The following is a 144,179-nucleotide window of genomic DNA, read 5'->3' on the forward strand; positions in this document are numbered from 1 at the left end:
TGGGCTATATTAATTGAGTTAGAGACGAAGGTTGTTTTTGATCTCTTGCACATTTTTGACAACCTTCGCATTTTTGGACTAATTCTGCTGCATCCGAAGCTGCCTTCGGCTAATAGAATCCTTGACGAAAAACTTTACCCAACAGAGGCCTGGATCCGATGTGAGATCCACACAGGCCTGCATGTATTTCTTTCATCAGCTCTATACCTTCAGTTCTGGATAGACATTTGAGTAATGGAGAACAGACTCCATGCTTGTATAACTCCCCTTCTATTATTACATATGGACGGGCTCTTGCCGCTATTCTCTTTTGATAAGCTTCATCATCTGAAAGGAAATTGCCCTGGAGAAAAGACATGATCTCAGTTCTCCAATCTTCGCTATAAACAGGAGATATATTGAGCACTGCTCTTTCAAGAAGGTCAACCGAAGGTGCTTTTATTGTTTCAAAGAAAACTTCCGAAGGTAATGGCAGCCCCTGTGCCGCTGACTTGGCTAGTAGATCAGCGTGTTCATTTTCTCCTCGAGGAATATTCTTAACAGAAAACCCTTCGAAGGAGGCTTCAAGTCTTCGAACTGTATCCAAATATTTTTCAAGCTTCGGATCTCTTGCTTTGCAACTTTTGTCAATATGGCCAGAAATAACTTGGGAATCAGTTTTGAGGACGGCCCTTCTTATCCCCATTGCTTTCAAATTCCGAAGACCCAAAAGCAAAGCTTCGTATTCAGCAATATTATTTGTACAACTAAAATCAAGTTTCACTGCGTAGCATGTTCTGACTTTGGAAGGTGCAATTAAGACGGCAGCTGCACCTACACCGAAGGTTCCCCAAGAACCATCGCAGAATACTGTCCAAGCTTCGGCATCTTTACTTGCTTCTTCCTGAGCCCCTGGCGTCCAGTCAGCAATGAAGTCTGCTAACGCCTGAGACTGAATCGAAGATCTATGCACATAATCAATGCAGAACTCATTGAGTTCCGCAGCCCACTTTTCAATCCTTCCAGTAGCTTCTCTATTTCTCATAATATCCTTCAAAGGCTGTGAAGAAAGACAATTATATGGTATGCTTGAAAATAATGTCGAAGCTTCCTGGAAGCCATCAAAACAGCATACAACACCTTCTCCAATTCTATATAGTTTTTCTTTGATAAACTAAGGACTTCGAAGACGAAGTATATTGGGGCTTGCTTTTTGGTTTGCCCTTCAAGCTTATCTTGGACAAGTGCCGCACTTATCGCTGAGTGCGAAGCTGCCACATATAACAACAGAGGAGCCCCTGGCGCTGGTGGAGTTAATGTCGTTAGATCTATCAAATAGTGCTTCAGCTCGTCGAAGGCTTTCTGCTGAACTGATCCCCATTGAAAAATTTCGGCTGACTTCAGCACTTCAAAAAATGGTAAATTTCTCTCTGCTGATCTAGATATGAATCGATTCAGAGATGCAAGTCTTCCCGTTAATCGTTGAGCCCCCTTTTTTGTGCTTGGTGTTTTCATCCGAAGAATAGCTTCGATTTTATTTGGATTAGCCTCAATCCCTTTTGTTGAAACTAGGCAACCAAGGAATTTCCCCTTCTTCACTCCGAAGACACACTTTTCTGGATTCAGCTTTAGACCGGCTTGTCTGAAATTAGCGAAGGTCTCCTGCAGATCAGCAATGTGATTTTCTTGCTTCGTGCTTTTTACTATGATATCATCAACATAAGTTAGCACATTTCTGCCTATCTGAGAATGAAGAACCTTCGCTGTCATTCTGCTGAAGCTTCCTCCAGCATTCTTGAGCCCCTCAGGCATCCGAAGATAACAATATGTTCCACTAGGGGTTATGAAGCTGGTTTTTGGCTCATCCTCTTTCTTCATCCAAATTTGATGATAGCCTGAATAACAATCTAGCAGACTCATAAGCTCTGACGAAGCTGCTGCGTCAACTAGGGAATCTATCCTTGGTAATGGAAACTCATCCTTTGGACAAGCCTTGTTGAGATCAGTAAAATCAATGCACATTCTCCATTTACCATTGGCTTTCTTTACCATAACAGTGTTGGCTAGCCATTCTGGGTATTTCATTTCTCTGATGACTCCGGCGCTAAGGAGTCTTTTTACTTCATTCCGAGCACCTTCGGCCTTGTCATCAGACATCTTCCGAAGCCTCTGCATTCTGGGTCGGAAGGATGGATCAACATTGAGCGAGTGTTCAATAACATCCCTGTTGACTCCGCAGAGATCATTAGCTGACCATGCAAAGACATCTTTGTTGTTGAACAGAAACCTTATCAAGGTTTTCTCCTGTTCCTCAGACAATTGAGATCCCAATAGCACCTTCTGCTCTGCTATGTTGTCACATAAGAGCATGGGCTTCGGCTGATCGGCCGAAGCAGCTTTCTCCCTTCTGTACTTGTATTGCTCACAAGCTTCAGCTCCATCTATGTTATGGATTGCTTTTGAATCTGTCCAGTTTCCTTCGGCCTTTCTGGCAGCTTCTTGACTTCCATGAATAGCAATAGGCCCTTGATCCGAAGGTATCTTCATGCAAAGATATGCTGGATGAAGAATTGCTTCAAAAGCATTGAGAGTACCACGACCAATGATTGCGTTGTAAGGGTACTCCATGTCAACAATATCAAACACAACTTGTTTAGTCCTTGTGTTGTTGATAAATCCGAAGGTTACTGGCATCGTGATCTTGCCAAGTGCTACAATCTTCCTTCCTCCGAAGCCACATAGGGGATGTGTGGCGTCATGGATCTTATCTTCGGGCTCTTGCATCTGGCTGAAGGCCTTAGCAAATATAATATCCGCTGCACTGCCTGTGTCAACCAAAACATTGTGGACCAGAAATCCTTTGATAACACAAGAGATAACCATAGCATCATTGTGAGGGTAATCCTTGAGCTGAAGATCTTCTTGGGAGAAGGTAATCGGGATGTGAGACCATCTTGACTTGATGAAGGGTCCTTGCTCCCCTACATGTTGTACCCTTCTCTGTGCCTCCTTCTTGTGCTTCTTGTTAGCCGGCTCTGAGCATGAACCGCCTGTTATCGGGAGTACAAGCTTTGGAGCCGAAGCAACTCCAACTTTGAACAAAGCCATCAGCTCAGAAAGTGGAAGTGAGTTCACTGGAGGTGGGCGCCAATGTTGGGGACTTGTTCTCAAATGCTATGAATTAAGAACAAGGGAACATAAAATGTTAAGTATTAATGTCCTTCGTCCGCTGAAGCATTATCTCCCCAAGGATTTAACGAGCTTCGGACGAAGGCCATGAGCTTTTACCATGAAGGTCACACCTTCGTGGTTAAACTTGTGAAACAATATGAAATAAAATATAAAAATGAAACATTATAGAAAGATATACTAAAAATAAATAATATTATTCACATATTTTATTATATGAATATACCAGTATCAAAACATAATATTTAAGCACATTTATACCTTCGCCTTGGCGGAAAGCAATAATTCAAGCGTGACGTGTCAGTGATTACAGGATCGCGTGAACAGTGTCGGGATACTGTTCACCTATTTATAGGCACAGGATGCAACCTGCGCAAAATTACATTTATGTCCTTTCCAATTGACTACAATAATGACACAAAACATCATGGGTCTTTAAGTCAATTCATCTTTAAGTCGGTTCAACCCTTCATCTTGAGATTTGTCTTTGTGCCGAAGCTTTATAGATAATAGCTTCGACGCTTGCTTCTGAGAAGACCTTTCGAAGGTGTTCTTTTTAGGATCTTCGGCTACGAAGCATACCCCCAACAGATGCTTTATTTGGTTAAATCGGGATCGAAGGAAATTGAGAGAGATTAAATCTCTTCCATGCAATTTCGACTAGGAAGGTTTCAATCCCCTTCAATCTCTTCCAAACCAAACAAACCTTAATGGCTTGTTCGGTTGCACAGGGATTGGAGGTAATTGGGGGGATTAAATTCCTTTCTATTCAATTTTGAATATGGAGGGATTTAATCATCTCCAATCCCCTTCAATCCCTTCCCAACCGAACATGCCCTAAATTGAATTAAAGGGAATTAAATTTCTTACTAGTTAAAATTAAATAAAGATGGATTCAATCTCTCTCGATCTCCTATGATTCCCGTACAACTGAACAAGTCCTAACTTGGAGGGAACGTATCTCGTGCACATGGTGCACATATTAAACTATGTTCATCCATCTCAAATGTAACATCTCTAATTACTTTATATATTTTGCAAAGAACACATAATTGTCGGTGTTTTGAACCTCGCTCCGACAAATAAATTTATTGCGCGCGTTCCGGACTTCGGACGGTGTGCATGGTGGGCACAAGATTTATACTGGTTCGGGCAGAACGTCCCTACTTCCAGTCATCAACGGCTTACGCTACCTACACCATTGATGATCAAAGCTCGTAGTAGGAGTTACAAGCGAGCGAGAGAGGGAGGAGGGGCTCCCAAGTCTCTTATCATGGTGAAGGTGAAGCTAAGGGTTACAGAGTGTAGTCCTAGCTAAGTCTTGGTATGGCGGCGGGGCTCTAGCCTCTGTGTACTTATCGGTGTATCCTCCTCCTGTTCGTCAGTCCTCCTAGGCGTATTCTCGTCTGGGTCCGTCCTTATGGGTGCCTCCGTCCGTCTGTTCGGGATCCCATGGTCTGGGGGCCAACCTCTTCCTTTTATAGATCGAGGAAGAGGTTGGCCAGCGGTGGCTTCTTTAGGAAGGAGTCACCATGCGGTAGTAAACCAAGCATTCTACTGCGGGGTGAAGCCATGCGTGCTCATGGACCCCGGGGTCGTTTGACTGTCTCGTATTCTTTATGGTGGACGGTGAGGGCAGCGTGGGGTCCGAGGGCCATCATTTGAGCTATGCCGACCCCTGGCCTTCGTAGCCTAAGGCTCGGTGCGGCTCGTCGTGTTGCACCCTGGCAACGGTCTGTGGTCTGTGCTCAGGCCTAGTCCGATAGGTCATGAGTGCTCCGCAGTCCGAGAGATTCGTAGGTCATGAGTGCTCTGTGGCCTGAGGGGTTTATCGATCATGAGTGTGGATATGGTGGATGAAGCGAGGAAGCTAAGAAGAAATTGAGGGGACAGTGGAGTGGAGACGTGTGACAGGGCATGGGGTGATGTCCCTATGGAGCTGACCTGTTGTGCTCCATCGGTGTAACTGTGTCGTGCTGGACAGACAGAGCATGCTTGGAGTAAGGTTTACCATATTGTTTTCTAGCCATTTCTCAGTGATCAGTGAATTTTCGCTAAATTTTGCTATTCCCGAGTGGTTTGTGTTTTCTGTGATATCCTGGCCCCTAGGATGGGATATCCTAGCCCAAGGCTTAATAGAATTAATAGAGTATTCATACCAATAAGGTGTATTTTTTCGGAAGCCTATCTCGAAAGAACCTCCAAGTTAAGCGTGCTTGGCTTAGAGCAATTTGGGATGAGTAACCGATCGGGAAGTTTTCTCGGGTACGCATGAGTGAGGACAAAGTGCACACAAAAGACTCGTGTTGGTCTGTGGGGACAATACATTATCCTAGAGAGCTGCCAGAAGTAAGTACCGCCGGTCCAGGGATTGGACGGGGTGTTACATTTTCAAATTTGAAAAACCGTTTTCACTAATCTCGAGTGATTTTCAGTGATTTACCACCAGGAAATGAAGATTAGCTTATAAAAATTTATTCTTATACCAATTCATAAGATTTTGAATAAAAATATATTTTTAAACTCCTGGGAACCTCTAGTTTTTAATACAATTTGTTTATTTTTTTATGAATTTTTAAAATTTAAAAAAAAATTCAAGCAAAAAAATTCGAAATTATTCGTCATGAACCAATTCTGTCGTGCATGGGCAGAAAAGGTGGTAGTTACCGACTTACCGCTGAATCTGAGCGAGGTTTTAGCTTGCTCGGTGTTATTAGAATCCATATGAATTGGAGGGAATTATGTGGATTTTAATACATACCAAGTCAAAAAATTTCATAATCTCGCGTAGTGCCTAACATGGACTCAGGCACACACAGATCAGCCGGACCAGAGCAGTTAATGGGCCGCGGCCCGTCTGGTACGGTCCATTTGGAACTTTATAGCCGTCGTTATAGGCCATAGCTCGGGCTACTCATGAATCAAGCACGGAGGCCCTCTTACGCACCACATCCTTCGTGAAGTTCTTCTCCAAGGCGCACTTGGCGGAGGTGTCAATGTGTCATTGTCCACAGTCTACGTCGAACAGCTGGGGGAGCGTTCTGCACCGACCGCAGTGGTGTGAGCTGCCGAAGGCAACTCTGCTACCGACTGAGTGGTCGGGGCACGGTGGTGGTATCCGCAGCTCCAAGTTGGCACGCTAGGACGACGTCTGACAGATGTCGACCGCCGAGACCTCATCCATCCTCCAACCAGGGCCGTTCCTGTGGGGGTGCCGAAGGTGCTGCCGCACCGGGCCCCCAAAATCAGAGGGCCCTAGGCACTAGACGCTAGCACTTTTTCTTATTAAACCTATCTATTCTAGACAAAATACGCAATGAACGATGTGCTATCAATCAATCTTGTTTGGATTGTTAAACTAATGTCTCAATGGCTTATCGAATACTCCATTCGTTTCAAAATAGTATTTATTTTAGCTCTTGATTTTTATATTTATATTCAACTAGATGATGATAAATCCACTAAAGAAGCAAAACGAATTTTATTTTGATATATAGAGAGTATTATTTACTATACACATGATGGTTGCATCGTCAAAGAGAAGCTTTTTAAAATTGAAATGTTTTTGTGGACTATTTATGGTCAATAATAACTTAAGAGAGGTTAAATGGCTTGGCGATTCTATATATCGAAAAAAGTTGTTGTATGAAATTGATCTCAACGATATAAGTGATGACTTCGTATCACAAAATGTTAGAAGATATTTTTAATGATATCAGATGAGAAGTAAGTGTTTTTGGCTATATTTTACATTTGTTATCTTAAAAACATCAAAAAAGTGCATAATAAATTTTATACGTCAAATATTCGATATAATTATATATATTTGTGTGTGGATGGGTCTACCATATCGAATTTCGCACTGGGCCCCTGAAAAGTCAGGAACGGCCCTGCCTCCAACTAGGTGGCTGCCGGAGCTGAAGCAGACGCCCAAGAGGTGTGGACGTGACGATTCGATAACTGTGAAAGAGGCTGCATGCGAACTCCTCCCGGCCCGTCGATCTCCCGTATCGCCTACATCAGCACCGATGCTCACTGCCGACTGGCGCACGGACAGTCGGCACAGACACAGCTTGCTGCCTGTTACCCCATCTCATTCCGGATTTGCACGTTTCTGATGAGGCCAACTTCACACATCCCATTTTGGCAAAGGGAAAGTACAGAGCGGGGCAAAAAGGAACTACAGTGTGGAGACTGTGGCCGGCCGTCCGTCCGAATGACTGCTAAGGATCGTCCGATCCTTTTAATTTCCCGTGATGATGCGTACTCACTCTACGCGAAAACATGAATACTCTGGACTGGACACTGTAGCACAGCGTCAGCAGCAGCGAGGGCGCGCCGACGTGCCAGCGCTACGAGCAGGAAGGCAGGGAGCAAGCCCAAACAGGGGCAGAGTGAATGCGGCCGAGCGGCGCCATGATGAGTTCCCGCCGGCCGTTTTTGCCTCTGCCGGCCACGGCCAGTCTCCCCCGCGCTCTGAAACTGCCAGGCGCGCGCTCGGCTGGGGCGCGTCGTCACCACCACGTCGCATGACGCGCGTGTGGCCCAAGGGTGCAGCCAGCGGCAACCTGAATCGTGTTCTGAACCCGCTTCGGTGGTCGTCGCGTGCTGCGTGCTGCGTGCAGTGCTTCCTCCGTCTCCGTCCGCTCCCGCTCCCCGGCCGGCCGGCCGGCCGCCAGGTGCGGGCGCAGTGCCGGCGTACGAACGCAATCACGAAGGCGCGGGGAAGGGACCGGGGACGCGATATCTGTCTGGGCCGGGGGTGCGGAACGAGGCTAGCTGCTCCACTTGTCGCCCGCTCCCCGCGCCTCGTTCGCCGGCCGGGCGCGCGGAGCGGAGCGGCACAGCAGCATGATGATCGTGTCGTCGACGACGCGCGTCGCGCGGCAGGGCGGTGCGCATCATGGCGCCGGCACGCAGGGGTCGGGCAGCTGGATCTCATGCAGCCATGCTCCGTCCCCATTCGCTCGCTTAGCTCCTCGCGACCTCGCTAGCTAACTGCCTAGAGCGCGCGCGCGCGGATCGGAGGAGGGAGCGCGGGCCTCGTAATCATGGGCCGAGATTTGAAACCACTTGATAACCGTGGCGCGGATGGATGAGTGGCGTCATTAGTGGCATTAGCCTGCCCTTTGGCGCGGATCCTGTCTTCCTCAATCCTGCGCCCACGCCGGATTAGAGTGACAAATCCGTCTACTCGTACTATAGTCTCTCTCTCTGTGTCTCTGCCGCTAGCTGCAGGCCGGCCGGGCGGCGAGGAGTGTATTCCAAGACACAATGATTGTGTCGCGCGGGGAGGCGTGGATTCGTAAAGTGGACGACGGGTGCTGGTTCTCGCTCGCTCGCTCGCTCTGCTGCATAACATGGGCCTTGACCGGCAGGCGTTCAGTCAGGCATCCACACATACACACACATGCATGGCACTAGTTCTTTCTTCTCTCCCGTAGTACGTCCTGGCCACCCTCCGTCGGGTCGAACGCGTCCCCTTTTTGGTCCCGTTCCAGGCCTGAATGCCTGATCGACCAGCTCCATTTACACGCCCTTTTCCCTCTCATGTCTCCGTTGCTCCAGCCTATAGTAATTATATTACCCTACTAGCCTTTGCCCCCACAGGGCCATCGAAAGGCGTGGCAGCCAAGTAATGGTATCGCAGGTCAGGTCGTCTGGAGGGCCACCGGCACCGGGAGCGAATTCAAGCGAGAGAACCACAAAAAAAAAAGCGAGGCCTTTTGCTCTATGTCTCTGTGTGATCACAGGCCAGGGGGAGGTCGCCATGATTCTTGCGAGGCCGGGCGAGATCATAAGCGAAAGACAAAAAGGCCGAAAGGCGCATCATGCTGCCACATGACACAACCCTATACAAAAGCTAGCCCTACCAGTACCAGGAGAAGCATCCGTCCATCTCGCTTCCACGCCAATTAAACGTAGTACTACGTTGTATACGTTGGAGCACGCCGCAACCTTATTCCCCTAGCCAGCAGCAGCTGCTAGCTAGCTCCTCTCCTCCAATCGGATCGACGGTCGATGGGTGGTCACGGCGACCACCACCGCCGCCGCCGCCAGGAAGTCGAAGTGCTCGTCCACGACGACGACGAGGATCTCGAGCACCAGTCCAGGGCCTGCGGTGGCGGTGCCACTAGCGGAGTAGTGGTGGAGCAAGGAGCAGGAGATGGCGGCGGTCAGGCGGCGAGCAGTAGCCTGGGAAGCGTGAGTGCAGCGACCATGGCGCCGCCGCAGATCTTCTGCTGGCCGCCACAGCACCACCACAACAGCAGCAACGACGTCGGCGGAGGCCAGCAGCCCCCGTTCTTCCCGCCTCTGCCGCCGCTCCCCCCGACACCGCCGCCCTTCTTCGCCGACTTGTACGCGCGGCGCGCGCTCCAGCTCGCGTACGATCACCACCATCCAGGCGGCGGCCCGTCCACGTCGTCGGACCCACTCGGCCTCTACATGGCGGGCGGCGGCTCCGGGATGATGATGATGCCCCCGCCCTTCGCGTCGTCGTTGCCGTTCGGGGACTTTGGCCGGATGACCGCGCAGGAGATCATGGACGCCAAGGCGCTGGCCGCGTCCAGGAGCCACAGCGAGGCCGAGCGCAGGCGCCGCGAGCGCATCAACGCGCACCTCGCGCGCCTCCGCAGCCTCCTGCCCAACACAACCAAGGTACTAATACTAATAATAATCGACGACATTACACACGCGCGGATCGAGTGATCTATTACTACGTACGAATGCAACTTGCTACGCGTGTGTACGTCTCCGCGTGCGCGCGCGCGAACTCCACTACTAGTGCTGCTAGCTATCTAGCTGCTGGCTCTCCATCCGATAGCACTACGTACACTAGCTAGCGCAGGTGTAGTGTAGGGCTGAGGTATGTAGTAGTACTAGGAGACATGGGGAGGGAGGGAGCCGCCTAGTTGACGCGGAAAAGAGAGACCGGGAAGGGAACAGAGAGCTCGCGATGCGGGAGGTTACTGCCGGCCTCTCCGAGTCCGAGGAGAGACAAACACGCGCGACCTCGTGTCAGTCTCGGACATGAACAGTGCCAGCAAAGATAAACAAAAGACTGCCCATCTCGAGAGATCCTCCGTCCGGGTTACCGCCCAAGCAACAGTCGCCCCCCAAGGATCCGAGCACCTGATCCTCTGCAGAACCTGCATCCCAAATAGGAGTATACTGTACAGTACTCCTCGTGCTGTACTGTTACTAGTTCTTTTAGTGCACCACAAACTGTACAGCTTAGTCAGTGTAGTAGTAGGCGCATGCGTTTGACCCCAGGTAGGTAGGCGCGATAGCAGAACATGTAGGTACAAAAGAATCGGAAGCATGCATACCCACGGCACGCATGGCCTCCTTTCGGCCGGCATCTGCATGCGTACACCGCATACTAATTCTCCTCTCATCATCATTCTGGCAACCACGTGCTGCGTGGTCTTTCTTTCTGTTTAGCTAGCGTTAGTTGCTTTCCTTGCGATTTACTCATACCGGATCGATCATATGCGTGCGCGTGTCACGTCACGTACATGCATGCTGCAGACAGACAAGGCGTCGCTGCTGGCGGAGGTGATCCAGCACGTGAAGGAGCTGAAGCGGCAGACGTCGGAGATCACGGAGGAGGAGGCGTGCCCGCTCCCCACCGAGTCCGACGAGCTCACCGTCGACGCGGGCAGCGACGAGGACGGCCGCCTCGTCGTGCGCGCGTCGCTCTGCTGCGACGACCGCGCCGACCTGCTGCCGGACCTCGTCCGCGCGCTCAAGGCGCTCCGCCTGCGCGCGCTCAAGGCCGAGATCACCACCCTCGGCGGCCGCGTCAAGAACGTGCTCCTCATCACCGCCGACGACGACAGCAGCGCCCATGACGGCCAGCGGGAGGAGGAGGAGGAGGAGGCGCCCATGTCGCCGCAGCGCACGGTCGCGTCCATCCAGGAGGCCCTGCGCGCCGTCATGGAGCGCACGGCGTCGGCGGCCGCCGAGGAGTCGGGAGCGGCCGCGGCATCCACAGGGGGCGCCGCCGGGCTCAAGCGGCAGCGCATGACGAGCCTCTCGGCCATCCTAGAGAACAGGTCCATCTAGAAGCTAACACATATATCCACCACACCACTTGATGAGATGTGCAAAAACGAAACGAAACGAAACGACAGTAGAAACAAACACCGTAAACCTCCCCAATCTCTCATAGTTGATCATAGTACTCATGCATGCAATGCCGCAACTAGCTAGCTAGCTACGTATGGATAATGCATGCTTGCCGGTTGCCAGCAACCACGGCTATTATTTTTTTTAAAAATATTTTCGTTTATTTATCTATAGTGTCTTCCTTTCTTATTATGTATTGATATCAATCGGTACTGTGTCTCTGCACGCATGGGATATCCTCATCAATCCAATACATGTAAGCTGCTGTTAGCCTGTTACCTGATAGTGTTGAGGTGGCTATATACATGCTCCCATTCGGTAGTGAAGAGTGAAGACGTGTGTTAACTCCGTAGGAGTAAGCGATACTATGCTACTACGGTACTAGTACGTACCACTCTAGCTTTTCAAGCAACAACAAGCACAGAGCAACATCATTCATCTTCAGAATATAATGGAACTACGCCTACTTCCCTCTTTGAAGGGGCGCTGCTGACATGCACTGGTCCTCGTGCTCTCTCGAAAAATAAGAATGGCACTTTTAATTTGTGAGACAAAATCTAAGGCCATAGTTCTTAATGTTAGGTTGTTACAAGAGTGCCGCATGAGCAATATTTCATGTTTAATTGACGAACGAAATAATAGCACATATGCATTGCATGCTCTCTTTACACTGTTTTTTTTTCTGCTTCATAGGCATACATATGCATGCAAGATGCGAAATGTGTTGGATACAATGTATGCGCGCGTATTACATCTAGATAAAACAGTCTTTCTGTGCCATATTAATTCTTGCGAGATCACCAAAAAACACAACGTTCATATATATCACTCTGTTTAATGGAGCTCTTTTTTTTTATCACGGCAACGGAGATACTCACATACATCACATATATGCACGCACATATCACTACCGGAATCCGAGGCTTTGCCGAGTGTTGTATTCTTTGCCGAGTGTCTTTTGTCGGGCACTCGGCAAAGAAGGCTTTGCCGAGTGCAGCACTCGGTAAAGTTAGGCTCTCGGCAAAGAGCCCCTTTATCGAGTGCTGAACACTCGGCACAGGGAGGCACTCGGCAAAGACAAGTTTGCCGAGTGTCAAACACTCGGCAAACGGGGCTCTCGGCAAAGGGCCGTCAGCGGCCGTCTCAGAGCTGACGGCCGTCAGTCTTTGCCGAGAGCCAACGGCTGGCACTCGGCAAAGAGGCTTCTTTGCCGAGTGCCACGTAGTAGACACTCGGCAAAGAATTGTTTGCCGAGTGTCATCTCTAGGTTTCATGTGAATCTCTTAGGTTTCATGTGGATCAAAGAGTTATTTCATGTGGATCTCTTAGGTTTCTACACATAGTGTCTCACAACTTTCTCCAAACATTCTAAAATTTTTATCACAGCCTATACATATGATATCATGACACGTGGACAAGTTTCATGATTTTCTGACTTTGTTTGCGTTTTATACAATTTTTAAACATGTGGATGCCAAGTTCACGGCCATGTTTAGTGAGCATGTTGCTCGAAGTTTCCGGTACGCTTCTGCAATCGGTCGTAACTTATGCTAAGTAACATGAATATCATTTTTTCATGCACGGTTTTCCAAGTTTCGAGTGACCTGCAGTTCAAATTTGAATTTTCCGAAGAAATTCAAATAAACGAACTAAATCTACTAACTATGGAAACTATGTTATAATTGTCCACAAATGATACATGTAGGTCTACATAGTGTAGGAACATAACACAAAAAGTTTGGGAGACAAAATAAAAAAAATGAAAATACACTTTGCCGAGTGTCTGGAGATGACACTCGGCAAAGAGGGCTTTGCCGAGTGCTAGATGTGTGGCACTCGGCAAAGAGGTAGTAAAGACTCTTTGCCGAGTGCCGCAACGGGGGACACTCGGCAAAGAACTCTTTGCCGAGTACCGCCGATCTGGCACTCGGCAAAGAATATTTTACAATTTTAAAAAAAACTTTGCCGAGTGCCAGATCGCTGGCACTCGGCAAAGAAGGAAAATAACTATGCCAGTTCTTCTTTCTCCTTTCTCTTCTCTCACGCGCTCTCTTTCTTCTCTGCCCGCGCCGCCGCGCCGCCTTAGTGCCCGCCGCCGCGCCGCCCGCCGTCTGCCCTTGCCGCGGCCGTGCGCCGTGCCCGTCGCGCCGCCCGCCGCGCCCTCCTCGACCGTGCGTCGTGCTCTCCGCGGCCGTGTGCCGTGCGCCGTCTGCCCGCCCCCTCCCCGCGGCCGTCCCCGCCGCACCCGCTCGCTCGTCGCCCCGCCGCCTCGCCGCCCGCCACCGAAGGTATAAATTATGCGTGTTTATATTATTTATATGCGTGTTTATATGCGTGTTTATATGTGTGTTCATGAATTTATGCATGTTTATATGTTGCGTGTTTATTAGTTAATAAACAATATTATTTATATGCATGTTTAACTGTTTTGGTCATTTGTTGATAATGAACTGGTATTAGTTAATAAACAATATTATTTACCATGATTTAATTTGAACAAACACATGTTTATATTAATGTAATCAAAGTAGACACAGTCACATTTTTAATGAGAAGGAGAATGAGGGTATTTGTGCGTAGGTTGAATGTTCTTATCATTTTATGCATGGATTTCCGGCCATCGTGCCGTTGAATTATGCGTGGAAGACAGCCATCGTGCTGATACTTTTATTTGCAGGATTTCGAAACCTCCCCGTGCAGGGGAGGTGCTGCCGAAATTTTCTGTTGCTAGGCTTCTGTTAGGGGATGGAGGACCGTGAGTGGATGTACACGGGCCGTAGAGGAAGGAACGATGTCACCACTGAATGGATTAGAAAGACCGATGATTTCGTGGAACGGGCATATGGCGAAGCTGCTAAAGGAGCGAGTCTAGTCCCATGCCCGTGCAGCAAATGTGACAACCGGAAAAGAAAACCAAAGAAGACCATGGTAGAACATATTTGGAAGAATGGATTTACGTCGGGCTATACTCGGTGGATATTTCATGGTGAAGCGCATCGTACGAGAGAGGAGGTGCTGAGACAACGTGTCGAGGATTATGACGCGGATGCGGGGGTAGCGGATATGTTGAACGACTATCAGGAGGCACAGTACACGGGAGGATGTATGGATGACGAGCCAGAGCCGACTGCAAAGGCGTTCTACGACATGTTCGACGCGGCACAGAAGCCCCTTCACGGCCAGACAAAGGTTTCTCAACTGGATGCCATTGGGCGTGTAATGGCGTTCAAGTCGCAGTACAACATGATTAGAGACGCATTCGATGGCTTGTTGACGGTTATTGGGAGTCTGCTTCCGGATGATCACGTTCTGCCAAAGAGCATGTACGAGGCACAGAAACTACTTCGTGCACTCAAGATGACGTATGAGCAGATTCATGCTTGTCCGAAGGGCTGCGTGCTATTTAGGAAAGAATACGTGGAGGCAAAGTACCGTCCCAAGTGTAATTCGTCTAGGTTTATGGAGGTAGACTCTGGTGATGGACAAAAGAGGCAGCTCGACATCCCCTTGACAATCCTACGACACCTTCCGTTCGTACCGAGGATCCAGCGTCTGTACATGACAGAGGAATCCGCGAAACAGATGACTTGGCACAAAAATGGAAAACGATACAATCCTGACAAGATGGTGCACGCATCAGATGGTGAAGCATGGAAACACTTTGATGACATTCACCGTGAGAAAGCCGAAGAGGCTCGTAATGTACGTGTTGCGTTGGCCACAGATGGGTTCAATCCCTATGGAATGAGCGCTGCCCCGTACACATGTTGGCCCGTGTTTGTTATCCCAATCAATCTCCCCCTGGTGTGTGCTTTCAAAGGCAGAATATATTCGTGTCGTTGATAATTCCCGGACACCCGGGGAACAAAATGGGCGTGTACATGGAGCCTTTGATCGATGAATTGGTACGTGCCTGGGAGGAAGGGGTATGGACGTTTGACCGAGCTACGAAGACAAACTTCAGAATGCATGTTTGGTACCAGTACTCCATGCATGACTTACCGGCCTATGGGCTATTCTGTGCTTGGTGTGTTCACGGTAAGTTCCCATGCCCAGTTTGCAAGGAAGCTCTCAGGTTCATTTGGTTGAAAAAGGGTGGCAAATATTCGTCCTTCGATAAACATCAACAATTTCTTCCTGCTGACCATCCATTCCGCCTAGACATCAAGAACTTTACGAAAGGTGTCGTAGTGACAGACCGCCCACCTGCAACGATGACTGGTGCCGAAATTCGTCAACAGATAGATGGGCTCGTGGCCAATACAGAAGGTGGTTTTGTGGGATATGGTGAGCAGCATATGTGGACACATAAGTCTGGCTTGACTCGGCTCCCCTATTATGACGACCTGCTCCTTCCACACAACATTGACGTGATGCACACTGAAAAAATGTTGCCGAGGCACTGTGGGCAACAATTATGGACATTCCTGATAAGTCAAAGGATAATGTGAAGGCAAGAGTGGATCTGGCAGCGTTATGTGATAGACCAAAACTAGAGATGAAGCCGCCAAGTGGCGGAAAGACATGGAGAAAGCCTAAGGCCGATTTCGTCCTAAGCAGGGCCCAGAGGAAGGAAGTACTTCAGTGGATCAAGATGTTGATGTTCCCTGATGGGTATGCAGCTAACCTGAGTAGGGGGTGAACTTATCTACTATGCGAGTCTTAGGGATGAAGAGTCATGACTTCCACATATGGATTGAACGGATTCTTCCTGTGATGGTTCGAGGCTATGTCCCTGAGCATGTCTGGCTAACGCTTTCAGAGTTGAGCTATTTCTTCCGTCAGCTTTGTGCAAAAGAGTTATCTCGGACCGTGGTTGCAGACTTGGAAAGATTGGCCCCCGTGTTACTGTGTAAGCTTGAGAAGATATTTCCACCCGGCTTCTTCAATCAATGCAGCATTTGATTCTTCATCTCCCCTATGAGGCACGAATGGGGGGCCCCGTGCAGGGACGTTGGTGCTATCCAATCGAGAGATGTCTAAAGACTATTCGAAAGAAATGTAGAAATAAATGCAAAATCGAGGCTTCCATTGCAGAGGCATACATTCTAGAGGAGGTCTCAAACTTCACAACAACTTATTATGGTGACAAACTGCCGAGCGTGCATAATCCACCCCCTCGTTACAATGATGGCGACAATGAATCGAACCTTAGCATATTTCGAGGCCAACTCGGAAGCGCAAGTGGCTCGACCACGAAGACCCTGACACATGAAGAGTGGCGACATATCATGCTATACGTATTGACCAACCTTGAAGAGGTGACGCCATACATGGAACAATTTCTTCATGAATTCTGGCGTCGATCAAGGGACCCCACTCCACAGGAATATGACGCTCTTCTTAGAAAGGGTGCGAGAAATGGGTTGCCCGATTTCATTTCCTGGTTCAAACGTAAGGTACGTGCTTAGTTTGTAAAAGAGATATGTCTTTGAACTCAATTTAGCGTCTTTTAACTTGCGAATACTTGCAGGGCCAAAGAGATCCGTCTATGAGTGCCGAGTTGAGACAAGTATCCAACGGCTTTGCTTATAGGGTCAAGAAATATTCTGGGTATGACATCAATGGATATCGTTTTCGCACAACACACTACGACCAAAGTCGGCCCAATCGGAAAACAACGTGTTCTGGAGTCTGTACGCCGGGCCTTGACAATGTCGATTGTTTTGGACGAATTGAAGAAATATATGAGCTCAATTTTTATGGTTCCAAACCTCTTATTCCAGTGATATTCAAATGTCATTGGTTTGACCCTCAAGTGACGAGACGGACACATTCTAATCTTGGGATAGTCGAAATTCGACAAGCTTCCACCTTAGCAGGAGACGATGTCTATATCGTGGCCCAACATGCCACACAAGTGTATTATCTCCCATATGCGTGTCAAACGAAAGAACATCTTAAGGGTTGGGATGTTGTGTATAAGGTATCGCCGCATGGGAGGTTACCTGTTCCTAACGATGAAGATTACAACTTAGACCCGGACACATATGATGGAGAGTTCTTCCAAGAAGATGGGCTAGAAGGGCGATTTGAGATAGACTTAACTGAAGCTATCGGAATGGACATAGATATTGAAATGGTTGTTGATGAGGAGGATGATGAGGTGCAAAATGATAATGACTTAGTAATCCTTGAAGGCAATGATGAGGTTGCGTCTTCCGATGGTGTTGAGATTGAAATGCTTGATAGTGATGATGAGAGTTATGATCCGGCTAACCCCGACACATATGAAGATTATTTTTAATCGATGTAATGCTATATGACTTTTTATTTCGCACCTGTTTTTAAATACATCTTTTTATATGTGCTTATTTGTTTACTCTTAATTGCAGGTTGTTGAACAAATATGGTGGGTGGTTTCCTGAGGAGGAGGAGGGGGAGGAGGAGTAGGACGACGGACGATGCAGAGCAGGCAGCGCAGCAGCACGAGGCAGAGCAGGCAGCGCAGCAGCAGGCGGCGCCTCAGGACGACGACGCCCAGCAGCAGGACGACGACGACCAGCAGCAGGACGCCTCAGGTTCAGGCGGCTCTAGTTCGAGGAGCATCTACCTGCGAGGCCCCGCGAGTCTCCCGCCGCGTCCCATACTTCGGGACAGACGACCGTTGATTCGGCCGGAAGGGGAGAGGTATGTAACTTTATGTTCTTCATTCTTGTTCATATTATGTGTTCAAAATCATAATATAAACTAATACTTTTTATTTATCACTTGGACAGGTCTTGGACGGTTTTGGATTATGCTGGGGGTCATCGTCGCCCCCCCAACAACATCCTCGGCCTGCTGTGCAGGGAACGCTTCCCTGGACTTGTGGAGTACGCCGGAGTGACGGGCCCAGCCTTCACCTTCGACCACTACGCCGTCGCCCCCGATGCAGTAGACCGGGACGGCAGGGAATTCAATAACAAGGCGGAGCGGGTGAAGCAAGAGCTGTGGGTAAGTCTTAGTATAATATAAAATATGTCGCATTCGTTGCAAATTCTTGAAATAATGTATGGATACATCGTTTTTGTATGCAGGATTTCTTTAGATGCGATGCTGGATACGAGGCTAGGGCGGATGTGGTGGCCACCACGTGCTGTAAGAAGCTCGTCGTGGACATGCACTATGAGGCCCGCATCCAGACCATCATCACCTACCACGGCTCCGTCCTTGGGGAGAAGGTGACCAAACCTCAAGCCCGAACCATGTCGTTGACCAGGGAGCAGTACATGCAGGTAAAGTCATGCATGTTTGGTACCAGTACTCCATGCATGAATTTTATTTTATCTTCTGATATGCACTTTATGTGTTTACTTTGCAGGTGATTCCACATTGGTGCGCCGCACATCCTCTGTGCTGGGAGCAGATGGTGGATAGGTGGTGTTCGGCTGAGTGGGACGAGGCGCACATAGCTAGCCGGGAACGGCGTTTGCAGATGCAAGGCCCCTCGCACCACCAAGGCAGCCGGAGCCTGGGCCAATATGCCGAAGCATGGGTACGCCACCTTTTTTATTTAGATATATAGCACTAAGTTAGATATTATTTCTAACTATCTCGTTGGTTTTCGTTGCAGTCGGCGTCACATGGTGGCAGGCCTTGTTCCACCTTCTCGGCCTATGCTATGGCCCATAAGGGTAAGGCGACGTCCGACGTCACCTACAACCCGGATGACGGGCCCGAGGCCTACACCAACCCCGCCGTCTACAGCCGCCTCCATGACTACACCGCCATGGCGCAGGAGGTCCATGGCCCAGACTATGATCCGAGCACCGAGCCTATCGACCCCGATGTGCTCATGAGGGTCGGAGGAGGCAAGAGACATGGGCGGTACTGGATTGCCGACGGGGCAATCGACTCGTCCTCCACTCCCACTCTGTCTCAAGTGAGAGCAAGGAGCACGGGCTCGAGCCCAGCCATTCGACCTCGGCACGACAGCTCACAGCATCGCATACAGCAACTCGAGGTTAGTGCTTCTGTAACTCGTCCTTCCTTTAGTTATATACCTAGTCTTTGAGTTACTATAACGTTGGCTTGTAATATTACAGACCCAACTAGAAGAAGAGAGGAGGGAACGTCACGAGATGGAAGCGAGGATGATGGCAGAGCGGGAGGCAGAGCGCCGGGCAGATCATCAGAGGATGGCGGAGATGTTCCAGTACATGCAGAGCCTTGGCGCCGCACAGGGCATCGCTCCACCACCTCCATTGTTCCCTCCAGTTGACCCTACTCTCTTCCACACTCCTGTGAGTATCAAAATTGTAGTTAGATGTTTGTAATGCATCTGGTATAACACATGCAATCTCTTATCTGTGCAGGGCCAATCTGGAGCGGCATCCAACAACCCTCCTGAAGGGTTCAGCCCAACGCAGCCCCGGTCAAACCGCCCACCTCCATGAGTGTTGGGTTTTCATTGTTTTAGACTTCAAAACTTATGTATAATACTTATGTCTGTGTTTGATACTTATGTGAGACCTTGCGACGTTTGAGACTTATGTTTGTGTTTGATACTTGTGTTGAACACTTATGTTTGTGATGGATATTTATGTTTGTGGTGATGGTTTTATGTTTGTGTTGGCTATTTATGTCTGTGATGATATCTGTGATGTATATATGTGATATATATGTGATATCTTATGTTTGTGTGGATGGAATACAAAAAACAAATAAAAAAAGTATATACTGGTCACTTTGCCGAGTGTTACACTCGGCAAAGAGGCTCTTTGCCGAGTGTCAGGGTCATAACACTCAGCAAAGAGCACAGACCTGGGCACCGGCTTAGGTTCTTTGCCGAGTGTTATGTCGCTGGCACTCGGCAAAGAGGTCGGCTTTGCCGAGTGCCACTTGGGACACTCGGCAAAGAACCTGACATGGGGACCCTCCCTGGCGGGTTTTTTTGCCGAGTGTCCCAAGTGTCACTCGGCAAAGAAGTATTCTTTGCCGAGTGCTGCCTGGAAGGCACTCGGCAAAGCTAACTTCTTTGCTGAGTGTCACAAGAGACACTCGGTAAAGCCGCCGTCTCCGTCACCCGGCGCCGTAACGGCCACTTTTCTTTGTCGAGTGCTCTCTGGCACTCGGCAAAGAGTTTTGCCGAGTGCCCGACAAAAAGCACTCGGCAAAGAAGGCTTTGCCGATGCACTGTTTGCCGAGTCTTCTTTGCCGAGTGTTACACTCGGCAAAGGCTTTGCCGAGTGTTTTTAAGGCTTCGCCGAGTGCTTCAGGCACTCGGCAAAGCTATTGATTCCGGTAGTGTATATGCCCCCACACACATGAGCACATGTACAGTTGTACACACACATCTTATTCCTAAAAACATTTCTGAAAGATTGAATCAGCGTATATTTCAAGGTTAACAAGTCATTGTGGACACGTGTCTCGTTAATTATCAAAAGATACATCACCTACTACAACTAAAAGAACCGCTAAATCCTAGATAAAATCTAGAAAAAAATACAATCACCTGCATCGATCAAGCTATTGAGAATGGCCTATATCAATACTTGGATTTGTTGGTCAAATTTAAGAAGTTTTGGCTCCCAGAATTTGTTGTTGGTGTCCTGAACAAACACACGTGGCTACCTAGCTATACCTAGGTCTCATATATATTATTAGCAAGAAGCGAGTAAGAATGATTAGTGTCGATTTCATCATGACCAATTATATATATATGGACAGAACTCCATTTCTGAACATCATTTCGTGTTCTTGAGAAGAAAAAAAAGGCGGCGGCTCAACTCTTTTCCCACTGTATTAGAAAAAAAACCTTTTGGGGTTCGATCCCTTGGACACTTGGTCCAGAGATTTTGCACTAGCAGGAGAGCAGTCCAGTACGTCGTCCCCTAATTCTAGCCCCTGTTTGTTTAATTGTTTCAGCTTTTTAGAGCTTCTGACCACCAAAAGCTGCTGCATAGTACTAAACGCTTAGCTTTTCAGTCAACTTCTATAAAATTCGTTTGTGTAAAAATCATTCAACATCAACATAAACACATAATCGGTTGAGTCGTTGCAATAGTAGGAATCCGTCACTTTCTAAATCATGAGTCCTATGGACACCTTTATCTTCCTCCGCACGTAATCCTAATGATACTTAGATTCTCTACATAGCCAGATTCTTAGAAAAAGCTGGTCAAAAAAAAGCTGAACCAAACAGGCCCCTAATTTCCTGCAAGAAGTGAAAGGAGGCAAAAGGCAATTGCTGGATGCATGGAGTCCGATCCACAGGCAGCGAATTGGTGAGCCATAAATAGATATGCGATCGTGAAGAGATACGTACGTACTAACGCCAACAGGAGAGTACAGCAGGACGGTGTGCTCGTAGAAGGGAAGCATAAATGTAGCCGAACTGTTTCATGATTCGCTTCTTTGGCCGTTTTTGTTCGGTTTTTCTGATTTCTGGAACGGAAGGTCTGCGCTTTGCTGTTATTGGACGTTTGGATGACGCGACCTGTACGCTCGTGCCTGCTCGAAGAGGATGCCTTTTCTTCCGCCCTGTGTGTGACGCTCTGCCTCGAGGACCACCTAGGTAGGAGTAGTATGTCTGGAGGTGATGTCCTAAATTCAGGAGCAATGGTGTAATCAAGGTAGTGTTTGGTTGAAGAGCCAAGTAGAACGGAACCGTTCTATCCCAGTTTTGTTGTTGTTTGGTTACAAAGGAACTAGAGCGGAATGACTCCAATTAGGGAATATTCTCCTCAGATCCGGAACCATTCCGCTCCAAAAAATCAACCGGACGGAGCCGCTCCGTTCCCATCCTGCTCTCACAGTCACGCTCTGTTCCATTCACTCTGCAACCAAACAAAAAACAGAGTCGCTTCGTTCCAGATTACCAAACACAGAACAGAGCGCCTCCGTTCCCAGAATCAGAGATGGAACGGCTCTGTTCTACTTGGCTCCTCAACCAAACACTACCCAAAAGCCTTGCAAAATCCTTCGGCGAAAGAAATCATTTTGATCATCTGTCTCAAGATTCAGCCATGGGCCGTCAAACCGCTCTGCATGCATCCTGTAGCGGTAGAGCGTAGACTCGTCCAAGTCATACAATGCAACTGCGTCAGGCATGTCCTTCAATACGCTGGCTCCAGCAATTAATCCAAGGCACAAGACAAGGTTCTGAAGAGGTGTTCCACTATCTCTTTGACCCGCCCGTCGACAAAGTACTCATTCAAAAGGATCCACCAGATCCATCATCCATGCGTCTCCTTCTCAAAACGTTCCTGGGTGCTTAGCCTACTTGTCCTTTGGTTAACAAAAGAACTCCCGAATCCATATGTGCATAGGGCGTACTTGGTGGTGCTCCCCAATTAGATTTTTGTAAACCAAGGATGAAGAGCAGCAATTCGAGTTTTAACAAGTAAACCACGCATCATAAGCAACAGCCGACAGAGGCAGGTTGGAAGAGCTAGCTGCAGATGCAGCTGCTGCTTTTAGGAGATGGATGTGTTTTACTCAAAGAGTTTTACTCTTTGCGAAAGAGCATAGCGCTCAGGGAATGCGATGGAGAGCAAATACTTCCCTCCAAGGGCCTATCCACAACAAACAACTTTCGCCATTTTGTAATCTCAGGTTTGGCTAAGCTTTTCAAGGTTGGTTTTGGTAGCAGTGTCTTAAATTTTTTCCATCCACCAGAATGATCCTTCCGTTCCGTGGCATGATTTGGAAACTTGCCATTTGGGTAAAGCTTTTCCCCAGTTTAGAGAGACCCATGGTATATCAAGCCTCTTGAGAAATTTGTGTGTATGTTTTTTTTAATAGCACGACCTCATTCTGTTTCTTTACATCAATAACTCCTAAACCTCCCTCTTCCTTTGGTAAGCAGACCAATCCCGAGGCAGCGTTTGGCTGTTTCCTTGCATCAATCCCCTCCATAAGCAAATTCGTCAATTTATTTTGATCACAGTGTGGCAGAGATGCAAAAGGTACACATGTACAAAGGCTGGCAAGCCTAAGTACGTAAATGGCAGTGTGCCATTTGCAATGTTGTAATATTAGAGAAATAAGTGCCATGCTTCCAACATATTTAAATAAATTAAATATTCTAATTCCGAATAAAACAAGCATATAACTCAGACAAATGCCATATGTAATTATTGCAGCAATAAACAGTAGCAATTCTAGAACATGTAAACATGTAAAATAACTATTCAGATCCATTTCATAATTAAACATGGCTTGCAGATGAAGAAGGCAGATTAAACTAATAAACATAATTGTTTATCTTAAACTCTTGCTCTCAAAATAGTGGGTTGCTGTAATAAACAACCCTCCAACGCTAAAAGGTGATCATAGATCCTCGACTAATGTGACAGTCCTATCTTACCAAATCAGGGTTTTATATCAGATGTAATAAGCCTAATAATCAAATATAAATACTAATAGTAAGGAGCTGTGTACTAATAAAATAACAGAATTTAACACAGGTAAACAGCCTCAACAAAGAGAGATTTAATTAAGCACAAATAATATCAATGCTGAAAATGACAATACACTAAAACCCAGACTGTCACGTTGTCTCACTACACCACTATCATCATCGAGCACACAAATCCGTCCACAACAGTGCAATCACACCCAAGTAATTAATACTAGCAGATTGCACAAAATTAAACAGTAAATAAAGTGAGACAACGAATAACTCACAACACGTAGATTGTCTACATGGGAAGACCAGCTCAGCGAACACAAGGTTCTGTCCCAGAAAACCAATTCCGCCGTCCACGTCCGGGCCTGCACGGCAGGAGGTTGACGAAGATACTAGAGCCGCTGCCGGAGCCGAGGGAGACGTCCACGGCACCAGCCCGAGAAGACGAACACCGCGCAGCAGGGAGCCCAGACACCAGGCCACGGTGGACAATAATCAGAACAGACAGAGCACCACACAGGTGCACTGGTGAGACAACGGAGCGCAGGAGAACCTCGCTGCGCACAAGCAGTGCCACCTCCACCTTCTTCCACCAGCAGGATTAACACCAGAACACCAAGAATCGAAGGAATCGATCCAAATCGTGACTGGAACCGAGAGGAGGAATAGGAACAGAGAGTTGGGATTTTGGCGAGTGCCTGAGCAGGGAGCAAGTCTCCATATTTCAAGAGCCGAGGGAGAAGCGGTTGCAGAGAGAGGGCGTAGAGATCGGCGAGAGCTGAACAACCGACCCCTGCACGCCGCCGCCTACACCCACGATCCCCTGCTCGCTCGCTCGCTCTCTGGTACGCACCCCTCCGTGCCCTACGCTCGCTTCTCTCTTGCCGGCTGGCCTTGCTGGGCTGCTCGGCCAAGCGGCCTGGTAGCGGCCCAGCTGGCTGGCCATTTTCTTTTTTAAAAAAAATTCATTTCTTATATTTTCCAATAAAGAAAATAAAGGGAAAACCCCTCAAATGAACAGCAATCCCCACCATTTTCACTCTTATTTTCTGATCAATGTCATTGAGCTCCCGTATTGTTTATATACTACTTTTCGGCAGAGGTACTTGTTAGGTTTGAACCAAAGCCTATCTGAAAAGGAATTAGGCTTACACCTAGTCCCTAATTAATTTTGGTGGTTGAATTGCCCAACAAAAATATTTGGACTAACTAGTTTGCTCTAGTGCATAAGTTATACAGGTGCTAAAGGTTCACACTTAGCCAATAAAAAGACCAAGTATTGGGTTCAAACAAAGGAGCAAGGGACAACTGAAGGCACCTCTGGTCTGGCGCACCGGACTGTCCGATGTGCCACCGGACATGTCCGGTGCACCAGAGGACTCAAACTTCAAACTCGTCACCTTCGGGAAATTCCAGAGGCGACTCCGCTATAATTCACCGGACTGTCCGGTGTACACCGGACATGTCCGGTGCTCCAACAAAGTGCGGCCTCCGGAACTCGCCAGCCTCGGGAATTCATTTCGGCTGCTCCATTATAATTCACCGGACATGTCCGGTGTGCACCGGACTGTCCGGTGTAACAGCGGGGCAACGGCTATTTCGGCGCCAACGGCTACCTGCGACGCATTAAATGCGCGCCAGCGCGCGCAGAGGTCAGGCACGCCCATGCTGGCGCACCGGACACTCAACAGTACATGTCCGGTGCGCCACCGGACATCCAGGCGGGCCCAGAAGACAGAGCTCCAACGGTCGGAACCCAACGGCTTTGGTGACGTGGCTGTCGCACCGGACATGTCTGGTGTGCCATCGAACAGACAGCCTCACCAAACGACTAGTTTGGTGGTTGGGGCTATAAATACCCCCAACCACCCACCATTCATGGCATCCAAGTTTTCCACTTCCCAACTACTTACAAGAGCTCTAGCATTCAATTCTAGACACACCAAAGAGATCAAATCCTCTCCAAATTCCACACAACGCCCTAGCGAGTAGAGAGAGAGATTTGCTTGTGTTCTTTCGAGCTCTTGCGCTTGGATTGCTTTCTTCTTTCTTGATTTCTTTCTTGCGATCAAAACTCACTTGTAATTGAGGCAAGAGACACCAAACTTGTGGTGGTACTTGTGGGAACTTTGTGTTCCAAGTGATTGAGAAGAGAAAGCTCACTCGGTCCGAGGGACCGTTTGAGAGAGGGTAAGGGTTGAAAGAGACCCGGCCTTTGTGGCCTCCTCAACGGGGAGTAGGTTTGAGAGAACCGAACCTCGGTAAAACAAATCCGCGTGTCTCACTCGATTATTCGCTTGCGATTTGTTTTGCACCCTCTCTCGCGAACTCTATTATATTTCTAACCCTAACCCGACTTGTAGTTGTGATTATTTTTGAGAATTTCAGTTTCGCCCTATTCACCGCCCCTCTAGGCGACTTTCAATTGGTATCAGAGCCCGGTGCTTCATTAGAGCCTAACCGCTCGAAGTGATGTCGGGAGATCACACCAAGAGGGAGATGGAGACCGGCGACAAGCCCACTACGAGCCAAGGGAGCACTTCATCCGAAGAGTCCCGCACCAAGAGGAAGGAGAAGAAGGACTCCTCCAAACGGAAGGAGAAAAGATCTTCTTCCTCTCACCACAAAGAGAAGAAGGAAAAATCTTCTTCCCACAAGCCGCATCGGAGTGGGGACAAGAAAAAGAGGATGAGGAAGGTGGTCTACTACGAGACCGATACTTCATCAACATCGACCTCCAACTCCGACGCACCGTCCGTAACTTCTAAGCGCCAAGAGCGCAAGAAGTTTAGTAAGATCCCCTTACACTATCCTCGTACATCTAGACCTACTCCATTACTTTCCGTTCCATTAGGCAAACTGCCAACCTTTGATGGCGAGGATTATGCTAGGTGGAGTGATTTAATGAAATTTCATCTAACCTCACTCCACAAAAGTATATGGAATGTTGTTGAGTTTGGAGCACAGGTACCATCCATAGGGGATGAAGACTATGATACGGACGAAGTGGCCCAAATCGAGCACTTCAACTCCCAAGCCACAACCATACTCCTAGCCTCTCTAAGCAAGGAGGAATACAACAAGGTCCAAGGGTTGAAGAATGCAAAGGAGATTTGGGACCTTCTCAAGACCGCGCACGAGGGTGATGAACTCACCAAGATCACCAAGCGGGAAACGATCGAGGGGGAGCTCGGTCGTTTTCGTCTTCGCCAAGGGGAGGAGCCACAAGATATGTACAACCGGCTCAAAACCTTGGTGAACCAAGTGCGCAACCTCGGGAGCAAGAAATGGGATGACCACGAGGTGGTTAAGGTTATTTTGAGATCACTTATTTTCCTTAACCCTACTCAAGTTCAATTAATCCGTGGTAATCCTAGATACACACTAATGACTCCCGAGGAAGTAATCGGGAATTTTGTGAGCTTTGAATGTATGATTAAAGGCTCAAAGAAGATCAACGAGCTTGACGAACCCTCCACGTCCGAAGCGCAACCGGTGGCATTTAAGGCGACAGAGGAGAAGAAGGAGGAATCTACACCGAGTAGACAACCAATTGACGCCTCCAAGCTCGACAATGAGGAGATGGATTTAATCATCAAAAGCTTTCGCCAAATCCTCAAGCAACGGAAGGGGAAGGATTACAAATCCCGTTCCAAGAAGGTTTGCTACAAGTGTGGTAAGCCCGGTCATTTCATTGCAAAATGTCCTATATCTAGTGACAGTGACAGGGGCGACGACAAGAAGGGAAAGAGGAGAGAAAAGAAGAGGTACTACAAGAAGAAGGGCGGCGATGCCCATGTTTGCCGGGAGTGGGACTCGGACGAGAGCTCCACCGACTCCTCCTCCGACGAGGACGCCGCCAACATCGCCGTCACCAAGGGACTCCTCTTCCCCAACGTCGGCCACAAGTGCCTCATGGCAAAGGACGGCAAAAGAAAGAACGTTAAATCTAAATCCTCCACTAAATATGAATCCTCTAGTGATGATAATGCTAGTGATGAGGAGAATAATTTGCGTACCCTTTTTGCCAACCTTAACATGGAACAAAAGGAAAAATTAAATGAGCTCATTAGTGCCATCCATGAGAAGGATGATCTCTTGGACTCTAAAGAGGACTTCCTAATCAAGGAAAATAAAAAGCATGTTAAGGTTAAAAATGCTTATGCTCTACAAGTTGAAAAATGTGAAAAATTGTCTAGTGAGCTAAGCACTTGTCATGAGATCATTGATAACCTTAGAAATGAAAATGCTAGTTTAATTGCTAAGGTTGATTCTCATGTTTGTGATGTTTCAATTCCCAATCTTAGAAATGATAATGTTGATTTGCTTGCTAAGATTGAAGAATTAAACATCTCTCTTGCTAGCCTTAGGATTGAAAATGAAAAATTAATTGCTAAGGCTAAAGATTTTGATGTTTGCAATGTTACTATTTCTAACCTTAGAAATGAGAATGATATACTACATACTAAGGTTGTAGAATTAAAATCTTGCAAACCCTCTACATCTACCGTTGAGCATGTTTCTATTTGTACTAGATGTAGAGATGTTGATATCAATGCTATTCATGATCACATGGCTTTAATTAAACAACAAAATGATCATATAGCAATATTAGATGCTAAAATTGCCGAGCATAACTTAGAAAATGAAAAGTTTAAATTTGCTAGAAGTATGCTCTATAATGGGAGACGCTCTGGCATCAAGGATGGCATTGGCTTCCAAAGGGGAGACAATGTCAAACTTAATGCCCCTCCTAAAAACTTGTCTAACTTTGTTAAGGGCAAGGCTCCCATGCCTCAGGATAACGAGGGTTACATTTTGTACCCTGCCGGTTATCCCGAGAGCAAAATTAGGAGAACTCATTCTAGGAAGTCTCACTCTGGCCCTAACCATGCTTTTATGTATAAGGGTGAGACATCTAGCTCTAGGCAACCAACCCGTGCCAAGTTGCCTAGAAAGAAAACTCCTATTGCATCAAATGATCATAGCATTTCATTTAAAACTCTTGATGCATCTTATGTTTTGACTAACAAATCCGGCAAGGTAGTTGCCAAGTTTGTTGGGGGCAAACACAAGGGTTCCAAGACTTGTGTTTGGGTACCCAAAGTTCTTGTTTCTAATGCCAAAGGACCCAAAACCGTTTGGGTACCTAAAGTCAAGAACTAAAATTGTTTTGTAGGTTTATGCATCCGGGGGCTCAAGTTGGATACTCGACAGCGGGTGCACAAACCACATGACAGGGGAGAAGAAGATGTTCTCCTCATATGAGAAAAACCAAGATCCCCAACGAGCTATCACATTCGGGGATGGAAATCAAGGTTTGGTCAAAGGATTGGGTAAAATTGCTATATCACCTGACCATACTATTTCCAATGTTTTTCTTGTAGACTCTTTAGATTACAATTTGCTTTCTGTATCTCAATTATGTCAAATGGGCTACAACTGTCTCTTTACTGATGTAGGTGTCACTGTCTTTAGAAGAAGTGATGATTCAATAGCATTTAAGGGTTTGTTAGAGGGTCAACTATACTTGGTAGATTTTGATAGAGCTGAACTCGACACATGCTTAATTGCTAAGACTAACTTGGGTTGGCTCTGGCACCGCCGACTAGCCCATGTTGGAATGAAGAATCTTCATAAGCTTCTAAAGGGAGAGCACATTTTAGGACTAACAAATGTTCATTTTGAGAAAGACATGATTTGTAGCGCATGCCAAGCAGGAAAGCAAGTTGGGACTCATCATCCACACAAGAACATCATGACTAGTGACAGGCCACTGAAGCTCCTACACATGGACCTATTCGGCTCGATCGCTTACATAAGCATCGGCGGGAGTAAGTACTGTCTAGTTATTATGGATGATTATTCTTGCTTCACTTGGGTGTTCTTTTTGCAGGAAAAATCTCATACCCAAGAGACCTTAAAGGGATTCTTGAGACGGGCTCAAAATGAGTTCGGCTTAAGGATCAAGAAAATAAGAAGCGACAACGGGACGGAGTTCAAGAACTCTCAAATTGAAGGCTTCCTTGAGGAGGAGGGCATCAAGCATGAGTTCTCTTCTCCCTACACTCCACAACAAAATGGTGTAGTGGAGAGGAAGAATCGAACTCTATTGGACATGGCAAGAACCATGCTTGATGAGTACAAGACACCGGATCGGTTTTGGGCCGAGGCGGTCAACACCGCTTGCTACGCCATCAACTGGTTATATCTACATCGAATCCTCAAGAAGACATCCTATGAACTCCTAACCGGTAAAAAGCCAAATATTTCATATTTTAGAGTTTTTGGTAGCAAATGCTTTATTCTTGTTAAGAGAGGTAGAAAATCTAAATTTGCTCCTAAAACTGTAGAAGGCTTTTTACTAGGATATGACTCAAACACAAGGGCATATAGAGTCTTTAACAAGTCCTCAGGACTTGTTGAAGTTTCTTGTGACGTTGTGTTTGATGAGACTAACGGCTCTCAAGTAGAGCAAGTTGATCTTGATGAGATAGGTGAAGAACAGGCTCCATGCATAGCGCTAAGAAACATGTCCATTGGGGATGTGTGTCCTAAGGAATCCGAAGAGCCTCCACATGCACAAGATCAACCATCCTCTTCCACGCAAGCATCTCCGCCAACCCAAAATGAGGATGAGGCTCAAGTTGATGAAGGAGAAGATCAAAGAGATGAGCCCCCTTAAGATGACGACAATGATCAAGGGGGAGATGCAATTGATGAAGACAAGGAGGATGAACAACCAAGGCCGCCACACCCAAGAGTCCACCAAGCAATACAACGAGATCACCCCGTCGACACCATCCTCGGCGACATTCATAAGGGGGTAACCACTCGATCTCGGGTTGCACATTTTTGTGAGCATTACTCTTTTGTTTCCTCTATTGAGCCACACAGGGTAGAGGAAGCACTCCAAGATTCGGATTGGGTGATGGTGATGCAAGAGGAGCTCAACAACTTCACTAGGAACGAGGTATGGCATTTAGTTCCACGTCCTAACCAAAATGTTGTAGGAACCAAGTGGGTCTTCCGCAACAAGCAAGACGAGCATGGTGTGGTGACAAGGAACAAAGCTCGACTCATGGCCAAAGGGTATTCACAAGTCGAAGGTTTGGATTTTGGTGAAACCTATGCACCCGTAGCTAGGCTTGAGTCAATTCGTATATTATTGGCTTATGCTACTTACCATGGCTTCAAGCTTTACCAAATGGACGTGAAGAGTGCCTTCCTCAATGGACCAATCAAAGAGGAGGTCTATGTTGAGCAACCTCCCGGCTTTGAAGATAGTGAGTACCCTAACCATGTTTATAGGCTCTCTAAGGCGCTTTATGGGCTCAAGCAAGCCCCAAGAGCATGGTATGAATGCCTTAGAGATTTTCTTATTGCAAATGTCTTCAAAGTCGGCAAGGCCGATCCTACTTTGTTCACTAAAACTCTTGACAATGATTTGTTCGTATGCCAAATTTATGTTGATGATATTATATTTGGGTCTACTAACGAATCGACATGTGAAGAATTTAGTAGGATCATGACAAAGAAATTCGAGATGTCTATGATGGGGGAGTTGAAGTATTTTCTAGGATTCCAAGTCAAGCAACTCCAAGAGGGCACCTTCATTAGCCAAACGAAGTACACTCAAGACATTCTAACCAAGTTTGGAATGAAGGATGCCAAGCCCATCAAGACACCCATGGGAACCAATGGGCATCTCGACCTCGACACGGGAGGTAAATCCGTCGATCAAAAGGTATACCAGTCGATGATTGGTTCATTACTTTATTTATGTGCATCTCGACCGGACATTATGCTTTCTGTTTGCATGTGTGCAAGATTCCAATCCGACCCTAAGGAATCCCACCTTACGGCCGTAAAACGAATCTTGAGATATTTGGCTTATACACCTAAGTTTGGGCTTTGGTACCCTCGGGGATCCACATTTGATTTGATTGGTTATTCGGATGCCGATTGGGCAGGGTGTAAGATTAATAGGAAGAGCACATCGGGGACTTGCCAGTTCTTGGGAAGATCCTTGGTGTCTTGGGCTTCAAAGAAGCAAAATTCGGTCGCTCTTTCTACTGCCGAAGCCGAGTACATTGCCGCAGGCCATTGTTGCGCGCAATTGCTTTGGATGAGGCAAACCCTGCGGGACTACGGTTACAAACTAACCAAAGTTCCCCTTCTATGTGATAATGAGAGTGCAATCCGCATGGCGGACAATCCCGTTGAGCATAGCCGCACTAAGCACATAGCCATTCGGTATCATTTTCTTAGGGATCACCAACAAAAGGGGGATATCGAGATTTCATACATTAACACTAAAGATCAATTAGCCGATATCTTTACCAGGCCACTTGATGAACAATCTTTTACCAAACTTAGGCATGAGCTCAATATTCTTGATTCTAGGAACTTCTTTTGCTAAACTTGCACACATAGCTCATAGATATACCTTTGATCATGTCTTTTTGATATATGCTATGACTAATGTGTTTTCAAGTGCATTTCAAACCAAGTCATAGGTATATTGAAAGGGAATAGGAGTCTTCGGCGAAGACAAAGGCTTCCACTCCACTCTACTACTCATCCTTCGCCGTCGCTCCACATCATTCTCCATCGTTGGTATAATCTTCACTCATATGTCTTATTTGCCAAAGGGGAGAAAGTAGTTAAGCAAGGGCCTATATTTCATTTCAAGTATCCGTTTTTGGCGATTCATGCCAAAGGGGGAGAAAGTATTGGCCCAAAGCAAAAGGACCGCACCACCACCCTAATTTTTAAAATTAATGATTTTCAATTGGTAAATTTCAAATTGGTATCTCTTTGTGTTCTAAAGGGGGAGCAAGTAGTATTTTCAAAACTTGATATCTTAAAACCCTCTTGAACACTAAGAGGAGAATTGATTGAGGGGGAGTTTTGTTTAGTCAAAGGAAAAGCTTTTGGAACAAGGGGAGAGAATTTCAAATCTTGAAAATGCTTCTCAAAATCTTATTCATTTACCTTTGACCATCTTGCAAAAGGACTTTGAAAAGAATTTACAAAAGAATTTGCAAAAACAAAACATGTGGTGCAAGCGTGGTCCAAAATGTTAAAAATAAAGAAACAATCCATGCATATCTAGTAAGTAACATTTATTGGCTCAATTCCAAGCAACCTTTGCACTTACATTATGCAAACGAGTTCAATTATGCACTTTTATGTTTGCTTTGGTTTGTGTTGGCATCAATCACCAAAAAGGGAGAGATTGAAAGGGAATTAGGCTTACACCTAGTCCCTAATTAATTTTGGTGGTTGAATTGCCCAACACAAATATTTGGACTAACTAGTTTGCTCTAGTGCATAAGTTATACAGGTGCCAAAGGTTCACACTTAGCCAATAAAAAGACCAAGTATTGGGTTCAAACAAAGGAGCAAGGGACAACTGAAGGCACCTCTGGTCTGGCGCACCGGACTGTCCGGTGTGCCACCGGACATGTCCGGTGCACCAGAGGACTCAAACTTCAAACTCGTCACCTTCGGGAAATTCCAGAGGCGACTCCGCTATAATTCACCGGACTGTCCGGTGTACACCGGACATGTCCGGTGCTCCAACAAAGTGCGGCCTCCGGAACTTGCCAGCCTCGGGAATTCATTTCGGCTGCTCCATTATAATTCGCCGGACATGTCCGGTGTGCACTGGACTGTCCGGTGTAACAGCGGGGCAACGACTATTTCGGCGCCAACGGCTACCTGCGACGCATTAAATGCGCGCCAGCGCGCGCAGAGGTCAGGCACGCCCATGCTGGCGCACCGGACACTCAACAGTACATGTCCGGTGCGCCACCGGACATCCAGGCGGGCCCAGAAGACAGAGCTCCAACGGTCAGAACCCAACGGCTTTGGTGACGTGACTGTCGCACCGGACATGTCCGGTGTGCACAGGACTGTCCGGTGCGCCATCGAACAGACAGCCTCACCAAACGGCTAGTTTGGTGGTTGGGGCTATAAATACCCCCAACCACCCACCATTCATGGCATCCAAGTTTTCCACTTCCCAACTACTTACAAGAGCTCTAACATTCAATTATAGACACACCAAAGAGATCAAATCCTCTCCAAATTCCACACAACGCCCTAGCGAGTAGAGAGAGAGAGAGAGATTTGCTTGTGTTCTTTCGAGCTCTTGCGCTTGGATTGCTTTCTTCTTTCTTGATTTCTTTCTTGCGATCAAAACTCACTTGTAATTGAGGCAAGAGACACCAAACTTGTGGTGGTCCTTGTGGGAACTTTGTGTTCCAAGTGATTGAGAAGAGAAAGCTCATTCGGTCCGAGGGACCGTTTGAGAGAGGGTAAGGGTTGAAAGAGACTCGGCCTTTGTGGCCTCCTCAACGGGGAGTAGGTTTGAGAGAACCGAACCTCGGTAAAACAAATCCGCGTGTCTCACTCGATTATTCGCTTGCGATTTGTTTTGCACCCTCTCTCGCGGACTCTATTATATTTCTAACGCTAACTTGGCTTGTAGTTGTGATTATTTTTGAGAATTTCAGTTTCGCCCTATTCACCCCCTCTAGGCGACTTTCACTATCCCAGTGTACTCCAACCCTGCACGAGTAAGCGGAGGACTACGCCTTGATCCACAAACCCTAGTGTGAGAATCTTCGCACAAAAGGCACATAGTACTAGGCAGATTATCTGCTTCTCTTACGGGACAGGGCTTTACGGTCATGCCCTTTAATATCTATTCATGAACTCACTAGAGAGAAAACTCCATTCTCTCCCGGACTGTGACCCCATAGTCAGCTCATATAGGTGAAATCGTTAAGAAAATTTTGTAGGACAATTTCCCTGCTTATAGCATTGACTTCATTAAGAGCATATCGCTCAACCTGCCATACAGACAGAGCACAGCAGCTCATGAGACTCTTTATCTTTTGTGCTCTTGGTTTCACAATGCTTTGTTTCCTGGAGCCTGGATCTCGGGATCTCCGGTCACACAGGACAGTTATCCGCAGTTGAAACCGCTAACAGGGTACGAGTCCCATTCCCATGCACGCTGCTTGGATTGGCTTTTGAGCCAGTCCTTTGGTGAAAGGATCAGCAAGGTTCCTTTCAGACTTGATGTAATCTACGGTTATTACACCCGTCTCTCTAGCATGCCGACATGAATCAAGTCATCTTCTGATATGCCTCGAGGATTTTTGGTTGTCCTTTCTACTGTTCACTTTTAGCAACACAGAAGTGTTGTCACAGTATACTAGGACAGCCGGTATCGGCTTTGCTAGCATTGGAAGGTCTGACAACAAGTCTCTCAACCATTCAGCCTCCAATGCTGCTGAATCAAGTGCAACTAATTCAGCCTCCTTGGTGGAACGTGTCGACACTGATTGTTTAGACGATCTCCATGACACGGCCCCACCAGCTAAAGTGAACACATAGCCACTTGTAGACTTCATTTGATCCGAGTCAGAGATCCAGTTTGCATCACTGAATCCTTCAAGTACTGACGGAAATCCGGTATATTTAATACCAAGATTCATCGCTCCTTTCAAATACCGAAGCACTCTGTACAAGGCTACCCAGTGTCTATCTCCTGGACTGGCCGAATAATGAGCCAGTCTACATACTGCATATGAGATATCTGGTCTAGTTGCACTGCTCAGGTACATGAGAGATCTGATGATCTGCGAATATAGTAGCTGGTTCACAGGCTCACCTTCATATTTACTGAGCGTGTAGGATGGATCATAGGGCGTGGTGACTGGTTTACAATCCATATGTCCAAAGCAAGTCAGGACCTTTTCCACATAATGGGATTGTGACAAAGTAATCCCATCCTCACCCTTTATTAGCTTGATGTTCAATATTACATTAGCTTCACCCAAGTCCTTCATATCAAAGTTCTTGGAGAGGAATATTTTTGTCTCCATGATAGCCTCCAAATCGGTCCCAAATATCAATATGTCATCAACGTATAAACACATGATGACACCTTTGCCCCCAGAGAAGCGATAATACACACACTTGTCGGCTTCGTTTACACAAAACCCGGCAGTGGTCAGAGTATTATTAAACTTCTCATGCCATTGTCTAGGAGCTTGCTTAAGACCGTATAAGGATTTAATCAAGCGACACACTTTGCTCTCTTGTCCTTTAACCACAAATCCTTCTGGTTGCTGCATATAAATTTCCTCTTCCAGCTCTCCATTTAGGAATGCTGTCTTTACGTCCATTTGATGGACAAGAAGTTTATAAGCAGCTGCCAGCGCTAAAAGCACACGGATTGTGGGCAATCGAGCCACTGGAGAATAAGTATCAAAATAATCCTCCTATTTCTTTTGAGTAAAACCCTTAGCCACAAGACGGGCCTTATACTTTTCAATAGTACCATCGAGTCTCCTCTTCCTCCTAAAGATCCATTTGCAGCCCACAGGCTTGCAACCAGCTGGGAGATCAGTTATCTCCCAAGTTCCGTTCGAGATGATTGAATCCATCTCGCTACGGTCAGCCTCCCTCCAGTACTCTGCATCCGGAGATGTATATGCCTCTGTGAGGGAGCGTGGTTCTTCATCCACTAGATAAATAATATAATCATCACCCAGAGACTTTTCAGTCCTTTGTCTCTTACTCCTCCTTAACTTCAAATCTGGAGTCTGGTCATGGACACTCGAGGGCAGAGAATATGTCCGAGATGGACCATCTGGGGCTACTACTTCCTTATCCCGCATAGGGAAGATGCTCTCAAAGAATGTCACATCCCGAGACTCCATTAATACATTTACAGCGATTTCGCTTGTCTCAGAATGGACCACTAGAAATCTATAAGCTGCACTGTTATGTGGATAACCCAGAAAGACACAGTCTACGGTCTTAGGGCCTAGCTTTCTCTTCTTCGGCAACGGGACATTCACCTTTGCAAGGCAACCCCAAGTCCGAAGATGTGAAAGATCTGGCTTCCTTCCTTTAAATCCTTCATAGGGTGTGGCCTCACGGTTGCGAGGCGGCACCCTATTCAAGACATAGCATACTGTGAGTACTGCCTCGCCCCACCAGATGTCAGGCATCCCCGAACTTTGCAACAAAGCATTAGCTAAGTCACACACCGTTCGGTTCTTCCTTTCAGCTACCCCATTTGACTGAGGTGAATATGGAGCGGTGGTTTCATGAATGATTCCACACTCTTTGCAGTACTCATCAAAAAGGTTGGAAAGGTATTCACCTCCTCTATCAGACCGTAGCCTTTTAATTTTCTTGTCTAACTGGTTTTCAACTTCAGTCTTATAGATCTTAAAGTGTTCTAGTGCCTCATCTTTAGTTTTGAGTAAGTAAATATAACAGAACCTGGTAGCATCATCTATCAAGGTAAGAAAGTATCTTTTACTGCCTTTTGTGATTATACCATTCATCTCACAGATATCTGAGTGAATTAGTTCTAAAGGAGTGGTACTTCTGCCTTCAACCGTATGAACGATTTTCTAGGCTGCTTAGCTTGCACACAAATACCACATTTTACACCTTTAACATGTTTATATTCAGGAATTAAAGACATGTCACTTAATCTCTTAATGGTCTCAAAATTCACATGACACAAACGAGAATGCCATATATTATTAATGGAATCGTTATTACAGACCACATTAACATGGTAAGAAGAATGATTATTCAAAACAGAAAGACGGAACAAACCGCCTGACTCATATGACTTTCCAACAAAAGTACCAAACTTAGACAGGACCACTTTATTAGACTCAAACACTAATTTGAGACCCTGTCGACATAGCAGTGAAACTGATATGAGGTTCCGGCTCATCGAGGGCACATAGAGTACGTCCTTCAGCACGAGCGTCTTTCCTGAAGTTAACTTCAGGTAGACCTGTCCAGTACCTCGAACTGCTGCCGGAACACCATTTCCCATCAAGACTGGTGCGCTGCTGAATCCCTGGAATGAAGAGAACATGGATCGATCAGCACAAATATGAAAAGTAGCACCGGAATCCATCCACCAGTCATCTAATGGACTTGCCATAAAGGCCTGAGGTGCATACCCTGGGGTGGAATTAACCACCACGTTCCCTTCTTTGCGCTGAGGTGGAGGACCTTTTCCCTTCCTAAGTTTGCACCTCCGAGCTGTATGCCCGGAGACACCACAAACATAGCAGATAAAGTCCTCCTTTTTCTTCTTCATATTTTTGGACTTAGGTTGGTTCATATTCTTCTGTGGAGAATTCTTCTTCTTCTTCTGAAATTTTCTATCTCCACCCTTATCAACAACATGAGCCTGGAGTTGCTGAGATGGCTTGTTACTGGACCTTGCACGCTCTTCCACATTAATCGCAGCTGACAACTCAGTGAGAGTCATTTGCTTCTTCATGTGGCGGCGTGAAGTCACAAAGTCTCGCCAAGAAGGCGGGAGCTTTGCCAGTATTGCATTCACCTGAAAACTGTCTGGTAGGACACAACCATATTGGACCAAGTCCCTAACAAGGAGTTGAATCTCCTGTAGCTGCTCCATAACAGACCTTCCCTCACCATTTTATAGTTGAGGTAGTTTTCCGTTGTGAATGACTCATTGCCATTGTCAACTTCAGAGAACTCGTTCTCAAGTTCAGTCCATAGACCCTTAGCGGAGGTAAAACCAGAGTACACGTCAAATAAGCGGTTCGACAAGACGTTCAGCAGACAAGACAAGCATGCCTCATTGGCTTTGTCCCATTTGGCCTTCTCCGCTAGTGCGGAGGCCTTCGCTGCATCATCATAATCATCTGATGCAGCCTGGGGAACAACCGACGTCACTACCCAAAATAACTTTAGGTCAGTGAGCCACATGCGAGTCTTAATCTGCCAGCGCTTAAAGCTTGCGCCGTCGAACGCTTCAGGCTTAATGACATCAGAACTGCAGGCCATTATACGAATTGGTTTTCTGGATTGTTGTAATATTAGAGAAATAAGTGACATGCTTCCAACATATTTAAATAAATTAAATATTCTAATTCCGAATATAACAAGCATATAACTCAGACAAATGCCATATGTAATTATTGCATCAATGAACAGTAGCAATTCTAGAACATGTAAACATGTAAAATAGCTACTTAGATACATTTCATAATTAAACATGGCTTGCAGATGAAGAAGGAAGATTAAACTAATAAACATAATTGTTTATCTTAAACTCTTGTTCTCAAAATAGTGGGTTGCTGTAATAAACAGCCCTCCAACGCTAAAAGGTGATCAGAGATCCTCGACTAACGTGACAGTCCTATCTTACCAAATCAGGGTTTTATATCAGATGTAATAAGCCTAATAATCAAATGTAAATACTAATAGTAAGGAGCTGTGTACTAATAAAATAACAGAATTTAACACAGGTAAACAGCCTCAACAAAGAGAGATTTAATTAAGCACAAATAATATCAATGCTGAAAATGACAATACACTAAAACGCAGACTGTCACGTTGTCTCACTACACCGCTATCATCATCGAGCACACAAATCCGCCCACAACAGTGCAATCACACCCAAGTAATTAATACTAGCAGATTGCACAAAACTAAACAGTAAATAAAGTGAGGCAACAAATAACTCACATCACGTAGATTGTCTACGTGGGAAGACCAGCTCAGCGAACACAAGGTTCTGTCCCAGAAAACCAATTCCGCCGCCCACGTCCGGGCCTGCACGGCGGGAGGTTGACGGAGATACTAGAGCCGCTGTCGGAGCCGAGGGAGACGTCCACGGCACCAGCCCGAGAAGGCGAACACCGCGCAGCAGGGAGCCCAGACACTAGACCACAGTGGACAATAATCAGAACAGACAGAGCACCACACAGGTGCACTGGTGAGACAACGGAGCGCAGGAGAACCTCGCTGTGCACAAGCAGTGCCACCTCCACCTTCTTCCACCAGCAGGATTAACACCAGAACACCAAGAATCGAAGGAATCGATCCAAATCGTGACTGGAACCGAGAGGAGGAATAGGAACAGAGAGCTCGGATTTTGGCGAGTGCCTGAGCAGGGAGCAAGTCTCCATATTTCAAGAGCCGAGGGAGAAGCAGTTGCAGAGAGAGGGCGTAGAGATCGGCGAGAGCTAAACAACCGGCCCCTGCACGCCGCCGCCAACACCCACGATCCCCTACTCGCTCGCTCGCTCTCTGGTACGCACCCCTCTGTGCCCTACGCTCGCTTCTCTCTTGCCGGCTGGCCTTGCTGGGCTGCTAGGCCAAGCGGCCTGGTAACGGCCCAGCTGGCTGGCCATTTTCTTTTTTTTTAATTCATTTCTTATATTTTCCAATAAAGAAAATAAAGGGAAAACCCCTCAAATGAACAACAAATTCGTCAATTCATTTTGATCACAGTGGCAGAGATGCAAAAGGTACACATGTACGGAGGCTGGCAAGCCTAAGTATGTAAATGGCAGTGTGCTATTTGCACAACCAAAGGTTCTCGCCAAAGGGTCAATTTTTTCTTCCTAGTTAATGTTGATCCGTAACATGAGAGTTGGGTCTCCCTCCAAGATAATAAGAGTGTAATCTTGAAAGGGAATTAGGCTTACACCTTTTTCCTAATTGATTTTGGTGGTTGAATTGTCCAACACAAATAATTGAACTAACTAGTTTGCTCTAGTCTATAAGTTCTATAGGTGCCAAAGGTTCACAATAAGCCAATAAAAAGACCAAAAAAGGGTTCAAACAAAGAGAGCAAAAGACATCCGAAAAGGCACCCTGGTCTGGCGCACCGTACAGTGTCCGGTGCACCAGGGCACTCAGCGCTGAACTAGCTACCTTCGGGAAAATCAGAGGGCGCTTCGCTATAATTCACCGGACTGTCCGGTGAAGCACCGGACAGTGTCCGGTGTCACACCGGACTGTCCGGTGTGCCAGCGGAGCAACGACTACTTCGCACGCAACGGTCGACTGCAACCGCATTCAATGCGCTACAGTGCGCGCCAGAGTCAGAGCACGCGCAGTTGGCACACCGGACAGTCTACAGGACCTGTCCGGTGCACCATCGGATAGCCCAGAGGCCCCACAAGTCAGAGCTCCAACGGTCGAACCCCAACGGTCTACTGACGTGGCTGGCGCACCGGACAGTGTCCGGTGGCGCACCGGACTGTCCGGTGCGCCATGCGACAGCAGTCTTCCAACAGCCATTTCTGGTGGTTGGGGCTATAAATACCCCAACCACTCCACATTCAATGGCATCCAAGTTTCTACACTTCTACACCTTACAAGAGCTATAACATTCATTACAAGACACACCAAAAAGATTAAATCCTTTCCCAACTCCACACAAAGCTTTAGTGATTAGAGAGAGAGATTTGTTGTGTTCATTTGAGCTCTTGCGCTTGGATTGCTTCTTTTCTTTCTCATTCTTCTTGTGACAAACTCAATTGTAACCGAGGCAAGAGACACCAATTGTGTGGTGGTTCTTGCGGGAACTTAGTGTTCCGTTTGATTGAGAAGAGAAGCTCACTCGGTCTAAGTGACCGTTTGAGAGAGGAAAAGGGTTGAAAGAGACCCGGTCTTTGTGACCACCTCAACGGGGAGTAGGTTTGCAAGAACCGAACCTCGGTAAAACAAATCATCGTGTCTCACTCTTTATTTGCCCGCGATTTGTTTTTCACCCTCTCTCTCGGACTCGTTTATATTTCTAACGCTAACCCGGTTTGTAGTTGTGCATAAGTTTATAAATTTCAGATTCGCCCTATTAACCCCCCCTCTAGGTGACTTTCAATTGGTATCAGAGCCCGGTGCTTCATTAGAGCCTAACCGCTCGAAGTGATGTCGGGAGCATCCGCCAAGAGGGTCTCGGGACCGGTGACAAGTCCGCAAGCTCGGGAAGAACACACTCAAGGGAGTCCGCCCACAAGCACAAGGAGGAATCCTCTTCCTCCATCAAGTCCCATCGGATGGGTGACAAGGAGAAGAAGATGAGGAAAGTGGTCTACTACGAGACCGACTCTTCGTCACCGTCCACCTCCGGCTCGGAATCGGCCTCCACTACTTCAAAACGCCATGAGCGCAAGAAGTATAGTAAGATGCCCCTTTGTTATCCTCGCATTTCTAGACGCACTCCATTACTCTCCGTTCCATTAGGCAAACCACCTATGTTTGAAGGTGAAGATTATTCTATGTGGAGTGATAAAATGAGGCACCACCTAACCTCACTCCACAAAAGCATATGGGATATTGTTGAGTATGGAGTGCAGGTATCAAAGAAGGGAGACAAGGACTACGACTCGGAGGAGGTCGAACAAATCCAACACTTCAACTCCCAAGCCACAACTATACTCCTCGCTTCTCTAAGTCGAGAGGTGTATAATAAGGTGCAAGGGTTGTGTTGGGGCGAAGGCAAAGACGCCACCCTTCGCTCGAGGCCTTCGCTGCAGCCGCTGGTCCGACGGAGACAAAGCGGGCAGGGACACCCTTCGCAGGACTCGGCATTTTGACGAAGGCCTGCGGCGACGTCCTACCACGGCGCGTCCTCGTTCAGTCCCAAGGCCCACGTGTGATCTGGCCCATTGTAACGGGCCCCGCGTGGCCGCCTCTGTATTACGGGCCTAACTTGTAAAGGAATACTTGTAATTACGGTTTGTAACCCTGCTTTATGGGAATATTCTGGGGATAAAATAGGTGTTTGAGGGCACATGCGTCCTTAACACAAGACGCTGGGCACTCAGATACCTATAAATACCCCCGCACAGTGCCCGTGAGAGGCGAGATCAACAGAGCTATTGCCCCCGTGCACGCAACCCTGTTGTTACCACTGTCCACCCTTGTTGGCCTTCTTGCTGCTGAGAGCGAGTACCAACATTTGGCGCCCACCGTTTGTGCTACGACAAAACCACCCGCGATGGCACCCAAGAGAGCTAACCCCAAGGCTGACGAGGCTGCGAAGGCAGCACTGCTGGCCGCAAGAAAGGGCAAGGCCCTCGTCCTCACCCAATCCACCCACCAAGAGCCCACTGAAGACAATGTTCCCCACACCGGCGAAGACGACACCTTCCGCACCTGCGGAACCGAAGGACAGTCCCAGCCGCCCCCAGGCTTCGCCCCACTGGAAGGCGCGGACCTCACCGAGGACGGTGAGGTCCTCGGCGTCTCAACAGAAGAACAGCTGCAGCTGCGCGCCCTGCGCCTCAGGAATCGCAATCTCCAGAGGCAGAAAGAGATACTGGAGGCCAAGCGCCAGCGTGTGTCCGCATTAGCCAAAGTGCGGCAAATGATACGCGACGAGGAGCAGAAAGCCCAAGACCTCGAGCGCGAGATCGCGCTGATGCAGCGCGAAGGCCACCTCGGTCTACAGCAAGAGCCACCCCTCCAACAGCGCACACAACCGGAGGACACGCGCGAAGGCCACCTCGGCCGGCAGCATGGCCCACCCCTGCAGCACCGGGCGCAGCCGGAGAACCCGCGTTTCCCCCAGCATGACTACGTCTCCCAGCACGGCGCGCCATTCCAAGGGGTCAACTACCTCGACGAGCGAAGTCCCCTGGCGCCACACCTACAAGTGACGCCTTGGCCAGCTAACTTTCGAGCGGGGGCATACCCCAAGTACAACGGCAGCACCGACCCGGCGCAGTACATCATGAGTTATCAAGTCGCCGTTGCATCAGTCGGAGGAGACGACGCCACAATGGCGAAGTCTTTCATCATCGCACTAGAGGGCCCAGCACTCACCTGGTTCACCAGATTGCCTCCGCTGTTCATTGATTCGTGGAGAAGTCTCAGGGACAAGTTCCTCCTCAACTTCCAAGGGTACCGTCCAGACACCGATGCTTTGGCCGAGCTCTCGCTTTGCAAGCAGCTGGAAAAGGAGACTCTGAGGGAGTATTACCGCAAGTTCTTAACACTCAAGTCACAGCTGCCCTCTGTCGACGATCAGATCGCTATCCACTACGCCATCAATGGCCTTCGGGCCGGCGTCCTCTACAGCCATTGTATCAGAGATCCACCCAAGAGCTTGCAGGAGCTATATCAGCTCTTCGAAAAATATGCCAAATCCGAAGAGCTCCACCAGCGCAAGGTTGAGTCACAGCGGAAGCCCAAAGATGCCCCGCAGTCCAGCCGCACGTGGACGAGGACTCCGCAACTAGACTCCGGTCGAGATGGCCGCAGTCAACAGCAAGTGCACAACATCGTCAACCAACAGCCTACTGCTGATCCCCCTCGCCGCCAGGAATATCCCCCCCAGGGCCGCGGAAATGGAACTCGCGGCAGGGGTCGAGGGCGGGCGCAGCAGCCGCCGCGCCGATTCTATTGCCTTTTCCACGGCGAAGACTGCGCCCACCAGACCAAAGACTGCCCCGAGACGAAGGCCACCAGAGACAGAATGGCGCGGGCGCAGCCAGCCGACAATCCCAGAATTGTCGCGCATAATTACCAGCCACCCCCTCCACCATATATCCACGCTCCCGCTCCGCATCCACCGCACCACGCTTACCAACACCATCAGGAAGTACAAATCGTACCTCCTCCACCCCCACCACCACACCAGCAACATCAAAACATCCCCCATGCCCCAAAGCAGGAAGACTTCGCCGATCAACCATATCGCGGAGTCATTCACATGATAACAGGGGGGTCTAGCACTGACTTCGACACCAAGCGGCAGAAGCGGGACCACTACCGCAGCATCAACCATGTCGCCATCACTGGCCCAGTCGTGCAGACGAAGTGGTCCCACATACCGCTAACCTTCGACGCACGAGACGTCGACCTGCGCAGCGCCCCCCACATCGACGCTATGGTCATCAATTGCAGCGTGGCAGGCTGGGACTTACACAAAGTCCTAGTCGACAACGGCAGTCAGGCGGACATCATCTTCCTTCACGCCTTCGACCGCATGGGTATAAGCCACAGCTTGCTGAAGCCTTCGGACAACCCGTTGTATGGTTTCGGCGGCAAGGGCACCTTTCCAGTTGGCAAGATAGAGTTGCCCCTCTCCTTCGGTGTAGCGCCCAATGCCCGGAGTGAGCAAGTAACCTTCGACATTGTCGACATGGTATATCCATACAACGCCATCATGGGCCGGGGCTCCATCAACAAGTTCGAAGCTGCCATCCACGGGTTGTACCTATGTATGAAGATACCAGGCCCGCTAGGCGCCATCACAGTCTACGGCAACCAGCAGACGGCGCGCAACATTGAGCGGGACTTCGTGCCCGGTCAGAGAAACGTACACTGCCTCACGACCCAGCGCGAGGTCCCTGCGCCGGCCAGCCCAACCGACAAGAAGCACGACAAGGCACAGTTGCAGTGCCAAGACGGGACCAAGACTGTCCCCCTCGATCAGGCCACGCCCAAGCAGACAGTAACTATCAGCGAAGACCTCACCTCACTTGAAGAAGAGAAACTTCTCTGCTGCCTGGCCAAGAATAAAGATGTCTTCGCCTGGTCTGCCCTCGATCTGGTCGGAGTCAGCCGAGCCATAATTGAGCACAGCTTGGGGATTGACCCTTCGGTGCGACCCAAAAAGCAGAAGCTTCGCAAAATGTCAGACGAAAAGACAGAGGCCGCCAAGGCGGAGGTGCATCGCCTCCTGGAGGCTAAATTCATCGAGCCAGTGGCTTACCCCACGTGGCTCTCCAATGTTGTGATGGTGCAGAAAAAAAGCGGAAAATGGCGCATGTGCATAGACTTCACCAGTCTCAATAAGGCCTGCCCAAAGGACAATTTCCCGTTGCCGCGGATCGACAAAATAGTCGATAGCGCGGCCGGATGCGAGGTCATGTCCCTCCTCGACTGCTTCTCCGGCTATCACCAGATATACATGAAGGAGGAAGACAAGGCTAGCACCAGCTTTATAACACCCTTCGGCACTTATTGCTTTGTCAGAATGCCGGAGGGTCTCAAGAATGCCGGATCCACCTTCTCCAGACTCACCAAAACAGTGCTCGAGGGGCAGGTTGGCAGAAATATATTCACATATGTGGACGACATCTTCGTCGCCAGCAAGAATAAGGAGGACCATCTCGCCGACCTGGCAGAGACATTCGCGAACATGCGAGATGCACGACTCCGCCTAAACCCGGAAAAGTGCGTTTTCGGTGTTCTCCAGGGCAAGATATTGGGCTACCTGGTGTCCCGCCGCGGCATCGAGGCCAACCCAACCAAGATCCAGGCCATCGTCGATATGTCGCCTCCACAGTCCGCCAGGGACGTCCAGCGCCTGACAGGCAGGATGGCCGCTCTCAACAGATTCATCTCCAGGTCCGCCGAGCGAAGTCTCCCCTTCCTCAAAACACTCCGCGGCGCGAAGGATTTCACTTGGGGACCGGAGCAAGCAGCGGCCTTCGCCTCACTAAAACAGTACCTGTCGGAGCTGGCCATCCTCACGAGCCCCGACTCCTCGCTCCCCTTATTGCTCTATGTCGCGGCTTCGCCGCACGCAGTCAGCGCGGCACTGGTACAGGAGCAGACAGTCGAGGGCGCAGTCAGACAGTGCCCTGTCTACTATGTCTCCGAAGTCCTGACACCGTCCAAATGCAACATGACAGAGCTGGAGAAGATTGCCTACGCAGTTGTTATGTCCTCGCGCAAGCTGCGCCATTATTTTGAAGCATTCAAGGTCCGAGTCACCTCAGACAGGGGGCTCGGCGAACTATTCAGGAACCCGGAGGCATCAGTGAGGATTGCCAAGTGGGCAGCCGAACTCTCCGGCTACCACATCAGCTTCGAGCCCAGAACAGCTATCAAGTCGCAAGTCCTGGCAGACTTCGTCGTCGACTGGACTGGGCCAGTAACACAGCCGGACCCATCCACAGAAAAGGTCTGGACTATCCATTGCGACGGTGCATGGTGTCATGCGGGGGCAGGCGTCGCTGCAGTCGTCACCTCGCCAGCCGGAGTCAAACACAGATATGCAGCACGCCTCAGCTTCGCTCTGGAATCCGACAAATGTACAAACAACATAGCAGAGTATGAAGCAGTCATCCTCGGCCTCCGCAAGCTAAGGGCCCTCGGAGTCACCACATGTATCATCAAAATAGACTCCAAGATAGTTGCCGGTCAGGTCGAGAAAGACTATGCAGCAAAAGACCCCGCCCTCATGCAATACCTCGCGGCTATCCGAAGTCTCGAGAGACAATTCAAGGGATTCACCCTGCAGCATGTGGATAGGGCCAAGAACGAGGAGGCCGATGCCTTAGCCAAGGCCGCCGCCAGGGGCGAGCCCCTGCCCTCCGACGTGTTTTTCCACACCATCGGCACTCCAGCTGTCCGGAGCCCCGAAGGGCTCCAGATAACTAATGATAGCGAAGGCCACCGTATAGTCAACCTAATCATGACAGAAGACTGGAGGGCGCCATTAACCCTGTTCCTACAGGGGTACTATCATCCAGCCGACGTCAGTGAGGCAAAGCGCCTCAGACATCGAAGCCGGGACTTCGCTCTGATCGAGGGCCAACTGTACAAGAAAGGGGTCAGTCAGCCAATGCTCAAATGCGTCACCGAAACCGAAGGCATGCAGATCCTACGCGAAGTCCACAGTGGCGCGTGCGGCTCGCACGCAGGGCCAAGGGCCCTGGCTGCCAAGGTGATCCGTCAAGGGTTTTACTGGCCCGCAATGATCTGCGCCGCAAATCGGGTCACGAGGTCCTGCGAAGCCTGCCAGAAGTTCTCCCCTCGGTCAGGCAACCCCTCGCAATATACAAAGCTGATTGCCCATACATGGCCTCTCCAGCGCTGGGGCCTGGACATCGTCGGGCCCCTGCCCACCGCTCAGGGGAACCTTAAGTTCGCCTTCGTAGCTGTCGAATACTTCACCAAATGGATTGAAGCGAGGGCTGTTTCCACAATCACATCAAAGACTGCCCAAAAATTCTTCTGGCAGAACATCGTTTGCCGCTTCGGAGTACCGTCCGAGCTAACAGTCGACAACGGCAAGCAGTTCGACAGCCAAGATTTCAAGGATTTTTGTTTCTCCATCGGCACCAAGCTTGCCTTCGCTTCAGTCTATCATCCGCAGTCCAACGGGGTCGTGGAGCGCGCCAATGGGAAAATATTCACAGCTGTCAAAAAGATGCTCCTCGATGAAAGAAAAGGCAGATGGACCGACTTATTACCAGAGGCAGTCTGGGCGCTAAACACAACCGAGTGCAGAGCGACCGGGTTCACTCCTTTCCGCCTTCTATACGGATCGGAGGCAATGACCCCGCAAGAAATAAAGCATGGGTCCCCGCGTACAGTTCCGTCAGCCGTCCCCGACGTGGATGAGCCAACTTCAAAAGATCTCATTGACGGAGACCGGGTCTTCGCCCTACAAGCCCTAAACAAATATCAGGCCCAGACCAAAGCATGGCGCGACCGCGCAGTCATCCCGAGGGAGTTCAGCGAGGGCGACCTCGTACTCATCCGCACAGCTCGGACGGAGTCCAAGGGCAAGTTGGAGCCCAAGTGGGAGGGCCCCTTCATAGTCAAGTCAAAAGCTTCCCCCAGCGCTTACAGGCTCACAACGCCAAACGGCGAGGACCTAGAGCACTCCTGGAACGTCGACAACCTTCGCAAATTTTTTGTTTGACCCATTTAGGGCTGATTTCGCCCTTGTAATTCGCCGCAAACAATCTTGTACCGGCCCGCACTCTTTTCCTCCCGGGGGGTGAGGTTTTTAACGAGGCGGAGCCATGTAATATATGTGAGAAAAATCCCCCGCAAAAGCATGTGTCGAAAAAAGACCGCAACAACGGTCTTCGGCATTCGACCAATTCGAAGTCACCGCGAGGCTAAGCGCTAGCCACCCTCGCGTGCGACCAATCCGCACAGAAGTCGCCTAAGGGTGCAGCCGGACTCAGCACAACAAGTGCGCAAAAATCCGAAGTCTATCGCGAAGACTATCCGCGCAGAAGTCGCCTAAGGGTGCAGCCGGACTTAGCACAACAAGTGCGCAAAAATCCGAAGTCTATCGCGAAGACTATCCGCGCAGAAGTCGCCTAAGGGTGCAGCCGGACTCAGCACAACAAGTGCGCAAAAATCCGAAGTCTATCGCGAAGACTATCCGCGCAGAAGTCGCCTAAGGGTGCAGCCGGACTTAGCACAACAAGTGCGCAAAAATCCGAAGTCTATCGCGAAGACTATCCGCGCAGAAGTCGCCTAAGGGTGCAGCCGGACTAAGCACAACAAGTGCGCAAAAATCCGAAGTCTATCGCGAAGACTATCCGCGCAGAAGTCGCCGAAAGGTGCAGCCGGACTAAGCACCAGCGCGCAAAAATCCGAAGCCTATCGCAAAGACTTCGCACAAGAGCCGCCTAAGGGCGCAGCCGACCCAGTACAACAAAAGCAGAAACGACACCAAGACCAATTATAATCATGCTGGCACAGCATAATCAATCACACCAGACAAAGCACACAGCGCCCTCGCAGGCACAGGCACGCGAGGGCACACAACTCCATTTTACAAGCCCTTACACATACACAAGCGAGGGCACCACGCCCTACATCGGCTCAACCTTAGGAATAATCCCCATCTCTCTATAATTAAACAACATTATCCTAAGCTCCTCACCCGCAAAAAGGCTTCGCAGCTCCCCTTCCCCTGCACCAGCGGCGGTCGGCAAAGACAGCAGCTCCTGCCGACCAGCCCTGCTAACGCGAAGCCGGGCCCCTTCCTCCGCACTAATCCTACGCTTTGCAATCGCCCTTCGTCGTCGGTGCCCGGTGCTAGGACCGGGCACGTCTGGCGCGTCCGCAGCGTGTGGCGCAGCCTCCGCCGCAGCCACGTCCAAGGCCGCAAAATAATCCAAGTCCTCCTCCGAAGACTCCTCAGTCCACTCAACCGAGCTCCCAGAGTCAGTAAAATCAAAAAACTCAGAAACAGACCCACCATATTCATTTCCATCTTCCGCGGTCGAAGCCGCCAAAAACTCAGTAGTAGCGGTTGCGTGCGCAGGCCCAAAATCTTGAACCTGCGCAGCAACCAAAATTCAGTACAACATCCAAAAATTCCTCAACCCTAAACACCACCTATGCCACCTGCGAAGGCCCTGCCGCTGCGGGAGCCTCCGCCGAGGCCTCCGCCGCTGCCTCCGCCCCCACCTCCGCTGGATCTTCAGCGTTCGGCACAGCAGCTGCGGGGGCATCGGGCGCGCCTTCGGCCACCTTTGGGGGAAGGTCTTCGCCGGCCGCAGCAGGTGCAGGGGCGCCTGGTGCATCTTCCGCAGTCTCCGGGGTCGGTCCCGGGGCGACTCCAGTCGCGGCCTCCGCAGGGGTCGTCTCCGGGTCAGGCAGCGCGCTGTTCAGCGCCCCGAGGTCGTCCACCCGCTCGCCGCGCTCCGCCTAAGACAAAACGCACAAAAATTCAGCAAACACACGCACAGACAGCATCCAGAAAACGCCGAGCAAACGACAACGTTACCTGAGCCCTCGCAGCCTCGGCCCGCGCCCGGACCACCTCACAACCGTATGAACCCCACATCCAGTCATAGAGGGCCCCGCCGGATTCCTTCACCACGTGGTCTTCGACCTCAAAGATATCTCGCCCAAAATCCTCATCTGCCTGGTCGAGGGCCTCAAAGTGCCGGCAGCCTTCGCGAGAGAGCGCGTTCATCGCTGCCTCGCAGGTGACCAGGGAGGTGAACGACATCAACCCCGCCAAGACAGTGGGGAGCTCCTGCAGTTCCTCCTGCACCCATTCCAGACAGCGAAGTCCGGCCTCTCGCTCCGGCACCTCGAAGTCACCCGTCCGCACACCCAGCTCGCGATATGCAGTCATGAGCTGCGTGCGCGTCCGTTCGGCCTCCGCTCGCATCGCGGCCTCGGCCCCCTCCGCGCGGCTCTCCAGGGCAGTAAGCCGCCGCTGCAGCTCTCCGGCGAGCTCCTTGGCGATATTGCCTTCCGCCCGCGCCAGCCTGGCCTCCGCCTGAGCAGCCTGCTCTTTGGCGATGGCTTCGTTGGCCTCCCTCCTCTCCCCCGCCAGCTGGCGCCGGAGGTCAGCCTTCTCCTTCTCCAGGGCGGCCACCTTCTCCGCCAGTTTGCGGCACTTGCTGTCGGAGGCCGACTTCTCACGGACAGCGTCAGCATGCTGCGTCCGAAGTCTCTCGACCTCGACAGACAAAGCTGCCGTAAGGGGCCCCGACGCGGTGCGGCTGGTGAAGTCAGCCACCTGCAGAACACACGTAAGGCCGTTACGTAAAAAAAAAATGGGGGGGCGGAGAGGGATAGCTCGGCGGACCTGACTCAGCGCCTCCGTCGCTCGACTCAACGCCTCCGTCGCTCCCTTCAGCCGGCGGGTCGCCACGCCCGCCTCGTCCCTGACCAGTGCGAGGGCAGACACCTCGCCTCCGGCGCCAAGGGCCTCTCCCCCCGCCTTCGGCGCTGGCGCAGCCGTCGCGATCGCCGCGCCAGGCATAACTAGAGCGAGCGGGCCCTCGTCCGACCCTGCAACGCGTCAACAAATTAAAAAAAAATGTGTGTATATATTTATATAGACTTACCCCCAAGATAATCCTCCACATTAATCTCGGTGCCGAAGTCGGCAACGCGTTTGCCGGGCGGCGGTAACGTTCGGGCCGCCTTCGCAGCCTCCGCCACTCCGCTGACAGACGGCACCACCTTCGTCAGCTTGGGGCCTCCGGCGCCCACCGTCACCTCCGGCGCCTTGCCAGGCGCAGAGGCGCCCACCTTCGCCGGCAGCGGCGGCTTGCCTCCGCCGGAGGCCTCCGCCTTCGCCGTTCCCCGCTGTTTTTTCGGCCGAGCTTCGTGAACCCTCACAGTCGCCTGGCGTTTTCGCGCCGCCCCTTGGCGATCCTTGTCCATCACTGCCCACACAACATGACCGATATTTCGCCCATAAGGAAAAACTCTCCACCGATGAACCATACGAGATGTAAAACAGTCCTCCTCAGCCGCGCAGGGGACAGGAATGTCTTTAGGCCAACAACCCCCGGTAACCCTCAGCATCCAAGCCGAAGACTCCCGGAGCTCGGGCGAAGACATCCTCTCCCCCGGGGCCGCGCACGTCCTCATTAACTCTCTAGCGAAACTATCAGACACCCCAAGTCTTCCCATCGCAGTACCTAATTTTCTCTTTTTTGAGGAGGCGGCGGCCACCAGCGCAGGGTCGCCTCCAGTCTCCACCGCCGGTTTCTTCCCACGGCGGTCCGCTTCGTCTTGACCAGGGTAGCCGTCGTACGGCAGTTGATTTAATTCAAAGGCCCTGTTCAAACGTTCATTTGACCCGCGGATGTCAAAGCTGCGCTGGCCTTCCGTCCTCGGCACGTAACGCCCCACGAGCCGCACCGCCAAGTCCTCCGCATCACGCACAAAGGCGGCCGGGTCACGGTTTCGCAAATTCAGTGCGAAGGCAGGACTTCGCACCACCCTTCCTCCGTGAAAGGGCATCTGGCGAGGGCACACTTCGCCCAGCGCCCAGCCGTGCGCCAAGGGCCAGACCCCGTACGCCACGAACTCTTCAACTAAATCTCGACCGCTGCTCTGACCGGCGGCGCACCGAAGGGCCCCTTCGTCTGCATCCTCTTCTGCCACTTCATAAGGCGGATACGCAGAGTAATAGTGAGAGCACATTTCGGACACGGGGAGCCCTTTATGGCCTTCGACATTAGCCTCAGCAACATAAAACCAAAATTCATTCCAATTGCCCCACTTGTTGCGGGCGCACGGGACCAACTCCACTACTGGCATTGTGGTCTTGCCGGTCTTCGGCGTGAATGTGCATGACCCGAATTGGGCAACTCCGTCCTCAACCATCCTTTTCTGCCAATGCAAACAATAATTCTTCGCAAAAACTTCAACTGACGGCTGCCCGCCGTACGAAGTCGTCGCCCAGACATACTTCGCCAGCGCCACTATGGCGTTCGGTGTCAGCTGATGTATTTGAACGCTGAATCTACGCAGGACTTCGCCGACAAACCGGTGCGCAGGCAAGCGGAGTCCGGCGACGAAGAACGCCTCGAAAACAACCAACTCGCCCTCCGGCTCGGGGACTTCCTCCGTCCCCGGAGCACGAGCGACTCCGCCGCCAAAGTAGCCCAACCGCTGCATATCTTCAATACGGGCTGACGTCATCCGTGACACACCAAATTCAACAGAGTCGCCGGCGCGCAACTCCTCCACCATCACGTCACTCGACGTCTCCTCAGACGAGGCGGCGGCCGGCGGCGTGGCGTCGGCGGAAGAAGAAGAGGATGGCATTGCTACGTACCGTCGTCGGCGGCGGGCGGTCTGCTTCACTCGAGCCAGGACGCCGGCGAGCAAAGGGAGCAGCGGAGGAAAAGGAGCAGCAAGACGGCGGGCGGCTAGGGTTTCACGGAGCGCGGAAGGCAGAGTTCAAACAGCGCCGCCCCCGCCCCCTTTTATAGGCGGGGCGCGGCTCTTCGGGAAACCCGCAATCCGACAGGCCGCGACGCTTCGGGAAACCCGCAATCCAACAGTACGCCGTCCATCAACGGTCACATCAAAAACCCCCGCGGAACCACTTCGAGCGAGGGCAGCGTCTCCGCCATCTAGCGACGTCTTCGGCACCAGGTGACTTTGTCGAACTGGTCCCTCGGAGGGCAAATGTTGGGGCGAAGGCAAAGACGCCACCCTTCGCTCGAGGCCTTCGCTGCAGCCGCTGGTCCGACGGAGACAAAGCGGGCAGGGACACCCTTCGCAGGACTCGGCATTTTGACGAAGGCCTGCGGCGACGTCCTACCACGGCGCGTCCTCGTTCAGTCCCAAGGCCCACGTGTGATCTGGCCCATTGTAACGGGCCCCGCGTGGCCGCCTCTGTATTACGGGCCTAACTTGTAAAGGAATACTTGTAATTACGGTTTGTAACCCTGCTTTATGGGAATATTCTGGGGATAAAATAGGTGTCTGAGGGCACATGCGTCCTTAACACAAGACGCTGGGCACTCAGATACCTATAAATACCCCCGCACAGTGCCCGTGAGAGGCGAGATCAACAGAGCTATTGCCCCCGTGCACGCAACCCTGTTGTTACCACTATCCACCCTTGTTGGCCTTCTTGCTGCTGAGAGCGAGTACCAACAGGTTGAAGAGCGCAAAGGAGATTTGGGACGTGCTAAAGACCGCGCACGAAGGAGACGAAGTGACCAAGATCACCAAGCGGGAGACGATCAAGAGGGAGCTCGGTCGCTTCCGGCTTCGCCAAGGGGAGGAGCCACAAGACATGTACAACCGGCTCAAAACCTTGGTGAACCAAGTGCGCAACCTCGGGAGCAAAAATGGGATGACCATGAAATGGTTAAGGTTATTCTTAGATCACTCGTTTTCCTTAACCCTACGCAAGTTCAATTAATTTGTGGTAATCCTAGATATACACTAACGACACCCGAGGAAGTAATAGGAAACTTTGTGAGCTTTGAGTTGATGATCAAAGGCTCAAAGAAAATCATCGAGCACGACGACCCCTCCATGCCCGAAGCACAACCGGTCGCATTCAAGGCGACGGAGGAGAAGAAGGAGGTATCTACATCAAGTAGAACACCCATCGACGCCTCCAAGCTCGACAACGAGGAAATGGCGCTCATCATCAAGAGCTTCCGCCAAATCCTCAAGCAAAGGAGGGGGAAGGATTACAAACCCTGCTCCAAGAAAGTATGCTACAAGTGTGGTAAGCCCGGTCATTTCATTGCTAAATGTCCAGTATCTAGTGATAGTGACAGGGGCGACGACAAGAAGGGAAAGAGGAGAGAAAAGAAGAGATACTACAACAAAGAAGGGTGGCGATGCACATGTGTGTCGCGAGTGGGACTCCGATGAGAGCTCCTCCGACGAGGACGCCGCCAACATCACCGTCACCAAGGGACTCCTCTTCCCCAACGTCGGCCACAAGTGCCTCATGGCAAAGGACGGCAAAAAGAAGAAGGTAAAATCAAAATCCTACACTAAATATGAAACCTCTAGTGATGAGGATAATTTGCGCACCCTTTTTGCCAACCTTAACATGCAACAAAAGGAAAAGTTAAATGAATTAATTAGTGTTATTCATGAGAAGGATGATCTCTTGGACTCTCAAGAGGACTTCCTAATTAAGGAAAATAAGAAGCATGTTAAGGTGAAAAATGCTTATGCTCTAGAAATAGAAAAATGTGAAAAATTATCTAGTGAGCTAAGCACTTGTCATGATACTATTGCTAACCTTAGAAATGAAAATGCTAAACTTATTGCTAAGGTTGATTCTAATATTTGTGATATTTCAATTCCCAATCTTAGAGATGATAATGTTAACTTGCTTGCTAAGATTGAAGAATTGAATGTCTCTCTTGCTAGCCTTAAGATTGAAAATGAAAAATTAATTGCTAAGGCTAAAGAATTAGATGTTTGCAATGCTTCCATTTCCGATCTTAGAGATAACAATGATATTTTACGTGCTAAGATTGTTGAACTTAGTTCTTGCAAACCCTCTACATCTACCATTGAGCATGTCACTATTTGCACTAGATGTAGAGATATTAACATTGATGCTATTCATGATCACATGGCTCTAATTAAACAACAAAATGATCATATAGCAAAATTAGATGCTAAAATTGCCGAGCATGACTTAGAAAACAAAAAATTTAAATTTGCTAGAAGCATGCTCTATAGTGGGAGACGCCCTGGCATCAAGGATGGCATTGGATTCCAAAAGGGGGACAATGTCAAACTTAATGCCCCTCCTAAAAGATTGTCTAATTTTGTTAAGGGCAAGGCTCCCATGCCTCAGGATAACGAGGGTTACATTTTGTACCCTGCCGGTTATCCCGAGAGCAAAATTAGGAGAATTCATTCTAGGAAGTCTCACTCTGGCCCTAATCATGCTTTTATGTATAAGGGTGAGACATCTAGTTCTAGGCAATCTACCCATGCAAAATTGCCTAAGAAGAAAACTCCTAAGGCATCAAATGATTCTAACATTTCATTTAAGACCTTTGATGCTTCTTATGTTTTAACTAACAAATCCGGCAAGGTAGTTGCCAAGTATGTTGGGGGCAAGCACAAGGGGTCAAAGACTTATGTTTGGGTACCCAAAGTTCTTGTGTCTAATGTCAAAGGACCCAAAACCATTTGGGTACCTAAAATCAAGAACTAAATTTGTTTTGTAGGTTTATGCATCCGGGGGCTCAAGTTGGATCATCGACATCGGATGCACAAACCACATGACAGGGGAGAAGAAGATGTTCTCCTCCTATGAGAAAAACCAAGATCCCCAAAGAGCGATCACATTCGGGGATGGAAACCAAGGTTTGGTCAAAGGATTGGGTAAAATTGATATATCTCCTGACCATTCCATTTCCAATGTTTTTCTTGTAGACTCTTTAGATTACAATTTGCTTTCCGTTTCTCAATTATGCAAAATGGGCTATAACTGTCTTTTTACGGATATAGGTGTTACTGTCTTTAGAAGAAGTGATGATTCAGTAGCGTTTAAGGGAGTGTTAGAGGGTCAGCTATACTTGGTAGATTTTGATAGAGCTGAACTCAACACTTGCTTAATTGCTAAGACTAACATGGGCTGGCTCTGGCATCACCGACTAGCACATGTTGGAATGAAGAATCTTCACAAACTTCTAAAGGGAGAACACATTTTGGGACTAACAAATGTTCATTTTGAGAAAGACAGGATTTGTAGCGCATGTCAGGCAGGGAAGCAAGTTGGTGTTCATCATCCACACAAGAACATCATGACGACTGACAGGCCACTCGAGCTCCTACATATGGACCTATTCGGCCTGATAGCTTACATAAGCATCGGCGGGAGTAAGTACTGTCTAGTTATTGTGGATGACTATTCTCGCTTCACTTGGGTGTTCTTTTTGCAGGAAAAATCTCATACCCAAGAGACCTTAAAGGGATTCTTGAGACGGGCTCAAAACGAGTTCGGCTTAAGGATCAAGAAGATTAGAAGCGACAATGGGACGGAGTTCAAGAACTCTCAAATCGAAGGCTTCCTTGAGGAAGAGGGTATCAAGCATGAGTTCTCTTCTCCCTACACGCCACAACAAAATGGTGTAGTGGAGAGGAAGAATAGAACTCTATTGGACATGGCAAGGACCATGCTTGATGAGTACAAGACTTCAGATCGGATTTGGGCCGAGGCGGTCAACACCGCATGCTACGCCATCAACCGGTTATATCTACACCGAATCCTCAAGAAGACATCGTATGAACTCCTAACCGGTAAAAAGCCCAATGTTTCATATTTTAGAGTTTTTGATAGCAAATGTTTTATTCTTGTTAAAAGAGGTAGAAAATCTAAATTTGCTCCTAAAACTGTAGAAGGCTTTTTACTAGGATATGATTCAAACACAAGGGCATATAGAGTCTTTAACAAGTCCTCTGGACAAGTTGAAGTTTCTTGTGACATTGTGTTTGATGAGACTAACGGCTTTCAAGTAGAGCAAGTTGATCTTGATGAGCTAGGTGATGAAGAGACTCCGTGTGTCACGCTAAGGAACATGTCCATTGGGGATGTGTGTCCTAAGGAATCCGAAGAGTCTCCAAATGCACAAGATCAACCATCTTCCTCCATGCAAGCATCTCCACCAACTCAAGATAAGGATGAGGATCAAAATGATGAAGGAGAAGATCAAGGAGTTGAGCCACCTCAAGAGGAGAGCAATGATCGAGGGGGAGATGCCCATGATCAAGATGAGGAAGAAGAACAAGCTACAAGGCCGCCACACCCAAGAGTCCACCAAGCAATCCAACGAGATCACCCCGTGAACACCATCCTCGGTGATATTCAAAAGGGGGTAACTACTCGATCTCGTGTTGCTCATTTTTGTGAACATTACTCTTTTATTTCCTCTATTAAGCCACACAGGGTAGAGGAAGCACTACAAGATTCAGATTGGGTGGTGGCGATGCAAGAGGAGCTCAACAACATCACTAGGAACGAGGTATGGCATTTAGTTCCACGTCCTAACCAAAATATTGTAGGAACCAAGTGTGTCTTCCGCAACAAGCAAGATGAGCATGGTGTGGTGACAAGGAACAAAGCCCGACTTGTGGCTAAAGGATATTCACAAGTCGAAGGTTTGGATTTCGGTGAAACCTATGCACCCGTAGCTAGGCTAGAATCAATTCGCATTTTACTTGCCTATGCTACTTACCATGCCTTCAAGCTTTATCAAATGGACGTGAAAAGTGCCTTCCTCAATGGACCAATCAAGGAAGAGGTCTATGTTGAGCAACCTCCCGGCTTTGAAGATAGTGAGTACCCTAACTATGTTTATAAACTCTCTAAGGCGCTTTATGGGCTCAAGCAAGCCCCAAGAGCATGGTATGAATGCCTAAGAGATTTCCTTATCACTAATGGTTTCAAAGTCGGAAAGGCCGATCCTACTTTATTTACTAAAACTCTTGACAATGATTTGTTTGTATGCCAAATTTATGTTGATCATATTATATTTGGGTCTACTAACGAATCTACATGTGAAGAATTTAGTAGGATCATGACACAGAAATTCGAGATGTCGATGATGGGGGAGTTGAAGTACTTCTTGGGATTTCAAGTAAAGCAACTCCAAGAGGGCACCTTCATTAGCCAAATGAAGTATATTCAAGACATTTTAAACAAGTTTGGGATGAAGGATGCCAAGCCCATCAAGACACCCATGGGAACCAATGTGCATCTCGACCTCGACACGGGAGGTAAATTCGTCGATCAAAAGGTATATCGGTCGATGATAGGCTCTTTACTCTATCTATGTGCATCTCGACCGGATATTATGCTTTTCGTATGCATGTGTGCAAGATTCCAAGCCGACCCTAAGGAAGCTCACCTTACGGCCGTAAAACGAATCTTGAGATATTTAGTTCATACTCCTAAGTTTGGGCTTTGGTATCCTTGGGGATCCACATTTGATTTAATTGATTATTCGGATGCCGATTGGGCGGGGTGTAAGATTAATAGAAAGAGTACATCGGGGACTTGCCAGTTCTTGGGAAGATCCTTGGTGTCTTGGGCTTCAAAGAAGCAAAATTCTGTAGCTCTTTCTACAGCCGAAGCCGAGTATATTGTCGCAGGTCATTGTTGCGCGCAACTACTTTGGATGAGGCAAACCCTTAGGGACTATGGTTACAAGTTAACCAAAGTTCCTCTTCTATGTGATAATGAGAGTGCAATCCGCATGGCGGATAATCCCGTTGAGCATAGCCGCACTAAACACATAGCCATTCGGTATCATTTCTTAAGGGATCACCAACAAAAGGGGGATATCGAGATTGCTTATATCAACACTAAAGAACAATTAGCCGATATCTTTACCAAGCCACTAGATGAACAAACTTTTAACAAACTTAGGCATGAGCTAAATATTCTTGATTCTAGGAATTTCTTTTGATGTTTTGCACACATAGCTCATAAATATACCTTTAATAATGTCTCTTTTATATGCTATGACTAATGTGTTTTCAAGTGTACATCAAACCAAGTCATAGGTGTATTGAAAGGGAATTGGAGTTTTCGGCGAAGACAAAGGCTTCCACTCCACTTCATAACTCATCATTCGTCGTCGCTCCGAGCAACTCTCCAACTTTGGTATAATCTTCACTCATATTTTTTCGCCAAAGGGGGAGAAGGTAGTAAAAAGGGCTTATATTTCACTCAAGTATCCGTTTTTGGCGATTCATGCCAAAGGGGGAGAAAGTATTAGCCCAAAGAAAAAGGACCGCACCACCACCCTTTTTTAACCACCACCCTTTTTTTAAAAGGTTTTAAAATGATGAATTTTTCAATTGATATCTTATTATATTCAAAAGGGGGAGAAAGTAGGATTTTCAAAATTGGTATCTTAAAACCCTCTTGAACACTAAGAGGAGGATTTTATTAAGGGGGAGTTTTGTTTAGGTCAAAGGGAAAGCATTTGAAACAGGGGGAGAAAATTTCAAATCTTGAAAATGCTTCTCAAAATCTTATTCATTTACCTTTGACTATTTGCAAAAGGACTTTGAAAAGAATTTACAAGAGAATTTGCAAAAACAAAACATGTGGTGCAAGCGTGGTCCAAAATGTTAAAAATAAAAGAAACAATCCATGCATATCTTATGAGAATTTATATTGGCTCAATTCTAAGTAACCTTTACACTTACAATTATGCAAACTAGTTCAATTATGCACTTCTATATTTGCTTTGGTTTGTGTTGGCATCAATCACCAAAAAGGGGGAGATTGAAAGGGAATTAGGCTTACACCTTTTTCCTAATTGATTTTGGTGGTTGAATTGTCCAACACAAATAATTGGACTAACTAGTTTGCTCTAGTCTATAAGTTCTACAGGTGCCAAAGGTTCACAATAAGCCAATAAAAAGACCAAGAAAGGGTTCAAACAAAGAGAGCAAAATACATCCGAAAAGGCACCCTGGTCTGGCGCATCGGACAGTGTCCGGTGCACCAGGGCACTCAACGCTGAACTAGCTACCTTCGGGAAAATCAGAGGGCGCTCCGCTATAATTCACCGGACTGTCTGGTGTGCCAGCGGAGCAACGACTACTTCGCGCGCAACGGTCGACTGCAACCGCATTCAATGCGCTACAGTGCGCGCCAGAGTCAGCACGCGCAGTTGGCACACCGGACAGTCTACAGGACCTGTCCGGTGCACCACCGGACAGCCCAGAGGCCCCACAAGTCAGAGCTCCAACGGTCGAATCCCAACGGTCTGCTGACGTGGCTGGCGCACCGGACAGTGTCCGGTGGCGCACCTGACTGTCCGGTGCGCCATGCGACAACAGTCTTCCAACGACCATTTCTGGTGGTTGGGGCTATAAATACCCCAACCACCCCACATTCAATGGCATCCAAGTTTCTACACTTCTACACCTTACAAGAGCTATAACATTCATTACAAGACACACCAAAAAGATTGAATCCTCTCCCAACTCCACACAAAGCTTTAGTGATTAGAGAGAGAGATTTGTTGTGTTCATTTGAGCTCTTGCGCTTGGATTGCTTCTTTTCTTTCTCATTCTTCTTGTGACAAACTCAATTGTAACCGAGGCAAGAGACACCAATTGTGTGGTGGTCCTTGCGGGAACTTAGTGTTCCGTTTGATTGAGAAGAGAAGCTCACTCGGTCTAAGTGACCGTTTGAGAGAGGGAAAGGGTTGAAAGAGACCCGGTCTTTGTGACCACCTCAACGGGGAGTAGGTTTGCAAGAACCGAACCTCGGTAAAACAAATCATCGTGTCTCACTCTTTATTTGCCCGCGATTTGTTTTTCACCCTCTCTCTCGGACTCGTTTATATTTCTAACGCTAACCCGGCTTGTAGTTGTGCATAAGTTTATAAATTTCAGATTCGCCCTATTCACCCCCCTCTAGGCGACTTTCAAATCTGAAGAACTTGTGAGGCGGATTGGTCGCTTTAGAAGCTCCGGAATTTTTTTTGTCTTGTTAACTAGAGTTTGGATAAAATCTGCAGCCAAAACAGAGGACCCCTTGCCTAACTCCTCTCTTTAGGAATGAAAAGTTTTTCTAGGGACTCCATTGAGAAGTACAACAAAGGTGGCAGTTGAAAGAATTTCCCTTTTCCACCCCATCCATCTCTGACCAAAGCGCTTAACTTCAAAATTGAGAGGATGGATTGGTATTCAATCTAATCAAAGAACAGGTGTACTATACGTCACACCCGACATGAGCACATGATGTATATCGGACAGGACACGCAGTAATAACTGCAGCGCGTACGTGGACGTCTACAACACATCGGACACGGTTGGTAACGGTTAGTTTGCAACGATTAGCTAATATGGAACTCAACAAACGTGTCCGGTAATGCATAGAAAATTTTGCTCGATTTCAACGACTCTATTAGGTTTAGGGCTATAAATACCACCCAGCTGGCTATTTCCTAAGTGTGGGGGCTATGAAACATAGCAAGTGATTTGAAAGTCCAACCCTTTAACTATAGACATCAAAGTGCTCAAAGAATCACTTGGTGATTACAGTAGATGCTTTGTGAAGTGCTTAGATTAATTAGACTGTTTATTAGCGTTTGCTCTAGGTTATGACAGAGATAATTAGAAGTGAGGTTGGATACCTTCAAAATCTTCATGCTTACGCGCACCATTGTATCACTCGCCGCTTGTGTGTGTCATCAAAATTGTACTGAGCGGGCTGTATCTCGCGAGATCACACCAAGTGTGTTTGTGTTGTAGCCACTACCGTGTACTATAGGAACAAGGCCTTCAATGTTTCAACCAAAAGCTCAATAATAGAGATAGCGAGGAGCATTCGAGAGAGGCCAAAAGTGGAGCATCACTTATGCGTGGAGAAAGGCCGTGGCTATATATGGTGTTACCTGATTGGAAGTTTGGCCTTCACGTACGCTACCCTTATGTGGGCCTCCAATAAGCTTGCATGCTTACCTCGGTAAAAATATCGATATGCCAACGAGAGTTTTTATCTCTATAATATTTAAGCTTACGTATTTACATTATTATCTTTAGCTATGTGTTTTATCTCATTAGCTTAGTTATAGGCTAGTGGATAGGTTCCAAATCTAAGTTGCAAAACTTCTTTTTTGGTAGAGATAGTATCCAACTTTTTTGCATTTTAGCCTTTTTAGGGTTTTATTTTAACAAATACGCCCTTTGCAGTTTAATTTCAAAAAAAGGACCCCTAGCTTCGCGCCATTATCATTGTTGCCTAGCTTCTGCGCGTTGGCGCCTAGATTTCTGGCGTGGGCGGAGATGTGGCGTTGACGTGGCAGGGGGTCGGTGCCATAGATCTCGACGCCGAGATCTATTGCGTTGACCCCCTTAAACTGGGCCTAGCCAACTTTCTCCCGCGACCCGCGCCCTTCTCCACCTCCGCGCCACCGCCGTATCCCCCAGCCGACTGCGCCGCCGGCCCCGCTCGCGCCCTGCGCCGCTGCCCCGGCCAACGCGCCGCGCGCCGCCCCTGCCCCCGCGCCGCCACCCCGCACACCGTCCTTCGATGCGCCGCCCCGCGCAGCTCCGTTCCCGCTTCGTCACTGTCGCTCGTCCGCACCACCGTGATGTCGGTGAGTATTTAGTTAGGATTTTTAGTTATTGTGTTAGCATTTTTGTTAGGTATATTAGTTTTGTTGCTATAATTAGTTGTTTGTTGAATGTGAGTATCGTGAATATGAATGTGATAAATGTGAATTTGATCGAATGTGAGTTGAATCTACAGGTTTTAGTATCCTCCCCATGCAGGGAGGTGCTGTCAAAATTTATACTTAGTGCTATGTTTTATTTTACATGTGATGAATGTGAATAGTGCTATTGTTAGTTATTCGTTATTAATTAATAGTTATTTAGTAGTTAGTTATTAGGTGGTTAGTATTTAGTGGGTTGTGGTTATAGTTATAGTTATCTAGCTAGTTATTAGTGGGTTGTGGTTAGGCAATAACCATCCATAGCGGACATTTAATGTTTAATTCGTGTTTCAAATAGGTGGACAATTTTTTTGAGCTTATATCATGGATGCAGTGTGGAAGAAGGTCCCTATGGAAATGCCAAGTTCATTGACATACGATATGTGCCCGTGCTATTCGTTGGTAGATCCTCCTTGAGTGATGTGTTTACAAAGGCTAAACAAAAGCTAGGTTACCATGAAGATGATGACATTGCGGTTAACGGAGTGCTTAACATTGGTCATCCACCAAATGTCATAAGACAACTCATCCCAATTCATTCTCAACTGGATTGGGAGAATTATGTTACTTCGACTATGAAGACTCAGTTGCAACTCATGGAGGTTGTGGTGCGGCGGGTTGTAGTAGACCGTCCCCCTGAAGACTATGATCGTGATGTGGATGACGTGCCAACTGTGCCTGATGCTCAATCTGGCCCCACTTTGATCCCAGCCAGGAGATGGCTACAGACATATTCTCCTACGTGTATCCCTTTGGTACAGACCAATTGCGGTAAGTTTCATTGGCATCACATCTTCATTTTGGACTATGAGCATATATAAATATTAATTTTAATCTTTTATTCTATATGATTTTGTTGTTGAGCGAAACTAACTATAAACATTTATACAACTTTCATGGTCAAGGAGAATTGTGGGTTCACTCGTTGGGTAGATCCTCGTCCGATTTTTTCGCATGCGGAATACGTATCCTACCTACAGAATAGGATATTTGATCTAGAGAGGGAAGTAAGCAACATAAATGAGGAGGAAGGCGGAGACAACAACAATGGAGGTGGTTCACAGGTGCAAGTATGCTCAGATCTATATTGTTGTTGCCTTTGTCACAACAAGAATGTTGGTCCTCCACCTTCTCCACCGCAGCCACAGCAGACAACAACAATGAGAGGATACTGTGGAGAAGGGTTCACACAATTTGGAATGTGGGAGCACTACTAGAAAACTCTTCTGTAACAATTGCTTTAAGCGTGTTGATTATCTTTATCAATTGCTTTAAGTCGTCTTTCATCAATTGTTTTTAAAGTCCAATTTGAATCCATAATAAGTAGTTCATTACCAAATAAAATTGTTCGACACTAAATAATACAGAATAAGAAGTTCATTACTACATAAAATCTTATAAGCACCTAGACTACTGAGTGCAACGGGGCCATTTGCCCTTGCGAAATGCATCAGGGTTCTCCTCCATTGCATCCTTTGCACGACGTGCACGCTCGATCTTCTTCTCCTTCTCCTCCCTGCATTCAACAACACGCCTCATTTCCTACTCGTCTACCCGTTGTTGCTCGGCCGCAAGCTCCTCTCGTCTTTTCTCTATCCTCTCTTTGTCCTCTACATTCCACTTTTTAAGATTCTCCAACCACTTCTTGTCTTTCTGTGAGATTTCTGTGTCAATCAACTGCTCAAAATCACAAAGCGGTGGAGGAGTCTACAAAACATGCAATGATTAGTAAGCAAACAAAACATGCACCACTTCGAGTCTTCAAATTGTTAACATATTAAAAGATTATTCTCGCCATTAAATTCATCCGGTGATGAACAACCGTTGGTTCAAATACATAGTTAGCACACATCCAATACCTCTATCGATAGGTGTCATGATCCTCAGACTTGTCAACCTTGCAAGGATCACCACAAAAACACATAGTGAAAGGGAAATGTGCCATTGGGCTATTTATATAAGTATTTTGGTGATTAGAGGTCCAACACATATTGAGTGAGTTCTTATGTGCCCAATGGGTGAGAAGCGTGAAATCAAGAACAAGGTATGTTTCTAGACTTAGTGAATTGTTTTTGTATACTAACATAGTTATCTAATTGCTAGAAACAGTGCCAAGAAAAGAAGATTCGAATTGGAGAAAAGTTGGCAAAGGTCAGCCAACACCAGCTCGGGCCTGGCACACCGGATTGTCCGGTGGTGCACCGGACAGTGTCTGGTGCCCCAGGCTGTCTCGGCGTCAACTGGGCGCTCTTGGGAAAAGAGAAAGGCGATGTGGCTATAATTCACCGGACTGTCCGGTGGTGCAACTGCGCCAGCGGTCAACGGTAGGCCGAGCGATCAACGCGCGACACGTGGTCGCGCCAACCGATCCCGAGGACCAACGGTCGGCTGCACCCCGTATGGAAAGAAATCGAGCACCAGACTGCTACAGTGGTTGTCCGGTGGTGCACTGGACTGTCCGGTGCACCACTCGACAGAAGGCAAGAATTGCCTACCAAATTGATGTCCAATGGCTCCTAGCTGCCTTGGGGCTATAAAAGAGACCCCTAGGCGCATGGAGCAGAATACCAAGCACTCTCTAAGCATACTAAGACATCCAGACTCCACCTCCACGCATTTGATTCGTTGTGTTAGTGATTTGAGCTCCGTTCGAGTTGTGAACTCCCTGTCCTATGCTTTGAGCTCAAGTCTTGGCTTGTGTGCGTGTGTGTGCTGCGGATTGAATCTTGAGTGCGTTGTTTTCCCTCTCTTACTCTTGTGCTTCTTGTGATCAATACTTTGTAAGGGCGAGAGGCTCCAACTTGTGGAGATTCCTCGCAAACGGGAAAATATCTCAAAGGAAAGATTGTGGTATCCAAGTTGATCATCGAATCACTTGAAAGGGGTTGAGTGCAACCCTCGTCCATTGGGACGCCACAACGTGGAAGTAGGCAAGTGTTACTTGGTCGAACCACGGGATAAAAATCGCGTGTCTATTATGTTGCTCCTCTCTGTGATTGCTTGTGTTCGCAAGGGCTCGCTTCATAAACTTGATTAACTCGCACTAACATCTTTATAATCAAGTTTGTGGCTATTTAGTGTTTGATTTTACAGGATCACCTATTCACCCCCTCTAGGTGCTCTCACATAGGCACTGGAACACCAATTGGCAAAGGCAGCGGGTCGAAGGCAGTTCTGGTCAAAGGACCATTCCTAAATTTCGATAAGATCTATAAGAATCACAAATATATTAGACTCACAAATATAATTTAATACAACACTTACATTTGTTTAGCACGTTTACCGTGCCTAGACATCCTACAAATCAATAATATGACAATAAAAAATGCTTCTAAAAATGATATCCAAAACCTAACCCTTATGCTATTAATCATACACAACAAAATAGGAAAAAAGGAGAGAGCTTACCTTGATATAGAGTAACAATGGATCCAAGTCGATGATTTAGGTTGATGTTTGTCATTTCGAAGAATAGAAATGAGTACAAAAACTGACGGCCGAAGGGGCATATTTATATATAGGCACGTGCTTCGACGCCGCAGATCTTGCCGCCGAGGCACAGTGGCTCGGATTCTTACCTATGCACGTCAAAAAAATTAGCGTCGACACGCAAAAGCTAGGCACGAATGATAATGGCGCCGAGCCAGGGGTCCATTTTTTAAAATGAAACTGTAAAGAGTGTATTGTGAAAATAAAACCTTAAAAGAGCTAAAATGCAAAAAAGTTGGAGATAGTATCAATTAGACAAAATCTTAATTGCACATATCAATGTTATCCACGTAGATATTGTTTAAGAGAAAAAAATAGAGGTTCTAGATTAGCATGAAAATAGTTGTCCTAATTCGCTCTCCTCTTATGCGTCCACGTTCCTTTCACAACCATCCACTTTAAGAATAAGTTCTCTGGTTTGAGATAAAAAAAAGTATAATATAGTCATTGAGTTCAGTAGTTGTTGTAACACCTTGGTCTTGGTGTATCGATTTATTGAGTAGTGAAAATTGTCCGTTATGAAAGTAAACAGTTAAGAAATTAAGTATAAGCAAGTAAAATTGAGATTATGAAGGGGGACAATATTAGGACTTCGCCTCTCGTGCCGGAGCGCAACAATCTTATGATTACGACCCTCTTTCACACTCCATATAAAAACAAGAGGATGTCCAGCACGCGAACCGACGTTTATCGTAGTCTCCTCTTCCATAAACTACTCACATACTCGTAGATTTGATATATCTCCTACACGATCGGTGAAGGCAAAGTAGGCTCGTCGCTCTACCTCGCTGTCTCCGTGTGGAGCTACATCGTTCTAATACCGAGATGTCGTCTAACTGGAAGGTATAATTAAGTTTAGTTACCAACGCAGCTTAGTGTCTACGTAAGGTTTATGTGCAAGGTGTCCTATAAAGTCCAACGCTTTCCAGCCAAATAAGATTCTACATCCATGCATGTTACAATACAAACGTGTCACGCCTGCGTACAAAGTGAAAGGCTGCTGGCTCGATCTGTCCCTCAGACGTGGCCGTGCATCCACTGGACAATTTGCTACGGCAGAGGAAACAAGATTTACACGAATTTGGTGCGATGTTCCGATCGTTCTAGAGTACCCAAGAGGCCAAGAGTCCGAAATGTAGACAATTAATACAATGTGCAGTGGTTGCCTGGTTTGGGACTAATAATAATAAGCTCTACGGTTACCAAGTCATCTCTCGATGACCATTCATATCCATCGAGACACTCAAACCGCTTCAGTTTGATCTGGCTTCTATAACATTTGAGTAAGCAGGACAGGTGGTGCAAAGACCTGGACGACTCGCATGTGCACGCGGTCAAATCTCATGTATTATATCAGCATCGGTTACGCACGGCATCATCAAGGCAGGAGCGCAAAGCCTACTAATCTCCGATGCATGCATGCCAGCGTCACCAACTCACCATGCCAGTGCATGCCAAAGCAGAGACGTAGGTCAGAGGGCTCCGAAAACGCAGCAGCCCAGCCCAACCACTTGTGCAGGCAGCCAGTGCCCCCGCTGCGATGGCAACTCTCTGTGACCATCGTGCGGGGATAAATCGCCACTGCACACCAACCCGCAATTAAGCAGGCAAAAAAATTTGGTTTCAGGTGTCTGCTACGGTACAATGCATGCCACGACGATGGTGCAGCTAGGTGAACTACGTACGACAAGCGTTTTCTTTTCTAGTTGCTGTTGCCGTATAGCTTTTGCTTCAAGAGCTGCGCAGCGCAGGGTGAGGTGACCATGCATGACAATGTTCCGATGTCCGCGTGTGATCCTGTGGTGCGGTGCGTGGCCTAAACTCCCAAGCGGATCCATCTTCATCAGCATGTATAAATAACCCCTGCGCGCGGTGCGGCCGGCGCCGACCGGAAAGAGACCAAATATTTCGCGCTCTGCCCAGCCAGCCTATCCACTCCAGCTCCACTTCTTCCCCGCACACCACAGTCACACGCGCAGTGCTAGACGACGAACACCAGAGGGCAGGCAGATGATGATGGCGTCCGTTCTCGCCGTCTCCCGGTGGTCGTCGCTGCTTCTCCCCCTCCTCCTCCTCCTCCTCCTCCTCCTGGTGGCGACGGCGTCGCAGGCCCTCAACGTCGGCGACCTGCTCGGGACAGCAGCGCCTTCGGTAAGGACCGTACCAGAGCGCGGAAGCGAGCCGAGTCTGAGCTTCTGTAAGTGCCTTTTCGTCTGAAGCTGATCGGTGTGTGCTTATTGCCGACCACCACCGTGCCCCTGCATGGACGGACTTGTGGTTTTTCCGCAGGGGAGCCAGGGCTGTAGCCGGACGTGCGAGTCGTCGTTCTGCATAGGTAATAAGCAAGTCACAACCAATCAATCCGTCTTCTTCCTTTTTCTCTCCAGCAGAAGCCGGTCCTGTTCATCTGTTCTTCATCAGGTGGGGTTGCTTTGCTGAGTTCCCATCGCCATGAGCGGACAGAACTTGCGTAGCATACAATTCTTCTTCTTCTTTCTTTCTTTTTTTTTCTTCTTCTTCTGGAGGTCAAGCGCTTACCTGAAGCCGACTGCTTTCCAGCTTCCATCAGTCGGGTACTCTACTCACTCACCAGCAAAAGGGTACTGTACTGACGCGCTTGCTTCTTTTTTTTTTCCCCCTTGTCCACCGTGTCCCTTGAAAACGAAAGTCCCGCCGCTGCTGAGGTACGGCAAGTACTGCGGGATCCTGTACAGCGGCTGCCCAGGCGAGAAGCCCTGCGACGCGCTCGACGCCTGCTGCATGGTCCACGACCACTGCGTCGACACCCACAACAGTACGCACTCTCCTAACTAAAGCCCATCATCTCCTCTTCCTTCTTCTGAAACCCAAAGCCCAGAGCAGCACGCCCTGCAGGTCTTCGCGAGCTGACGCGCCACCTAACACGATCTCAGACCAGTACAAGGGTACTGCCAGATAAGATTAGACAAAGCACGAGCATGCGGTGCACCGGCATGCACGCGCGCCCTTGACACAGCGAGCGAGACCGACCGTTGCGTCGGCACGCGCGTCGCGGCCAACCGACATGTGCGCGCCCGCGCCGGCGCGGCAGCCGGCAGTAGCGTGCATCGGTGGCGCATCATTGCGCGCCGGGGGGCTTCGTATCTGTGTGATAATCCGTTAGTATCTTCTCCGGGCTGTCGTCGAGCGCACTGATCGAATGAGTGTACAACGAGTGGTGGTCGCGGCGTACATGTGTCGCCTCGCCTCTCGCCTAGTCTGTGCGAGCTCCACTTTGCTTGCCGTTGACTGCTCTGATCGCCTTTTTGCCCCGCATGCAGATGACTACCTGAACACGCGGTGCAACGAGAACCTGCTGAGCTGCCTCGACGGGGTGAGCCCGGCGGGGCCGACGTTCCCGGGGAACGAGTGCGACGTCGGCCAGACGGCGTCCGTCATACGTGGGGTCATCGAGTCGGCGGTGCTCGCGGGCAAGATCCTTCACAAGCGCGACGACGGCCAGTAGCCGGCGTCCTGGCAGTGGCAGGACAGGAGCGGGCCGACCTGAGTCAGTGAGGCTAGCTCGCGGTTGGTACAGACAGTATAAAGCCGCTTGTGCTGGATTTCAAGGTTATGAACGGCCGGACCACCTGTTGGAGTTCGTTTACGTATTAGGTTTAGTTCATTTACTTTAAAATAAAATTTAGAATAAATGTCAAAGATTCGTCATGAATCTGAATTCGTCTTGTGCAACAAATTTAAAACTCAATCCATTAAACTCAAGTCAGATTTTGTTTTTTTAATCTTTTTATGTGTGGTTATCCTGAATATAATCTCCCTATATAATAGAGTTCCCTTTAAATGTCAATGAGAAACAATCAATCTACTGTAGGTTGAGGTTTTAGACAAGGGAATTCTTGGTCCTCCGCGATCTCAACCTCCTTCATCCCTCATATCTAGTTGACAACGACAACGGAAAAAGCGGTGTCTCCAAAATCTCGTTCCACCGAAGAACGTGCACGGGTTGGAACATATCGGGTTTTGGGACAGCGATCACGTGACTACTCTGAGACAGAACCTCCCAAGTTATTAGGTCCACCTACAGTTGTCCTTGTCCATTGGACCTCAGACAACCCTGCAGGTGCACCTAATTACTTGACAAGTTTGGTATCTGAATTCTTTACCTTGCCCAAGAGCGTTTCACCCATCACGCAGATATTACAACACATTGGAGGTACGAGTATGCGGAAGCAGTTACAACAACTTTATTTTATTTTAAAGTATAGAAAGAGTAGTATTATTACAGACCAGTAAAATATAAGAGTGCTGGAGTAATATTATTACATATCTTGGGAGGCAAAAACCCCTCCCGATTAACAGTAAAAAGTTTTTAAAGGAGGACACTTCGTCCCGAGACTTCAGTCTTGGTTTTCTTCCTTAGGCACCACCTTGGAACAGAAGCAACAAAAACTTGCTGCTTCCTCACCTACAACAACATGTGTTCGAAAACCCTGAGTACGGAGTGTACTTTCACAAGTTTTACCCGTCAAAATAAAAGACTCTCAAGGATATGCTGGCCTTTGGGAATCAAGGTATGGCTTATCAATAATTAAAGACTCTATTTGCAGAAATGCTTACTAATAGTGGATCCTTAAAAATGCAGTTTTACTTGTCAGATTAAGTAAAGTTATCTGTATCTAGAGTTCTTTCTATCCTAGTTCAAGCACTTGACCTATACTAGCCAATTTCTTATCAACCCTTCTTGTTCACTGGATTGCTACGTGTAAGTGAGTGACCAAGTCTTCATGTCCGAGAAGTAACGGTGATCCGAATCGATTAATACTCAGCTGAGGATCTCTAATCACACGACATATGTAGCACTTAACCCTTGTATATGTCAACTCACCACCGGGGTTCTTAAGACCAGATCAGGTTCACGCCAACAGAGAGCACAGATACACCACCGTCCAGCCTCTTGCCACGGAGGGTACACGCTACTCTCTCTATCTCTTCACTCCCATTGCGTGTTATCTTATTTTGGTATTAGTCTGTCCGAGGCAAAGCTTACCCATGATGAGGCATGTGACCAGTTAAAGGGTCCTCGGTCAGCAGGCCTACATCGACAAGGTCCTTAATCGACTCAGACGGAGACACTACACCGAGACTCCCTTCTCGTGCAAGTCACCCGCCCGGTCTCAGCTTTATTATTTTCAACCCAAAGTTTGGTACCTGGCAGAGGTACATCTTTTCCGATGTTGAACCCATCATGGCCATGATGGATCCACCATCAAGTTTTATTTTTGGAAACATCCCACCCACATGAAGCATCATCTTTTGTCAAAACAAAACATTTTGTTTTTCTAGAGAAAAGCTAAGCATAAGAAAAACCTTTTTTATAAAACATGGGATCAAGGAGAGGTAATCAAATTCTCAAGGAAGGATGTGCAACAATTTGTTTAGCACACAACTCCTATCACCTAATGCATCAAGCAAGTGAGAAAGATTTTAAAATAGCAAGGAGGTGGCAAATGCACCGGGGCTTGCCTTATGTTATAGGCGAGTCAGGCTCTGCTCCACAGATGTCAAAGTAAAAGCAGTTCCCGACCTGTGGTTCTTCAGGTGGTGGTGTAGCCCTTGCTTCTTCAACTTCTATCTCTTCTTCGTTTTCTATATATCACATATATATAATCATGAATGCCCATGAAATGCTTATGAGGATGCAAAGATAATAAATATATATTATCTAAGGTCTTGAATACAATTTTCCTTCACGGATCTCCAGAAAACTACTGTTTTTGGAGTCAATAGTGAAGTTCATAGGGCAGAAGACTAGGGTTTTGGGTTCTAGGTACCAAACATGGTCCAAATCACACCAAACTTTATCCAAGGCTTCTAAATAACATTTAAAGCTTATCTAAAAAGTTTGGTGATTTTTGAAATTATTAATTAATTTCTAAAATTCCAGGAGTATAGGTTTTAGTCCTTTTGAATGTTATATAATTCCTTGTTTGGACCAAAAATCTTAAAACTATTTTTATTAAATATTATAGAAATTTAGGAGTCTAACAAAAGTGGTCTCATATTTTTAACATTTTTCTGAAATTTTCTATGGATTTTCTAAGCTTGGCAGAAAAGAAAAAAAAGAAAACTGTGAACAATTCTTGGCTGAAACTGGCCCAATACAGCCCACGCCTCCTAGGCAAAACGCTCCGCGCGCGTGCCCGTGTTGGCGGCTTTACACAAAAGACCTCTGCTTTATGAATAAGCAGAAAATAACCAAGAGTACTATTTGTTTGTTTCACTGACGTTTGCACCAAGACCCCCGAAGTTCTATTCCTTCGCAACACCAGGTCCGCGATGGTGGTCGGCGACGAGTGCGTCTCCGGTGAGCCTATACTGGCCGAAATATGCCAAGACCGGACCCCTAACTTAGTCGGCACCGAATTCTACTCTCGGCGACACTAACCCCTCAATCAATTGCACTAATCCGGGCCGGAGCACGCCTGTTCACGACGACGGCAAAACCCGAGAAGAAGCTTGAAAGGGAAATGTGCCCTTGGGCCATTTCTAAGTATTTTGGTGATCAAGTGCCAACACAAATGGTTTAAGTGTGAAACTATGCCAAATGGTGGAAGAAGTGCAAAGTCAACACAAAGGTATGATTCTAGACTTAGTACATTGGTTTTTATGTGCTAACATACCTGTCTAAGTGCTAGAATCAGAGAAAAGACAAAAAGGAAAAAGAGTTGGCTGTGTTTAGCCAACTGCTGTTCAGTCTGGGTGCACCGGACTGTCCGGTGGTGCACCAGACAGTGTCCGGTGGTGCACCAGACAGTGTCCGGTGTGCCAGGACCAGTCCAGGTGAACAGCCTGCTCTCGGGTCTCGACGGTGGCATACGGCTATAAATCATCGGACTGTCCGGTGGTGCACTGGACTGTCCGGTGAGCCAACGGTCGGCCAAGCCAACGGTCGGTCGCGCAATCCACGCGTGACGCGTGACCAAGCCAACGATCAGAAGGGAGCACCGGACTGTTTGGTGTGCACCGGACAGTGTCCGGTGCGCCAATGGCTCCAAATCGTCAACGGTCGGCTGCACCAAAATAGGAAAGGAATCAGCACCGGACTGTCTGGTGCACCACCCGACAGAAGGCAAGGATAGCCTTCCCGGATTGCTCTCAACGGCTTCTAGCTACCTTGGGGCTATAAAAGGGACCCCTAGGCGCATGGAGGAGCACACCAAGCATTCTTTGAGCATCCCTAAGCACCAATACTCCATTTCCGCACTTTTGATTCTTTGTGATAGCAACTAGAGCTCCATTTGAGTAGAGAACTCTTCGAGTTGTGTTGCGAGCTCAAGTTGTGACTTGTGTGTGTGTTTGTGCTCTGATTTTGTGTCTTGTGTGTGTTGCTCATCCCATCCTTACTTTCGTGCTTGTTTGTGATTATCAAATTGTAAGGGCGAGAGACTCCAAGTTGGGGAGATTCCTCGCAAACGGGATATAGTGAAAGGAAGAGAAACACTGTGGTATTCAAGTGGGTCTTTGGACCGCTTGAAAGGGGTTGAGTGCAACCCTCGTCCGTTGGGACGCCACAACGTGGAGTAGGCAAGTGTTGGACTTGGCCGAACCACGGGATAAACCATTGTGCCTCTTTGTGTTGATCTCTTTGTGGTTATTGTGTTTCACAAGAACTCCTCTCTAGCCACTTGGCTTTATTGCTCTAACACCTAATCAAGTTTGTGGCTTTAAGTTTCAAGCTTTTACAGGATCACCTATTCACCCCCCTCTAGGTGGTCTCAAAGCTACGGTGTTCCGGGCAATTCGGTACGGTCTAGTTCAATCAATCGAGCCTACAAGCAACAGGAGATCCTAGAGATGCTAGAACATTCAACAGAGGGTTATGAATCAACCTGAAGCAGGCTGGCCATAATGAGCTCACACCGCACGGTGTTCTTGGTTGATTTGGGGGAAATCCCAAATTGGGGCTCTCTGGTGGGTAATCGGAGGCACGGGTGGGTGCGTTGAGTGCTTGACTACATGGCGGAGCCGAATGTGTGCTCAATTTATAGGATTCGGTGGCGGTGGCTCGTGATTTGGAGTTGGCGCGGTGGCGGCCGGAGAGGGAAGAGGTTACTGGCGCTAGCAATTCGTGGCGTTCATCGTGGCAAGCTCACCGACGATGAACATGTGGGTTACCGTGACTCACTGCGACGCAGTTAAAGGGCCAGGGCATGTCGCGATCACGGCAGGCGGCGTATGCCTCGACGACGGCCGCTGCTCCACGTCACCGGTGCAAGTGGGCACGACATAGGGCAGAACAGTGGCTTCGAGCTCATCCGCGGTGAAGATCTTTTCACCACGAGACGTTATCCGGGCACCGGTGAGCACGAATCTCCTTGCCAGCATGAATCCAGGCGCAGGGGTCGCCGGCGGCAAGGTGCACTGCACCTGCGATCTCGTTCAGTCCACTGTACCATTAGAGTTCCTATCAAGATGCCTGACAGAGCTGTTTGTAGAGCCCAGATCTCAAATTTCCATGTGACAACTTGCTAATCCACCTTTAGCAAGGTTGTTCTCCTACAATCTGGCTTTAATTTCACTAGTCACCATACTTCAATTCTCATTATATCATGCTCAAAATAGCTCTCAAACCTGGTCCTAGTTTACTGTTAGTCCAGTTTCAGGGTTGTGCTCGACTGACAGACCATCTTCAGGTCTGTTTTTCTCCCATTTCCATGTAGCACTAAGGCTTACTTACTTAATAAAATTTGTTCTCCTTATATAGCTCTACAAATTTGATGTGTTGACCTAGGGCAAAATCCTTATGAATTTGAAGGTACAGGGCTTCAAAGTTGACCCCATTCACTAAAATTCAGACTTAACTCAATAGGGTTTAAGTGGTGCTTTTTGCAAATAAGTCCGAACCCCACATTTTCACTTGTAAATCCTTGAATATGAGAAGCATATAATTTGTGGTGTTATATTATCTTTGTTTTTGCACTTTAGTCCAAAAGTGTACAAAATTTACACTTAGCCCCCTAGGGTTTCAATTCAGGGTTTTCCATGGGTCTTTTTAGGGTTTTTAGCACTTTAGGGTTTTGGTATCACTAAAGTCCTTCAAATATGATATTTTAAGATCATTTGTCATATCCTTTGAAGTTTTCTCATACTTGAGATTTATTAACACCCTAAGCTCAGTTTAGGGTTAAGTACCCTACCCTAGGGTTTCACCCATGACTAGTCACATCAATAGAAATTGTTTGAAATTTTTGCCTAGTGAATGCATTGTAAGTGTAATAACCACATGATATGCTGATGCTCATGATGTTATGCTCAAGTTTTAGTGGTAGTAACACCAGGGGTGTTACATCCTTCCCCCCATAAAATAATCTCGTCCCGAGATTTAAAAGTCCTAGGGCAAGTAATGGAAAAAGAAATGTGTCACATTTTTATTTCCTTATTTTTGGTACAAGGTAGGGGTGGTATGGGGTTCATTCCTCTATTACAACAAGTGTACATATCTTACAATTTACATGAAGCTAAAAAGCCTGGGAAATTCTTTTCTAAGAAGTCTTGAGTTTCCCAAGTAGCTTCGTCTTCCGTGTGTTGGTTCCATTGTATCTTATAAAACTTGAGAGTTCTCCTTCGGGTAATCCTGTCCTTTTGATCCAAGACTCGAATAGGATGTTTTGAATATGTCAAGTCTGGTTCTAAGGCAACATCCATCACTTCAACGGTTCGATCTGGAACCCGAAGACACTTCTTCAATTGAGATACATGGAACATATTGTGCACCGCAGACAATGTTTCAGGTAATTGGAGTCGGTATGCCACTGGTCCACATTGTTCAAGAATAGGAAAAGGACCAATGTACCGGGGTGCAAGCTTCCCTTTTACCCCGAAACGTGACACACCCTTCATTGGTGAGACTTTCAGGTAGACATAATCTTCAACTTGAAAGTACAAGGGCTTGCGTCGTTTGTCTGCGTAACTCTTTTGGCGAGCTTGAGCTTCTTTCAAATTATGCATTATTCGTTGAACCTTCTATTCTGTTTCTTTTACCATATCAGGCCTGAAAAACCATCTTTCTCCTGGTTCAGACCAGTTTAACGGAGTACGACACCGTCGTCCATACAAAGCTTCAAAGGGTGCCATTTTGATGCTCTCTTGATAACTATTATTGTATGAGAACTCCGCTAATGGTAAGCAGTCATCCCATTTCTGTGGGAATTCCAGAGCACACGCTCGCAATATATCTTCAAGTATTTGATTTACTCTCTCAGTCTGCCCACTGGTTTGAGGATGGTAGGCCAAACTGTGAAGCAACTTGGTACCCAGGGATTTATGAAGTGCTTCCCAAAACTTGGTTACAAATTGCGGCCCACGATCCGACACTATGGTCTTTGGAACCCCACGCAGACTAAGAATACGAGCAATATATAATTGGGCATAGACAGCAACTGGATGATCTGTCTTGACGGGCAGAAAATGGGCTATCTTGGTAAGTCGATCAACTATAACCCAAATAGAATCATATCCTTTTGCTGTCTTGGGCAATCCCACAATAAAGTCCATGCTTATATCCTCCCATTTCCAAGTTGGGATAGGTAACGATTGCAATGGACCAGCAGTTTTCATATGTATGGCCTTGACACACCTGCAAGTGTCACATCTCGCCATATAGTGTGCAATTTCAATCTTCATCTTCGTCCACCAATAATGCTGCTTTAGGTCATGATACATCTTAGTGCTTCCGGGATGAATAGAATAGCGACTAAGATGTGCTTCATCTAAAATTTGTTGGCGGATCTCATCATTCTTGGGCACAACTATGCGTTTGTTAAACCATACAATGCCTTGATCATCTTTTCTGAAACAGTTTGCCTTGTCGGCCTCTATCTTCTCATGAATGTGTTTCATACCCTCATTATTTCTTTGTGCATCAATTATTCTTTGCAGAAGAATCGACTCAAGATTCATGTGATTTAAAGTTCCATGTTGAATCATCCCCAGGTTCAACTTCTCCATTTCTTGGCATAATGTAATGTTAGAAGTCTTCATCGTAAGACAATGACAGAAAGCCTTGCGACTTAGTGCATCTGCCACTACATGGGCCTTGCCTGGGTGATAGTGAATTTCCAATTCATAATCTTTAATCAGCTCAAGCCATCTCCTCTGCCTCATATTAAGCTCTGACTGGGTAAAGATGTACTTCAAGCTTTTATGATCTGTATAGATATGACAGATATTTCCCAGCAGATAATGACGCCATATTTTCAGGGCATGAACCATAGCAGCTAATTTCAGGTCATGAGTTGGATATTGTTCCTCATGCCGGCGCAACTATCTTGAGGTGTATGCTACAACTCGACCTTCTTGCATCAAAACACAACCTAAACCACTGCCTGATGCGTCACAATACACATCAAATGGCTTTTCAATGTCCGGTTGAGCTAATACCGGAGCAGTGGTCAATAACACCTTCAGCTGCTCGAAGGCTTCATTGCATCTTGAAGACCAGTTAAATTTCGTATCGTTCTTCAATAAACTTGTGATTGGTTTCACAAGCTTAGAAAAATCTAGAATAAATCGGCGGTAATAACCAGCCAGTCCAAGGAAGCTTCAGACTTGATGTACAGTGGTTGGTGGTTTCCACTCCAAAATATCCTTGACCTTGCTGGGATCAATCGCAATCCCCTTGGTAGACAATACATGTCCCAAAAATGGATCTCCTCCAGCCAAAACGTGCATTTACTGAATTTAGCATATAATTGATGCTCCCTTAAGCGCGTTAATACGACCCGCAAATATCGAGCATGCTCCTCTTCATTCTTGGAATATATCAAGATATCATCAATGAAGACTACCACGAACTTATCCAACTCGCTCATGAATACCGAGTTCATAAGATATGTGAAGTGGGTGGGAGCATTTGTTAATCCAAAAGACATAACCAGATATTCAAATAATCCATACCGCGTAGTGAATGCGGTCTTAGGTATATCTTCGGGTCGGATACGGATCTGATGATAACCTGACCTGAGGTCAATCTTGAAAAATACCCGAGCTCCGGTAAGCTGATCAAATAAGATATCAATCCGGGGAAGAGGGTACTTATTCTTGATTGTGACCTCATTAAGGGGTCTGTAATCCACGCACATCCGAAGCGTTTGGTCCTTCTTCTTGACAAAGATGGCTGGACAACCACAAGGCGACGAGCTTGGTCGGATGAATCCTTTTTCTAGCAGCTCTTGTAATTGTGTCTTGAGTTCTGCCAACTCATTCAGAGGCATTCGGTACGACCTTCTAGAAATAGGAGCCGTACCGGGCTTCAACTCAATCACAAATTCTACATCTCTCTCTGGAGGCAATCCAGGCAGATCTTCCGGAAAGATGTCCGGGAATTCACATATTACGGAATATCTTGGATCTCTGGTATGATGGCTTCATATACTCTGCCAAATGGTTTAGCTATAGTAGCTACGGGAATGGACAAGAGAACCTCTTCCTGGCCATAGCTCAACCTGATGGTTCTCAGATCAGTATTGAGGATAGCTTTGTGCTGGGCTAACCAATTCATGCCCAGAATTACATCTATATCTTGGCCTTTCAGAACAATCATATTTATAGGAAAGTCCCGGTCAGCCAATGTTGCGGGCACATAGAAAGCCACTTCTTTAGTGAATATGTGTCCCCTAGGTGAATGAATAATAAACCCTTCCCTTGATTCAATGCAAGGAATGCAATATTTCTCCACAAACTTCTTGCTTATGGATGTATGTGAAGCACCAGAATAAAAAAGAATGACTGCAGGGTGATTGGCCACGAGAAACGTACCCATCATGACCGGTTCTCCCTCCGGCGTAGTGGCCACTTGTGTATAATAGATTCGCCCAGTTTTCTTCATATTCTTGCCCGCTGTATTAGTTGTCGTGTTTCCCTTGCCTTGGCTGGAACTTCCCGGGTTCTGCTGATTATTGGAGTTGTTCCGCCTCAGATATGGGCAGTATTTGATGAAATGTCCAGACTTCCCACAATTGAAGCAGCCAATTGATGAACTTGGGAGTGCGGGGAAACGAGCACCAGGGGCACTCGGCTGAGTTGTTGAGGTGGGGGCAGTATCAGGGCGAATGAATACAGGTTGTTTGAAGGGGTAGGAGGGTGGACAAGGTGAAGAACAGTTTTGATTGAAAGGTCGGATCACCAACCTTTGTCGCTTTTCAGGCCCTTGGTTGGACCTGTCACCTCCATAGCCCTTTAACTTGCCTGGGCCTGCATACTTAGCTTCAACTGCCAGCGCTGTGCTGATAGCCCTGCTGTAGGAGAGGTCGAGGCAGGTAGCCATCTTCCGTTGTAGTCGGTCATTAAGGCCCCTCATAAAACAGTTCCTCTTTTTTAGGTCAGTGTTGACCTGGTCAATGGCGTACTGGGACAAATGATTGAACTTGTTGAGATACTGTGTAAACTTGCTTAAGCTTCATGAATTCTTCTTGTTTCATATGGAGCACTCCTTCTGGAATGTAATGCTCCCAAAATCCCAATTTAAATTCGTCCCAGGTGACTTGATGGCCGATAGGCTGGATAGCCACATAATTTCCCCACCAGATGCTGGCAGGGCCCCTTAACTACTGAGCCGCAAATAATGGTTTCTGTGTCTCCGTGAATCGGATGAGTCCAAACTTCTGCTCAATGACCCGAATCCATTCGTCAGCTTCGAGGGGATCTTCAGCTTTGACGAATAGTGGGGGACGGGTTTCCGAGAAATCCAAATACGAAGTTTCGCGGGGTCCCTGCGGATAAGCTCTCACGCCTTGCTGTTGAAGTTGTTGTCCCGCAATTTCACGAAGGAAGCGGGTGTTGTCAGCGGTTGCGGTGACCAAGGCGGTGATAGCCTCGACCAGCGTGGGCGGTACCGGCGGTGGATTTGGTGTATCTTCTTGGCCACGGGATGTTCCCGCACCGTCATGTGCACAAGTTCGGGATGGCATCTGAAGCAAAGAAATATTTGGAAAATATCACATGCTGACACATACCATCATTTTACATTACTTAAGATGTAATGTTACAAACTCAAAGTACAACATGACTACATTACCTATTTTACATTAACATTATTTCTAAACTATACTACTACTAGCACTTATTATCCTTACCAGCTTCGTTGTCGGGTGTAGGGGTCCATTCATCAGCCAGGTTCATTGAAGGAGGGGGCTTGAAAAGATCCAGTTCCCCACCAAATGCTTCACCTGCTGTTCCAGAAGGTCCAGCTCCCATTCCGACAGGATCTGCAGGTAAGTCAGGGTGCAGTCGTGAATACAATTCATGAACTTCCTCATGTAATGTATTGCAGTACACCTGCAAGTTATCAACGGTCGTGCTAAGCTCTTCCACACGGGCTCAAGCTTTGGCCTCTCGATCCCAAGCAATGGAACACGAGTTGACGGCCCAATCGAGTGCCAAATCTCGTTCGGCAAGCTCGTCTTGTAGATGCCGGATGTCAGTTCTTAACTCATTTATGCGCTGACCATCCTCGACCCACACACTGTTCCTGTGACGTAGCTCTGTTCGAAGCTGCTCCACCTGGGGCTTCCAAATCTCAAATGGGGTCATTGCTACCGCTGCTACTATCCTCGTGCCTTGGAGCCAGCTGATGGCGAGGCACGCCAATCAGTCCGATGGACTTGCGCGCAGTTTTCCTTTTGCACCGCGACATATCTCCATAAGGGGGAAAATATTATTAGTATAGTTTTTAACATGATGCATGCATAATTACAGAATCAACTTTAGTTGATTCACAACCTTCTATACATTGCACTCTATTACCTGGTTCTTTTAAAATAAGTACTTCAGAAGGTAGTTAGATAAGCAGGAAAGAATTTTTTTAGGTAAGTCTTTGAAAATGCCTTATAACATCTACAGAGATAGGCTTCGCTCCGATACTAGCTGAGACAGAACCTCCCAAATTATTAGACCCACCTACATTTGTCCTTGTCCATCGGACCTCAGACAACTCTGCAAGTGCACCTGATTACTTGACAAGTTCGGTATCTGAATTCTTTACCTTGTCCAAGAGCGTTTCACCCGTCACGCAGATATTACAACACATCAGAGGTACGAGTATGCGAAAGCAGTTACAACAACTTTATTTTATTTTAAAGTATAGAAAGAGTAGTATTATTACAGACCAGTAAAATATAAGAGTGCTGGAGTAATATTATTACATATCTTGGGAGGCAAAACCCCCTCCCGATTAACAGTAAAAAGTTTTTAAAGGAGGACACTTCCTCCCGAGGCTTCAGTCTTGGTTTTCTTCCTTAGGCACCACCTTGGAACAGAAGCAACAAAAACTTGCTGCTTCCTCACCTACAACAACATGGGTTCGAAAACCTAGAGTACGGAGTGTACTTTCGCAAGTCTTACCCATCAAAATAAAAAGGCTCTCAAGGATATGCTGGCCTTTGGGAATCAAGGTATGGCTTATCAATAATTAAAGACTCTATTTGCAGAAATGCTTACTAATAGTGGATCCTTAAAAATGCAGTTTTACTTGTCAGATTAAGTAAAGTTACCTGTATCTAGAGTTCTTTCTACCCTAGTTCAAGCACTTGACCTATACTAGCCAATTTCTTATCAACCCTTCTTGTTCACTGGATTGCTACGTGTAAGTGAGTGACCAAGTCTTCATGTCCGAGAAGTAACGGCGATCCGAATCGATTAATACTCAGCTGAGGATCTCCAATCACACGACATATGTAGCACTTAACCCTTGGATATGTCAACTCGCCACCGGGGTTCTTAATACCAGATCAGGTTCACGCCAACCGAGAGCACAGATATACCACCGTCCAGCCTCTTGCCACGGAGGGTACACGCTACTCTCGCCATCTCTCCACTCCCATTGTGTGTTATCTTATTTTGGTATTAGTCTGCCCGAGGCAAAGCTTACCCATGATGAGGCATGTGACCAGTTAAAGGGTCCTCGGTCAGCAGGCCTACATCGACAAGGTCCTTAATCGACTCAGACGGAGACACTACACCGAGACTCCCTTCTCGTGCAAGTCACCCGCCCGATCTCAGCTTTATTATTGTCAACCCAAAGTTTGGTACCTGGCGGAGGTACATCTTTTCCGATGTTGAACCCATCACGGCCATGATGGATCCACCATCAAGTTTTATTTTTGAAAACATCCCACCCACTTGAAGCATCACCTTTTGTCAAAACAAAACATTTTGTTTTTCTAGAGCAAAGCTAAGCATAAGAAAAACCTTTTTTAAAACAGGGGATCAAGGAGAGGTAATCAAACTCTCAAGGAAGGATATGCAGTAATTTGTTTAGCACACAACTCCTATCACCTAATGCATCAAGCAAGTGAGAAAGATTTTAAAATAGCAAGGAGGTGGCAAATGCACCGGGGCTTGCCTTATGTTATAGGTGAGTCAGGCTCTGCTCCACAGATGTCAAAGTAAAAGCAGTTCCCGGCCTGTGGTTCTTCAGGTGGTGGTGTAGCCCTTGCTTCTTCAACTTCTACCTCTTCTTCGTTTTCTATATATCACATATATATAATCATGAATGCCCATAAAATTCTTATGAGGATGCAAAGATAATAAAGATATATTATCTAAGGTCTTGAATACAATTTTCCTTCACGGATCTCCAGGAAACTAGGGTTTTTGGAGTCAATAGTGAAGTTCATAGGGCAGAAGACTAGGGTTTTGGGTTCTAGGTACCAAACATGGTCCAAATCATACCAAACTTTATCCAAGGCTTATAAATAACATTTAAAGTTTATCTAAAAAGTTTGGTGATTTTTGAAATTATTAACTAATTTCTAAAATTCCAAGAGTATAGGTTTTAGTCCTTTTGAATGCTATATAATTCCTTGTTTGGACCAAAAATCTTAAAATTATTTTTATTAAATATTATAGAAATTTAGGAGTCTAACAAAATTGGTCTCATATTTTTAACATTTTCCTGGAATTTTCTATAGATTTTCTAAGCTTGGTAGAAAAGAAAAAAAGAAAAATCTGAACAGTTCTTGGCTGAAACTGGCCCAATACAGCCCACGCCCAGGCGAAACGTGTCGCAGAACCTTCCAAGTTATCGGGCCCACATGCACATGTCCTTGTCTCAAAGACCTCAGATGGCTATGCATGTGCACCAAACAACTTAACAGGATCTGTCCGAGTGCCCCGAGGACCCCGGATAAACGACTTACCGCCAAGATCGCAGGATTAAGTAAACACAACTCACATACAAACATTTGCAGCGGAAATTCTTTATTACAAAATGGTTACAAGTTACAACTTTTACAAGTTATAACAAGATTACAATATATATCATCGGAGTTTATTACAAAAGAAATTGATTCCAAAATATTACAATTTGAATGTATAAAACATTTATAAGTTTTAAAATACATGTTAGCTTAAGTAACAATCCTCAATAAAGAAGCTAAAGATGGGATACATCTATATAAGAAGGCCGAGCCCACCGGCATTTAGCACCATCCACAACAGAACAAAATTACAACCTGAAAAACAACAGGGAATAAAACCCTGAGTACGCAATTACTCAGCAAGACTTACCCGACTAAAGAAAAGACTCTCAAGGGTATGCTGGTTTATCGGGAATCAAGGTAAAGCTTATCAAATTTCAAAGACTCATTTTCGCAGAAAAGCTTACTAGTAGTGGATCCTTATGTAAAAATTTTACTTCACAAATTAAGTACTTTTCCTGAATCTAGATTTGCTTGGTCTACAACATTTACTTGTCCTACACTAGCTTCATTTTATCAACTTTAATTTCACTTGTTATCTACGATGCAGGGCAGTGATCCAGTCTTCATGTCCGAGAAGTAACGGCGATCTGAATCAATTAATACTCAGCTGAGGATCTCCAACCACACGACATATGTAGCACTTAACCCTTGCATATGTCAACTCGCCCACGGGTTTCTCAAGACCAGAACGGGTTCACGCGACCCGAGAGCACAGCACCCCACCATCCAACCACTTGCCAGGTGGGCACATGTTACTCTCGCCATCTCTCCGCTCCCAGTGCGTGCGAGCTATTCTGGTATTGGTTCGACCGAGGCTAAGCTTACCCATGATGAGGCATGTGGCCAGTTAAAGGGTCCTAGATCAGCAAGCCTACTTTCGGTGCGGTCCTTAAACGACACAGACGGGCGACCTTTCCTGCTCAGCGTCTGGTCTAGATTTATTCCAACCATTTTCCCATTTTTGGTACCCGACAGGGGTACTCTTTTCGAATGATGAACCCACTTCGGCCGAAGGGGAATCATCACTATAAGTTTGCTTTGATTTTTAAACAAAAAGCCCATAACAGTGTTCCACATCATTCTTTTTTAAAAGAAACAACTTTTAGTTTTTCTAAGCAGAGCTAAGTCTCATTAGTTCTCTTTGTAAAACAGGTAGCAAGGAAGGTAATCAAATTCCAAGGAATGGCAATGCATCAAGTGTTTCATCACTCAACTCCTATCACCTAATGCAGCATATAAGTGATAAAAATTTTATAACAACAAGGAGGTGGCAAATGCACTGGGGCTTGCCTGGGATACACTAGGTTAGTGTGGTTAGATGACGTCCGCTTGGTGAGCATCAACAATCCTGACACTTGATCAAGTCGTCCCTATCGAGATGGGTTCATCAAAGCCACCTTGTGATCCATCCTGATCCATGCCCTCCAATTCACATAATCATCTAGCATACCTATTGGAGATGCATAGCGCATATGAGCATGAGCAAGAACACAAAATAGATAATCTATACTAAAGAGGATAAATACTTAAAACAAGTCATCACAATTCCTATGAGCACACTATATGTGAAGATATTACTAAATACCACAAACGCATCTTTTACACTTAAATATATCTAACTCAAGCATCGAACAATCATAAGACTACACACAAGTCTTAAGCTCATGGACTAAAGCACACTGCCAACGGACTAACACTATTATTAGCACTAATGAACAACCCATTATTTATAATTATAGGGACACAAGAACACTGGTAAAGCTAATTCTATGTTGTAGGCATCATGACCAATGGGTTATCAATAATTGAGTTACATGATCATGCCTATAAAAACAAAACCAGTCAACTACAGTCACCATTCTATTCTACAGCAAAGAAGACAATAAACCTAATTGAGAACATGCCCAAGGCAGTCAACACAACCAAACACTTATACCCCATTGATGATTTTTGTTGCACTATATTAGCCAATACAATTATCTCAATCCACTACAGCCATAACAGGTGCAGATCTAAAAATTAGCCACCCAACTTCATTTATCAAGACAAGAACTAACTAAATCTAGGTATCCATACAAAAGAAACTCCAAGTAATCATTTTAATACTTGCTGATTTTGGACAGCAAAACAACAGCTATTTGTTTAGCTCATAACTCACAAAATATTCATCCTAAAAAGATAAACTAGGACTTTCTGGAAAGCTTATAAGTCATATACAACCTTTGTATTATCATTACAGTGAGACTTGACACTTAGAATGGTCAAACAATGCTAACCGTAAATTCTATCCAGATTTGGACAGAATTCGACTACTTACTTCAAATATTCATAACTGGAGTTTCAAACATCCAAATCAGGTGATCCTAGAATTTTTAGAAAGCTAGTAGAATTGTCTACAATTAATTTATAAAAATCCCAGGTTAGTTCAATATATATCAAGGTCAGAAAACACGAGAAAGGCTCTGCTGTCCAAATTGGGACAGATTCAGAGATCCTAACTCAAACAGCTGCAACTTAATTTATAGATCACAAAAAGGGTGATCCAAAATTTGTTGGAAAGCTTAAGAAAAGTACTATAATTCTTCTATAATTACTAAGGGCTTATTCTTAGTTTAACTTAATCAAACAAGGCAGTTTTCGAAACCTGTACAGAATCTGGACAGATTCTGAAACTGGACTTGGAAAAATCATAACTCCTAAACTACTACACCTATGGTCATGAAATTTTTACACAAGTAAGATAAAGAAGTTCTCTACAACTTTCCAATATACCATTACTACAGAAAACATGGTTTACTTTATTGAACTAGTTGCAAAACTAAAACTGATCATGCAGTCCCAAACAACAAGAACTAATTTAGTTCCTATTTAGTTTCTAAAAATCTTAGCTTCTATAATTACTATGTTCTTGAAACATCCTAAAACAAGACATTCATGTCATCACACATTAGATGTTCATTCAAGCAACACTAATAACTCTCATCGGCAAAGTGCTAGAATTAATAAGCATATTCTTGGTACTACTAATTTAACCATACCGCACCAATTCATCTCCCAAAGTACTCTTTTTCTAAGCAAACATTATCTCCGCATACATAGAAACTAATTAATCACATATATAGACTAGTATACTTCATAATCAAGCACACAATCAATTCACATGACTTTCATTTTATCAAACACATGGAGCGCAAAAACAGCTAGGCAGCAGCAGGTGCTCACTGAGGTCGACAACAAGGCCAGGGTTGCGCAGATTCGGGGCGGAGCTCGCTGCGGTATTTCATCGAGCACATCGAGGGCACGACACGAAGGGGTTTCATGGATGTTGCTGTTGTACCGCGGCCGGGCATGAGGATAATCTGCGCAGGGCCAATCAGCAAGATTCGAGCAGGGAGAGATGAATTAGAGGTAGCGCTTGACAAACCTAGGGCAGGAGCAACCGGCCATCCAACGCAGGGGGCAGAGGTGAGCACCAGAGAGGGCAGCACGGCCAGCATCCATGGAAGAAGACTCAGCCACCAGGAATAGGAAGGGGCAGCAGCCAGAGGATGAGGGCGAGAGGAGATAGGAGACGGGTGGCCCGACGGCGTCCATGGCTGGGGCAGGGCGAGCTCAGCGATGGCGCCCTGGCAAGAGGAGGATCGGGAGCTCTGCACTATGGGAGATGGTGGTCGGCACTGGCGTTCAGGAGCAGCAGCAGCGGCATTTCCGGCGTTGGGGACTAGGGCGCCAGGGGAGGGAGCACGGTGTGCTTGCAGCGGACGTGGGGTGGGCGCGGCGGCTGAATATTCGAGAGAGAAGGACGCGTGGAGATAAACAAGAATTCCACATCGGTGGATACGAGAGGAAGCCAACACCTGTGATTGAGCGAGCAGAGACAAATCGATGGCCTGGAGAAAATCGAGTAGAAGCTATGTACGAAGGGATAAGAAGAGAAGTCTAGATGGTGGAGGATAAGGATCCGAGCGGCTTCAAGAAAATTCCTAAGGTGACGACACCATGGGAAATTATCAGCGACAAAAAAATTAAAACTGAAAAGGGTTTTTCTATGTTTCTCTCACACATTTTTTAAGACACTGATAGATTCCGGTTCTAGGATTTGGGTCTAAACGAGATGTAAACAGGATGAACCAAAATAATATTAGCATTGTTATTTTACGTTTGATTCGAAATTTTTTGAATCCGCGTTTTTGAACACCTAATTCCACAGCAATAGATAATTTACCAGAGAATCGAAGCTCAATAATAAATCCTCGGACGTGATTTCTCGGTTGACGAGTGGGGACAAAATTATTTTGCACCGAAAACCTTAGTCGTCGAGTTCTATTTAATTTGTTTTGGACAAAAATCGTAAGAGTGGGTCGAGATTCCAAATTAATGTTCCCTTAATCCATAATTTTAAACAGACACAAGACTCGACACTTCGCGAAATAAATACGCGAGATCGATGCGGCATCACAATTGTGATCCTTTCGGAAGCGACTACACGCATCGTTCTCATGGGCGAGAGGTTGTGCGCTGTCCAGATATCGGTTAGCACCTACCACGCGCCATGATGTCAGGCCACAGATAGACATGTGCAACACAAGCGTGAAAGAATTTCAAACTAATTTTAAGGAACTCGATTCAATTTCGAGGATTAGAGTTTGGGCAAGACGTCGATGGCTCAACCCAAACGATATTGGATTCAATGTTTCAGAAGATTACTAAAGTCTGAATTTTTTTGCAAAATAAATTAGGACAATTTAGACAGATGGAGACAGACACGATATCAAAATCGTGACAAACAAAGATGATTAAAATTTAGTGTCCATTTTATTTACTGATATCCCGCGCTTAAATCCATAGTTGTTGTTGAACGGGAGATAAACACCTGGGGTGTTACAAAACGCTCCGCTCGCGCCCGCATTGGCGGTTTTACACAGAAGACCTCGGCTTTATGAATAAGAAGTAAATAACCCAGAGTACTATTTGTTTGTCTCACTGACGTTTGCACCAAGACCCTCGAAGTTCTATTCCTTCGCAACACCAGGTCCGCGATGGTGGTCGACGACGAGCACGTCTCCGGCGAGCCTATACTGGCCGGAATATGCCAAGACCGGACCCTAACTTAGCCGGCACCGAATTCTACCCTCGGTGACACTAACCCCTCAATCAATTGCACTAATCCGGGCTGGAGCACGCCTGTTCATGACGACGGCAAAACCCGAGAAGAAGCTACGGTGTTCCGGGCAATTCGGTACGGTCTAGTTCAATCAATCGAGCCTACAAGCAACAGGAGATCCTAGAGATGCTAGAACATTCAACAGATGGTTATGAATCAACCTGAAGCAGGCTGGCCACGGTGAGCTCACACCGCACGGTGTTCTTGGTTGACTTGGGGGAAATCCCAAATTGGGGCTCTCTGGTGGGTAATCGGAGGCACGGGTGGGTGCGTTGAGTGCTTGACTACATGGCGGAGCCGAATGTGTGCTCAATTTATAGGATTCGGGGGCGGTGGCTCGTGATTTAGAGTTGGTGCGGTGGCGGCCGGAGAGGGAAGAGGTTACTGGCGCTAGCAATTCGTGGCGTTCACCGTGGCAAGCTCACCGGCGATGAACGGGTGGGTTACAGTGACTCACTGCGACGCGGTTAAAGGGTCAGGGAGTGTCGCGATCACGGCAGGCAGCGTATGCCTCGACGACGGCTGCTGCGCCACGTCGCCGGCACAAGTGGGCACGACATAGGGCGGAACAATGGCTTCGAGCTCATCCGCGGTGAAGATCTTTTCACCACGAGACGTTATCCGGGCACCGGTGAGCACGAATCACCTCGTCGGCGTGAATCCAGGCGCAGGGGTCGCCGGCGGCAAGGTGCACTGCACCTGCGATCTCGTTCAGTCCACTGTACCATCAGAGTTCCTATCAGGATGCTTGACAGAGCTGTTTGTAGAGCCCAGATCTCAAATTTTCATGTGACAACTTGCTAATCCACCTTTAGCAAGGTTGTTCTCCTACAATCTGGATTTAATTTCACTAGTCACCATACTTCAATTCTCATTATATCATGCTCAAAATAGCTCTCATACCTGGTCCTAGTTTACTGTTAGTCCAGTTTTAGGGTTGTGCTCGACTGACAGACCATTTTCAGGTCTGTTTTTCTCCCATTTCCATGTAGCACTAAGGCTTACTTACTTAATAAAATTTGTTCTCCTTATATAGCTCTACAAATTTGATGTGTTGACCTAGGGAAAAATCCTTATGAATTTGAAGGTACAGGGCTTCAAAGTTGACCCATTCACTGAAATTCAGACTTAACTCAATAGGGTTTAAGTGGTGCTTTTTGCAAATAAGTCCAAACCCCACATTTTCACTTGTAAATCATTGAATATGAGAAGCATAAATTTGTGGTGTTATATTATCTTTGTTTTTGCACTTTAGTCCAAAAGTGTACAAAATTTACACTTAGCCCCCTAGGGTTTCAATTCAGGGTTTTCCATGTGTCTTTAAGATCATTTCTCATATCCTTTGATGTTTTCTCATACTTGAGCTTTTTTAACACCCTAAGCTCAGTTTAGGGTTAAGTACCCTACCCTAGGGTGTCACCCATGACTAGTCACATCAATAGAACTTGTTTGAAATTTTTGCCTAGTGAATGCATTCTAAGTGTAATAATCACATGATATGTTGATGCTCATGATGTTATGCTCAAGTTTTAGTGGTAGTAACACCAGGGGTGTTACATACTCATCAAGTTCATTCGTACTACAACATCTTAGACTTCAATGACCCTGCGAACTTGAAAGCGAAATGTGCCCTTGGGCCATTTCTAGTATATTTTGGTGATTAAGTGTCCAACACATATTAAGTGGGTTATTATATACCAAATAATGAATGAAGTGCAAATCAACAAAAAGGTATGTTTCTAGACTTAGTACAATTGTTTTGGGTACTAATGAAGTTACCTAAGTGCTAGAAACAGGAAAAGAAAAAGATTGGAAGAGAGTGCCTGTGTGCATCCAAGACTCAGCACAGTCTGGCATACTGGACTGTCCGGTGGTGCACTGGACAGTGTCTGGTGCGCCAGGCTGGTCTCCGGTGAACTAGCCACTCTCGGGAAAACTTTGGCGGTGTATGACTATAATTCACCGGACTGTCCGGTGAGCCAACAGCCGCCAGCGCAACGGTCGGCCGCCAAATCCGCGGGCGACGCGTGGCCCGCTCCAACGGTCGGCAGGGGGCACCGGACTGTTCGGTGTGCACCGGACAGTGTCCGGTGCGCCAACCAGCCCGAAGTTGTAACGGTCGGCTGCGCCAGGAATAGAAGGAAATCATGCACGGGACATGAACAGTGGTTGTCCGGTGGCACACCGGACTGTCCGGTGCGCCACCCGACAGAAGGCAAGATTAGCCTTCCAAGAATGCCTCCAACGGCTCCTAACTGCCTTGGGGCTATAAAAGGGACCCCTAGGCACATGGAGGAGTCACCCAAGCATTCCTTGATCATTCCTAAGCATCCAGACTCCACTCCCACGCATTTGATTCTTTGTGCTAGCAATTTGAGCTCCTCTTGAGTTGAGAACTCTGTGTGTTGAACTTGAGCTCAAGTTGTAACTTGTGTGTGTGATCGTGCTGTCTTGTGTGTGTTGCTTTTCCCTTCCCTTACTTCTGTGCTTCTTGGGTGATCATCTTTGTAAGGGCGAGAGGCTCCAAGTTGTGGAGATTCCTCGCAAAAGGGAGAAAGTCTAAGAAAAGGAAAAATCGTGGTATTCAAGTTGATCATCGGATCACTTGAAAGGGGTTGAGTGCAACCCTCGTCCATTGGGACGCCACAACGTGGAGTAGGCAAGTGTTATACTTGGCCGAGCCACGGGATAAACCATCGTGTCTCTTGTGCTTGTTTTTCTCGTGCTTACTTGTGTTCGCAAGAGCTTGTTACTTAGCCATACTAACACTTAATCAAGTTTTGTGGCTATTAGTTGTTGAATTTTACAGGATCACCTATTCACCCCCCTCTAGGTGCTCTCAATTGGTATCGGGGTCGTTCTCTTCACGAAAGGGACTAATCGCCCGAAGAGATGGATCCTAAGGGAAAGGGGATGGTGGTCAATGATAAGGAGAAGGAGTCCATCTTCAACGAGCTGAGGGACGACAAGTCCACTTACTCTGGCTTGAGTCATAAGAAGAAGGACGGGAAGAAGAAGAGGCGCATCAAGAAGATCGTCTACTACGACAGCGACGAGTCTTCTTCTTCCCCAAGAGACGACGACTACGACGAGAAAAAGAAACCGGTTAACTCAAATTTTTCATTTGATTATTCTCGTATTCCTTATAATTCCAATGCCCATTTGTTTTCTATTCCTCTTGGGAAACCTCCACACTTTGATGGAGAGGACTACGCTTTTTGGAGTCATAAAATGTGTAGTCACCTTTTCTCTCTCCATCCTAGTATCTGGGAGATAGTTGAGAATGGAATGCAATTTGACAGTACGGATAACCCTGTATTCATTAACAAACAAATTCATAAGAATGCACAAGCTACCACTGTTTTGTTAGCATCATTGTGCAGGGATGAATACAACAAGGTGAGCGGCTTGGACAAGGCCAAGCAAATATGGGACACCCTCAAGATTTCTCATGAGGGGAATGACGCCACCATGATCACCAAAATGGAGTTGGTGGAAGGCGAGCTAGAAAGGTTTGCCATGATCAGGGGAGAGGAGCCAACGCAAATGTACAACAGGCTCAAGACCCTGGTCAACAAGATCAAGAGCTATGGAAGCACGAGATGGACGGACCACGACGTTGTCCAACTTATGCTCAGGTCCTTCACTGTTATTGACCCTCATCTTGTGAACCTTATCCGTGAAAATCCCAGGTACACAAAGATGACTCTCGAGGAGATTCTTGGGAAGTTTGTAAGCGGGCGGATGATGGTGAAGGAGGCCCGATATGTGGACGACGCTCTAAACGGTCCACTCCCCATCCACGAGCCTCAAACTATTGCACTCAAGGCAACAAGCAGCAGCAGGGAGACGCTACCTAGCAAGGTAGCACAAATTGAAGCTACCGGGCTAAACGAAGATGAGATGGCCCTCATCATCAAGTGTTTCAAGACCGCTCTCAAAGGTCGCAAGGAGTACCCCAATAAAAACAAAACAAGGGGAAAGCGCTCCTACTTCAAGTGCGGTAAGACTGGTCACTTTATTGCTCAATGTCCTGATAATGAAAATGACCAGGGAGATGAAAGACACGGGAAGAGGGAGAAGAAGAAGGTCTACAAGAAGGCGAAGGGCGAAGTGCACCTTGGCAAAGAATGGGATTCAGACTGCTCTACTTCCGACTCCGACAACGAAGGACTCGCTGCCTCAGCCTTCAACAAATCGACACTCTTCCCCAACGAGCGCCATACTTGCCTCATGGCAAAGGAGAAAAAGGTAAGCGCTTGAGACACCCCTAAGTATACTACTTCAAGTGATGATGACTCTAGTGATGATGAAGTAGATTACACAAGCTTATTTAAAGGTTTAGATAGAAATAAAGTAGATAAAATCAATGAATTGATTGATGATTTAAATGAAAAGAATAGACTCTTAGAAAAGCAAGAGGATATTTTGTATGAAGAGCATGATAAGTTTGTTAGTGTACAAAAATCTCTTGCTTTAGAGATTAAAAGGAATGAAATGCTGTCCTCTGAACTATCTACTTGTCATGAAATTGTGTCTAGCTTAAAGAGTGTTAATGATGAGTTAAATGCTAAGCTAGAAGTAGCTAATAAATTTAGTTCAGGTGTGTAACATGTTGTCATTTGTAATAGATGTAAAGATTTTGATGTTGATGCATGTGTTGAACACCTTACTTCTATCGCAAAATTAAATGGTGAAGTGGCAAGTCTTAATGACCAACTTAAGACTTGCAAAAATGACTTTGATAAGTTAAAGTTTGCTAGGGATGCCTATACCGTTGGTAGACATCCCTCAATTAAGGATGGACTTGGCTTTCGAAAGGAAGCCAAGAACTTAACAAGTCAAAGGGCTACCATTCCCAATAAGGAGAAAGGGAAGGCCCCTATGGCTAGTAGCAGTCAAAAGAATCATGCTTTCATGCACAATGATAGAAAATATTCTAGAAATTTTCATTATGATAGGAGTTATAATGCTTTTGACTCACATACCATGATTGCTTCCAGTTCTAATTTTAATGGTAGGCCTAGGAGAAATTTTTTGTCTCATGTTCCTAGGAAAGTGTGTAATAAACCTACCACTGTCTTTCATGCTTGCAACACTAAGTATGTACTTTCATCTAAAAATGAAAAAGTGGTTGCTAGAAAGTTGGGGTCCAAATGCAAGGGAGACAAGACTTGCATTTGGGTCCCAAAGGATGTTGTAACTAACCTTGTAGGACCCAACAAGAGTTGGGTACCTAAGACCCAAGCCTAATTTGCCTTGCAGGTTTATGCATCCGGGGGCTCAAGCTGGATTATCGATAGCGGATGCACAAACCACATGACGGGGGAGAAGAAGATGTTCACCTCCTACGTCAAGAGCAAAGATTCCCAAGATTCGATCATCTTTGGAGATGGGAACCAAGGCAAGGTTAAAGGTCTAGGAAAGATAGCTATTTCATCCGAGCATTCCATATCTAATGTGTTCTTAGTTGAATCGCTCGGATACAACTTATTGTCTGTTAGTCAACTATGTAATATGGGTTATAATTGTCTGTTTACCAATATAGATGTGTCTGTCTTTAGAAGGAGTGATGGTTCATTAGCTTTTAAGGGTGTACTAGACGGCAAACTCTATTTAGTTGATTTTTCGAAGGAGGAGGCCGATCTAGATGCATGCTTAATTGCTAAGACTAACATGGGCTGGTTGTGGCATCGTCGTCTAGCACATGTTGGGACGAAGAACCTTCATAAACTTCTAAGGGGAGAATATGTGTTAGGTCTAACCAATGTATCTTTCGAAAAAGATAGACCTTGTGCAGCATGTCAAGCAGGTAAACAGGTGGGAAGTACTCATCACAGCAAGAATGTGATGACCACGTCAAGACTGTAACACCACAAAAGCCATCAACTAAAAATAATAAATTTAGTAAATACGGTAATAATTTTTTTAAGTGATTAATTATTTATTTGCATTTTGATCGTTTTCTTTGCATGCGCTTGATTGATTATCGGATGTTTATTATCAATTCCTTTCTAAAGAAAAACCTAGTAAATAATATAATAATTAAATAATATAACAATTATTAGTCTAAAAATAAATATGTTATTTATAAATAGTTTTGGTGCATTTTTTATGAATTTTCGAGCTATATAAAAAGGTATTTCAGAATTTAAAAAAAAAGAAAAAAACAAACTTCACCAACCGGCCCACTAGGGGCCCATGTCCCCAAACCCTAATACCTAGCTGCACGCCCTGCCTCTCCCAGTCCTTAAGCCACCGCCGCCTCCCCACTCTCTCTCTCTCTTCTCTCCCCTATTTCTCTCCCTTGCTTTTCTCTCTCACGAACCAGCAAGCCAGGCCGACCGGCGCCCAGCGCGCCCGACGCGACCGAGCCGCCCCGACGGCGCGACACCAGTGTGCCCGGCGCCCTGCACCGAGCCGCCCTCCCCCTGCACCCAGGCCACGACGCCGCAGCAATCAGGAGCAAGCCCGCGACGCCCGCACGCGAGCCGAGTCCCGCCCTGCACCAGCCCACGAGCTCCCGCGCGCAACCGGCCGCGACCCCGTGCAGCGCGCGCCCTGCAGCCGCCGCGTACCACGCGCCAGAAGTCAAGCCGCCAAGCGAGCCCGCGACCGTTTCTGCGATTAATGCACCTGTTTCCCCCATTACCTCTCCCAGTGAAGAATGCCATTGATGGCCATGAAGAACAGCCAACGTGACTCTCCCTCTCCATGGCAGACTCTTCTTCTCCCCTCCCTCTCTCTATAAAAGGAGCACCAAAGCTCTCTCCCTTCTCCCTCCTACTCGAGCTTGCCTCTCTCTCTAGCTCTCCTCGCTCATCGCTAGTGCCGTTCGTCGCTGGAGTTTGCCGTTTGTCGCCGGAGTTCACCGGAGCCCGCAGTTCGTCGCCGGAGCCACGCACTCGCCGTCCGCAGTCGAGCCCCTGCTCTTCTCCACCCGGCCGAACCCCCGTCGAACTCTCCCCGTCGCACGCGCGAACCTAAGGTTGATGACGACCCAAAGTATTTTGGTATTTTATAAAAGTACTTGTTGATTCGATGCATGAGTTGTATAATTTGTTTGTTGTAATATGAACACGTGTGATTCGCAATTCATGTATATGTGCGTTATGGAATTTTTGGTAGAGATTTGCGATTATTGGCGCACCGTGATAATTCATGTTAATCGATGCGTTGATTTTTGGATTAGAAGAATATGTCGTAGATTTAGTAGTCACCCGTTGGCGATAAAAATACTAGATAGGAATTTTTGTAGTTAAATTTGGTCACAATAAACTTAGAAACTATTTGGAGAATTATAGTTAGGTGCATTTTAATGGATTTAGAAAATGGCATAGAACTCATGTCACATGAATAATATAGGATTTTTAGATGATTTACCTAATTATTTTATTAATATTTTCTTTTTTGAAAGAAAAGAGAAAATATCACCGGTAGTATGGAAAGTAGATTTCTACTAGCCAAATAAGCATGTTCACAAATTTAGCACTAAAATTGTTAGAGTATTAGTTTATGTCAAAATAACCTCGCTTGTGTTGGAAAATGTTCAATTAGTAGTTTATAAGGATTTTTAGAATGTTAAATTCATTTTTGCTATACTTGAGTTAGAAATAATAAAAGGTATTAATTTATTTATTAGTATTAAAAGACGATAATTATCATTAACTTCATTGATGATGTTAAAATAAATTAATACTAGTTAAAACTGTATTTATTGCACCCACTCATAAATTCACCATTAGGACTCACAATAATAGCTATAATTAAATTAATAAGTATTTACACGATTAGTACGTAATTTAAGATGTGATTAGTGCGATGTGTGTTTAATGATGTATTGGTGTATGTTTATGTAATGGTGCATGTTTATTTATTTGTGTATGTTTTATTTTTGTATGTGCGCTATGCGACTTTATTAGAAGCCGACTATGCGGTAGACGAAACGAACTCGTTCGAGGACGATCCGCAGGACTCGCTTGAGCAAGGCAAGTGGATTCTCCCTCTGCATATTCTGTTTGTACCTACTCATTGCATATAATAATGTTTACTTTTTGATATATTGCATAATTTGATGGGTTTACCTTATTAAGGATTTCCTAGATTTACTACCTGTATTCCTTGTTTAACCTGGGAAAATTATTAAGCTGTGCAAAATTTATGCTATCGCTCAACTTAATGATTTTTAATGTCACTCATTAATTGGTTTTAATGTTCCAAAAATTTAATTGGCAATTATGACATTAACCCGATGGTTAAGATAACATTATTCCGAATTAATTGGAACATGGAGTGACCATCCAGGATAACAGTGCAACCACGAGTGCTATCATGGCTCTGGCTTTGGTAATTAGCTTAATATGCTTAGTGCCTAGCAACCTTACCTGAAATATGGGGCAAGAGGGGGAGCGGTAGGTTCTGGCAGCCCACGTTAACATGGGGTCATATTCTTGGCTAAGGTACTTCACCCAGGGGGCCACCACCATCGTCTTTAGAAACCTTAGCGGGTTGCTTCGTATTAAGGTATTTTGTGAAAGCCTCATAATGGATCCCTAGCCATTCACCTCGGCAGTGTTTAAGGGTCCGATCAACCCAGGCTAGATGGGATACATGGCTTGTGGGTAAAGTTGTACCACCTCTGTAGAGTGTAAAACTGATATATCAGCCGTGCTCCCGGTTATGAGCGACCTGGACTCCTCACATGATAATTGAACTTGAAGATGGAATTAAATTGAGATCCGATGATCTGCCAATAATTTGCTTAAGTGGTTTCACTTAAGTGTTTTTGATATATTCATATTCCTTTGTTTACATGGGATATTTGGGATTCACACTTATTAGTAAGACAGGTGTTGTTAATAAAATGTTGACCAACTAAAATGCTTACTGCTCAACCTTAGCCTCACCTTGTTATACCTGCATTAATTTTTCCCTCACTTGCTGAGCCCCGACCATAAGTGAGCTCACCCTTGCTAATATTTTGATCAGAGGGTGATGCTGGAGACTTTGATGGAGATTTTATCGACGGCGATGAATTCTAAGTCTAACGATGCGTCGGTCATCTTCCTGTGGGAGATTGCCCAGTTGTTTATTTCCGCTTTACTTTGATGTGATACTTGTTAAAGATACAATGTTTCAGATGATGTAATAAAGTATTATACTCTCTTTACGCCTTTATTGCATTGTCTTTTGATATACTACACTTGTGACGTCAACATATGTGTGGAAATGGATCCTGGCACACATATGGTATGCGCTTGGTTCTACCCCTGGAATCGGGTGTGACAGAAGTGGTATCAAAGCCAAGTTGACCCTAGGTCGTTAGACTAGTTAGAAATGGAAAGCCTAGTTTATTCAAAACTTGCTAATTTCATTCTTATAAATTATTTTATCAGCCTTACCTCTTTAAAATTTCAACTGAGTTGACTCTTCTCTTGTAGATGGTTCGTACTCTCCAAACTACCCGCATCAACACCAGCTACGCCCCTCAGCCCCGGCAGATCCCGGTCTACCCAGTGGTAGTCGAGGAAGTTCCGGTGGATCTCCCTCCCATCCGAGTGGAGAATGTAGTCAACCTGGAGGACAACTCGGAGGAGCAGCTGCCGACGCCCACCCCGTTGGCAGAATCCCTAGCCTTCGCAGTTGGGTCATCGACGTCAGCACCGTCTGCACTAGCCTTCCAAGCACCTGCACCCGGAGGCGACGACCCCGACGACTCCAGAGACGACGATGACGAGGATGACGATGACGAAGAAGGTGGAGACGAACACGTCCACGAGGAAGCTGACTACGCCCAGCAGGACAACTTCATGGGGTTCGGTCCTATTTTCGAACATTACACATCAATGTTCGAGACAGGGCACTTCCCCAGCCTGCTGCAAGAAGTGCTGCACACGCTAGGCACCTATGTCCGCCCCCTGTACGAAACAAGGCGAGTGAGCGAGCCTCCCCGGGCTTGCTATTACATCACTCGCATCCACGTCAGGGTGATGGATGCAGGTGACAGGGGATTCAGGACTCTATCTGCTCACAAGTCCCTGACACCACTGTCCACCTACGCTGCCTCGGTCAGCGACGCTGCCCGTCGGACCCTGTGGTCGCTCAACCACACCTACCGGCAGCAGCTGCAGAACATGAGGTTCAGGCACCTTCCTCAGCATCTGCGTGGAGGAAGTCAGACCAGCATCGTCCCAGGAGAAGCTGGTGAGGATCGCCTCAACACCCTAGCTGGTGTAGTGGCCGGTCTAAACACCGACCTGGACAGTGCCACCCTGGATCTCTCTAGGGTGCATTTGGAGCTGGAGAACACCCATGCCAGGATTGCAGCCCTAGAAGCCCAACTGCAAGGACTAGATCCGCCAGAAGCTCAGGTCCCCGCCATGGCGTTGTCTCCTCCCCGCAAGAGGCTGCGCTATGGAGAGCTCGGATCCATCACTAGGCTGCTTTAGGAGTTTTGAGTCATGATGTAATAAGTTATACTTCGCGTTAGATGATGATACTCTCTTTAAGTTATCATATTAATAAATACCAACCATGTGATGGTGCTGATTGAAATGTTTGATTTGGATCTTTGTTTGAGTGCAATGGTCTTATGGAATGATGGCCATAAGAACATATAAAATTTTTAAAACTTAAGCCATTTCCCCTCTATAATCTTTCTACTCTTCTCTTCTCTAAGATGTTCACTCTCTAACCAATCAGATGGTGAACGCTCGTCAAGGACCCAACAACAACCGGAATCAGCGTGGACAACAAGTACCACCACCACCACCGAATCCCAATATGGAGCAGTTCATCGCCGCCCAGATGCAGATTCTGCAAGGAATCACTGCGGTTGTTCAACAAATTCAGCAGAACCAGCAGAATCAACAAAATCAGCAGCAGCAGTACGCACCCCCGGCCAGAGATAAGCACCGGGACTTCATGAGTCATCACCCGCCGACATTTTCTCATGCGGTTGATCCTCTGGATGCCGATGACTGGCTCAAGGTCATTGGAAAGAAGCTTGACATCACCCAGTGCAACGACCGAGAAAAGGTCTTGTATGCCTCGGGAATACTCGAGGGAGCTGCGTCCGATTGGTGGGATGCCTTCACAGCGGCACACCCCAACGCGGATACTATAACTTGGCAGGAGTTCTAAGCAAACTTTCATGCTCATCATATTCCCTCGGGAATCATGAAGTTAAAGAAGAAGGAATTCCTTTCCCTTACTCAAGGGAATATGTCTGGAATACTTCATATGGACCTCTTCGGACCCGTCGCCTATCTCAACATCGGGGGAAGTAAGTATGGTCTTGTTATTGTTGATGATTTTTCCCGCTTCACTTGGGTATTCTTTTTGCAGGATAAATTAGAAACCCAAGGGACCCTAAAGCGCTTTCTAAGGAGAACTCAAAATGAATTTGAGCTCAAGGTGAAAAAGATAAGAAGCGACAATGGGTCCGAGTTCAAGAACTTACAAGTGGAGGAGTACCTTGAGGAGGAAGGAATCAAGCACGAGTTCTCCGCTCCCTACACACCACAGGAAAACAGTGTGGTAGAAAGGAAGAACAGGACACTTATAGACATGGCGAGGACGATGCTTGGAGAATTCAAGACGCCCGAGCGGTTTTGGTCGGAAGCTGTGAACACAGCTTGCCACGCCATAAATCGGGTCTACCTTCACCGCCTCCTCAAGAAGACCTCATATGAACTTCTAATCGGTAACAAACACAATGTTTCGTACTTTCGTGTATTTGGGAGTAAATGTTATATTCTAGTGAAGAAAGGTAGAAATTCTAAATTTGCTCCCAAAGCTGTAGAAGGGTTTTTGCTAGGTTATGACTCAAATACAAAGGCGTATAGAGTCTTCAACAAATCATCGGGTTTGGTTGAAGTCTCTAGCAACGTTGTATTTGATGAAACTAATGGCTCTCCAAGAGAGCAAGTTGATCTTCATGATGTAGATGAAGATGATGTTCCAACGGACGCAATTCGCACCATGGCGATTGGAGATGTGCGACCACAGGAACAACAAGAGCGAGATCAACCTTCTTCCTCAATGATGGTGCACCCTCCAACTCAAGAAGATGAACAGGTTCATCAAGAAGAGTCGTGTGATCAAGGGGGAGCACAAGATGATCAAGTTATGGAGGAAGAAGCACCACGGGCCCCTCCAACTCAAATCTGAGCGACAATTCAAAGGAATCATCCCGTCGATCAGATTCTGGGTGATATAAGCAAGGGAGTAACTACTCGCTCAAGACTAGCTAACTTCTGTGAGCATTACTCGTTGTGGGAACCTTTCTGGGTAGAAGAGGCCTTGCAAGATCCGGATTGGGTGTTGGCCATGCAGGAAGAGCTCAACAACTTCAAGAGGAATGAAGTTTGGAGCCTGGTGCCACGTCCCAAGCAAAATGTTGTGGGAACGAAGTGGGTGTTCCACAACAAGCAAGACGAGCATGGGGTAGTGACAATGAACAAGGCTCGACTTGTGGCAAAAGGTTATGCCCAAGTCGTAGGTTTGGATTTCGAGGAGACTTCTGCTCCTGTGGCTAGGCTAGAGTATATTCGCATCCTATTAGCCTATGCTGCTCACCACTCTTTCAGGTTGTTCCAAATGGATGTGAAGAGCACTTTCCTCAACGGGCCAATCAAGGAGGAGGTATACGTGGAGCAACCCCCTGGCTTTGAGGATGAACGGTACCCCGACCATGTGTGTAAGCTCTCTAAGGCGCTCTATGGACTTAAGCAAGCCCCAAGAGCATGGTATGAATGCCTTAGAGATTTCCTAATTGCTAATGCTTTCAAGGTTGGGAAAGCCGATCCAACTCTTTTCACTAAGACTTGTGATGGTGACCTATTTGTGTGCCAAATTTATGTCGATGACATAATATTTGGTTCTACTAACCAAAAGTCTTGTGAGGAGCTTAGCAGGGTTATGACACAGAAATTTGAGATGTCGATGATGGGCGAGTTGAACTACTTCCTTGGGTTCCAAGTGAAGCAACTCAAGGACGGCACCTTCATCTCCTAAATGAAGTACACGCAAGACTTGCTCAAGCGGTTTGGGATGAAGGACGCCAAGCCTGCGAAGACACCAATGGGCACCGACGGACATGTCGACCTCAACAAAGGAGGTAAGTCCGTTGATCAAAAGGCATACCGGTCTATGATAGGATCCTTGCTTTATTTATGTGCTAGTAGACCGGATATTATGCTAAGCGTATGCATGTGTGCTAGATTTCAATCCGATCCAAGGGAGTGTCACCTTGTGGCCGTTAAGCAAATTCTTAGATATTTAGTTGCTACGCCTTGCTTTGGGATCTAGTATCCAAAGGGGTCTACCTTTGACTTGATTGGATACTCAGACTCCGATTATGTTGGATGCAAGGTTGATAGGAAGAGTACATCAGGAACGTGCCAATTCCTAGGAAGGTCCCTGGTGTCTTGAAGTTCTAAGAAACAAACCTCCATTGCCCTATCCACCACTGAGGGCGAGTACGTTGCCGCAGGTCAGTGTTGCGCGCAATTACTTTGGATGAGGCAAACCCTCCGGGACTTTGGCTACAATCTAAGCAAAGTCACACTCCTATGTGACAATAAGAGTGCAATCCGCATGGCGGATAATCCTGTTGAACACAGCCGCACTAAGCACATAGACATCTAGCATCACTTTTTGAGAGACCACCAGCAAAAGGGAGATATCGAAGTGTTCTATATTAGCACCGAGAACCAGCTAGCCGATATCTTTACCAAGCCTTTAGATGAGAAAACCTTTTGCAGGCTGCGTAGTGAGCTAAATGTCTTAGATACGCGTAACTTGGATTGATTTATAGCATACATGTGTTTTATGCCATTGATCAAGTTACATTATGCATTTATGAGATTTATTGTTTATTGATGGTGCTCAAGTTGTGCAAGGGATCCCCGGACCTCACAAGTCCATGTGTGAGTAATGCACATATTTAGGGGGAGAAGTGCTACAACTTGATCCTTTGAGACTAACATTTGTGTTGAGTTTACTTAAGGTAGCCTCAAAGGTGAATTGAAAGGGAAATGTGAACTTGGACCATGCAAAGACTTCCACTGCACTCCGGTATTAACTCCAAGTTCATATCTATGCTCTTATTGCCTTTTTGCTCTTAATTGACAATTTTGGTGAGGCAATGGGGTTAAAGGGCCAAGAATGATCCCGTTTTGGTGCTTAATGCCAAAGGGGGAGAAAATAAGGCCAAAGCAAATGGATCAGCTACCACTTGAAGAATTTTGAAAATAGTATAGTTAGAACTTTTGATTTCTCAAAATACTCTTATTGTCAAAATTTGGTCTCTTGTGGAGAGAATGTGTGATTATGGGAAAAAGGGGATTTTTTGGCTCTTAATCATTTTTACTCTTGGATTATCTCTCTTTGTGCCCAAACAAGCGTGTTTGACTTAGAGATAGGAAAATGAATTTGATTTGCAAAAACAAACCAAGTGGTGGCAAAGAACGATCCAAATATGTCAAATCTTGTCAAAGATTATCTTTGTTCTCAATTGCATTGACGTTGCACTTCTATTTGTTGCTTTTTGATGTGTTGGCATAAATCACCAAAAAGGGGGAGATTGAAAGCGAAATGTGCCCTTGGGCCATTTCTAGTATATTTTGGTGATTAAGTGTCCAACACATATTAAGTGGGTTATTATATACCAAATAATGAATGAAGTGCAAATCAACAAAAAGGTATGTTTCTAGACTTAGTACATTTGTTTTGGGTACTAATGAAGTTACCTAAGTGCTAGAAACAGGAAAAGAAAAAGATTGGAAGAGAGTGCCTGTGTGCAGCCAAGACTCAGCACAGTCTGGCACACCGGACTGTCCGGTGCACCAGGCTGGTCTCCGGCGAACTAGCCACTCTCGGGAAAACTTCGGCGGTGTACGGCTATAAGTCACCGGACTGTCCGGTGGTGCACCGGACTGTTCGGTGAGCCAACAGCCGCCAGCGCAACGGTCGGCCGCCAAATCCGCGGGCGACGCGTGGCCCGCTCCAACGGTCGGCAGGGGGCACCGGACTGTCCGGTGTGCAACGGACAGTGTCCGATGCGCCAACCAGCCCAAAGTTGCAACGGTCGGCTGCGCTAGGAATGGAAGGAAATCGCGCACTGGACATGAACAGTGGTTGTCCGATGGCACACCGGACTGTCCGGTGCGCCACCCGACAGAAGGCAAGATTAGCCTTCCAAGAATGCCTCCAATGGCTCCTAGCTGCCTTGGGGCTATAAAAGGGACCCCTAGGCGCATGGAGGAGTCACCCAAGCATTCCTTGATCATTCCTAAGCATCCAGACTCCACTCCCACGCATTTGATTCTTTGTGCTAGCAATTTGAGATCCTCTTGAGTTGAGAACTCCGTGTGTTGAACTTGAGCTGAAGTTGTAACTTGTGTGCGTGATCGTGCTGTCTTGTGTGTGTTGCTTTTCCCTTCCCTTACTTCCGTGCTTCTTGTGTGATCATCTTTGTAAGGGCGAGAGGCTCCATGTTGTGGAGATTCCTCGCAAAAGGGAGAAAGTCTAAGAAAAGGAAAAACTGTGGTATTCAAGTTGATCATCGGATCACTTGAAAGGGGTTGAGTGCAACCCTCGTCCATTGGGACGCCACAACATGGAGTAGGCAAGTGTTATACTTGGCCGAACCACGGGATAAACCACCGTGTCTCTTGTGCTTGTTTTTCTCGTGCTTACTTGTGTTCGCAAGAGCTTGTTACTTAGCCATACTAACACTTAACCAAGTTTTATGGCTATTAGTTGTTGAATTTTACAGGATCACCTTTTCACCCCCCCTCTAGGTGCTCTCAGAACTCCTAACTGGAGCAGTAACTGCTATGAGGTAATCACCCTTGTTTTCTAATAGATGTATTCAAGATAGATTTGATCTATTATATGGATATGTTTTTATCTTCTATATGTGCTTTATCCATTATTTATGCAGTGATTGCTTTAGGAATTAATTTATTCTTAAAAGTGTGTAATTTTCTAACAATTTAAAAACTTGGTAATTCCTTCAAGACGGGTAACTACTTTGTTGATGTGATGAAATCTAAGAAGTTCGGTGGATCGAACTCTAAGAGATTGTCCAAGAAGCTTGATTTGTGGCTCACTGCTATGTACGAATACTTTTTAATACATATTCACATGTTGCTAGAATGACTATGATTCGAGTACTCTTATCACTAATGGTCTCATATGATCTTCTAGTCTATCAAATGGATATGAAGACAACTTTCCTTAACAGAAAGTTGGATGAGGAAACCTTTATGAATTAGCCTGAAAGATTCATATTACCTAGGCAAGATGGCAAGATGTGTAAGTTATTGAAGTCTTTGCACGGGCTGAAACAAGCACCAATGCAATGACACAAGAAATTTGATAATACTCTAACATAGGTAGGCTTTGGTAGCCATAAAATGAATCCTTAGGTACCTTAAACAGACACCAACCCAAAGGAGCTAGTTTTGATTTAGTCGGATTTTTATTCAAAATATGCCATATGCAAAAATGATAGTAAAAGTACCCCCTAGATGGTGTCATATGCTTGGAAGATCACTTGTTTCATGGCGTTCTAAAAGGAAAAATAGTGTAGCCTTATCAACTGCCAAAGTAGGGTACATCGTTGTGAGTGCTTGTTATGTACAAATACTATATATGAAACTGAAAGGGAAATAGTCCCAACATTTCCTATAATAGATTTTAGTGTTTGACGACCATCACAAACCTTGTGGACTAACCAGTTTGCCTAGTTGATCATTTCACAGGTGCATAAGTTCATCTACAACTATTCTAAGTCGACTGTTTGGAATACCATAGATTATTCCGGACAGGAGAAGCTTTTTGGAAAAACAGACTAAGCGCGGACCGTTCGGGCCCTTGCGGCGGACCATCAGCGACATCAGGATGACCCTCAGACAGAACCACTGCAAAAACACAAGTCTGCACTACGGACCGTCCGATGGAAAAGCAAGCACCGTTCGAGACCAGGCGCGGACCGTCCGGTCGGCACAGAACAGAAAAACCCGAAGGTGACGGGTTCGGTAAAATGAATTATAGTGTCCTTGCAGACCGTCCGGGGTGCACGACCGGACCGTCCGCGACTGCCTTTATCTGACATCTAACGACGCATTTAATGCATTATAGTCGTTGATATAGCCGTTACTGCTGACCGTTGGGATTTCAGCCGTTGATGTACAAGGGCGGACCATCCGGACCAGGAGCGCGGACCGTCCGCGGTTGGCAGAAATGGAGCAACGGCTAGGAAGTGGTTGGTGGCTATAAATACAACCCCAACCACCTCCATTCAACACAACCAAGCATTCCAACCTTCAACATTCAATACAAGAGCTAGCAATCCATTCCAAGACACAATCAAAGCCTCCAATCTCTCTAAGTTCCACAATTGATACAAGTGATCATTAGTGATTAGTGGCTTGAGAGAGAGAGTGATATGTGTGTTATTTGTCGCTCTTGTCGCTTGGCTTTTGCAATCGTTCTTTCTTCTTCCCCATTCTTATTTTCAAGACACTTGTATTCAAAGCAAGAGACACCAAGTTGCGGTGGTCCTTGTAAGGGGTCTAAGTGATCCATTTGGTTAAGGAGAAAGCTCACTCGATCTAAGTGACCGTTTGAGGGAAGGAAAGGGTTGAAAAAGACCCGGTCTTTGTGACCACCTCAACGGGGAGTAGGTTTGCAAGAACCGAACCTCGGTAAAACAAATCACTGTGTCACTCGCTTTATTTCTTGGTTGATTTGTTTTTGCCCTCTCTTTCGGACTCAGTTTTATTTCTAACGCTAACCCCGGCTTGTAGTTGTGCTTAAAGTTTGTAAATTTCAGTTTCCGCCTATCCACCCCCCTCTAGGCGACTTTCAATTGGTATCAGAGCCCGGTACTTCATTAGAGCCTAACCGCTCGAAGTGATGTCGGGAGATCACGCCAAGAAGGAGATGGTGACTGGCGAGAAGCCCACCACAAGCCATGGGAAAGCTCCATCGGGGGAGTCCGGTAACAAGGTGAAGGGATCCCCTTCACACAACAAGTCGCATCGGAGCGGCAAGAAGAAAAAGAAGATGAAGAAAGTGGTCTACTACGAGACCGACTCTTTGTCGCCATCCACCTTCGGCTCCGACGCGCCGTCCGTCACTTCTAAGCGCCATGAGCGCAAGAAGTTTAGTAAGATCCCCCTACGCTACCCTCGCATATCTAAACATACTCCTTTACTTTCCGTCCCATTAGGAAAACCACCAGTCTTTAATGGTGAAGATTATAGTAGGTGGAGTGATATGATGAGATATCACCTAACCTCACTCCACACAAGCATATGGGACATTGTTGAATTTGGAGCACAGGTACCATCCGTAGGGGATGAAGATTATGATGCGGACGAAGTCGCCCAAATCTGGCACTTCAATTCCCAAGCAACTACTATACTCCTCACCTCTCTAAGTCGAGAGGAGTATAATAAGGTGCAAGGGTTGAAGAGTGCCAAAGAGATTTGGGATGTACTAAAGACCACGCACGAAGGAGACAAGGTGACCAAGATCACCAAGAGGGAAACGATCGAGGGGGAGCTCGGTCGGTTCATGCTCAACCAAGGAGAGGAGCCACAAGCTATGTACAACCGTCTTAAGATCTTGGTCAACCAAGTGCGCAACCTCGGGAGCACAAAATGGGATGACCATGAAATGGTCAAGGTTATTCTAAGATCACTTGTTTTTCTTAATCATACACAAGTACAATTAATTCGCGGTGATCCTAGATACAAGCTAATGTCTCCCGAGGAGGTTATAGGAAAGTTTGTGAGCTTTGAGTTGATGATCAAAGGCTCCAAACAAATCATCGAGCGAGATGCCACCTCCACACCCGAGGTGCAACCCATCGCATTCAAAGCGACAGAGGAGAAGAAAGAAGAGTCTACATCAAGTAGGCTCCCCATCGACGCCTCTAAGCTCGACAATGAGGAGATGACGCTAATCATCAAAAGCTTTCGCCAAATCCTCAAGCAAAGGAAAGGGAGAGACTACAAACCCCATTCCAAGAAGGATTGCTACAAGTGTGGTAAGCCCGGTCATTTTATTGCTAAATGTCCATTATCTAGTGATAGTGACAGGGGCGACGACAAGAAGAGAAAGAGGAGGGAAAAGAAGAGGTACTACAAAAAGAAGGGCGGCGATGCCCATGTATGCCGGGAGTGGGACTCTGATGAGAGCTCCACCGACTCCTCCTCTGACGAGGACGCCGCAAACATCACCGTCAACAAGGGTCTCCTCTTCCCCAACGTCGGCCACAAGTGCCTCATGGCAAAGGCTGGCAAGAAGAAGAAGGTAAAATCTGGAGCTTCTACTAAATAAGCAACATATAGTGATGAGGCTAGCTCTAGTGATGATGAGGATGACTTGCTCACTCTTTTTGCCAACCTAAACAAGCAACAAAAGGAAAAGTTAAATGAATTGATTAGTGCTATTCATGAGAAGGGTGAACTTTTGGATAGCCAAGAGGACTTCCTTATTAAAGAAAACAAGAAGCATGTTAAGGTTAAAAATGCTTATGCTCAGGAGATAGAAAAATGTGAAAAATTGACTAGTGAGCTTAGCATTTGCCATGATACTATCTCCAACCTTAGAAATGAGAATGTTAAATTAATTGCTAAGGTTGAGAAATTAAATGTTTGTGATGATTCTCTTGTCAAACTTAAAAATGATAATGCTAGTTTGATTGCTAAAATTGACAAGTTGAATGAATCACTTTCTAGCCTTAGGATTGAGAATGATAAATTAATATCTAAGGCTAAAGATTTAAATGTTTGCAATGTTTCTATCTCCAATCTTAGAAATGAGAATGTCACCTTACATGCTAAGATTGATGAAGTAAATGCTTGCAAACCCTCCACATCTAGTGTTGATCATGTTACTATTTGTACTAGATGTAGAGACATTAATGTTGATGCTATCCATGATCACCTAGCTTTAATTAAACAACAAAATGATCACATAGCTCAACTTAGTGCTAAAATTAATGAGCATGAGATAGAAAATGAAAAATTTAAATTTGCTAGAAGCATGCTCTATAATGGGAGACGCCCTGGGATTAAGGATGGCATTGGCTTCCAGCAAGGAGACAATGTCAAGCTTAATACCCCTAAAAGATTGTCTAATTTTGTTAAGGGTAAGGCTCCCATGGCTCAGGATAACGAGGGCTATATTTTATATCCTACTGGTTATCCCGAGCACAAAATTAGGAGAATTCATGATAGGAAACCTCATAATATTTCACATCATGCTTTTATGTATAAAAATGAGGCTTCTAGCTCTAGGCAATCAACCCATGTTAAATTGCCTAAAAAGAAATCTCCTATTGCATCAAATGAACCCAATGTCTCATTTAAGACTTTTGATGCATCATATGTTTTAACTAGCAAATCAGGCAAAGTAGTTGCCAAATATGTTGGGGGCAAACACAAGGGCTCCAAGACTTGTGTTTGGGTACCCAAGGTGCTTGTTTCTAATGTCAAAGAACCCAAGACCATTTGGGTACCTAAGAACAAGGTCTAAACTTGTTTTGTAGGTTTATGCATCCGGGGGCTCAAGTTGGATAATTGATAGCTGGTGCACAAACCACATGACTGGTGAGAAAAGGATGTTCTCCTCCTATAAGAAAAATGATGATCCCCAAAGAGCTATCACATTCGGGGATGGAAATCAAGGTTTGGTCAAAGGACTTAGTAAAATTGCTATATCACCTGACCATTCTATTTCCAATGTTTTTCTTGTAGATTCCTTAGACTATAACTTGCTTTCAGTTTCTCAATTATGCAAAATGTGCTACAATTGTCTTTTTACGGATATGGATGTTACTGTCTTTAGAATAAGTGATGATTCAATAGCCTTTAAGAGAGTACTCGAGGGTCAGATATACTTAGTTGATTTCAATAGAGCTGAACTCGATACTTGCTTAATTGTTAATACTAATATGGGTTGGCTCTGGCATCGTCGACTAGCCCATGTTGGGATGAAGAATCTTCACAAGCTTCTAAAGGCAGAACACATTTTGGGACTAACCAATGTTCATTTTGAGAAAGACAGGATTTGTAGCGCATGTCAAGCAGGAAAGCAAGTTGGTGTTCATCATCCACACAAGAACATCATGACGACCGACAGACCACTTGAGCTACTCCACATGGACCTATTCGGCCCGATAGCTTACATAAGCATTGGCGGGAGTAAGTACTGTCTAGTTATCGTGGATGATTATTCTCGCTTCACTTGGGTATTCTTTTTGCAGGAAAAAACTCAAACCCAAGAGACCTTAAAAGGATTCTTGAGACGAGCTCAAAATGAGTTCGGATTAAGGATCAAGAAAATAAGAAGCGACAACGGGACGGAGTTCAAAAACTCTCAAATAGAAGGCTTTCTTGAGGACGAGGGCATCAAGCATGAGTTCTCTTCTCCCTACAAACCTCAACAAAATGGTGTAGTGGAGAGGACGAATAGAACTCTACTTGACATGGCGAGGACCATGCTTGATGAGTACAAGACTTCGGACCGGTTTTGGGCGGAAGCAATCAACACCGCTTGCTACGCCATCAACCGTCTCTACCTTCACCGAATCCTCAAGAAGACATCCTATGAACTCCTAACCGGTAAAAAGCCCAATGTTTTATACTTTAGAGTCTTTGGTAGCAAATGTTTTATTCTTGTTAAAAGAGGTAGAAAGTCTAAATTTGCTCCTAAGGTTGTAGAAGGCTTTTTACTGGGTTATGATTCAAACACAAGGGCATATAGAGTCTTTAACAAGTCCACTGGACTAGTTGAAGTCTCTTGTGACATTGTGTTTGATGAGACTAATGGCTCTCAAGTAGAGCATGTTGATCTTGATGAGCTAGATGATGAAGAGGCTCCATGCGTCGCGCTAAGGAACATGTCCATTGGGGATGTGTGTCCTAAGGAATCCGAAGATCCCACACAAGCACAAGATCAACCATCATCTTCCATGCAAGCATCTCCACCAACCCAAAAGGAGGATCAAGCTCAATATGATGAAAATGAAGATCAAGAGGATGAGCCACCTCAAGAGGATGACAATGATCAAGGGGGAGATGTCAATGATCAAGACAAGAAAGATGATCAGGGTCAAAGACCGCCACACCCAAGAGTCCACCAAGCGATACAACGAGATCACCCCGTGAACTCCATCCTTGGCAATATTCATAAGGGGGTAACCACTCGATCTCGTGTCACACATTTTTGTGAACATTACTCTTTTGTGTCTTCTATTGAGCCATACAGGGTGGAAGATGCATTAAGAGATTCGAATTGGGTGCTGGCAATGCAAGAGGAACTCATCAACTTCACGAGGAATGAGGTATGGCATCTTGTTCCACGTCCTAACCAAAATGTCTTAGGAACCAAGTGGGTCTTCCGCAACAAGCAAGACGAGCATGGTGTGGTGACAAAGAACAAAGCCCGACTTGTAGCCAAAGGATATTCACAAGTCGAAGGTTTGGATTTCGGTGAAACCTATGCACCCGTAGCTAGGCTTGAGTCAATTCGCATATTACTTGCCTATGCTACTTACCATGGCTTTAAGCTTTACCAAATGGACGTGAAGAGTGCCTTCCTCAATGGACCAATCAAGGAAGAGGTCTATGTTGAGCAACCTCTCGGCTTTGAAGACAGTGAGTACCCTAACCATATTTACAAACTCTCTAAGGCGCTTTATGGGCTCAATCAAGCACCAAGAGCATGGTATGAATGCCTAAGAGATTTTCTTATCACTAATGGTTTCAAAGTCGGAAAAGCCGATCCTACTCTCTTTACTAAAACCATTGCAAATGATTTGTTTGTATGCCAAATTTATGTTGATGATATCATATTTGGGTCTACTAACAAATCTACATGTGAAGAGTTTAGTAGGATTATGATTCAAAAATTCGAGATGTCTATGATGGGGGAGTTGAAGTATTTCTTAGGATTTCAAGTCAAGCAACTCCAAGAGGGCACCTTCATCAGCCAAACTAAGTACATTCAAGACATACTCACCAAGTTTGGAATGAAGGATGCCAAGCCCATCAAGACACCCATGGGAACCAATGGGCATCTCGACCTCGACACAGGAGGTAAATCCGCAGATCAAAAGATTGAAAGGGAAATGGAGTCTTCGGCGACGACAAGGCTTGCACTCTACTCTAACCGTATTATTTATCCTTCGCCGTCACTCCGCATCGCTCTCCACATTGGTATAATCCTTCACTCATATATTGTTTGCCAAAGGGGGAGAGAATTTAAAAAGTGCTCTAAAGACTCCATTTTTGGCAATTAATGCCAAGGGGGAGAGAGTATTAGCCCAAAGCAAAAGGACCGCACCACCGCGCCAATTTCAAAAAATTTCAAGATAAAGTTTTTAATGTTTTCAATTGGTATCTTTCAAATTAGTATTTCTCTAAGAAATTCTATCTCAATTGGTATCTATATTTTAAGGAGGAGTTTTTCAAAAATTGGTATCTAAAATATTTTGGTCTTCCTTCAATTAGTAAAACCCTCTTGAACACTAAGAGGAGAATTTCATTAAGGGGGAGTTTTGTTTAAGTCAAAGGAAAAGTGTTTGAAACAGGGGGAGAAAATTTTCAAATCTTGAAAATGCTTCTCGAAATCTTATTCATATACCTTTGACTATTTGCAAAAAGACTTTGAAAAGAATTTCCAAAAGAACTTGCAAAAATAAAACAAGTGGTCCAAAATGTTAAAATTATCGTATCAAACTTATCTGCTTAGAAATGCTTTCATTTCAAAATAACTTATGCACATCTGTCAAAATGCAAACTAGTTACATTTCTACACTTTGTATTTGGTTTGGTTTGTGTTGCCATCAATCACCAAAAAGGGGGAGATTGAAAGGAAAATAGTCTCAACATTTTCTATAATAGATTTTGGTGTTTGACGACCATCACAAACCTTGTGGACTAACCAATTTGCCTAGTTGATCATTTCACATGTGCATAAGTTTATCTACAACTATTCTAAGTCGACTGTCCAGAATACCGTAGATTATTCCGGACAGGAAAAGCTTTTTGGAAAAAGCAGACTAAGCGCGGACCGTCCGGGCCCTTGCGGCGGATCGTCCGCGACATCAGGATGACCCTTGGACAGAACCACTGCAAAAACACAAGTCTGCACTACGGACCGTCCGATGAAAAAGCAAGCACCGTCCAAGACCAGGCACGAACCGTCCGGCCTCAGGCGCGGACCATCCGGTCGGCACAGAACCGAAAAACCCGAAGGTGACAGGTTCGGTAAAATGAATTATAGCGTCCTCGCGGACCGTCCGGGGTGCACGACCGGACCGTCCGCGACTGCCTTTATCTGACATCTGACAACACATTTAATGCATTATAGCCGTTGATAAAGCTGTTACTGCTGACCGTTGGGATTTCAGCCGTTGATGTACAGGGGCGGACCATCCGCGGTTGGCAGAAATGGAGCAACGGCTAGGAAGTGGTTGGTGGCTATAAATACAACCCCAACCACCTCCATTCAACACAACCAAGCATTCCAACCTTCAACATTCAATACAAGAGCTAGCAATCCATTCCAAGACACAATCAAAGCCTCCAATCTCTCTAAGTTCCACAATTGATACAAGTGATAATTAGTGATTAGTGGCTTGAGAGAGAGTGTGATCTGTGTGTTATTTGTCGCTCTTGTCGCTTGGCTTTTGCAATCGTGCTTTCTTCTTCCCCATTCTTATTTTCAAGACACATGTAATCAAAGCAAGAGACACCAAGTTGCGGTGGTCCTTGTAAGGGGTCTAAGTGATCTGTTTGATTAAGGAGAAAGCTCACTCGGTCTAAGTGACTGTTTGAGAGAAGGAAAGGGTTGAAAAAGACCCGGTCTTTGTGACCACCCCAACGGGGAGTAGGTTTGCAAGAACCGAACCTCGGTAAAACAAATCACCATGTCACTCGCTTTATTTCTTGGTTGATTTGTTTTTGCCCTCTCTTTCGGACTCAGTTTTATTTCTAACGCTAACCCTGGCTTGTAGTTGTGCTTAAAGTTTGTAAATTTCAGTTTCCGCCTATCCACCCCCCCCTCTAGGCGACTTTCAGAAACAAACCTTTCTAAACTATGATGTAGTTGTAAAAAAGGTCCACTTTTGTGCGATAATGAGAGTGCTATAAAACTTGCTAACAACTTGGTACAACAATCTTGCACCAAGCACATTAATACCCATCATCATTTCACTAGAGGGAGTCAGGAAAAATGATCAATTAGCAAATATCTCCACTAAATCACCTAATTAATGTCGCTTTTGTATGTTGAGGAATGAGATTAACATTCTCGATATTAGTAATTTTACATGGATCATAAGCTTGTGTCGTCAAAGTTGCAGCATTGTAATATAATCATATTCAAAATTAGGGTTTAGGGTTTGTCTAACCTAGTTAAGATAAACATCCAAAAGTGAGTGAAGAAGATTAACTAAGAATCAAACTTGATAAGCCACTTAATTTTTTGCTTAGTACTTCATGCAAATGGATGTTATTTATCATTTTCTTGATTGGATTTGAGGGAGGCATATGGATATTGCATTTATGGGAGTATTCAGTAACTTACTTTTGGAAAACCCAATATAGTAATCATAAGCTTATCTCTCAAATGGTCTATTTTCATTAAAAATATTTAGTCCAAGACAAAATATTTGAGTTGAGGTTTTCAAAGATGGTGCAAATACCTATCCCAGCTAGTGTTCATTTGTATCTTAAAAAGGTTGAGATTTGATTTAGTGCAAAGTCCTAGTAGAAAAATAATTTTCAATAGCTTTGTGCACCGGACAGGGTATCAAATGCCTCATCGAATACTTCTATAGTGGCATCAGGTGTGCATTGGATACCCAACACTGGACATGACCAGTGCTTTTACTAGACGCATCCAGTGCCTAGGGTTTCCTACACAATTGCTACTATGCATGTATCTAGTGTAGTGTCTTGCAAGGCTCTACATATGTTCGATGGCTACTTTGATCACACATGTAACTTCTCTATCGTGTTGGCCTCACCACATATTTTCCTTTCTTCTCATTCGATTCTTTGACTATACGCCATGGCTCAATCTGTCTTTAACCCCACACACCATCTTTCCTCTTTGCACACCTTCCTTCACTACCGTTAGGCTACCCATCATACTACACTGCTGCTCCACCACCATGTGTCGCCATTTCTCCACCCTACATATGCATTCCTCACTTGTGCGTTGTTCTGGCCACTGTTCGTCGTGCAATGCATCTAGTCTGCACCATGTTCCCATGCCTGCACACGTATGTGTCGCTTGGGTTTGTGAAAGGGAAATGTGCCCTTGGGCCATTTCTAAGTATTTTGGTGATTGAGTATCAACACAAGTGCTTAAATGTGAATCAATACCCATGGATGAACAAAGTGCAAATCTAGAGCAAAGGTATGTTTCTAAGTCTTAGTACATTGGTTTTGTGTACTAATATACTTGTCTAAGTATTAGAAACAGGAAGAAGAAGAAGAGAAGAAAGTTGGCTGTGTACAGCCAACAGGCTGTTTCGGTCTGGGGCACCGGACTGTCCGGTGGTGCACCGGACAGTGTCCGGTGGTGCACCGGACAGTGTCCGGTGCGCCAGGCTATCTCGGCCGAAGAGGCCGCTCTCGGGAATTTGCTGACGGCGTACGGCTAAAATTCACCGGACTGTCTGGTGTGCACCGGACTGTCCGGTGAGCCAACGGTCGGCCAGGGCCAACGGTCGGCCGCGCGATCCGCGCGGGACACGTGGCCGAGCCAACGGTCGGAAGGGGGCACCGGACTGTCCGGTGTGCACCGGACATGTCCGGTGCGCCAACGGCTCCCGCATCTGCAACGGTCGGCTTCGCCATTTAAGGAAAGGAATCGGGCACCGGACACTGTCCGGTGTGCACCGGACTGTCCGGTGCGCCCGACGACAGAAGGCAAAGATGGCCTTCCAGATTTGTTCTCAACGGCTCCTAGCTGCCTTGGGGCTATAAAAGGGACCCCTAGGCGCATGGAGGAGCACACCAAGCAACTCTTGAGCATTCTTGATCATCCACACTCAGTCTTTGCGCATCCATTTGTGATTCTAAGTGATTCGAGCTCTGTTCTTGTGAGAAACTGTGAGATAGTCTTTGAGCTCGAATCTTGGCCGTGTGTGTGCGCGTTTCGCTGTGGATTTGTGTGTGTTGCTTCCCTTCCTTACTCCGTGCTTCTTTGTGAATCTTAAGTGTAAGGGCGAGAGACTCCAATTTGTGGAGATTCCTCGCAAGTGGGATAAAGATAAGCAAGGCAAAATACTGTGGTATTCAAGTGGGTCTTTGGACCGCTTGAGAGGGGTTGATTGCAACCCTCGTCCGTTGGGACGCCACAACGTGGAGTAGGCAAGTTTTGTACTTGGCCGAACCACGGGATAAATCACCGTGTCTCCTCTGTGTTGAATTCTCTGTGATTGTCGTATTGTGCAAGATCTTCTCTTTAGCCACTTGGCAATTATTGTGCTAACCTCTAACAAGTTTTTGTGGCTATAAGTTAAGTTTTTACAGGATCACCTATTCACCCCCCCCTCTAGGTGCTCTCAATTGGTATCGGAGCCGTTCTCTTCACAAAGGGACTTACCGCTCGAAGAGATGGATCCTAAGGGGAAGGGAATCGTGATCAACGACAAAGAGAAGGAATCCTTCGTCAACGAGCCGAAGGACGACAAGCCTACCGACTCCGGCTCGGGGCATAGACGGAAGGAAGGGAAGAAGAAGAAGACAAGGCGCATCAAGGAGATCATCTACTACGACGATAGTGATGAGTCTACTTCTTCCCAAAAGGATGATGACAACGACTACAAAAAGACGGTCAATTCGAACTTTTCATTTGATTATTCTCGTATTCAACATAGTTCGAATTCGCATTTGCTTTCCATTCCTCTTGGCAAACCTCCACACTTCGATGGGGAGGACTACGGATTTTGGAGTCACAAAATGCGTAGTCACTTATTCTCTCTCCATCCAAGCATATGGGAGATTGTGGAGAATGGAATGAAATTTGATAGCTCGGATAGCCCTATGCTTATAAATGAACAAATTCATAGAAATGCACAAGCTACTACTGTTCTCTTAGCGTCTTTGTGCAGGGAAGAGTACAATAAGGTGAGTGGCTTGGACAATGCCAAGCAGATATGGGACACCCTCAAGATCTCTCACGAGGGGAACGACATCACCATGCTCACCAAGATGGAGTTGGTGGAGGGCGAGCTTGGACGATTCGCCATGATAAGGGGAGAGGAGCCAACTCAAACTTACAACCGGCTCAAGACTCTTATCAACAAAATAAGGAGCTACGGAAGCACACGTTGGACGGATCACGACGTCGTCCGCCTAATGCTCAGGTCCTTTACCATTCTTGATCCTCATCTCGTGAACAATATTCGTGAGAATCCCAGGTACACGATGATGACGCCCGAGGAAGTACTTGGAAAATTCGTGAGCGGGCGGATGATGATCAAGGAGGCAAGATACGTCGACGACGCGTTGAACGGTCCACTCCATGAGCCTCAACCCATTGCTCTAAAGGCAACAAGGAGCAAGGAGTCGCTACCTAGCAAGGTGGCGCAAGTTGAGGCGGCCAGGCTCAATGATGAAGAGATGGCTCTCATCATCAAGAGATTCAAGACGGCGCTAAAAGGTCGAAAGGGACAGCCAAGCAAGGCCAAGACCAAGGGAAAGCGATCATGCTTCAAATGCGGTAAGCTTGGTCATTTTATTGCTAACTGTCCCGAAAATGATAGTGACCAGGAGCAAGGGAAAAATGGGAAGAGAGAGAACAAGAAAGTTTACAAGAAGGCCAAAGGCGAAGCACACCTTGGAAAGGAGTGGGATTCGGATTGCTCTTCGTCCGACTCCGACGACGAAGGACTCGCCGCCACTGCCTTCAACAAATCAGCTCTCTTCCCCAACGAGCATCACACTTGCCTCATGGCAAGGGAAAAGAAGGTAATCACTCGTAATGCTAATACTTATGATTCTTCTAGTGATGATGAATCTAGTGAGGATGAAATTGATTACTCTAGTTTATTCAAGGGATTGGATAGAACTAAGATAGCTAAGATTAATGAGTTGATCGATGCCTTAAATGAAAAGGATAGAACCTTAGAGAAACAAGAAGACCTCTTATATGAAGAACATGATAAATTTGTTAGTGCACAAAATTCACTTGCTCTAGAAGTTAAAAGAAATGAAATACTTTCTTGTGAACTTTCTACTTGTAATGAAACCATTTCTTCTTTAAAAGGTGAAATTAACGATTTAACTGCTAAACTAGAAGTAGCAAGTAACTCGTATGTTGAAAATATTACAATTTGCACTAGGTGTAAGGATTTTGATGTTAATGCTTGTAGTGAACACTTAGTTTCAATTTCAAAACTAAATGATGAAGTGGCTAGTCTTAATGCTCAACTTAAGACTAGCAAGAGTGAAGTTGATAAAATAAAATTTGCAAGGGATGCCTACACAGTGGGTAGACACCCTCAATTAAGGATGGTCTTGGCTTCAAGAGAGAAGCCAAGAACTTAACAAGCCATAAGACTCCTATCTCCACCAAGGAGAAAGGGAAGGCTCCTATGGCTAATAGTGTTAAGAAGAATCATGCTTTCATGTACTATGATAGGAGATACTCTAGAAATGCTTTTAGAAGTAATGATGTTTTTGATTCACATGCTTATGACTCTTATGCTATGACTGCTTCTAGTTCTCATGTTATGCATGGTAGAAATGTGTTTAGAAGAAATGTTGTTCACCAAATGCCTAGGAGAAATGTAGTTCATAATGCTCCTAGGAAAGTAGTGAATGAACCTTCCGAAATTTATTGTGCTCTAAATGCTTCCTTTGCTATTTGTAGAAAGGATAAGAAAATTGTTGCTAGGAAGTTAGGGGCAAGATGCAAGGGAGATAAAACTTGCATTTGGGTCCCTAAGAATATTTGTGCTAACCTTGTAGGACCCAACATGAGTTGGGTACCTAAGTCCCAAGCCTAAATTTGCCTTGCAGGTTTATGCATCCGGGGGTTCAAGCTGGATTATTGATAGCGGATGCACAAACCATATGACGGGGGAGAAGAAGATGTTCACCTCCTACGTCAAGAATAAGGATTCCCAAGATTCAATTATATTCGGTGATGGGAATCAAGGCAAGGTAAAAGGGTTAGGTAAAATTGCGATTTCTAATGAGCATTCTATCTCTAATGTATTTTTAGTAGAGAGTCTTGGATATAATTTGCTATCTGTTAGTCAATTATGTCATATGGGGTATAACTGTCTATTTACAAATGTAGATGTGTCTGTCTTTAGAAGAAGTGATGGTTCACTAGCTTTTAAGGGTGTATTAGACGGCAAACTTTATTTAGTTGATTTTGCAAAAGAAGAGGCCGGTCTAGATGCATGCTTAATAGCTAAGACTAGCATGGGCTGGCTGTGGCATCGCCGCTTAGCACATGTAGGGATGAAGAACCTTCACAAGCTTCTAAAGGGAGAACACGTGATAGGTTTGACTAACGTGCATTTCGAAAAAGATAGACCTTGTGCAGCTTGTCAAGCAGGTAAACAAGTGGGAGGAGCGCATCACAGCAAGAACGTGATGACCACTTCAAGACCCCTGGAGCTGCTGCATATGGACCTCTTCGGACCTGTCGCCTATCTGAGCATAGGAGGGAGTAAGTATGGTTTAGTTATTGTTGATGATTTTTCCCGCTTCACTTGGGTGTTCTTTTTGCAGGATAAGTCTGAAACCCAAGGGACCCTCAAGCGCTTCCTCAGGAGAGCTCAAAATGAGTTTGAGCTCAAGGTGAAGAAGATAAGGAGCGACAACGGGTCCGAATTCAAGAACCTTCAAGTGGAGGAATTCCTTGAGGAGGAAGGGATCAAGCACGAGTTCTCCGCTCCCTACACACCACAGCAAAATGGTGTGGTAGAGAGGAAGAACAGGACGCTAATCGATATGGCAAGGACAATGCTTGGAGAATTCAAGACCCCCGAGTGTTTCTGGTCGGAAGCCGTGAACACGGCTTGCCACGCCATCAACAGGGTCTACCTTCATCGCCTCCTCAAGAAGACTTCGTATGAGCTTCTAACCGGTAACAAACCCAATGTATCTTACTTTCGTGTATTTGGGAGCAAGTGCTACATTCTAGTGAAGAAAGGTAGAAATTCTAAGTTTGCTCCCAAAGCTGTAGAAGGGTTTTTGTTAGGTTATGACTCAAATACAAAGGCATATAGAGTCTTCAACAAATCATCGGGTTTGGTTGAAGTCTCTAGCGACGTTGTATTTGATGAGACTAATGGCTCTCCAAGAGAGCAAGTTGTTGATTGTGATGATGTAGAAGAAGAAGATGTTCCGACGGCCGCTATACGGACCATGGCGATTGGAGAAGTACGGCCACAGGAACAAGATGAACGAGATCAACCTTCTTCCTCAACTATGGTGCATCCCCCAACCGAAGATGACGAACAGGTACCTCAAGTGGAGGCGCTTGATCAAGGGGGAGCACAAGATGATCAAGTGATGGAGGAAGAAGCGCAACCGGCACCTCCAACCCAAGTTCGAGCGATGATTCAAAGGAATCATCCCGTCGATCAAATTCTGGGTGACATTAGCAAGGGAGTAACTACTCGATCTCGATTAGTTAATTTTTGTGAGCATTACTCCTTTGTCTCTTCTATTGAGCCTTTCAGGGTAGAGGAGGCCTTGCTAGATCCGGATTGGGTATTGGCCATGCAGGAGGAGCTCAACAACTTCAAGCGCAATGAAGTTTGGACACTGGTGCCTCGTCCGAAGCAAAATGTTGTGGGAACCAAGTGGGTGTTCCGCAACAAACAGGACGAGCATGGGGTGGTGACAAGGAACAAGGCTCGACTTGTGGCAAAAGGTTATGCCCAAGTCGCAGGTTTGGACTTTGAGGAGACTTTTGCTCCTGTGGCTAGGCTAGAGTCAATTCGTATCTTGCTAGCATATGCCGCTCACCATTCTTTCAGGTTGTACCAAATGGATGTGAAGAGCGCTTTCCTCAACGGGCCAATCAAGGAGGAGGTGTACGTGGAACAACCCCCTGGCTTCGAGGATGAACGGTACCCCGACCACGTGTGTAAGCTCTCTAAGGCGCTCTATGGACTTAAGCAAGCCCCAAGAGCATGGTATGAATGCCTTAGAGACTTTTTAATTGCTAATGCTTTCAAGGTTGGGAAAGCCGATCCAACTCTTTTTACAAAGACATGTGATGGTGATTTGTTTGTGTGCCAAATTTATGTCGATGACATAATATTTGGTTCTACTAACCAAAAGTCTTGTGAAGAGTTTAGCAGGGTGCTGACGCAGAAATTCGAGATGTCGATGATGGGCGAGTTGAACTACTTCCTTGGGTTCCAAGTGAAGCAACTCAAGGACGGCACCTTCATCTCCCAAACGAAGTACACGCAAGATCTGCTAAAGCGGTTTGGGATGAAGGACGCCAAGCCCGCAAAGACTCCGATGGGGACCGACGGACACACTAACCTCAACAAAGGAGGTAAGTCCGTTGATCAAAAAGCATACCGGTCAATGATAGGTTCTTTGCTTTACTTATGTGCTAGTAGACCGGATATTATGCTTAGCGTATGCATGTGTGCTAGATTTCAATCCGATCCTAAGGAGTGTCACTTAGTGGCGGTGAAGCGAATTCTTAGATATTTGGTTGCTACGCCTTGCTTCGGGCTCTGGTATCCAAAGGGGTCTACCTTTGACTTAGTTGGATACTCAGACTCCGACTACGCTGGATGTAAGGTCGATAGGAAGAGTACATCGGGGACGTGCCAATTCTTAGGAAGGTCCCTGGTGTCATGGAACTCTAAGAAACAAACATCCGTTGCCCTATCCACCGCTGAGGCCGAGTACGTTGCCGCAGGTCAGTGTTGCGCGCAACTACTTTGGATGAGGCAAACCCTCCGGGACTTTGGCTACAATCTGAGCAAAGTCCCACTCCTATGTGACAATGAGAGTGCTATCCGCATGGCGGAGAATCCTGTTGAGCACAGCCGCACAAAGCACATAGACATCCGGCATCACTTTTTGAGAGATCACCAGCAAAAGGGAGATATCGAAGTGTTTCATGTTAGCACCGAGAACCAGCTAGCCGATATCTTCACTAAGCCTCTAGATGAGAAGACCTTTTGCAGGTTGCGTAGTGAGCTAAATGTCATAGATTCGCGGAACCTGGATTGAATTGTAGCATACATGTACTTATGCTTTTGATCATGTTCCTTTTTGCATTTTGTTGCTTATTATGGTGCTCAAGTTGTACAAACACTCCCTGGACCTCACAAGTCCGTTGCAAAGTGATGCACATGTTTAGGGGGAGATGTGTTACAACTTGACCCTTTGAGACTAACCATGTGCTTGAGTTTGACAATTTAGTCTCGAAGGAGGATTGAAAGGGAAAAGGTGGACTTGGACCATGAAAGACTTCCACTGCACTCCGATGAGAGGGTAACTAATTCCAAGTTCATCTCATGAAATCTTATTGCCATTTACTCTTAATTGAAGACTTTGGTGAGGCAATGGGGTTAAAAGGCCAAGATTGATCCCGTTTTGGTGCTTCATGCCAAAGGGGGAGAAAATAAAGGCCAAAGTGATAAATGGATCAGCTACCACTTGAGAGATTTTGAAAATAGTAGAATAGAGTTTTTGTTGTGTCAAAAGGCTTTTATTATCTAGTATTGTCTCTATTGTCAAAAGTTGGCTTCTTGTGGGGAGAAGTGTTGATTATGGGAAATAGGGGGAGTTTTTGAAATCTTTGATCAATCTCTTTTGGAATGACTCTCTTTATGCCTCAACATGTGTGTTTGACATAGAAATAGAGATTTGAGTTTGATTTGCAAAAACAAACCAAGTGGTGGCAAAGGATGATCCATATATGCCAAAATTGAATCAAAACCAATTTGAGTTTTCATTTGAAGTGATTTTGCACTTGTTCTAGTTGCTTTATGTTGTGTTGGCATAAATCACCAAAAAGGGGGAGATTGAAAGGGAAATGTGCCCTTGGGCCATTTCTAAGTATTTTGGTGATTGAGTGTCAACACAAGTGCTTAAATGTGAATCAATACCCATGGATGAACAAAGTGCAAATCTAGAGCAAAGGTATGTTTCTAAGTCTTAGTACATTGGTTTTGTGTACTAATATACTTGTCTAAGTATTAGAAACAGGAAGAAGAAGAAGAAGAGAAGAAAGTTGGCTGTGTACAGCCAACAGGCTGTTTCGGTCTGGGGCACCGGACTGTCCGGTGGTGCACCGGACAGTGTCCGGTGGTGCACCGGACAGTGTCCGGTGGTGCACCGGACAGTGTCCGGTGCGCCAGGCTATCTCGGCCGAAGAGGCCGCTCTCGGGAATTTGCTGACGACGTACGGCTAAAATTCACCGGACTGTCCGGTGTGCACCGGACTGTCCGGTGAGCCAACGGTCGGCCAGGGCCAACGGTCGGCCGCGCGATCCGCGCGGGACACGTGGCCGAGCCAACGGTCGGAAGGGGGCACCGGACTGTCCAGTGTGCACCGGACATGTCCGGTGCGCCAACGGCTCCCGCATCTGCAACGGTCGGCTTCGCCATTTAAGGAAAGGAATCGGGCACCGGACACTGTCCGGTGTGCACCGGACTGTCCGGTGCGCCCGACGACAGAAGGCAAAGATGGCCTTCCAGATTTGTTCTCAACGGCTCCTAGCTGCCTTGGGGCTATAAAAGGGACCCCTAGGCGCATGGAGGAGCACACCAAGCAACTCTTGAGCATTCTTGATCATCCACACTCAGTCTTTGCGCATCCGTTTGTGATTCTAAGTGATTCGAGCTCTGTTCTTGTGAGAAACTGTGAGATAGTCTTTGAGCTCGAATCTTGGCCGTGTGTGTGCGCGTTTCGCTGTGGATTTGTGTGTGTTGCTTCCCTCCCTTACTCCGTGCTTCTTTGTGAATCTTAAGTGTAAGGGCGAGAGACTCCAATTTGTGGAGATTCCTCGCAAGTGGGATAAAGATAAGCAAGGCAAAATACTGTGGTATTCAAGTGGGTCTTTGGACCGCTTGAGAGGGGTTGATTGCAACCCTCGTCCGTTGGGACGCCACAACGTGGAGTAGGCAAGTTTTGTACTTGGCCGAACCACGGGATAAATCACCGTGTCTCCTCTGTGTTGAATTCTCTGTGATTGTCGTATTGTGCAAGATCTTCTCTTTAGCCACTTGGCAATTATTGTGCTAACCTCTAACAAGTTTTTGTGGCTATAAGTTAAGTTTTTACAGGATCACCTATTCACCCCCCCCTCTAGGTGCTCTCAGTTTGTCCCTACTCCAACCATCACCCCCATAGAGATTCTTCTCCACACCACGGATATGGCAACAACTATTGAAATTATAAGGTTAGGGGCGTGCAAAACCCCTGAATGTATACTCAATGGACTCCAACATAATACAAGGTCTAATGAGATAAAGATGGTAACACAATATCGGAATAGATTCTAGACACACTCTTGTTTTGATGATTGCCATTTATTTTGAATTTTTTTTGAAGTGAGACCAGTTGGATTAGAAAGATTATCTCGTTAGCTTTCCATGCGTATAAAGAACATTGAAAACAGAATCTGTATGTGCTATGAACATCAATTTTGGTGTGGCATGGTCTTGAGGTATAAAGTGGAGCCAAAGTCGGGTTGGTTTTGGACTCACACGTGATGTAGACGTCCGAGTTGATCATACTTGACTTTTTGGTCTTTTCCTGGCCCATGTTGGTCCACTCTAAGGTTCTTAATCAACAAAATATGTGCTCCACCAACAATAAGGTTAGAAAAACAATTGACTAGGAAAATAATGCTGTCGGAGAGTAGATCTCGGCCGTGTCGGCGTTTCGAGACAGGGGGGTCCCTAAGCCGACGAGTGAGTGTGCTGCGTGCCCCAGCCCAGATGGGTCGAGCGCGTGGGCGAGCGCGAAGGGGGGAGAGGCGAGGTGGCCGGAGTCGAGCGTGAGAGAGGTGGAAGTCCCGCGGCCTTCGTGTTCGTCCCGCGCCCAGGTCAGGTGCGCTTGCAGTAGGGGGGTTACAAGCGTCCACGCGGGTGAGGGAAGCGAGCGGCCCCAAGAGAGCGCCTGTCTCGTCCTCGGTCCCGCGCGGCCAACCTTCTCTAAGAAGGCTCTGGTCCTCCCTTTTATAGTCGTAAGGAGAGGATCCAGGTGTACAATGGGGGTGTAGCAGAGTGCTACGTGTCTAGCGGAGGGAGAGCTAGCGCCCTAGGTACATGCCAATGTGGCAGCCGGAGAGATCTGGGCACCCTGCTGGCGTGATGTCGTGGCTGTCGGAGGTGCGGCGGAGCCTGGCGGAGGGACAGCTGTTGGAGCGGTCGAGTCCCTGCTGATGTCGTCCTGCTTCCGTAAGAGAGCTGGGGGCCGCCGTCATCATAGAGCTTGTGGAGCGCCATCATTGCCCCTCCGGCGGAGCTGGCCGGATGGGACGCCGGTCTTGTTCTCCGTGACCCGAGTCGATTCGGGGTAGGATGATGATGGCGCTTCCTGTTGACGTGGCGGTCTGTGCCCTAGGCAGGGCGGCGTGGGGGTTCCTCCGAAGCCGAGGTTGAGTCTGCCTTCCATTGCCGTGGCCGAGCCCGAGCCATGGGGTCGGGCGAGGCGGAAGTCGTTCGGCCGATGCCAAGGCGGAGTCCGAGCCCTGGGGTCGGGCGAGGCGGAGTTTCGTCGTCTTCTGGGTCTTGGCCCGAGTCCGAGCCCTGGGGTCGGGCGGAGCGGAGTTCGCCGTCTTTCGGGTCTTAGCCCGAGTCCGAGCCCTGGGGTCGGGCGGAGCGGAGTTCGCCGTCTTCCGGGTCTTAGCCCGAGTCCGAGCCCTGGGGTCGGGCGGAGCGGAGTTCGCCGTCTTCCGGGTCTTAGCCCGAGTCCGAGCCCTGGGGTCGGGCGGAGCGGAGTTCGCCGTCTTCCGGGTCTTAGCCCGAGTCCGAGCCCTGGGGTCGGGCGGAGCGGAGTTCGCCGTCTTCCGGGTCTTAGCCCGAGTCCGAGCCCTGGGGTCGGGCGGAGCGGAGTTCGCCGTGGTGCCTTTGGCAAGGCCTGACTGCCTGTCGGACTCACTCTGTCGAGTGGCACTGCAGTCGGAGTGGCGCAGGCGGCGCTGTCCTTCTGTCAGACTGGCCAGTGGAGCGGTGGAGTGACGGCGGTCACTTCGGTTCTGCCGGGGGCGCGTGTCAGGATGAAGGTGTCAGGCCACCTTTGCGTTAAATGCCCCTGCAATTTGGTCAGTCGGTGTGGCGATTTAGTCAAGGTTGCTTCTGAGCGAAGCCAAGGCCTCGGGCGAGCCGGTGATGTGTCCGCCATAAAAAGGGGGCCTCGGGCGAGACGGAAGTCTCTCGAGGTCGGCTGCCCTTGGCCGAGGCTAGGCTCGGGTGAAGCGTGATCGAGTCACTCGTGTGGACTGATCCCTGACTTAATCGTACCCATCAGGCCTTTGCAGCTTTATGCTGATGGGGGTTACCAGCTGAGAATTAGGCGTCTTGAGGGTACCCCTAATTATGGTCCCCGACAGTAGCCCCCGAGCCTCGAAGGGAGTGTTAGCACTCGCTTGGAGGCTTTTGTCGCACTTTTTTGCAAGGGGACCAGCCTTTCTCGGTTGCATTTCGTTCCGGTGGGTGCGCGCGAGCGCACCCGCCGGGTGTAGCCCCCGAGGCCTCGGAGGAGTGGTTACACTCCTTCGAGGTCTTAATACCTCGCGCAATGCTTCGGCTGGTCTGGTCGTTCCCTCATGCGAACTGGCCGTAGCCCGGGTGCACGGTCGGGGTCCAAGCTCTCGGGCTGGTATGTTGACGCTGTCAACGATTTGGCCGGAGCCGGTTTTTGCGAGAGCAGCCCCCGAGCCTCTGCACAGGGCGAGAGGGCGATCAGGGATAGACTCGACTTTTTACATACGCCCCTACGTCGCCTTTCCGCAAGGAGGAGGGGGGGAGTGCGCCATGCTACCCTCGATGGGCACCGAACATGGTGTCTCCGGTGAGCTGCAAGCGGGTAATCCGAGTGGACGTCCGTGCCCCGTTCGTTGGGGGTCGGCTAGGGGCCCAGAGGCACGCCCAAAAGTACCTGCGGGTGATTTGCCGGACCCGGTCCCCTGGCGACGGGGTCCGAGGGCTCGATGCCTCCCTTCGATGGGATTCCGTTACAAGATCGTTCCCGCTGGTCTCGGAAATGTCCTAGGGTACCTCGGGAGCGCAGCCCGAGCCTTGGTTATGTATCGAACGTACCCCTGGTCATCCCTCGCTCGGTGTCTGAGGCGACTGTGAACCCTTCGGGGGCCAGCCTTCGAACCCCTGATCAGTAATGGGCGCGGAGCCCGAGTAGCCTGAGGCGGCCATGGAACCCTTCGGGGGGCTGGCCTTCGAACCCCTGACCAGTAGTGGGTGTCGGGCCCACGCGATCTGAGGCGGCTGTTGAACCCTTCGGAGGGCCAACCTTCGAACCCCTGATCAGTAGTGGGGGGCTCGGAGCCCGGTTCCTTCGCGGAGAAGGATCCCTTTCGGGGTATCCCCCTTTCCCGGTCCCTGTTGCAAGAGATAGAGAAAGAGGAAAACGGAAAAGGATACGAAATCGGACGACGTGGCGTACCTTTTCCGACGCGATTATTACGGCGAAGGTGAAGCGTCGCGCGCTCCTCCGGCCAGAGGCGCCGCGTGTCCCGCCGCGGAGTTAATGCGACGGGGCGAGTGGTTGGCGGGGCGGCCGTTGCGCGCGTGCGATCCGTTCGAGGAACGGGTCACGGGTGCACCGTCTCCATGCCGTGAGAGGAGGCTTCTCTTGCTGTCCCAGGATGGGACGTGAGCCTGGCTGACGACGTGACCGCTGCGCCCGCCCGCCTGCCACCGCTATTACTGCCGGCCCTCTTTCGGTCGCTTTGACCGACGCGTCAGGCTGGCGCTGTTGGGTCGCCTCGAGTCGCGGCATTGGCTCCGCAACCGAAGAGGCGCGATGGTGGCACAAGTGGCGGTGCGGTTGCTTGCATGCAGCAACTGGCGCGCCGGTTGCTCGACGCGTGGGCCTGGGTTCCCAAGCTGGCGTGTCAGAAGTTGGAGAAGCGCGTCCATCTGGCGCGGTTGCATGCCGCCTGCATGGCTGCCCGCCCCTTCTGCCCGTTGGTCTGGGCGGAAATGGGGGTCGCTTGTAACCGCTGGACGGTCGTGCGCACCACGCGCGGCGGTTCGGCTTCTTCTGCCCTGAGCCGGCTTGCATGACATGCGGGACCCAGCCCCCGAGTCGCAGGGGAGGGCCTTGGAGCGTGTTGGAGAAGACTCAGCCCGTGGCGCCTGGGGTCGCACGTAGGGAGAGTTGCCTTTAAAAGGAGGGAGACTCCTTTCGGAAGGCAACCATGTCTTCTTCCTCCCTTAAGCGTCGTGTCTTCCCATCTTCCAAGCCCCCGGATGGGGGGTATCCGCCGCCTTTCCGCCTCCTCGTTGGAGGAACGCAACTCCATGGGAGTTGGTACCTCTCAGCCATCGTTCGGCTTCAAGGATTTTCATCACGCAGCCTGGCCACGCTACGCCACCGGTGGCCACCCAAGATGGTGACCTCTAGTTCGACGGTGGGGGAAGCGGGCCAGGCCGCGGCCTCTACTCCTCCCTCGGCCTCAAGGATTTTCGTCATCCAGGCCAAGATGGAAGATGAGGCGAGTCGGGGGGCCGCCCCCGCGTGGGTCGGCTGCCCTTTTCTTCCCCCCGCGCCCTGGGGTGAAGGGCGTCCTTGAGCCCCACGGAGACTTCCTCCAGCCATGCCGGGATATGTAGGGTGCTAGTGGCCCTGGATCTCCGTCTCCCTGCCTGAATGGCTGGTTCTCGTCCTCAGCGGGGGGGAGTCCTCCTGCCGTGACACCTGCCCCAAAGCTGCTGCCTAAGCCGCTTCGCTGTCTAGGGCAGGGGTGGTTGTCGTCGCGGTTGGAACGGGCGGCAGCGGGCCGCTCATCGTTCTTCAGTTACTCCGCAGGCCTTCCCCCTCGGAGGGGGGTTGTTCGTACCTGCGGAGGTGGGAACCGGAGTTCCGTTGGTAGTGGCATCTCGAATGCCAGTGTTTTTTGTTCATTGTGGCTGTCGGGGCCTGAACATGTATGTAATTTCGGCACGGAGCCGTGTTTTATCCTCATTTTCGAGCACTAAGTCTCGCCTGTTGATTATCTGAACCGCTTTACCAAGCATGAGTCGCCCCGTGCCAAGGTGACGGGTGAGGTATCCGTATCCCGGAGGCGTAGGAATCCCTCGGCCCGTTCGGCCTTGTTGTCTGGGGTTCCTCTAGCTTAGTTAAAGAGACCCCTCGGCTGCCCTTCGGTGGACCGAGGCCAGGGGTAGCGATATCAGTATGAACAGAGGCGGAGTTGGCTCGAGAATGGGAACCTGGTTGGCCGGAGCCTAGCCGTGTTGTCCGTCAGCGGAGCCGACGCCGAAGTCGATCAGTCGAGGCCTCGGGTCGGGCTGGCGCCCTTGGAAGCCGGTTGACCGAGGCCCCAGGGGTAACCGGTCGAGCCGCCTGCTCGGGCCGGATTCCCGGAGGAGCCCCTGGGCCGCGTCGCCGCCCGAGGCTGGGTCGGGCTTTGCTGGAGACGTCGTCGATGCCGAGGGTGCTACGACTCCCTTCAGCGTGAAGACCCGAGCCTGCAGGATCAGATCATCTTGTAGCGTGTGCTTTCTGCGGCCGCCGAGGCCAGAAAAAACACACCCTCGCCACGCTTGCGAAGCTGCGCCTTTTTTCCTCTTGTTTCAAGCATCTGGACTCTGTCGGTAATAGGGATGTTTGTGTGAGCGAGAGTTGCTTTTCGCGGAAGGGACGAGTGAGGTATCCGTATCCCAGAGGCGTGGGAATCCCTCGGCTCGGTCGGCCTTGCCGCTTACGCGTACTTTCACCCGTCCATGAGGCCCTGTCCCCGACTTAGTCGAGAAAGCTTGAAGGACTGCTTCGGCAGGAGAGGTTCCGAACGTGAAGACTTGTTCGGTCCACGGAGTCGCTTTATCCGAGCGCAAGTTACTTATCGCAGAAGGTGATAAGTGAGGTATCCGTATCCCGGAGGCGTAGGAGTCCCTCGGCTCGGTCAGCCTTGGCTGCTTACGTGTACTCCGTCGTTTCCAGGATCTGCTTTCCGAAGTAGTCAAGAAGCACGAAAGAAATCCTGCTAAAAAGAGATCCTTTTTCGCGGAAAAATTCGACGCAGAGGGGGTCTCCCCCCTTTTAGCCCCCGAGGGAGGGTCGGGCTTTGCCGAGGCTAAGCCGACCCTTCCTTGACGACTAAACTTTGCGTAGGCGCGAGGTATATGAACAACTTGAAAACATCTTAAGGGTAGAAGCGACGTAGCTGTTTGATGTTCCAAGCGTTGCCGTAGATCTCGCCTTGATGGTTGGCCAGCTTGTATGTTCCGGGCTTCAGAACTTTGGTGATGACGAATGGCCCTTCCCAGGGGGGCGTGAGCTTGTGCCTCCCTCGGGCGTCTTGCCGCAGCCGAAGCACCAGATCGCCCACCTGGAGTTCTCGGGACCGGACCCCTCGGGCGTGGTAGTGTCGCAGGGACTGTTGGTACCGCGCCGAGTGTAGTAAGGCCCTGTCCCGAGCTTCCTCCAGCTGGTCTAGCGATTCCTCTCGGCTAGCTTGGTTGCTTTGTTCGGTGTAGGCCCTCGCCCTCGGGGAGCCGTATTCCAGGTCAGTGGGCAAGATAGCTTCAGCCCCGTAGACCAGGAAAAACGGCGTGAAGCCCGTGGCACGACTCGGCGTCGTCCTTAGGCTCCAGACCACCGAGGGGAGTTCCTTCATCCATCGCTTGCCGAATTTGTTGAGGTCGTTGTAGATCCGAGGCTTGAGCCCTTGTAGAATCATGCCGTTGGCACGCTCTACTTGCCCATTCGACATGGGATGAGCCACGGCGGCCCAGTCCACCCGGATATGGTGATCCTCGCAAAAATCCAAGAATTTTTTGCCGGTGAACTGGGTGCCGTTGTCGGTGATGATGGAGTTCGGGACCCCGAAGCGATGGATGATGTTGGTGAAGAACGCCACCGCCTGCTCGGACCTGATGCTGTTCAGAGGTCGGACCTCGATCCACTTGGAGAATTTGTCGATGGCGACCAGCAGGTGCGTGTAGCCCCCGGGCGCCTTCTGCAAGGGACCGACGAGGTCCAGACCCCATACAGCGAAGGGCCAAGTGACGGGTATTGTCTGCAGAGCCTGAGCGGGCAGGTGTGTCCGCTTCGCATAGAATTGGCACCCTTCGCAGGTGCGGACAATTCTAGTGGCGTCAGCCACCGCCATTGGCCAGTAGAAGCCTTGCCGGAAAGCATTTCTGTCAAGGGCTCGGGGCGCTGCGTGGTGGCCGCAAGCCCCCGAGTGTATTTCTTGCAGCAGTTCCCGACCTTCGGCGATGGAGATGCATCGCTGGAGGATGCCCGAGGGGCTGCGATGGTAGAGCTCCTCTTCGTCGCCCAGCAAGACGAATGACTTGGCGCGTCGCGCTACCCGCCGAGCCTCGACTTGGTCGAGGGGTAGCTCTCCTCGACGGAGATATTGCAGGTACGGGGCCTGCCAATCTTGATCTGGCGTGGCCCCGCTCTGCCCTTCCTCGACGTTCAGTGCCTCACCCTCGGAGGCCGAGGGTACCTTGGGCTGTGCCGAGGGTACCTCGGGCTGTGCCGAGGGTACCTCGGGCTGAGCCGAGGGTACCTCGGGCTCGGGCGCGTCGTCGAGCTTGACGGAGGGTTGATGCAGATCCCGAGAGAAGACGTCCGGGGGGACTGTCGTTCGCCCCGAGGCTAGCTTAGCCAGCTCGTCTGCGGTTTCGTTGTAGCGCCGAGCGATGTGGTTGAGCTCGAGCCCGAAGAACTTGTCTTCCAGGCGCCGAACCTCGTCGCGGTAGGCCTCCATCTTTGGGTCGCGGCAGTGGGAGTTCTTCATGACTTGGTCAATGACGAGCTGCGAATCACCGCAGGCGTCGAGGCGTCTGACCCCTAGCTCGATGGCGATCCGCAATCCGTTGACCAGAGCTTCATACTCGGCCACATTGCTGGACGCCGGGAAATGGAGGCGCAGCACGTAGCGCAAGTGCTTTCCGAGGGGCGAGATGAAGAGCAGGCCTGCGCCGGCCCCCGTCTTCATCAGCGACCCGTCGAAAAACATGGTCCAGAGCTCCGGTTGGATCGGAGTCGTTGGCAGCTGGGTGTCGACCCATTCGGCCACGAAATCCGCCAACACCTGGGACTTGATGGCCTTCCGAGGGGCGAACGAGATCGTTTCGCCCATGATTTCCACCGCCCATTTTGCGATCCTGCCCGAGGCCTCTCGGCACTGGATGATCTCCCCCAGGGGGAAGGATGACACCACAGTTACCGGATGAGACTCGAAGTAGTGTCGCAGCTTCTGCCTTGTCAGGATCACAGCATACAGCAGCTTTTGAACTTGCGGGTAGCGGATCTTAGTCTCGGACAGCACTTCGCTGATGAAGTAGACCGGCCTCTGAACGGGCAATGCATGCCCTTCCTCTTGCCTTTCGACCACAATCGCGGCGCTAACCACCTGAGTGGTCGCGGCGACGTAGACCGAGAGGGCTTCTCCATCCGCCGGGGGCACCAAGACAGGCGCCTTTGTAAGGAGCGCCTTCAGGTTGTCGAGGGCTTCCTCGGCCTCGGGGGTCCAAGCGAAACACTCGGCCTTCCTTAAGAGGCGGTACAGAGGCAGACCTCTTTCGCCGAGGCGTGAGATGAAGCGGCTCAGGGCCGCGAGGCATCCCATGACCCTCTGTACCCCTTTTAAGTCCTTGATGGGTCCCATGCTGGTGATGGCCGCGATCTTCTCCGGGTTGGCTTCGATGCCTCGCTCGGAGACGATGAACCCTAGGAGCATGCCTCGGGGCACCCCGAAGACACACTTCTCAGGATTAAGCTTGACTCCTTTCGCCTTGAGACACCGGAATGTCACTTCAAGGTCGGAGAGGAGGTCGGAAGCCTTCCTTGTCTTGACTACGATGTCATCGACGTAGGCCTCGACTGTGCGACCGATGTGTTCGCCGAACACATGGTTCATGCACCGCTGGTACGTCGCGCCCGCATTCCTCAAACCGAACGGCATGGTGACATAGCAGTACATGTCGAACGGCGTGATGAAAGAAGTCGCGAGCTGGTCGGACTCTTTCATCCGGATCTGGTGATACCCTGAGTAGGCATCGAGGAAGGACAGGGTTTCGCACCCAGCGGTGGAATCCACGATTTGGTCGATGCGAGGCAGAGGGTAGGGAACCTTCGGACATGCTTTGTTGAGACCATTGCAGTCTACACACATCCGCCATTCCCCCCCTTTCTTCCTCACAAGCACAGGGTTGGCAAGCCATTCGGGATGGAATACCTCTTTGATGAACCCTGCTGCCATTAGCTTGTGGATCTCTTCGCCAATCACTCTGCGCTTCTCCTCGTCGAATCGGCGCAGAGGCTGCCTGACGGGTCGGGCTCCGGCCCGAATATCCAGCGAGTGCTTGGCGACATCCCTCGGTATGCCGGGCATGTCCGAGGGACTCCACGCAAAGACGTCGGCGTTCGCGCGGAGAAAGTCGACGAGCACTGCTTCCTATTTGGGGTCAAGCCCGGAACTGATCCGGACCTGCTTGGTGGTGTCGCCACTGGGGTCGAGAGGGACGGCCTTGACCGTCTCCGCTGGTTCGAAGTTGCCGGTGTGGCGCTTCACGTCTGGCACCTCCTTGGAGAGGTTCTCCAGGTCGGCGATGAGGGCCTCGGACTCGGCGAGGGCCTCGGCGTACTCCACGCACTCCACGTCGCATTCGAACGCGTGTTTGTACGTGGGGCCGACGGTGATGACCCCGTTGGGGCCCGGCATCTTGAGCTTCAGGTAGGTGTAGTTGGGGACGGCCATGAACTTCGCGTAGCATGGCCTCCCTAGCACGGCGTGGTAGGTTCCTCGGAACCCGACCACCTCGAACGTCAGGGTCTCCCTTCGGAAGTTGGAGGGTGTCCCGAAGCAGACGGGGAGGTCGAGTCGCCCGAGGGGCTGGACGCGCTTCCCAGGGATGATCCCGTGGAAGGGCGCAGCGCCTGCTCGGACGGAGGACAGATCGACGCGCAGGAGCTTGAGGGTCTCAGCGTAGATGATGTTGAGGCAGCTGCCCCCATCCATCAGGACCTTGGTGAGCCTGACATCACCGACAACGGGGTCGACGACGAGCGGGTATTTCCCCGGGCTCGGCACATGATCGGGGTGGTCGGCCTGGTCGAAAGTGATGGGCTTGTCGGACCAGTCTAGGTAGACTGGCGCCGCCACCTTCACCGAGCAGACCTCCCGGCGCTCTTGCTTGCGGTGCCGAGCCGAGGTATTCGCCGCATGCCCTCCATAGATCATGAAGCAGTCGCGGACCTCGGGGAATTCTCCTGCTAGGTGATCTTCGTTCTTGTCGTCGTCGCGGGCCCTGCCACCCTCGGCGGGTGGCCCGGCCCTGTGGAAGTGACGCCGAAGCATAACGCACTCCTCGAGGGTGTGTTTGACGGGCCCCTGATGATAGGGGCACGGCTCCTTGAGCATCTTGTCGAAGAGGTTTGCACCTCCGGGGGGCTTCCGAGGGTTCTTATACTCGGCGGCGGCGACAAGGTCCGCGTCAGCGGCGTCGCGTTTCGATTGCGACTTCTTCTTGCCTTTCTTCTTGGCGCCGCGCGGAGCAGACGCCTCGGGAGCTTCTTCCGATGGGCGGCCCTGGGGCTGCTTGTCCTTTCGGAAGATAGCCTCGACCGCCTCCTGGCCAGAGGCGAACTTGGTGGCAATGTCCATCAGCTCGCTCGCCCTGGTGGGGGTCTTGCGACCCAGCTTGCTCACCAGGTCGCGGCAAGTGGTGCCGGCGAGGAACGCGCCGATGACATCCGAGTCGGTGATGTTGGGCAGCTCGGTGCGCTGCTTCGAGAACCGCCGGATGTAGTCCCGAAGCGGCTCCCCCGGCTGTTGCCGGCAGCTTCGAAGGTCCCAAGAATTCCCGGGGCGCACGTATGTGCCCTGGAAATTGCCAGCGAAGGCTTGGACCAAGTCGTCCCAGTTGGAGATCTGCCCCGGAGGCAGGTGCTCCAACCAGGCGCGAGCAGTGTCGGAGAGGAACAGGGGGAGGTTACGGATGATGAGGTTGTCATCGTCCGTTCCACCCAGTTGGCAGGCAAGGCGGTAGTCCGCGAGCCACAGTTCCGGCCTCGTTTCCCCCGAGTACTTCGTGATAGTAGTCGGGGGTCGGAACCGGGTCGGGAATGGCGCCCGTCGGATGGCCCGACTGAAGGCCTGCGGACCGGGCGGTTCGGGCGAGGGACTCCGATCCTCCCCGCTGTCGTAGCGCCCCCCACGCCTGGGGTGGTAGCCTCGGCGCACCCTTTCGTCGAGGTGAGCCCGACGGTCGCGTCGATGGTGCTCGTTGCCGAGGTGGCCCGGGGCCGCAGGCGCGGTGTTGCGCGTGCGCCCGGTGTAGACCGAGGCTTCCCGCATGAATCGGGAAGTCGCGGCATGAGGTTCCGAGGGATAACCTTGCCTTCGGGAGGCAGTGCTCTCGGCCCGTCGGGCCGCAGCGCCTTCCAGGAGATTCTTGAGTTCTCCCTGGATTCGCCGACCCTCGGTGGTTGACGGCTCCGGCATCGCGCGGATGAGCATCGCTGCGGTTGCCAGGTTCTGACCAACCCCGCTGGATGCGGGCGGCGGCCTGATCCTGACATCGTTGGCGACGCGGTGCTGGAGACCTTGGGGCAGGTGACGTATTTCTCCGGCCAGGGGTTGGCCCACCCACGCCTGTCCGACGTCCCGACGGATCGGCTCAAGCGCTCCTGTTCCCTCGTTGAGCCTGGCCTGCGCCTCGCGGACTTGCTCAAGTTGTGGGTCGTAACCCCCCGCCGGAGCGGGGACCACAGCTAGCTCCCGTGGGATGTCGGCGCGAGGCACCGGCCTAGGGAGATCACCGTCCTCCGGCATGCCAAGATGGTTGCCTTCGAAGTGATTCCCTAGCTCGATGTGGAAACATTCGCGGCTTGGGCCGCAGCTCTCGTCGCCAAGGCTGCGGCTTCCATCGGAACAGTCGGATAGGCAGTAGTCACATGCGGTCATGAAGTCCCGCACGGCACTGGGGTTGCCAAGTCCGGAGAAATCCCAAGCGATGCTGGGATCGTCATCTTCCTCAGACCCAGAGGGCCCGAAGGTCGAGACGTCCGTCAGTCGGTCCCAAGGCGACCGCATACGGAACCTCAGTGGGGTTGCACTCGCCTCAATGAGAGCGCCCGCCAAAACGAGGTCGTTTGGCGGGTTGAGGCCGAGTCGAAATGACGCAAGATGGGAGTTAGTCGGTACCTTTTTGTCGACGAGGAGCGACGTAGTCACATCGGGGACTGGTTGCACCGTCAACTCTGGTTCGAGGGCGACGTCCTGCAGGCTTTCCGCGAGCGCGCCGGCGTCGTCTTCTTGCTCGGGGTCAGCGTGCCGCGGGGGGACGGCGCTTGCCTCCGTCTTGAACGCGAGGTCGACGTCCGGCGTGCCTTCCGTCGGGGCGTCGGGGGCGTCGATTCGCTCGACGGCCGACGAAGCGCAGCCTCCCACCTGGCCTTGACGGCCCCGCCTCCTCCTCCGTTGGCGGGGGAGAGAACGGAGCGAGCCCGAATGTTGCCCTTCCACCACGCGGGGAAGACGTCGTCGATTCCGCCGCCGGCGGGCGGGTTGTCGGCCGCCATTGTCGTAGTCGCGCGGCGGTGGAAGAAGTATCATGTCGTAGCTGCCGTCGAAGGACATGAACTCAAGAGTCCCGAAACGAAGCACCGTCCCGGGCCGGAGAGGTTGCTGGAGACTGCCCATCTGGAGCTTGACGGGGAGCTGTTCGTCAGCACGCAGCAGGCCCCTACCTGGCGCGCCAACTGTCGGCGTTTCGAGACAGGGGGGTCCCTAAGCCGACGAGTGAGTGTGCTGCGTGCCCCAGCCCAGATGGGTCGAGCGCGTGGGCGAGCGCGAAGGGGGGAGAGGCGAGGTGGCCGGAGTCGAGCGTGAGAGAGGTGGAAGTCCCGCGGCCTTCGTGTTCGTCCCGCGCCCAGGTCAGGTGCGCTTGCAGTAGGGGGGTTACAAGCGTCCACGCGGGTGAGGGAAGCGAGCGGCCCCAAGAGAGCGCCTGTCCCGTCCTCGGTCCCGCGCGGCCAACCTTCTCTAAGAAGGCCCTGGTCCTCCCTTTTATAGTCGTAAGGAGAGGATCCAGGTGTACAATGGGGGGTGTAGCAGAGTGCTACGTGTCTAGCGGAGGGAGAGCTAGCGCCCTAGGTACATGCCAATGTGGCAGCCGGAGAGATCTGGGCACCCTGCTGGCGTGATGTCGTGGCTGTCGGAGGTGCGGCGGAGCCTGGCGGAGGGATAGCTGTTGGAGCGGTCGAGTCCCTGCTGACGTCGTCCTGCTTCCGTAAGAGAGCTGGGGGCCGCCGTCGTCATAGAGCTTGTGGAGCGCCATCATTGCCCCTCCGGCGGAGCTGGCCGGATGGGACGTCGGTCTTGTTCTCCGTGACCCGAGTCGATTCGGGGTAGGATGATGATGGCGCTTCCTGTTGACGTGGCGGTCTGTGCCCTAGGCAGGGCGACGTGGGGGTTCCTCCGAAGCCGAGGTTGAGTCTGCCTTCCGTTGCCGTGGCCGAGCCCGAGCCATGGGGTCGGGCGAGGCGGAAGTCGTTCGGCCGAGGCCAGGGCGGAGTCCGAGCCCTGGGGTCGGGCGAGGCGGAGTTTCGTCGTCTTCTGGGTCTTGGCCCGAGTCCGAGCCCTGGGGTCGGGCGGAGCGGAGTTCGTCGTCTTCCGAGTCTTAGCCCGAGTCCGAGCCCTGGGGTCGGGCGGAGCGGAGTTCGCCGTCTTCCGGGTCTTAACCCGAGTCCGAGCCCTGGGGTCGGGCGGAGCGGAGTTCGCCGTCTTCCGGGTCTTAGCCCGAGTCCGAGCCCTGGGGTCGGGCGGAGCGGAGTTCGCCGTCTTCCGGGTCTTAGCCCGAGTCCGAGCCCTGGGGTCGGGCGGAGCGGAGTTCGCCGTCTTCCGGGTCTTAGCCCGAGTCCGAGCCCTGGGGTCGGGCGGAGCGGAGTTCGCCGTGGTGCCTTTGGCAAGGCCTGACTGCCTGTCGGACTCACTCTATCGAGTGGCACTGCAGTCGGAGTGGCGCAGGCGGCGCTGTCCTTCTGTCAGACTGGCCAGTGGAGCGGTGGAGTGACGGCGGTCACTTCGGTTCTGCCGGGGGCGCGTGTCAGGATGAAGGTGTCAGGCCACCTTTGCGTTAAATGCCCCTGCAATTTGGTCAGTCGGTGTGGCGATTTAGTCAAGGTTGCTTCTGAGCGAAGCCAAGGCCTCGGGCGAGCCGGTGATGTGTCCGCCATAAAAAGGGGGCCTCGGGCGAGACGGAAGTCTCTCGAGGTCGGCTGCCCTTGGCCGAGGCTAGGCTCGGGTGAAGCGTGATCGAGTCACTCGTGTGGACTGATCCCTGACTTAATCGTACCCATCAGGCCTTTGCAGCTTTATGCTGATGGGGGTTACCAGCTGAGAATTAGGCGTCTTGAGGGTACCCCTAATTATGGTCCCCGACAGGCCGGGTGGCGGAGTGCACCCGCCCTAAGTCCTAAGATGAGGAGGGGCTTAGGCGTTTCGCTTGATCGATGGAGAGAGGGAGCAGTGGACAAGAACACACGAGGATTTAGAGTGGTTCGGGCCGCCGGAGCATAACACCCTACTCCACTGTGAGATGTATTGCTTGAGGGCTTGTATGAGCTAGCGAGTCTGAGATTGTGTCGCATGCCTCCCCTTTTATAGCTGAAGGGGGCATACACAAAGGGACTGGGCCCCGACATGTGGGCCTAGGGACATAAAGAATATAGTGCTTGGATCCTTTAATATCTGTTGTCGAGTCCATCCTCTTGCGCCCTGACGCCCAAGATCAGCGTATCCTTGGTGTACAGGGGAAGCTTCTGGCGGAAGAGTAGATGAGTATAGCGCGCCGCTCAGCACAGACATACTGTTCACCAGCAGACCCAGCAGGCGGGCTGTCTGCTGGATGACCTTGACGTCGCCTGCCAGCGGATGGGACGAGACGCATTTAATGCTGAGAGGGCACGTCGCTCGTCAGTGCAGTGGCAGGCAGCGCGTCTTTTCCTTAATAAATGCAGTGGCTGCGCAGCTTTTCGTCAGGGTCGGCCCGGTAGCTTATGTCATGGGCCACAAGCAGCGGGTCTCCGCCTGAGTGGGAAGCGGAGGCGAGGCCCGCACACGTGTCAGCGTCGGACCCCTGCACACACCAGGGTCCTCCTCGCTCCGGGACCCTACTGGAGTTTAGACTTACCCGGAGGCTCCGGACTCGTATATAGGGGTCCGGTGTTCTTTCGTGGGGGTTCGGCCTTACCGGGGTGTGATGTCTTTTCCTGCCACGTGGCGTCCTTTGGCATGCCCATCCGGTGGGGTCAGGCACGGTCCTCCGTGCGGCTAGGGGACGTCGCATGGGTGTGATGCCTTCATGCTGCAGGAGAGGGTACCCCTGATTTAGGGTATCGACAGTGGCCCCCGGTCCCGCCTCAGGGGAGGATGCGAGCTTGCAGGTGGGACCAGAGTCTGATTGGTGGTTAGACCGCTGCTTCTGTGCGCTTGATGCTGCAATTACTGTCGGCCCGCCTATGACCACGCCAACTGTCGCGCCTATTCTGTAATACCCGATTTGTAAAAGCATAGAAAATGATATTATTTCCCTCATATGTATTGCCTCTATTCATTTACACATGTGGACACCACATTAGAAACAAAAAAATAATAAAAGACGTACCATTAATTTATGCATCATGCTGGATTTTATTTTGTGTGCATTTTATGTGACAATATAAAAATAACATAAAGATAAATATATTAAAGTCCAAAATGGAATATGACATCTAAAAGAAACTCTAGAAATTACAAAAAGAGAAGAAATATATATATATATAATATATATATATAGTTAAAACACCCATATTGTTGGGTTCAATTTGTACATTTTAAATGAATATAAATTCATATTTCAAATTGGATTCAAATTTGAATCCTAGAAATTAAAGGAAAAAAAGATAAAAAGAAAAAAATAAAAACCTAAATGGGCCCAAAATCACCATTTCAGCCCAGGTGCCCCTTACCTCCCGCACGGCCGTCGGTCACGCGCGCGCCAGGCTCGCCAAACGCCGCCGACCCGTGGGCCCCATGGTGCAGAACCAAAGCGCCTGCACCCGTTTCCTTACCCGCTGACAACCTGGACCATTCCTAGCGACTAGCCCACTCTGCCTCCACTGCCTGTGGGCCACCCATGTCAGCACCGTCATCTCCGCCAGGACTCAACAGAAAACGCCTGGATTCGCTCGATCAACCGCCTGTGATTCCTCCAGCCACGCGCAACAATCGCGTCACCCGTGCGAGATCCGTTAACGACCTCACCCGTGGACTTCGCGCCCTACAAAATTCAACCGGGATAGGCCGCCTCGCACTCAAATTTTGAACCGCGCCATGGCCGGGTCAGCTCCTCCGTGATGCTCGGCATGGTGGGCCAAGTCCGTGCTGGGCAGAAATTCGGGGTCGGCAGTGATATAAACGAAAATACCTACGCTCCATTGACCGACGACTCGTCCTGGGCGTCGCAGCCGTGCCTTGCGCTGTTAGCCGTGGTGAAGATACTCGCTGGGTCGCCGTTCACCGGGGCCAGACAATCTGTGCATCGACCGCCGGTAAGACTCAAGTGCTCGGTTCCTCCCTTCTTCCCGTGATTGTTTTCCGTCGAGTCGGGCTCCCGAGTACCCAAACCATAGGCCGAATTTACTCACCAGAGCTCTAAACCGCCTCAGTCGCGCCTAGCTGCGTGGTCAGCTCTGCCCTTTGCCTCCCGCCTACCAATAGACCTCGGAGTGTATTCGCCATGTCCTCCTTCACGTGTCGACCCAACGAATCGAGGTTTGGGGCAGTGCTTGGAAGAGTGTGTCGCTTGGTAATGGCGCGTCCGCCGTCGGGGGCGCTATTGGCCGTGCCCAGGCATCGCTGGGGAAGACGAGTTGATGGTCGTTGGTTCGGTGATTAACGGTGTACGCGTACCTGTTCGCGGAATGATCCGTGCCATTCAGGGGTGATCGGATGGATCCAAAGTGATTGCGATTATTTAAAACAAGAACCGTTGATCCTCGATCTAGTGGCCCAGAAAACTTACCGGTTCACATTTGATGGCAATCTAATCTGGACCGTACTCTTTAGATCTAACGACCGTTGTGTCCCCATACCCTTTCGGCCAGGCAGTTTTATTAAGGGACCCCTGAAGTTTTGGGGTATTAACCCGCCGTCCACCAGTGCTATTCCCTGTGCCTTAGAACTATTACCCCGAGCCCCCTGGACTTTTATGAATTTGACGCCCAGTCCAGTGCCATGATAAACTGAATAAAGGAATTAGAAAATATGTTTTTTATTATATAAATAAGTGCTAGAACTTGATAAATTCATAGAAAATCCATTTTTAGTCCAAATTAGTCCATTCCACTTTCTAAAAATTTTGTAATTTTATTCTCTATCACTTAGAGCCTCTGTTTTATCATGAAAACAATAAGAAATTTAATCTCTCGCTTAATCCATTTTAAACATATAAAACCTTTGGAAATTCATATCTTAAAACCTATAACTCTAAAAATTATGATTTCTGTTCCTAGGATTTTATTTTAATGTGTAGATTATTACTGTGTATTTTGTTTATATGTTTGGTGTGATGTTAATTTCTTTATATACACTATGCTTGTTTGTATTGTGGCGAGTAGAAGAGCCCGTGACTGAGGATACAGGTGAGCATCAGATTGAAGTAGCTGAGCAGGAGCTCATTGAAGGCAAGTTGTGTCCTTGACCACTTTTTACCCAATAATGTTCTTTAATATCATTTATTCATGCATAGGTTAATTTTGATGGGACCCAATAGGTTACCCTAGATTGTTTACCTCATTACCTTGTTTACCCCTGAATCACTTGGGTAGTTTGCTATTGCTTTACATGGATTTGGGATAATTATTTATCATATCTATGTTCCAGTTATTTTTGTTATTCTATTCATGTTCATGTCAAGATCATTAATGTTAATTGGAACATAGAGCTTAACTTGAGAAACACGTGCCACCACAAGGGTTTATGGACGCCCTTGGCTGATTAATTAGGAAAGCTAGTGGAGGACTACCTTACCCGAAAGGGGCAAGGGCAGTAGGGGAGTGGTCAGTGTAGGGAGGTCCTTGGTTGATTTTGCTGCGATGGCGGTCAGGCAAGAACCCTGCATTGGAGCTTCCTATAAACTGTAGCGGGTTTTCTGAAGCTAGTGGAACTTTGTAAAGGCCTCGTAGTGTTACCCTGCCTCGCCTCCTCGGTAGAGGTGTATGGGAAGTCGCGATCCCTTGGCAAATGGGTAACATGACTTGTGGGTAAAGGGTACCACCTCTGCAGAGTGTAAAACTGGTATACTAGCCGAGCTCACGGTCAGGAGCAGCTCAGGACTCTCTGATGATTAACTTATGGAACTAAATTCAATTTGTCATATGCATTGCATCGCAGGTGATGTTGTTACTTTTGTTCTACTACTTAATTGGGTTGGTATTTACTTATACATAGTAATTGCTAATAAAATTTTGACCAACTTTAAAAGCAATGCTTAGCTCTAACCATCCTCTTTGGTAAGCCTTACATTTCATGTGAGCTCCCACCTTTGGCGAGTTCATGCACATTATTCCCCACAACTTGTTGAGCGATGAACGTATGTGAGCTCACTCTTGCTGTCTCACACCCCCCCCCCGCCACAGGTCAAGAACAGGTACCGCAGGATGAGGCGCAAGGAGGATGCTGCGATGAGTTCGTGAGAGATCTAGGCCGTCGTCTCCCAGTCAACTTTGGGTTGCTGGACCGTTGTCTCCTTATAATGTAATTATTTATTTTGTATAGAACTCCTGTTATGTAGTAAAGATGTGACATTCGATCATGTGTCATGATTCATCATATGTGTGAGACTTGGTCCCAGCACACCTGGTGATTATGTTTGCGCTCGGGTCTTGGTGCCTCGAAACCCGGGTGTGACATATTCCCGCGGTTGACTGACCCATGACCGTTGTACTTAACGGTATTGTTTGGCCATGCGCGGGGCTGCCTCGAGTCGCTGCACTGGTTCTGAAAAATTTACCTTTTCAGAACCCGTGACAGTCCCGAGAAGACAAGGCATTGGCGCAGGCGGCGGTGCGGCTTCTTTGCACACGGTAACCGGCGCGCCGGTTACATGACGTGTGGGCCTGGGCCCCTGAGTTGGACCGCCAGTTGTGGCGGAGCTGAGGGGGCGCTCAGTCATGGGGCGTTTGCACGCTTCTCGCGCGGCGGTTCGCGTCTTTGACCGATGGTTACGGCGAAGATGGAGGGGCGCTTGATCGTGGGGCGGTTGCATGCCCCCTGTGCGACAGTTTGCCTTCCTGACCGCTGGTTGCCCTGGAAATGGAGGGGCGCGTAACCGCGGGGCAGTCGCACACACCTTTGGGTTGATTTTTATGACATGCGGGGCCTGGCCCTCGTGTTATAAGGTGAGATCCCTGGTGCACGCCGGGGGGAGACTTCACTCGTGACGCTTCAGGGGCGCGAGTGGGGGGATCTGCCTTTAAAAAGGGGTCGATCCCCCGGGCAGTAGGCATGCCTCGCTCCTCTTGCGACCACCGTGCCCTTCCGCCTTCCGGGCCTCCAGATGGGGTGCGCCGGTGTTCTCTAGAAGGATCCGTGTCAAGGCCGTCTCTTCCGGCGACTTCACCGTCGGAGAGCGTGCGCTTGTGGTGGTGTCACCGATCTTGTCTTCTTCCTGTCGCCATTGGAGGAGTGCAACCCCATGGGGGTTGGCATCCTTTTGCAACTGTTCGGCTTCAAGGATTTTCATCACGCAGCCCGGCTGCAGTCCCCCGCCGGCGACCACCCAGGAGGATGACCACCAGCCTTGTGGTGGGGAGAAGCAAGTCGGGCTGCGGCCTCTCTCCCACCCTCAGCTTCAAGGATGTTCATCATCCTTATTGTGGTGGGAGGCAGGTTGAGCTGGGGCCCTACCTTCCATTTGGGTTGGTGACCCGCTTCTTCCTCCAGCATTCGGAGGGGAAGGGTGTTCACCAACCCTGCGGGAGGGGCGGTCCTTGGCTATACGGGACCGACCGACTGCAGGCTGTCAGCTGCAGCGTGTCTGGCCCTTTGGGGCTGGATGGCTCTAGTGCCGCCTCTGACGCTGCGTCCTGCTGTCTGGTCGGGGTGTGGTTGCCCATCCATCGCACGGGCGACAGTCGTGCCGTGCGCAGGTTTGCCACATTCATGGCTTCCTCGGCCGGTCGGGCGCACTGGGGGACCATACAACACGTTGTACGCCGCGGCAGTGGCGGCGGCGTTCTTGGATGGTCTTGTCCTCACTCCTGTTGGTCGAAATAGGGGCGAGGACCCCTTCGTGCGTGCTGAGGCGGCTGCCGCCTATCGGTGCAGGGGTGGTCGCTGTCGCTGGTGAGGCTGCCTCTTGCAGGGGCGGTTGCCTCCG

At 48.2% G+C, this 144,179-nt stretch overlaps 3 protein-coding genes across 5 annotated transcripts; 2 read left to right on the forward strand and 1 right to left on the reverse strand.

The window, feature by feature from the left end:
- Positions 1 to 8,624: 8,624 nt before the first annotated feature.
- Positions 8,625 to 11,796, forward strand: LOC103634024 (transcription factor bHLH30). The gene is made up of 2 exons (XM_008655660.3): positions 8,625 to 9,828; positions 10,702 to 11,796. The coding sequence occupies exons 1-2, from the start codon at positions 9,190 to 9,192 to the stop codon at positions 11,236 to 11,238; spliced, it is 1,176 nt and encodes a 391-aa protein (XP_008653882.1). The 5' UTR covers positions 8,625 to 9,189; the 3' UTR covers positions 11,239 to 11,796.
- Positions 11,797 to 67,953: 56,157 nt separating this feature from the next.
- On the forward strand, positions 67,954 to 70,029 carry LOC100281846 (uncharacterized). 3 transcript variants are annotated; one of them, NM_001154766.2, is made up of 4 exons: positions 68,080 to 68,313; positions 68,452 to 68,497; positions 68,831 to 68,956; positions 69,462 to 70,029. In NM_001154766.2, exons 1-4 carry the CDS (start codon positions 68,173 to 68,175, stop codon positions 69,644 to 69,646), a joined length of 498 nt encoding a protein of 165 aa, NP_001148238.2. In that variant the 5' UTR covers positions 68,080 to 68,172; the 3' UTR covers positions 69,647 to 70,029. The 3 variants fall into 3 exon arrangements, with proteins under 3 accessions (XP_035822793.1, NP_001148238.2, NP_001398857.1); XM_035966900.1 differs by having other exon boundaries at positions 67,954 to 68,313; positions 68,452 to 68,956; positions 69,462 to 69,973; NM_001411928.1 differs by lacking the exon at positions 68,831 to 68,956.
- A 13,984-nt stretch (positions 70,030 to 84,013) lies between these two features.
- On the reverse strand, positions 84,014 to 95,212 carry LOC103644558 (uncharacterized). Its single transcript, XM_008667745.2, has 4 exons — positions 94,892 to 95,212; positions 86,824 to 87,310; positions 86,622 to 86,758; positions 84,014 to 84,849 (listed from the first exon to the last, which is right to left on the reverse strand). The coding sequence occupies exons 1-4, from the start codon at positions 95,210 to 95,212 to the stop codon at positions 84,841 to 84,843; spliced, it is 954 nt and encodes a 317-aa protein (XP_008665967.1). The 3' UTR covers positions 84,014 to 84,840.
- Between the last annotated feature and the right edge of the window lie 48,967 nt (positions 95,213 to 144,179).

The sequence above is a fragment of the Zea mays genome, chromosome 1 (assembly GCF_902167145.1).
Source record: "Zea mays cultivar B73 chromosome 1, Zm-B73-REFERENCE-NAM-5.0, whole genome shotgun sequence".
Classification (NCBI taxonomy): Eukaryota; Viridiplantae; Streptophyta; class Magnoliopsida; order Poales; family Poaceae; genus Zea; species Zea mays.

Bases quoted from the DNA above. Each gene is read 5' to 3' on its own strand.
- LOC103634024 (XM_008655660.3), top strand. From the start codon at position 9,190: ATGGGTGGTCACGGCGACCACCACCGCCGCCGCCGCCAGGAAGTCGAA. The intron at 9,829-10,701 runs GTACTAATACTA...TGCATGCTGCAG, and splicing joins TCCTGCCCAACACAACCAAG to ACAGACAAGGCGTCGCTGCT.
- LOC100281846 (XM_035966900.1), top strand. From the start codon at position 68,614: ATGAGCGGACAGAACTTGCGTAGCATACAATTCTTCTTCTTCTTTCTT. The intron at 68,957-69,461 runs GTACGCACTCTC...CCCCGCATGCAG, and splicing joins CTGCGTCGACACCCACAACA to ATGACTACCTGAACACGCGG.
- LOC103644558 (XM_008667745.2), bottom strand. From the start codon at position 95,212: ATGGGGGAAACAGGTGCATTAATCGCAGAAACGGTCGCGGGCTCGCTT. The intron at 87,311-94,891 runs GTTCGTGAGAGA...CTTCGTACATAG, and splicing joins CCGGTCGGCCTGGCTTGCTG to CTTCTACTCGATTTTCTCCA. The intron at 86,759-86,823 runs GTTTGTCAAGCG...GGCCCTGCGCAG, and splicing joins GCCGGTTGCTCCTGCCCTAG to ATTATCCTCATGCCCGGCCG.